Source organism: Pelmatolapia mariae, linkage group LG6, assembly GCF_036321145.2.
Source record: "Pelmatolapia mariae isolate MD_Pm_ZW linkage group LG6, Pm_UMD_F_2, whole genome shotgun sequence".
Lineage (NCBI taxonomy): Eukaryota > Metazoa > Chordata > Actinopteri > Cichliformes > Cichlidae > Pelmatolapia > Pelmatolapia mariae.
The window spans coordinates 12,966,054-13,109,699 of NC_086232.1; the positions used below are offsets into that span (position 1 = coordinate 12,966,054).

A 143,646-nucleotide genomic window follows, 5' to 3' on the forward strand; every position below is an offset into this window, starting at 1 on the left:
TCGTAGTATATGAACGTAGTGTATAACGTTGCTTTTCTTACAAATCAAGGTTTTCTGGCTTGTACAGGGCAAAGTTACTTACGATGTGATTCTGTGGTAAATGTATAGATCCTTATTTCTATTTTTTGCCAAAAAAAGCTAATAACCTTTCGTTGGGGCTTCAAACCTTAACCTTAAAGCTTACCTGCTGGAGACGGCTCAGTAGCTAAGGATGCGTTAGAGAAGTTGATTAATCAGATAGTTAATGCAAGAAATGCCACTCACGTATTTCAACAATGCTGATTAAATGTGCACGTAGTCTGAGTTGTTCTGAACAACAACAACAAAAAAATGATGCGACTCGCTTCCAGCAATTACTTCTCTGATAATGTAAATCGATTTCAGTTTAATTGAACAGGAAAATAGTTGCTGTGCACTCAAACTTATTTTCTGTAGCACGACACTGAAGCATCAGAGGGCTGAAAGGGGAGGTGCCCTGTTTATCCACAGCTTGCGTGGGGGCAAATCTTGCATACTGCTTTATCTTTGTTGGCTGGGTCAACTTTATTATCGCAGCTTAGCCCTGTTTGGGAACAGCGTTATCTTTCTAGGATTATAAAATAAGTGTGTGTTCGGCTGGAGAAACTGCCCTCTGAGTGCATGCTTTGTAGTGCATTGTAATAAGTCGTGTCAGCATGTCTGCATTAGTTTAACAGGAAGAAGAGCCTCTGTCCTGATGTGTGACTTTCCAATATTATCAAAAATACAATCTATGTAGATGCTGCCTTCAGTACATAGATTTGATGAAGGTTAGTGGCGTTAATAAAGTGCTCATTTGCATTGGTGCAAAGTCAGTTTGATCTTGCTGCCCTACCTTTTCACCGTGAAAGAATATAATGGTAAAAAGCAGGATGTTTTCTTTAAACGCTCAGTTTAGTTTATTTAGGTGATTTTAATGAGTTATTTATTGAGACCTTACAATTTCCATTCCATATTAGGTATCACATTTTGTTTGGCCACTAGATACAAAAAGCTTTTCTGGTGATTTAACCCCAACCTAGGGGGAAAAATCCAGTGCTTTTACCACTATAGTGCTGTATATCTATGTACAAGGGTGTCTAGAAATGGTTTGTTCGCACTGGTGTTTGACTCTGTTAAGACAAAGAGCAAATGCATAGATCTTCTGACTGTAATTTGAGCTTGACCTGTGATGGACAGCAGCACCGGGATAAGCCACAAGGGACAAAAGCCACAGCTATTTTACATAATAAACATTATATTTGTCACTGTTTTCCAGTAATAGTCTGATTTCTAGCCATGGTAAAATGCCCCTGTTAAAATCTAAGATTTAAAACATGTATAATTATGTCCTTTGGGCAGAGGAGACCAAAGTAAAGTAGTTTGGCCATAATGCACAGCACCACATTTGGATAAAAACCAAACATGTATTTGCTCAAACGTGGTGGTGGTGGAGTTGTGTTGATTTTTTTACCACAAAATGTGGACACCTTGCAGTTCCTGAGTTGACCACGTACTCATCAGTATACCAAAGTATTCTAGAGTCAAATGTGAGGTCATATGACAGCCAGCACTGTCATATAAACTGAGTGATGCAACAGCACAATGATCCCAAGCACAGCCGGTTACTTTGGTTGGAAAAGGAAAAAAGAATCGAGGTGTCGCAATGGTTCAGTCAAAGTCCAGACCTCAACCTGACGGGGACTTAAAGAGAGCGGAAATGACTGCCTGCAAGCTGCAATGAACTGAAACAACCATGTAAAGAAATTCCTACACTGTGATGTGAGAGACTAATAAAGTAAAATGGCAAATCATGACTTTAAGTTATAAGGTCTACTTAGTTTTTCACACACTGCTTCTGCATTTAAAAAAAATTTTTTAAAGTAATGAGATGTCGTGTTTATCTCAGGCTATATTTACCTAATCTTTAGACCTGGTAAAGACTTGGTTATTTTATGTCATCTGAATATTGCTTTACTTCGTATTTACCTTAATCTTGTCAAACTATGTTATTTTAAATGTTTATTCTCTAAATGGCAAAAATTTTAAGTTAAATATTTGCTATATCTATGTTGGATATCATTAGTGGCTTTCACTATCACCAGTTTCTGTAGTTTGTTAATAAATGCTCATCACTGATTTTGAACTGTTATGCATAATTTAATGTTTGCTCAAACTTACTACTTTTTCTCCAGAATGTAGATGTGCATCCAGCATACAGAGAAGTCCCCAGGCTTTCAGACGTCTGGATAACTCCAGTCCTCACCTGCACAGCTAATGGCATGCCGATCTCCAAACCTCCAAATGTGGCGAGTCTCAGTGGTGCCCTAGTCCTCCTCCTACTCTGTGTCTGCAACACCACCCTACTCTTTCTACTCATCAACGTTTTTCTCATCCCACACCCCGCTCACGCCTCAGGATGGGTAACATAACCGGTACCTGCCATGACAATGAGACCATCGAATTTTTCTACAACAACAGTGGGAAAGCCATTAATACTGAATGGAAAAAGCGTGACTATGTTATTGTCGCGCTGGGCTTGATTGTTTGCTTCATTGTTATTTTTTCCAACTTTTTGGTAGTAGCAGCCATTTTCAAAAACAGACGGTTTCACTTTCCCATCTACTACTTGTTGGGTAATATGGCTTTGGCAGACCTTTTTGCAGGTAAATTTTTCCATTTATTTTTGTAAAACCATTTGTGAAATAACTTAAGTTCACAGAAAACACTTCACAAAGAGAAAGTAGAGCAGAGTAGAAACACATTCTCATAGCCTTGTTTCCATTGAAAAGCAACAGTGATCTCTTAAACACAAACCATGAATGCAAAGTTGGGGATTCTTGGACAGTCAGGCAACCTTTTGAGTTTTATTGAATAGTGCTCCTGACTATTTCAACTAACTGGTAACAACGATAGACTCGACTCAGAATATAACAGTGTAAATAGTTTACCTCTGTTTAAAAGATCTCCTCACTTTCCTCCTCCTAGGTTTTGCGTATCTCCACATGATGTTTCATACTGGTCCTTGGACTATAAAGCTATCACTGAACCAGTGGTTTACTCGTCAGGGGTTGATAAATACCAGCCTGACAGCCTCAGTCCTCAACCTCCTATTCGTGGCTGTGGAGCGCCACCAGACTATCTTCAACGTCCAGCTACACAGCAGCATGAGCACTCGGCGTGTTTTCATAGTTGTGCTGTTAATTTGGCTGGTGGCAATAATCATGGGCCTGGTTCCCCAAATGGGTTGGAACTGCATGTGCCATCTAAGTGAATGCTCCACCATGGCACCGCTGTACCACCGCAGCTTCCTGATATTCTGGGCTGTTCTTAACTTGATGACCTTCTCCATCATGGTGGCCGTATATACCCGGATCTTTCTCTATGTGAGGCACAAGGGCAGGCAGATGTCACAGCACACCTCGACGACGAGACAGAGAGAAACCATGATGAACCTGATGAAGACAGTCTCCATGATCCTGGGTAAGGGAGTGCACACAATACATATCAAGTCAAATAGTTATGTTTGGGAGATAACTTTGCATTTTTAGCTTCATTTAAAAACATCACGCTAAGACAAAGCTTTTTAGTTGCAGAAAGTAGCAGAGGATAGAGCTTCCAGGGAAAAGTTTATCTTGATCAAACACAGCCAGCCTTCTTGGCCCGTGCAGACTCGTCTCTTTTCTTGTAGTTCCTGTAAAAATGGGCTTTACACACACATTAGCTGCTCTCTTCCTGGTACTGATTTCTTCTTATTTTCTAAACTAGTCTTTCTCCTTTGCTGCTCTACTCTCACTGTCTCATTCTGATTTATTTTGATTTCAATTAAATTCCTCCAAATTTACCCTCCCCCAAAAAAACAAAACAAAACAAAACAAAAAAAAACACAAGTGTTTGTCCCGTCACTCAGCAGCCAGGATTCAGTTGCTCTGGCATGTAAGGAAGTTGAGGAAAAGCCAGAGCATGTCCTGACGGGGAGCTGCATAGTTTCGTTACCATGACAGAAAACTTGTTTGTTTCTGCCTACATGACACTGCTGACAATTTGTACCTGTGAGCAACATCATCAAGACAGTGAGGACATTTCCTCATTTTATCGTTCTGAGAGACACATAAAGCCACTATGCACCTGAGTGTGTGGTCTCACATCCTTTAACTGTTTTTGCAGCTGGTAGTTTTGCATATATTAGTGCTGAGCGTGCTACCAAAGTCTGCAGATATTATACAGAACAGACTACTGAACTGACTAATCTGTGTGTGTTCCCTCATATGCTTCCCCCTACCCTTTGAAATTCTTTACAACTCTGTTAATTTCTTTCTCCCCCCTGACTCTGTAGGATGCTTTGTGGTCTGCTGGACACCCGCACTGGTTGTACTGCTGCTCGATGGTCTGAACTATGACAAGAGTTTGGTGCTAGGCCTCGAGAAATACTGTCTGGTGCTGGCAGAGTGCAACTCCTTCGTCAACCCCATCATCTACTGCTTCAGGGACCAAGACATGAGGAGGACCTTCAAGGAGATCCTGTGCTGCAAATGGTCTCAGAGGCACAAGAACAGAGGCTTCTCTGAAGTTAAATTTCACACCGTGGAGCAAGAGGTACTGTCCGAGAGCAATGGAATCGATGACAGCAATCACAATCAAAACAAGCACATGCTCTAAGGACTGTTTGATTTTAGACCACTTGGTATCACGCTGACTGTAGTCAGATGATCTGTCCATCTAAATATTTTGAGAGAGATCTGCGACAGCAGCGTAGCTGAATGTGGCTTGTTGTGGTTTTTTGTTTTATCTATCTATATATCCATATATATAGATAGATAGATATTTGTTGTTTAATTGCCTGAATGTCATACCTGCAAAAAGTCCAGTTTGTCCCAGGTTTTCAGTCTATATACACACAGTTTACACACTGCATCCAGTTTCATCCATCTGTCAGTGAGACCTGGCAAATCTGCAACATGCGACACAAATCAGGGAAGAGCAGACACAGCTAGTCTTTGCACAGGCAGGCCAATCAGTTAGGTGTCTGATGTTTTTGTTTGTTTGTTTTTATTCTTATTGTCACTTCAACATTTCAGTTCTTCTTACTGCAAAGAGCTGAAAAGACTCCTTAATTAATTACGTATAAGTAAAATGTTGCAGAACCTCTCAACATCTCCCTCCAGTTAAAATTGAACAGCAGGTTAGAAGCAGTTTCATCAGAGCGAGCTGCGTAAAACTGTAAATGCAGTGTGTAGGGACAGTCTGTAAAGTGCATTACTGTCTCCACTCAGTTATACTGAGAACTTGGGTTGCGGAAAGATAATTTTTGAATTATTATTACTATTATTGTTGTTGTGGCTTACTTTTTCCTTTTTTTTCTTTTTTTTTTCTTTTTTTTTTTCTTTTTTTGGTGCATATTTTGGGGAAGTTTTTATTAGGAAAAATCACGTATCTTCACTGTAGTGCTCACTTCCCCAGTCAAAGCCTTTGTGCTGTTTTTTTTTTGTTTTTTTTGTTTTTTCTCATATATTCAGCTGAGAGCTTGTCTATGGTTGTATTATGTGAAAATTGTATTAGTCTTTAGATGTGCACCAGAAGCCGCAAGCACGGCGTTAATGTGCACATTGCATACTTGTGAGTTATTGTGTTCTTCTTGTCTGCCTGAGCGATTGTAAACAAATGTGCTTTTTGGTTTTTTGTTGCGCTGCAGTATCACAGTGTTGAGTGGTCCAAGAGATGGTTTAGTTCATGGCGATTGGTGACATCACAGCATTTATTGAAACGTAAACAAACACTGCGCTTACTGAAAATTGTTTCGTAGAATTTTTTTTAGTAAGGATGTGTGAAAAAACACATGCAGAGAAAACCTCCAACAGAGGTCCAAAACACAGAACTCATTCAACACAGTGACTTTGTGTCAAATGTTCCATAACTTAAACTTTGATATTCTACAATGTTTCTTTTTTTTCTTTCTTTTCTTTTTTTTTTTTAATCTAGGATCTGTTGGTTGTGTGCTTCCTTCTTTCAGTTCTTATTTCTCACACTTTAACCCCGTCACTAAATTCTCTGTGTGGATTTGTGGCAGACTTGTGGAAACTGGTAAAGCAAATGGCCTTCTGTTTAACATTTAGTTTCTGTTCAGCTCACAGCTGCAGACTCGTCACCATCATTCAGAAATCTCCCACTTTTTTTGTGTGTGCGCTTTGCACCTGGCCAAATCAGACTAAACTATGATTTATGTGGGGTCTTGTTTGTGACTGCTTTGCATTAACCTTTAGTTTCACCGTGCCAAATGTAAGCTGACTTTGCTAGCTTTGGTATTATATCTGAAAACATGCGACATCTAAACCCATGCCCGAACGTGTACCGCACGTGTCGGCAGAGTACACACTGCTGTGTGACGCTGTTGATGGAGGAGGTCAAGAGCTGAAGAGTTGACGAGTGGGTGGAAGCTGGGAAGAAAGAGGCACACAGCCAAAGAGCGATGAAAGTGTTGGAATGCGAGCTAAAGACAGAAACAACAGGGCTGCAAAAATGTTATGTTGCCAGTGAGTTTGTTCATTGTTCAGTTGACTCTACAAAATGTTGGGAAAACTAAAGATTTACCTAAATAGCTACACAGTGCTGTAGGCAGTTTTTCTGTGTAAAAACAAAATTCAAAAATTAAGACGCAAACATAATTCACAAATTGACACTTAAAGTATTTTGTAAATAGCCACTTTATTAGCCACTTAGCATGCTAATTAACTGCCACCAGTAAGGACATTACTGTATATGCTTTCCTGTGTGTCAGTAGTGCTGAAATAAGCGTCTTTGACTGGATGTCTTATAGGAGCGCCTAAAATTATATTAATAAATGTTGATCATGCTGAAATTCTGTCTCAACATCTGTTAAACATAGACACTAAAACAAAATTGAAAAATAAAAGATGCAAACATGTATTCTGATAGATTTTAAGTTGCTATGATGATTTTAGACAGACTTTCAGGCTATTGGTGCAATTAACTGCACAGCAAGTCATGCTAATTGTTAGATTATTCCATTCAAAAGTCCACCAACACAACTTTTTTTTTTTTTTTAATTTAATTTAAATTTGGAGTCTTTGCAGACTTACTGTCTTGGAATTGGCCATTTGAAGAACTACAGTTTTTGGCACTTCGGCACTGACTTTATTTTTGCGTCGCAGAGTTTGTTGCTTAGTAAGAAACTCCTCTCATTTAGGTTGCTGATTTGCCGTCGTTAATATTTAAGCTCGATGTCTCAAACTTAAAAGCTTAAAATTATGGTTTGAACCTTCAGTTCTGTCTTAACCTGTTCAAAATTTGGTTGCTAGTAGCGCGAGATGTTGCAGCAACAAAATGTGTATGCGCAAAACATCTGTGTTCACACTGTGTCCCATCATTCATGCAGAATAAAGGCCACAAATATAATTCCATACATATGCGCTTTTATCCAGCCACCAAATTTTTCCAGGCCAACTTTTTAACCGAAGGTCAAGGAGTGACCTTCATATAGCTCCTCAAAATCCCAATCAGCGAGGTCAAATGGCCTCACTGCCTTGTGCTACAAACAGATTTGGGAATTACCCAAATGCCTGGAATTATCCTGTTGCCTGATGCAACTATTACTCTAGTTTATGCTGACCGTAACATTTCTGTCCTGTGTGCACTTCATTAATCCATGTGTTTTGTAGCTTGTGTACGCTCATGTTGTGTAGTGATTAAACCAGTCCAGATGTCTGCTGGTGGTTAGCGGGTCATGCTTCTTGCCACATTTCCTCTGACTCGTTACTCTGGCATGTGTGTATGTTCAAAGAATACATTCTCGTTACAGAGGAAGTGCTGCGAGGAGTGTGTTATCTTGTTAGTGTGCACATGCATACTTGAGTGTGAGAAATGATTCACAGAAACATTGTTTCTTTTTTTTTCGTTTTTTTCTTTGTTTTTTTGGGGGGGGGGGGGACATAAAGATCAAAGAGAGGCATTTGGGCCACTGAAAGGAAGTTGCATCTTTTATGGAGCACATTAACTGTAAGCACTCTCAAAGAGCACGGCATTGTGTCTGTTTATATATATAATATATATCCCCTAATTATACCTCTTGTCATTTAGATTTTAATTAAATCAGTGTTAACACCGATTGTTATATTATAGGCGTACTTTTTTTTTTCTTTTTTTTTCTTTTTTTTTTTGGCGTTGTTCCAGCGATTCAGGAAGTTTTTTTACATGATTTTGGGGCGTTTTTGTTTTGTTTAAAATTTTGTACATTGTTACGACTAATAAGAATAAATGCACCATCTGTGTACATCTGCAATTTCTTTGGTCGTGTGTGTCTGCTGCTTTGCGGTAACTTCTGAAATGTGCAATTTAGAAACATGGCAGGTCGCGTGGAAACGCTCCTTTGGGTATGAACATGAAATTCATCTCTTTCTAACTGCTTGTTTGTTTCTGGGTTTTATTTTTTGCTAGTTTTCATATGACTAACCCACCCACCTCCCCCCTCTCTATTTTTCACATTCTCCCTGTTGCATCTAAGCCCTATTTCTTATCATTGTCATGATTATTTTGTTATTTATTTTTAAACCTTTCACCCTCCTGGTTCTTTGACCTCATTTTCAGCTCTTGTCTCATACTCTTATCTGTTTCCACCTTTGTCTCTAGAACGGTAAGTCTCGTATCCCCGAGGCGAAAGAGAGGAGCAACGGGGCGCCTCTCATCCGTGCCAGCTCAGAGGACATCCCTGCAAGTCCGATTAACTGAGACCAGCTGAGAAATTTCGAGGCACGCACACATGCATATCTAAGTGAACTTATCTGTGTATGTACACAAAAATTAGCCTTGAGCTGGTTCTTCAAGGATTATGTAGATTTTTTCTTTTCTTTTTTTTTTATATAAAGGGTTTTACCTCTGCTGTGGGTTTACTGTTTCTGCAGCTACTGGTAGAAGAGATACAGTCTTTGACTGGAAGCTGCATAACAGCAGCTTGATCTTCTCATTTAAACACAAGCCCGCCATCAACACCTCCCCTGCACACTGACGCGTATACATTGTTGGGATCACTTGGACAACATGGGAGACACACGTGAGAGATTCCTGTTGAGACACGAGTGACTCAGCAGTTTGTTTGTTTGTTTGTTTGTTGTTGTTGTTTTTCCCTCAGCGACAACAGTGATGGAAGAGCAACACCTGGAAAGCTACACAGCAGACCTGTGGAATAAATGAGTGAAAATGTGCAATCATAAAGAATGCGCTCTGTGCTTTAGTTATGAGCCACACTGTGTGTAGTTTGTTGGCTACTCTTAGCTTAAGTTAATGTGATCCAAGTTGTTACCACTAGTGCAGTAAGTCCTCTTTAATGAATGGGGGTGTTTATTTAATTGCATGACCAGAAATGTTTTTGTGATATGTAGCCTAGCCATGTGTGTGCGCGCGTGTGTGCATGCGTGCGTGCGAATAAAATACTAGAAACACCTGATTTTTATAGTTTGGATTGATTTAAAAAGAGAACAGTAAAGTCCTGCAGCATGGATTTTATTGGCCTGTATTATTTTGAGTAAACAGTCAGCTGATGTGTATGCGGATATAGTTTCAGACAGAGGCCCAATGGCCGCTCTAAGGGCATTAATAAGTAATTTAGTAACGTTAAAGTTATAGATTAATCAGGTTTGACATTTTTAAACTAGTTCAAAGATTTAAAATGATTTTAGGGGGTTTCTTACACTTTTTGTCCAATCAGCAGCACCTTATTTTTTTTGGCCAACATTTGTAGATGGTGTTCCTGTCACAAATGTTACATGGATTTTTGTTGTTGTTGTTATTTTTAAATCCCTCAAGGTATACGTGCCTGTTATGACCCACAATTTTCATGTTCTTTTATTCGTCAAAATGAGCGCAGTGGTTTGTAAATCTACGGCCAGTGAAAAATGTGATTACAAATGTTGCGTTTCTCTTTAATATACAGCCAGTGTGATATACGAATATGAGATACAAGTTGTTGTTTTTTTGTTTTTTTTCACTCACTTCATGCTGCTTGTGTTTGCATAATGTAAATTGTCTCTGCTCAGTGGAAACAATGTTCACTTGTACAATGTTTGTCATAGAAATATACAACTTAAATTTGCAATGACATTGTAATGGTTGATATTGTAACAGTATTCCGTAGCAATTTACGGGGGGATGAAGCCCATCATTTGTCAGCAGGATGATAATCCACAAATGTTTTTATTGCTGAGTAAAGTGTGAGTAAAGCTTTTGAGTAAAATATTGCAGCTGATTAATATTGATTTTGGGAGAAACTGACATGTTTAAAAGAAGAACCGTTGATGACTGTAACACTTTTTCTGCCATTATAATCTGCTCTCTGAGTGATGTCATTAAAAATGTGTATCTTCCTGACTGTCCTGTGGCCTGTTTACAGAGTTCTCACGTCTTCCTGCCAGATGCGAGGCGGTTGTTATCTGTCTGCAGCTGGACGAATGGATCGTATGATCTCATTGAGTTTCTTTTTAGGCACCTTTGCCTCACTTGTTGGATCATTTGCCTTATTTTCCTCAGAAAGAGGAACAGTGTCTGCCTGACCGGTAATGTCTTTCTTCTCATCCTTGGAAAGTTTCTTTTTTATTTGCTCTCCAACTCTTTCCAGCCCCCCTTTGTCCTTATCCTTCCTTCCCAGTGAACCAGTTTGACTCGTCTCTTTCTTTGTGTTATCCATAGAGAGTCTTTTCAGCAATGTCGGCACTTTCTTGTTTGCTGTCAGTGACGGTTTCTTCTTGGAATGCTTGTCCTTCCTCGACTTTTTCACACTCAGTTTGTCCAGTGACAGAGCATTCTTCTTGCGTTTCTTATGAGGCAGCACCCTCTTCAGTTGACTCCAGGTCTTTTTCAGAGGTGATTTCTTCTTCTTTGGCCAAAAAAGGGCTCTTTTTGAGGAGGAGCCACCCATTGCTGACCTGCAGGAAGAAGTAAAATGTGATCAGCACAAACGCACAAGTTGTTCTGGCAGCTTTTTACAACAGTTTAACACAGCTATAAATATATCTCATACATAATACCTAAACAACTTGAAAGCTAGATTTTAAGATTGTTTAAATAAAAACTCCTAACATGTGACTGTCATCCAGGTAAGAATGTGTAACTATATTTGGAGTTTTGGGATAAGCAAAATTTGAAAACTGAAAATGTCAACAGGGTCATTCCAAGCTGATGGTGGTTAAATGTATTTCAGTGCTAGGTCTTAGTAATCAAATATAGCCTTTTTCTACCTACTCATCTGGTTAATTTGATTATATTACAGAGTTTAGTTCTCAGTCAAGGAGCAAATTAATGATGGTGATCTAAGGTAAAGACCCCCAACAAGGCTCAACATCCTCTAGTGGGCTCCGTGCTCACTGCCCAGCACTGTGGCAGCTGATTGGCAGTTACCATAAAATACCAGAATTGGCAGCTCCACCACTGGCACCCTGTACGATTCACAGATGAGAGCAATTCACCCTGAACACATGCGACTGATGTGAAAGAATCTGGAGAAGCCGTGGGGAATGTTATGCTGCCTGTAGCAAAGTTTAGGATGACTGGTTTGATGGTGGGTCAGTGACTGCCTGGGGATACATATCCATAGAGAGACACAAGGAGCTCTACAGGCTAGGCAACAACACCCTGACTGCTATTAGGTGTCAAGAAGAAATTCTTGGACATGCTGTCAAACCCTACAGTACCTGACCTCATGTGGTGAGAATATGCAGCCATTTCCTTCAGGATGAAGGAATAGCCTCAGTCGATATACTTGCCTGACCTAAATCCAACAGAACACCTCTGGGACATTATTTTTGAGTCCATTCGACACTGCCAGGTGGAACCTCGGACTGTCCAGGAGCTAAGTGATGCCCTGGTCCAGCTGGGGGGAGCATCTGTTGTCTCATTGGGAGCATGCTACAATGTTATAAGGCATGCGTACAAGCATGTGAGGGCAAGACAAATTTCTGAGTTGCTGCAAGTAAATTTCAGTAGAGTGGACTAGCCTGCATAATTTTTTCACTTTGATTTTCAGTATCTTTAAATTCAGCCCTCTGTAGTTTCCTTCCCTTCATAACACATGATCCAGTCCGTATCAGTATAGATATCCAGAAGATTTTATTTATTTTATTTATTTTTTAGTTTTTTTACAATTGAGATCTGATGTCTTTAAGTGTTCCTTTAATTTTTTGAGCAGTGTAAATATAGATAGGTATTTATATAGGTGTAGATATACAGAAATATAGTGTGCTTTTAAATTTCTAATTTGGTGATTTACATGAATAATATGGTAATTTCACAGGCCATATATGGAAATTACCATACTATTCACACTAACTCTCTGGACAAAAATAGATCTTTAGTGTAACGGCCACACCAGAAACCACACACTGAAGATGTGTTGATAACACTTTCCTGTCACATTTACTTAGGGTTAGGGTTTAAGGTTTCACTCAAAATGTACATATAAATAGTATCACTGTTCAAACTAATATTACTCCACTCTGGACTATCACTTCAGTCTCTGCTATTTGCAACAATAACTGTAATATATAATAAGTAGCTTTGGTAGTATAAGTACAACACAAAAAGTTATCAAACCTGACAACTCTTATATTTCAAAAGGTAAAAGAAGTATAACAAAGATCAGTTTCTGTTCATACTATTTTATCTGATACTAAAACCTCCAGGCAGAAAGCCAGAGTAATGAAGTCTACATACTGCGAGTGCTCTCCACAGTCAGACCGAACAAATGTTTTGGATGACTTTCCGTGCCGTCTGTGCCGAGCTTAAACCCGAGACTGCTTATAACAAACATTTACACAACACTTACCCTTATGGAAAGCCTCTTAAGAATCAACATCAGATAACACCACTGTCCTCCTGACTCTGTGACAAAGACTGGGCTTTTTTTCATGTGATCATGCACCAAACACAGACAGAAAAATCTGGAAGAACAAACCAGTTCTGTGACATTCTCCAGTGCTCACTCAGCTTGTTTCTGCTGTGACAAAGAGGCATGTCTCCCTCTTAATTATGGACACTTATGAATATGACGTGTATGTTTGCTGATTACAGTTTTGCACTTACACAGTTGTCCATTTACATTTAACCAGAGTGCCCTGTGGATCAATGTTGAACTTTGTGATTTTCTGTTTGTTTGTTTTCTTTTTTTCTTTTTGGATGAACTTCAACAACAACTGAGCACAATGTCAAGCACTGCCTCACCCAGGGTCCTGTGTCACAGAAGGTTTGAACTGAAACGAAACTGAAACAAAACTGAAGCTCGCTGATCCAGAAGATAAATCATTCACATTCTCACTCTCTCTTGCTCAGCTCCGTCTTTATTCTCTCTGCTCAGAAATCTCAGAGTTACTCAGTTTCATTTTAACCAGATTCCTGATGCAGTTTGCAGGTTTCTGGGCATGATGTTTGCTCACACGAGATCCAGTTCCTGCAGTTTCTTACACAGTGCAAAAGCTTTCTAAAACATTCAAGTTTAAACGGTTTTCTTGCGTTTCCTGGATGCTGCAAGAGAAATGCTTCCATAAAACGAAGATTCTTTGGGGTTTTGTGTGTTAAGACTTAAGATGTGCTGCAGCATGGCTTTTTTAGCAGCACATTGCTGATGTTTTGACTGTCAGGGTGGTTTCCTGTTTCCTGAGTTTGTAACACCTAACACTGGTTATATTCACTAAAATGTTTTGGTTGTCTAAATTCATTTAGTGCCGAGCTGGCAGTTTCAGCACTGAATGAATTTCAGCACTGTTCTTCTGTCTGCAGGCAGCTGTTTCATAATTTGTGGTCATGCAAACCTTCAACCTTCAAGGGCCCAACTAGATAAGAACATCAGACTGTGGTTTTTACATTAACCTAGGTTAACTATTACATGGGGGGGAACCAATCAATAACAAGACCATGTAAGGGTCTTAGGGAGACAAATCTAATAGAAATGTCTGTAAGGTTATGTAAGGTCTAGCCCTCGGTTCACAGGTTCATACATCATCTCTTCATAAGTGGCAGAGAATTCATTCACAACTATATTTAAACTGATTAAAAGGCAGAGTGTGAGAGAGATGGTGCTAAAACTCTATTAGCACTACTATGGATGGCTATAGTAGTAGCAGCAGTAGTTTGTTTCGGTAGGCTACAGAAAAGCTACCCATTTGTGTGACGCTTGGGTTAAATTTGCAAGAATTTCACCCAAACTTTTCACTTTCTCGTTGAGGTTACTGCGTTAGAATACGGTGTGAAAATGAACGTGAATAAGGCTGTAACATGACACAATGTGGAACAAACGAAGCGCTGTGAGTACTTTCCAGATGCAGTGAGTGATCGAGTTGATGCCTTGCTCAAGGGCGCCGCCGTGTGGAGGAAGGAGGCTGTTACTCGCGTTTATGCCGAGTCTACAGGCTGAAAAGTGGCGTCAGGTAATTCCATCAATGTGCTCTTGTGAACGGGAGCGGAGGTTTGTTAGTGCTGTTTGTGCTGCTGCGGAGAGCATCGCCGATCTGAGGAACATCCTCACTGGCTGATTTGTGACGTTTAGGGGGGCGTGGAGCCGGCTTGGTGGCACCAGTGTGACATTTATTTTTTAAAAGAAACAAATCTGTCAGCAGACCACGTTTCTATTATCAACCCTCTGTTTGTGATAACTGATTTATTATCATTCATTTGTTTGTCTTCAGTCTAAATCACAGAGCCCTCCTCCGTTTCCCCTCCTCCCCCGCCTCCTTCTCCATCCCTCCTCCTCACATTTCCCCGGTGCTGCTGCTGCTGCTGCCTCCGTGTCCTCGGTGCGATACACCGCAGCCATGGTGGACTCTCCCAGCGCGATGAAGAAGACCTTCTCGGTGCCGGAGATCAAACCGCTGGACCAATACGACTTCAATCGAGCCAAGATCTGCGCCAGCGTTCGGTGGCTGCTGTCGAAATCCTACGGCTCTGCAGGTACCCTCCAGCCTCTACCCACAGCTGAGGCGCATCTTGGGTGGGGCGCTTAATAATTTATCCCGCTGTATCCCGCTCCATATGCAGCTCCGAGTCAGTCTAACTCTGCTATCTGCCTTCAAGGGAAAGCCCCAGCTTCCTTCTCCGCGTCATCCATCATTATCATCCTCTGCCCCGACGATGCTCGTGGTTAACCTGCGCCAGCGTCTCCCCCCCTCTATCGGGTGTGCAGTTTCCGCAGCGCGTGCAGGTTATCATATTAGCCAATTATTTGACGTGAGCACGAGGCTTGTCAGAAGGAATCTCCTCAGTGGTGCGTGATGCGTGGAGGAACCGGACAACAAAGCCTTTGTCAGAGCCGGGCTCAGTCAGGCCTGTGGAGAGATTTGTAACGACGAGCAAATGTATTTGTTTGTTTTTTGTGGATTTGGAAAATGTGTATGTATAGCTCATGTGTGGGCCTGCTCTAAATGGGTCAAGACCGCATAATATTTGTGTCAGTGTTACGCACGCACGGTGTGGTGAAGGTGACACAGTGGGGCTGCTAAGACAATGGATGGCTTTCTTGCACCACACGCATTCATTCCCTGAAGAAGTTCTGAATAAACCCGGCACAAGTGCCACCTCCTCCCTGCATTAACAGGCCAAAGAATGCAGAGGGTTTCTGAATGCTGTAAGCAGGTGTAGATGCAGCATCCTGCTGCGTTAAACCACCTCTCATGAAGACCACGGTGTTTAGATTTTGGTCACACTGTGGAAGAAATGTTAGGTCAGCTTTGGTCTTTGTGTACTTTATGCCTGCTCTGTATCGGGTGACATCATGCTGCGTGGCTGGGTCTGCAATCAGCAGTTTTGTCATTTGATCAGACCAACCGACCAAAACACAACCTTATTTGATTTTGCAGCAGTACAGTATCCTGCCAGCTGCTATTGCTCTGGTTAGTGTTGTGGCTACCTCCGGCCTCCTTTTAGCATGACAAATGTGACATGACCCAATCTCACATAATGTGCATGTGGGAAGGTTCAGACTGTGCTGGCTAAAGCAGTGATGTCACACAGCAGGCTAACTAAGCAGTAGTAAACTTGCGCGTGTAATAATCCAGGTTATCTGCTGCAGTAATGGCTTTAGACAGAATTTCATATCACATTTGTGTCTGGCCTCCCCGTCAGTGCAGGACAGCAGAGAGGAGGAGAGATGAGCTGTAAGCCCCTCAGCAGGGAGGCTTCATTGTTATCCGTCAACTGGAAAATGTCCACTGGGGTGTCTTGTCGAATTTTTAATGGAAGCCCTGAGGAAAATGCCACTAATAAAGCTGCACATGAGATTCATGCACCAGTCACAGTCCTCACACTGACGAGGTTTATTATTCCACCCAAACAGTGGACAGGACCGCAGAGAGCTGTTATCTAATGATTGTGTCACTTTAAAACAAACAGAGACATTATGAAACCAGTTGTATTTTTTTTCTTGGTATCATGTGGTTTCCAAGTCAAGTTAGGTAATAGTCTTCTAGTAAAGACTCCGTGACCTTTATTTAACCAGGAAATGGCCTTACTGAGAGTTAAGATCTCTTTGGCAGGATTGTCCTGTCTGAGCAGGAGTCACGCATCATCAATAAAATATTTCTAACTCACGAGAAGTGACAAACCGAGAGTCACCACGTGCGTATGTGTTCACATCAGTTTTAGCTCTGTTTTTGGTCTACACCAACTAGAAGTGAACCACCTTCTGTGAGTGCTGGGGATTTAGCAATCATTCAACTTTTTCAGATGCAACCCAAAATAATGTTGACTTAAATTTATGTCCTGAAAGAGCTGGCATTCATAGGTTTCCCTGGTAGTAAGGAAATCATCAATTTCAGCACATGTAACCCTGAAATGATGAGTGGACTTTAACTCAACATGAATTTAAATTCGTCTAAATAGAGGAACCATTTGAATTCAAGCAGATTAGTACCTTCTCTCCATTTTCAAGCTTATATGTTACAAATTCCCATTTTAACTCGTGGAATATTCTGCTTTTCTTTGACAGAACAGGATGTTTTTCATGTTCTGGGATAATGGTTGCACAAGGAAACAATCTGAAGAGTCTGAGATTGGCTCTGGAAATCTATCCTGGACATTGTTCATTGTTTTTAGAATGATTAGCAGGTCAATCCATAGAGAAAATAATCCTTATCTGCTTCCCTAAACATGTGTTTGCGCTGTGGTAGAAAGATTTAAATGGATAGCTCCACAGTCCTGTTTGTTATGTTCCCAGATACACTGTGTGTAACGTTAAATGCTTTAGCTGATTCCTACTCTGCAGTCCAGTCTCATTGCCTCAGCTGTGATTGGGACAAATGGCCACTTTCCATTTTCATCGTTCCCATAGTGACCGCAGTCCTATTTCCTCCCAGCTCTCTTTACAGAGTCTGAAAGGCAAAGGGGTTCAACCCCAAAAACAGTGCGCGTGTGTCACACTGCACTGCAGTGTGTGCTCAGTGTAATCGATGTGCTCGTCAAATCTTTTGTCTCCTCTCCTCAGAGAAATGGGGCACAGCATAGGAAGGAGGAGTTTCAGTTACAGAAGTAAGCCTTACGACAGTGGAGAGTAGTTGTGGCGCTCATTGCGGGTCACTCTGAAAATGTGTGTGGACGGACCAAGAAGTGAGGGGGTAGAAAATAATGGCAGAGACTTAAAGAGATCAGGGACTGACTGCAGAGTGAACGGAAGGCATGCGAGCTCTGAGAGTTCCTTCAAATCTACTCCAGTCTTCCAGATCATGCCAAGTTGGAATATGGGTCAGTCAGGGAATTGTGTGTTTTTGTGGTCACAGTGTGTATGTGTCTATGAACTGACCCACTCCTAGCGGACTGGACATGTTCACAAACACACACTCTCTTGTCTGGGTAACCTAGCTGAGCTGTACGTGAAGATGATGACATTATTGCCTCCTGCAGTCAGATTCTGTAGCTTTCCGTCAGAGATTTCCATTGTGGGAATACGGCTTCAGTGTGTTCCATAAGTTATTTATATTTCTCCACAGTTTATGTGACAAGACTGGCTGCAAACAGCCTGTGTGACTGCTGCAGCCTTTTCTACATAGGACAGTGTTTTCATAAAGCCTTTCTCTGCATCAGAATTCCAGCTGGCAGTTTTTACCGTTCCCAGAGCACAGCACAGGAAAGCTCAGTGTTTTCTCCTCATATATATCGGCTCACATGCACCTAAGAGATGTAGCTCTTGTATAAAGTGGACAAGTTCTTATTCTCTTTTTTTTTTTTTTTAAACCTGTCCCGTTTGGTTCTTTTGCCATCAGAATTATTGTCTAAAGGCGAAGAAAGATGCCCAACGGATTTACTTTACCAAATGGACCATCCCAGCCTTGCCGTAATGGTCCATTTGATTTACCTTTTATTGTTTATTTTATTTTTTTTTATTTTTACTTGCTAGATACGGGACAGGGGAAAAGAAAAGGGAGAAAGAAAGAGGGGGAAAAAAAAAAAAACAGCGGAGAAGAGGGACGGGGATAAAGGGCAAAAAACAAAAACCAACAAAATAAGCAGACAAAAAATACATATATCGATCACCTGGATCACCTGTTGAGAAAGAAAAAAGAAAACAAGCAGAAGAAAACGAGAGCAATAGAATAAACAACATCACAATGATATATGGGAATATAACACTAAATACTTAATATTAAACATTATTGTGCAGCACGTAAGATCGACAGCGCACAGTGTGCTTTGAGGTAGGAGCCAAAAAGGGTGTAGTTTGTGTGTGTGATCACCTGTGTGTACACCTGTGAGCATGAGCGCGCTTGTATTTAAAAGGTTCCTTAATGTAATGATCTGCTAGAGGGTGTGGGGGGCCACAGTCCCATCCTCCAGGGCATGAAGCAGGTATGGAGGAGATCAAAACTCCAGACATCCAGAGGCCCCCAGAACACAAGAGACCAAGGAAGACCAACAGAGGGGCAGCCGCGCCACTATCCCAGTGCCCGTGAGCTCCGCCGGCAGCCAGCTGTGCCTGAGTGACCGAGCCCCAGGCCGAGAGGCCGAGGGCACCCCACCCCTGAAGTGGCCCGAGCGAGCCCCAGGTTCCAGGCCCCAATAAGCAGCCACCAAGGAGTGAGCCGGTGTGTACCCGGACGCCCACCCCCGGACACAAAGAACCACCAACGCACCGATATCTGAGGGCGTCTGCCACCGGCAGGGGAAGTGGTGGGGGGAGATAGGCCTCCAAACCTTGGAGGGCCTGAGATGTCCCCAGAGAGGTGGCGTCTGATACCCAACCTGACATATAGACACAGACATACAGGCACACTCAAATACAAACATCCATTCCCACCCTCATGCTCTCATAGGCAATTACTCCACACTCAACCAACGTGGAGACAGACATAAAGAGACGCTGTACACACAATCACACTCCCCAAGCGTACTCTAAGAACCGGGTCTAGGTACCCTTGCCCCTGGAGGGGGAAACTGCACCCAGACCCAGGTGGTGTTACCCTTTTCCCTGCAGTGGGGAGAAGCAGACTGCCCCGACTCCGCAGCAGCAGGGAGGCCCCACACACCAGACCCCAGTCGGACGGCCAACTCCTCCTCCTAGCCCCCCCGCTCCAGCAGGCCGCAGAGACCGGGAGTGTGAGAAGACTCCAAGTCTTCTCACAAGTTCTTATTCTCAATGATCTCGGCTTGGAGATAGATGAGTGTACAGCTTGCACCATTCAACTATGTGAATTTCTAAACACAGCTGTATCTTTTGCATCTAGCATTGTTTCTTTAAGCATAAGCATTGTTGCAGATCAGGTACACCCTTTCATGGAAACTGTATTCCCTGTTGGCTGTGGCCTCTTTCAGCAGGATAAAGGATCTGTTGACAACATCATGGTGCCAGATACCACAGCACACCTTCAGTGGTCTAGTGGAGTCCATGCCTCAAAAGGTCGGGGCTGTTTTGCCAGCAAAAGGGGAACAGCACCTTATTGGACACGTGGTCATGATGTAATGCCTGATCGGTGTGTAAAGAGGAGCTAGAAGTTGGTGCTTTAATCTCAAACCTCTTTTTCAAAAGCTGCTGCTGGTCAAACTGACAATTAAAAATATTTCATAAAGAATTTTTCTCTTTACCTTTGCATGCTAGCAACATCCATTGAGATAATATGCTAATTCTAAGAAGATTTGAGTCCAGATTTACTAAACGGGTCAAAATAGCGTGGAAGTCAAATCTTAAATAAGTTTTTTTCTGTGCTTTTTAACGACCTTTCATACTCCAGTGGATGTATCAGCAAAGAACTTCGGGTTAGTATCTTGCCCAAGGATTTTTGGCATGCAGACTGAAGGGAGCCAGGGATCGAACCACCAGCCTTCCAATCAGCAGATGACCTGCTCTACCTCCTTAGCTACAGCTACCCCATAATAAGTGATTCAGTGTTAAATATCTGTACAATTAACAATAATCTGCTTGATTTAAATATTCCCCTCTCTATATTTTGCGCCTTGAAAGGGGAACTTCCAGAATCACAAATGCAACAGGGTCAGTTGCAAAAAGCTCTACGTTCCCACCTCTTATATGCAATCTTGTCACTGTGCTCTCTTCGTAAATTCCAACAAAAACCCAGTTTGTGATGGAACAGTGTGTTAGTAAATCTGGCCTGTGAAGTGAGCTCTGACCACCATGTGAATGAGAGCGAGGCAGGTGATCCACTGTAGTGACCCCTAAAGAGAGCAGTAGACCTGTTGGCTGCTAATATTTGCTAATGTGGACTCTTCTTCCAAAAACCAAAGTGAGAATGTCCTTTTCTTTTCAGAGAACGTTCCGGTGGAGTTGCGCGATCCGCTCTATAAGGACCAGTATGAACAAGAGCACCTCAAGCCGGCTGTCTCCAAGCTGCTTCTCTCCCCGGAGATCTACTGCAGAGCTCAGGCACTGCTTGCCCAGGCACACGGGGCCTCTCAGCCAGCATCGCAGGGGTCTCCAGCTGATAACTCTGCCCTCCTGCAGTTCCTCATTAAGAAAGGTTTCGCTCCAAAGGTCCAGGATGCCGATGTCACAGAGGAGGACCTTAGCAGTAGCCCTATTAAAACGGTGTGTGTGTTGTGTATTTGTATGATAGTGTATTTTCTACTTTCAATTCAGCCTGCAAGTGGTAAACATGCTTTCAGCATCTCAGGTAGCATTTGAATAGTCACTTAAATAAAATTTAAAAACATTTTTTATAGGAGGTTTCCAATGTAAGATTGGAGCATTTACAGGAAGGAAAAGAGGAAGGCCAGACAATAGCCAGGAAGGGCGGTAGCAAACAACAGAAGGAAGGATAGGAAGAGAGAAGCAAATATAAAGAAAAGAAGGAAACAATAAAGAAAGCTCATATTAAGGGATAGTTCATGATGTACTGTTTCCATCGAAACCAATACATTACAGAAATGCTGAAAATAGAAATGCTTTACCACAATCTTCAGACTGGCCTTTCCAACTGTGCCAACATTTCAGTCTCAGTCATACCAGCTACTCAGGTGCTTAAATGGTCCTTCTTCTCCCTGATTGGTGCAGAAAGCCCACCTCGCCCTTATTGACTCGCTGATGTCACTGGCTGCCAAAGAGACGGTGGGCCAGGTGAAAATGGCGGTGGAGGCGGAGCAGATGGGTGTTGGAGCGCCGTGGGAGAATGGACTGCTCTTCTGGGTCAACAGGGTGAGAACACAACATCGGTGATTTCTGCTGGTCTCAGCAGATTCAGCTTCTGTCCCAGTTCATGGTTTTTATTGGTTTAAAGCCTTAGATTAAGTTATCACACATAACACAACATCACTGACAGGACTAGTCATGAGAATCTGAATGCTGAAATACCACAGACTCTGCAGTGCCTCCAGTGGCAACCTGAGGTTAGCTCTATAAGCGAATCAATCCACACCGACTGTTAAAATGTCCAGCTTTACAACAAAAATAAACACGTTTACAACCTGATACAAAGAAGCGTTGGTCTTTGTAGCAGAGAAGACAAAAAAAACCTCACTAGATGAAATTGTATTGAGATTCAAAGTTATGCAGAATTACATGACCATTTCATCCTCAGATGGATGCTGTCAAGAGACGGTATAAAAGATGGACATAACTACTATGATGACAACCACTGGTTTATACTGTTTTGAAGCATCAGTATTTCCACAATCACAGATTGGTGTTTTGATTCTGGGCGTGACAAGAGAAGGGAGGATCTGACTGTGAAACCATACATTTATTGGATTACAACGTGTCAATCACATGTTGTTAGCCAGTGAACGTATCTTGGGTAATTGTTGTTTCTGAATCGTGGAGTGAACGAATCTTGTAAAATGGGCAGACTTGTTTACAGTCCATGATGTACCCCATCTCTCACGCCATGACAGCTGGGATAGTGAAACTTGCTAATTAAGCTAAAGAAGTGATCATTTCTTTAGCTTAATAATTTCATTATCAGCTAATGCTAGCATATTAGCTAGCATTAGCTAAGAAACTTTTTATTTCTTGTGATAAAACATTGTAACTTTGAAATCATGTGAGTTCTACTGTAATAGTGTTTGTCTTACATTTGCAGTTGAACCAGAAGCTAAGAGAAAGCACAGAAGAAGAAGAGCCACCTAAGTCACAGAATTGCACAGACTTGCAGCCTGTTCAGGATTCGGTAAAATACCGCCAACAAACACATAAATACTCGCATGCTTGATGACTTGTAATAAAGCATCTGTGCCTCATTGCTATGTTGCTGCAGCTTCAAACATTGACCTCCTGCTTCTGTTTTCTCCCCTCGGTTTGTCTCTGTCACTCCTTGATCTCTGGCAGTGTCAGTCCACCCGGTGGTACTGGAAACTAGTCCCCGTAAGTGTACTCTTCTCTTCTCTGTTGTCCTCTTTGTCTGTCCATCTGCTATGGCTGACATTATTGTGCCTGCTGGAAATGCCCACACATACCTTTTACCTGTCTCCTCATAAAAAGTGTCCAGTAGACTTATCTTAATACCAGCTGACCGATCTGGTGCCCCATTATGTCCTGAAACTCCTTATTATTGTCAACTGATGCTGTTTTGGACACTGGGTGTTTCTGACGTTGTTACATTCAGTCATCAGTTTCATCTCAAAATGAGCCAGATTTTTAGAGGCGATGTGGAGGAGGGGTTGTTGGAGAAGGAGGAGGAGGCGACAGAGGTGAAATGACCTTTATTAAGTGGTTATTAAAAGACATTTGTGCTCCCTTTGTTTGTCCCCTTCCTCTCCTCCTCCTCCTCCATCGCTCTGTCCTCTCCCCCCTGAGCAGACGTTTTTTGGTGTGGCGGTTCCCATGATGAGCGGCCCCCTTGTCATTTATGCTTGTTTCCCTCTCTCTGCCATCCCCCATCCAGCATGCTATCGCTTTTTGTTTGAAGGAGTCGGGGAATAAGCCGCCAGTGGTAACGTATAACACCTCGCTCTTCTCTCACCCTCTCCCCCCACCCCCGCCACCCGTACCATTGCACTCAACTGACCGACAAACCGACCAATCGCCACACCTCACCTACCACGCTGTCGACCAGTGACTGACCGTACAGCTGACTGCGAGCTAACCACCACTCCAACCTCGAGGCTGGATGGATCACTTTAAAACTCATTAGCCTTTAACACAATTTCTCCATAGTTATCGTTGTGTGTTACAGAGCCTTGTTATAGGAGGCACGGCGCCACTGTGTGCTACCCTTTGAAGCTGAACGCGCCTTCTTTGTCCTCCTCCAACAAGGCTGTGGGACAGTCAGCTTATGTTACAGATGCCTTGTTTTTGGGTGTGTTTATCTCATGTGGACGTCAAAGACTGATGCGGCATCTGAGCTGCGAGAGTCACCTTTTCTTTTCTTTCTTTTTTTTTTTTACTTTTTTCATTTAATCAATGCCAATTAGAAGCAAAGGCTCACAGTGTCATCAGTGCCCATTACCGCTGCATGGACACCGAAAAACAAACATCCTCCTTTTCACGTCTTTCTTTCAGTCTTTTTTCTTTTTTGCAATGTCCCTTTTTAACTGTTGCACTGCACCTTCTGGTTGCTGTGTCAATATGTGTACGAACTTGAGGCATCATTGGTCTTGTGCTTTGTTTCTATGGGCTTTTCTTCTCTTTGCAGTTTTTCCTGGTGTTTGGCTGGCTTCACACTTTAAGTCAATGCTTTTGTTTCTTGTCTGACGGAAACACAACGCTGGCTGATTTTATATTTCCTTTGCTACTTCTGAGTCTCTCTCTGAATCCCCTTAAAAACAACCTGTTCCCTGCCTGTCTGCTTTTAGTCTCACTTATTTTTTCTTCTTGCAAAACTTTCTTTTTCCCCCCTATGTCAATTTCCTTCTCCTTCCCTCTCTTTTCTTATCCAGATCCGCTATAGGAAGGACAAAGTGCAGTCTAAGTTGACTCCCACTTTCCCTCTGGTTTCTGCGGTCAAAGATCTGTCTAATGGCTGCGCAATAGCTGCTGTGCTGCACTATTACTGCCCCAGCTTGCTGCCTCTAGAGGGTACACGTGAACTCAGACACTAACACACATGCATAGTTGTTCATAGACGTACAGATAGGATGATGAAATATTTATATTTAGTCAATGTGCGCTTCAAAATACTCAACAGCTTAAGCGATAGGGCTGTAATTTAAAATACAATTTCCTGGAAATGTTGCTTGTTAATGCATTTCGTGGAACTTTTAGTACATCAGTATAGTCACAAAACGCAATAGTGCCTCCCATGTTCTCTATTTAGATTTTGTTTTTAAAAGGGTTAAAAAAGCATCTTTTAGCTTGATGTGAAGCAAATATATTTAATATGTTCTCTTTGACAAACATCTGGAAGCAGCATTGTTCCATTGTTTTTCATTGTTTACTCCTTCCAGATGTGTGTCTGAAGGATACCATGTCAGTAGCTGACTCTCTCTACAACCTGCAGCTGATCAAAGAGTTCTGTGAGAGCAGCTTGCAGAGCTGCTGCCCCCTTGCTGTGGAGGATATGCTCTACGCACCACTGACTCTGCATGTAAGCGTCACGGTCTCTGACATTAAACTGTTGATAGTTAACAGAGTAACTTTGTATGGGTGTTTACTCTTAACTTAATCCTTTCTATTGGCTGAAAAATGTTTGTGGTCTGAATGGTTTAAGTTGGTTTCAATTTAAACCACTAGATGGCAACAGAAGCCAGCTTTTAGAGCGAAAAGGTATAACATTATGACCACTGACAGATGAAGTGAATTAAACCGATCGTCTCTTAGTGGGATATACTAGAGAGGAAGTAAAGACTTTGGCCTCAAAGTTAATGGGTTAGAAAGAGAAAAATGGGCAAGGGTACGGATTTGAGCGAAGGGCCAAATTGTGATGGCTGCACAATTGAGCCATAGCGTCTGCAAAACTTGTTTTAAAAAGGGTTTAAAAAGCACCTAAACTCGTGTTGGGTGTTCCCAGTCTGCAGTGATCAGTATCTGTCAAAATGTAGTCCAAAGGAGGAAAAGTGGTGAACCAGCAACAATGGGCGGCCAAGGCTACCTGGTGCATGTGAAGAGTGAAGGCTGGTTTGTGTGGTCTGATCCAACAGACGAACTATTGTAGCTCAGGTGGTAGAGTGGATCACCTACTAACCGGAAGGTTGTTGTTTCGATCTGCTCCAGTCTGCATGCCAAATATCCTTGGGCAAGATACTAACCCCAGGTTGCTCTCCGATGCATCCATCGAAGTGTGAATGTGTGTGAATGTTAGTTAGACAGCACTGAAAACTTAGAAAAGTACTGGTGTGATTGGGGTGAATGAACATGTTGTATAAAGCGCTTTGAGTGCTCAGATAGAGTAGAATTGCCAGTAGAATTACCAAATTGCCAAATAAGTTCCTGCTGGTTCTGATAGAAAGGTGTTAGAGTACAGAGTTCATCACAGTTTGTTGTGGATAGTGTAGTGGTAAGACTACACACCTCTGGAGCTTGGATCACAAGTTTGATTCCCAAACGGTATCCAGTAAGGCGCCCCCCCCCCCCCCCCCCCCCCCCCCCCCCCCCATGCTAAAAACTAGCCCTGGAATATCGCGGTTGCGTCTGCAGCCTGTCCGCAGTTCAGGACACAAGCATTTCACTATATGTTGTACTGTGTATGTGACAAATAAAATTTGTATTTGTATGGGGCTGCAGACCAGTCAGGGTTGCTGTCCAACACTGAGAGCACCAACAATGAATGAGCATGAACATCAGAACTGGATCATTGAGCAATGGTAGAATATGGCTTGGTCTGATGAATCGCTTTTTCTTTTATATCAAGTGGATGACGGTGTGTGAGTGATGCACTATGGGAAGAAACCAAGCCGGCAGAGGCAATGTGATGCTTTGAGGAATGTTCTGCTGGGAAACCCACATACCAGCTACCTAAGCATTGTAGCATGATATTACCTGATGGCTGTGGCCACTTTCAGCAGGATAATATGCCCTGCCACAAAAATAATTCAGGAATGGTTGGAGGCACACAGCAGTCAGTTTGAGGTGTTGACTTGGCCTCCAAATTCCCCAGATCTCAGTCCAGTCAAGCTTCTGTGGGATGTGCTGGACAAACAAGTCTGATCCATGGAGGCACATTGCAACTTACATGAGTTAAAGGATCTGTTGCTAACATCTTGGTGCAGATATCACAGCTCAGGGGCCTAGTAGAGTCCTTGCCTCAACAGGTCAGGGCTGTTTTGGCAGCAAAGCGGAACAACACCATACTGGGCAGGTGGTCATAATGTTATGTCTGAAAGGTCTATCTCATAGTTATAGTAATATAGTTATCTTGAGTCTGAGGCGTGACATTAAAGTAATGTATTCAGTGCTGATACTGTCTTCATAATGTCCATATATTACACTAACACACTCTTTTCCTCAGCTTAACATCATGAGCTTCATAGCAGAGCTGCTGGAGTGGTTTGAGATCAAGAAACCTGATTTTGTCCAGCCCGTACAACCCATTGACCTCACAGGTTCGTGACTTCACCACGTTAATAAGAACTTCTTTGCTTTACTGGCTTTGTGCACATTTGTTCACTGACTGTAACACTGCATTCTGTACCTTTCAGATGTCTCAGGGTTAACTGACTGTATTAGTCCTGTCAGTGGTAACAGCAACAGGTACCAGCATGCCACACATACAAGTACATACACAAAAAGTGGTTAGAAATATTATTTTAAAAAAAGACCAGTCACTAAACCCAAATTACTACAGGGTAGGAAATAACGCTCAACTTAAATAAACCTGAATACAGTCAAACAGGACCTAGTCAAGCCAAGGGGAAGAGTTTTAGAGAACTAAAAATCAACATACGCACAGCAGTTGAGTCAAACAGATGGGCCACAGACAAAAATTGGCTGTGTTGTGTAACACTGTTGTCCCTTTTCAGCGGTTCTCCTTCTTTCATCTTTAAACAACCATTTGTACCCATCTCCTCTCCAGTTTCACCAGGTAACAGTTACTGGGCACGCATCTTTTATGCCTATTGCTATTTTGCATTTGCGTGCAATTAGCCGTTGTGTGAGACTTATAAGTTATTTTCTTTGCAGAAAACAAAAGCTGGACAAAGAAACAAATCAGGTAGATACCCTTAAACCCTTTCTGTGGTTTCTATCGTAAGTGTTGTGTTGCTCTCATATTTTATCTTAATTTTTTTAATCTTCTTACTTTGGCTTCTGTGGACTGTGCTTTTCCATACTTGTTGGTGCAACTCATCCATTTATCCATCATTCCGTTGTCACCCACCTCTCTGCAGTCGTCCTCTGTCAGCAGTGACTTTCAGCATCCCATTTGGCCTGGACAGTGATGTTGACATTGTCATGGGAAACCCAATAGATTCTGTCTTTCGCTCCGTCAGCACTGACAGCCTCGCCACTGCCATCCCAGCAATGACCTCACCGGTGACATCAGCAGGGATGACTCGTGTCCCGTACAGCCCTCCGGAGGATCTCAGCCACCTGGTCAGTGCTTCAGCCCCATCGCAGCGCTCTTCCTGGGGCCCGTATGCACACACCGCACAAATGGGAGAGCTGCCGACCATTGAGGAGGCGATGCAGGTCGTCCATAGACCGGGCAGCAAAGACCAGAAGAAGGGAAGGGTACCTGAGAAAGGTGGGAAAGGAGCTTTGGCAGACAGGCCGGAGCCCAGGTTACGTCCTGAAGGAGCTCCAGCAGGTTTCTTTCTGCACTCGCCTGAAGAGGATAATCCCCAGCTCAGCAGCTCTGCTCCATGTCGCTCCGGAATCCAATACCGGCCAGTTGGAGGAGAAGTGGGCGGCAATGAAAGGCAAGGAAGGAGAGAAAGCCGGGAGAGGTCAGGACATTCTGATATGTCACGTGATGACGACTCTGTACTGCGAGATGGCAGCGTCGACTCCTCGGAAGCATCGGACGATATGCCTAGAAACGCCCCGGGTAACATACGACCGAGTAACGGTCGTCAGGGAAACCACAGCACCAGCAACAGTCCACGCATGACGAGCTTTGCTGAGCGACGAGACAACCGAAGAAGACACCCTGCTGCTCCTGGGGAAGAGTCGGCTTCTGCTCAGACTCCAACAACCCCAGCAACTCCAAACACACCCTCCACCCCAGCAGGTGCAGTAGGGCGCCAGGACAGCCCAGGTCCCAGAATTCCGGAACCTGGCTCTGAGGCCTGGGAACTGGGAGTTCGTCTCGAGGAAAAACGCAAAAGCATCGAAGCTCAAAAAAGACGTATCGAAGCTATTTTTGCCAAGCACAGGCAGCGGCTTGGAAAAAACGCTTTCCTTCAACTGAAAAGAGAGCAAGGAGAAGGAGGGGGCGAGGCAGCGGATGATAATCTGACCCTTGATGAGCGTCTCACTCGCATGGAGGAACAACTGAAACAGGAGGAGGAGAAAGAAAAGAAAGATGGTGAGAAGGAGAAAGAGAAGCCATCTGTTTCCAATCCTCCGCGGTTAGAGAAACAGGTCACATTCTCTATTGAAAGTAAGAAAGGATCAGAGAAAGAAAAAGGAACAGAGAAAGTGGGGGAAGCTGTTTTAGTGGAATACAACGAGGTGGTGCAGAAACTCAGTGAGGCTCTGCAGTCGCTACAGAAGGACATGCAGAAACTTACCGAGCAGCAACAGCAACTCATGAGCAACCAAAGACCCAAAAATATTCTCAGAACAACTCCAAAATCAACAACTAGAAGTAATACCAAAACAGCACCCAAAACCCCTCCTCACACTCCAACAAAAACACCACCAAGAACTCCGACAAAACCCCCAACAAGGACTACCAGTAAAGCTTGGGTGATTCCTGCTAGTCCCAATGCTCCATCTGCTTCTTCCCCATCACGCCGGTCTCATCTTCTTTCCTCTTCTACATCACCAAAAACTATTATATCTTCCTCCTGCCCAGCTTCTCGCACTAAGAGTCAGTCCACTCCCCGTAGCCCCAAACACCATCCACGTATCCAACACCAGCCTCACCCACGGCCTTCCGAACTTAAGTTCCCTCCGCTCAATCGCATCTTGACACCGACCCAAACTGTGGACACACTCCCACACCTGCGGCGCGTGTCGCCCAGCAAGTGTCAGGTACAGACCTCTTCTTCCTTCCGTATCGGTGGACCCCGGACTCCTCAGGAGTCTCCCCAGTCTACCCAGCAGCCACAGGCCGCCGAGAGCACCTCGGACACAGGCTCAAGTGAAACACCCACCCAGTTTAGCCTGGAGTTGGAGCAGGAAGACACAGAGGTCATTGGAGGGTTGCCGCAACCCAGGCAAGATCGTCTAAGGGCTGCTGGAGGGAGCAGCTCTGGTGCTCCTTCTGAGTGCTCATTTGAAAGTGAGACTTTGTCCATGTCTGCTGCATACAGCACAGGAGGTGAAGGAGGAAGAGCCGTAGGTGCAGGAAAGCAATGCAGCCTGATTGAAGTATCATTATCATCTCTTGGGGGACCAGAGGGGGGAAGCGATGAACCAACTGATGAGGGGCAGGAGTTCTCCTCTGATTCCATGAGCGACCACACAGAACCCGCTGTGGAACCTGCAGAACGAATCCCTGCCGAACCTTTGGATCCAATAGAGCGACTAAATTTGCCAATAGAAGACAGCGATGTGCCAGAAGAACAAATTGGATCGAAAGGCGGACATGCAAGAGAGGCAGAGATGTTAGAACCAGGTGAAGAGCAGAACGAAGCGGGAGCCAAAGGAGGAATTGGATTTTTTTTCAAGGTGAGTTCTTGCAAAAGAGAACGGAGAAGGAAAAGTGTATTTTGGATGCACATGAATTACATGCTTCTTTGTTTGTAGGAGGAGGTTCACAGTGAAGGGGAGATGGCTCAACGTAGAGCGGTACTGTTAGAACGACAGCAGAAGAGAACAGAGGAACTAAAGAAGAGGAGACAGTGGAATGAGCAAGAAAGGGAAATCAGGTAATATTTGTATAAATTTGTGAAAGCAACTATATAAAGTAAATCCCCACAGATTTGCTTTTCTTGAATTTGTTGATTAACAAGTCCAAATTCGAGTTGCACGTGTGTAAAATTAACCTAAATTTGTTTGGTTGGGTTTAGACTAGCATCCTCAGAAAAAAAAGTGGCATCACCTTCCAACACACCTCCTGCAGCCACAACCTCACCTTCTCCTACACCTCCGGCTACTCCAGCTCGCCGTGGAGATTTTACACGGGGGGAGTACGCACGGCGGCAACAACTCAGACTCATGGAGGACCTGGACAAAGTTCTTAAGCAAAAATCGACTAACCAAGGACGAACTTCCACTAAGAAAACCCGCTCCCGGCCTCGCAGCATGACCAGAGAGGAAACGCAGCTATCTCTGAGTCCCGCCAAGGGAGCGACTGGTAAAGCCAAAATAGTTTGGCAAAAGTATTTCTACATTATTTCAATGACTGCACTATTTTTATGTTCTACCATTTGCTTCCCCAGGTACTAAGTTGACCAGAGTCTATTCTCACTCCTCACTCAACCTGGCAGCCACAGACGAACCAGGAAACAATGGTGGTGACCCCACGAAGAGACTCCGCAGGTACACTGCTGCATTGTCAGGTCGCAGCAGCACAAGCATAGCTTAAGAAATTGCAGCATCGGTTAGTTGGCCAGGTGTTTGCATCCGAGTGAAATATCAGAAATTCCAGTGGTAAAGCAGAAAAAATAGGATTTGTTTTGGTTTTTATTAACTTGAAATACTGATACCTACCTTTGAGTTATTTTCCCAAAATTTTAACTTACTAACTCAAAATTTCGAGAAAAGAAAATTCTGGTTATGGATTGCAGATTTATTTATAGTTTTTCAGTAATTTAGTTTGTTTCTATCCTCTATGTTCAATACATTGCTCCAATTCATCAGAAAGTAGCGGGCATGCTAGAAAATATAGTACCTGTACTTCCTGATGTTGGCAAATCTGTTGACATCAATAATGCAACAATTTGTTGTTTTTTCACGAGCATCTTGTAGGGTAGTTTGTTAACACAGCGAGATTTTAAATACAGTACCAGCATTCGTATTGATACTAATGATATTTGGATCAATCTGCCTGCTGTCTATTATGATGTCATAATGCGACCAGGGCACTCTTGTTTTTTTTGCAGCACCCGTCCTGATTCACCTTCAGGTTGTGTGACACCAAGCAGACTGACAAATGGAGAGAAGGACTCGGAGAGTGGTTCAAATGGAACTTCACCTGCCCCAGAATACACAGGTACAACGTTAAGCAGGTCCAACGCGATCACTTGGTTCCTTTGTACTTGTAGGCAATACCCAAGTGCTTTCAGCTGTAGTTGCTCTGCAAAAACCAGCGTGTCTGTTTTGTTTTTTTACATTTCAGGTCCAAAACTCTTCAAGGAACCAAGTTTCAAGTCTAATAAATTCATCATTCACAACGCGCTGTCTCGCTGCTGCCTCGCAGGGAAGGTCAACGAGTCTCAAAAAAACAAGATAGTTGAGGTAGAGGACTCATTTTACTTCACTTTTAATCAACATCATTGTGAATTCTGCTATTTCTGTAACTGTAGGCGCCATATTTATTAAAATCACCCAGGGACCAATAATCCTTCACGTCCTTTTTTGAAGCATAAACATTATGCTGTTTTTTACATTTTACTTTACTAACACAAACGTTTTCATTATGGTGATCTGGTTTTCAAGCCTTAACAAAATAAATCTGCTTTTCATTCACATATAGAGAGTAAAATAACATAATTATCTCCTGAAGCTGAATATCAGTATCTCAGTGACTTACTGATGTTGCTACCCTGAGGTGAGAAGAAGTGACACTTTATTAATTCTGTTTGTGGTGGCAGGCCATAAATAATGCATTTTAACATCTGACCGATGTCTGTGATCAGCCCCCGGGCCAGACTTTAGACATGCCTGGTGTAGACCATACTCACAGATGCAACATATGCTTACTGCATCTTTTATTCATTTTTTTTCCAACTTCAGGAAATGGAGAAGAGTCCTGCCAACCACTTCCTCATCCTCTTCCGCGATTCCAGCTGCCAGTTTCGAGGCGTATACACCATGAACCCTGACACCCAGGAGCTTGTGCGATTGGCTGGGGTGGGCCCACGGACGGTTAGCTCCATTCAGGTGGAGTCCATCTACAAATACAGCTCAGACAGGAAGCAGTTTAGTGCCATCCCCTCTAAAACGGTGGGCATGAGCGTGGACGCCTTCACCATCCCCAGCCATCTCTGGCAAGGAGGAGGAGGAGCGGGAGGAGGAGGAAGCAGGAGAGCAAGTGTTACTAAGAAGCCTGTCACTTCCAAGTGAGATCCAGTACACACAGTGGCACATGGATGATGAAAACACTCTAAATACACTGTAATTACAGTCAAACTGTAGTGAAACACGAAAAACACACGTGCACACTGACAGGCCTGTAGACGTGCGTGTGCATAAAAAACACCTTACCTCTGTTGGCCTAAGATTTTACAAGAAATTGAAAAAAAGAAATTGGAGCGATTTGTACTCCCCTTCATGTGCACGAAAGTGTCAACAGTACAACTTTGAGACAGGAGCAGCACACTGACACAGAGGAAGGTTTTGTAATTACTCAAGGATTAGTTACTTTTAAAAAGTCTCCTTACGTACACTTTCATTGTTTGAAAATACAAACATGTTTTTTTCTTTTGAAAGAAAATAGTTGTTTCCTGAAAAACTTCATGAAATTACCGATCACTAGCCAGTCCTCCCCTTAAGTAAAACACCAGTTTTATACACAAAGCCAAACGACAGAGAAAATGCCTTCGCGTCAGAGTGTCTGACGGGACTTTCGTTGTCTACGATGTTAATTCTACCAGTAACTCTTAGTAGGTGGATAAAGCACATTTGTTTTGCAAGAAGATAGCCATAACCATGTGATACATATAGCAGAGGCAAGCTTTTTCTTTTGGACATCTGTAAATGTGTAGTGGTTCTCAGAGATGATTACCACAGCATGAATGGTTATTTACTGTACGTGGTATAAGCTTATTTCAAAATAAGATCACAGTGGAAACTTGTGGTTTTGATGAAACTATATTGATGGTATGTGAGCATTAGATGCCAATTTAAACAACTTTTGTATACTTGGACTTATCGAATCTTGAGAATGACGTGTCATAAACAAGCTTACATCTAGAAGTACCTGAATTGTTGTGCTCTTGGGAAGAGATTGATACAGACTGGAGTTCCAAGCATTGCCATCTTTGTATTCCCTAATGAATCTTTCATTAAAAAAAGAAAGTCTTTCACATTTGTGGGTGATTGTGCAGCAGTACAATAAACTGGAGACCATTTTGCAATTAGATCACATCAACTGCCGCACATTCTGACACCCAACGCATGAAGAAATGCATAAAGTCTAAATAACAATAAAAAAATGAAATTGCTTACAAATCATGGGTTGCATTGCATAAGCTCATCTGTAAATTATGCTCTTTGAACTGTGTTGGAAGCAAAATATTTTCTAGGTTGATGGAGACCTTGAGCATCTCAACAGTTCAGAGCCTCTATGTCATATTTTCTGTTCTTTTCTATTCTTTCTTTATTTTTTGTTTCATAATGTGGCAGGTCTGGACTGCAGGCAGGCCAGCTAAGCCACCTGAACTTCTACCATGGAGCCATGCTTTATTAATGCAATCAGACCACTCTTTGACTGAGAAACTCTAAGGTCTTTCTTGAAAATGGGGAAAAGGTCTGTATATATCATTCAGCTTTAATGGAGCCTACGCAGATGCGTCCCATTTCTTTTAAAAAAAAATCTGTTCCTAGTATCAATTTAAAAATAAACATTTTTTTAAATCCCATTTTAAATATTTGATGTTTAATAAAATATAAGGTTTAAATTTTAATTTGGATTATTGCATGGAACGTTTTAAGTTTTTTGGAAAAACCGGGTGTATATATATGTACACCGGATAGAGATATTGTATATGGGGAGTTACAAATAAATCACCAATTAAAAACAATAGTGTAAGGCCAGTGGCCAGACCACAGCACCCTTCATTTTCCTTGTCCCTCCATAGTTAACACAATTACATGGACATTAGAAGGTAGAAACGTGGTCAGTGACTCAGGGAAACGATTGAACACTGCGAGAATGAACATAGCAGACCAATTTTGCTACATAGCAAAGAAACAACAGTGAAACGCACTATTTGCAAGATGACACCGTTGCTTTAAATATTTGCCTGCTGTTCATAATATTAAAGAAGAAACTCATGTCTTGTTTTATGACCTGAGAAGGACAAGTGAATTACCTTTTGCTGGTTTTACACCACATGTGGTCTGTCATATTCAAAGATGGCCAGCAGTCATTTCATTATAATGACACACCTTCTGCAGTAGAAACTTCCCATTGCAGCAAAAATGGAAAATCTCTATACAGTTGATGAATGTTACAGGGCAGTATGTTTAAGCACCAAACCACCTAAAAAGATTCATTAGGGATTCAAAAGCATTTGTTAAGGTGAAGCCAGATTGGACTGAATGTTACTGAAACGGTTCTCTGCTCTTGGTTGAGCGCACACAGTGAAACTGGTCTCTTTCAAACCAGCATACATGTATGAAATAACAAACTGGATTAAACTCCACTGATCAAACTTTTCATTGTTGTCGTTTCTCACACTTACAGCATGTGACCTCATCTTATTGAGAAGACAAGATAATTTTATATAACTGACCTAAAGTCTCTTATTGGCTCTTTTACAGCCTTGCTATTGGCTAGGCCAGGCGTTAGCAACCTTCAGCTTCAAAAGCGCTGTTTTAGCTCCTTCCAAATGAAGAGAGAAAAAGAGCAGCAATCTCAGGTAACGAGGATGTTACATGTAATTAGGACAGGACAGATTAATGTATGTACATGTATTAATGATACATAGTAAATGTATAAATAGGTTTACGGTTACGGTACAGTGGCTCGTGAGCCGCAGGTTGCCAACCTCAGTGCTAGGCTTTGATGTGGGAATCACCAAACACCCCATGATATGATATTATCACAATACATTGCTAACTCATTCATTCATAACATTCTTATTCACTGCTTATTTTCCTCCACAAATATTGACAAAGTTGCTACAGGGCTGCAGGTGTGCTCCAGCCTTGCTTTTATATAGGTTTTGACCCATTTCTCCTGGTTGCAAGGGAGATGCCGTTCACATTTCTCTCTTACACTTGCTCACAGCAGCCTTCCTGTTCTATGTGAATAGAACCAGAATACATCTGGGAGGCATTTGGGTCGATTCCCCTTCAGTTGTGTTCACTGACAAATGAATAAAAGGAAAATTGAACATTTTAGTCAGTGAAGTCCAGACCATCAGCAACAAAATGACTCCAACATGAGTTCGTGTTTATTTTATTGCATCTTCATCAGAACAGAATGTATATATAATGTGTGTATATATATATATATATATATATATATATATATATATATATATACATACATACATACATACACACACACACAGCATGTAGCTCAGAGATGCATCAATAGAGGATGTAATTCATTAACATGTCAATCTTATTGCGTTGGTTTGATCAACTGGGATTCTTTGAGATCTTTGGAGCAGTCTTACTGCAGTTGGTTGAAACTGTAGGTCACACTTAAGCAGACGGTTTGCAAAGCAGTGCCACTGCTGGGCTAAAAGCTACCCAGAGAGAACCAACACAGACACGGCTACGGCAACGTGGTTGTGGAGTGATTTTCTAGAGGAAATATGACTAATCAAGATTTTACATGAGGGCAGACTGAACTTCTTCATTTCTACACAGTGCTAAATTACATTAAATATAACAATTTCCTTTACAGATAAACACAGTTTTAACTTTCAGTATTTCTTACCAAGACGTTTACATCCTTGATGGCTGAAACACTGATCTCCTACTCCCTAAAACACCCACAAAGCTAAATAGCTGCTTACGTTAACATAATGATAGTGACTTTCTTCTTTACTGATAAAGATGTGGCATATTATTATTATTAGCCGTTACCACTCTTGTTGTATCACCCTTGCTTACAGTACCATGTACTATATGGACATGTATAGAGATTACCAGAAATACACTAACTGGCCACTTCAGTAGTTCCACCTTGTCAGAACCAAGATTGCTCAGAGAGTTTGAGACGTAGCACTGCTCTACAGCAACCCCTAGTGGTGAGAAACACTTCTGACCACTTTAAAGTAACAGAACATACAAAACATTTCTTATTTTTGGTCAAGTTTAGCAGGGAAAGTAATTTTAAAGGTTTTGAAACTTTAATCGAAAAACTAAAGTCCAGAGCAGGTAGTCAAGGAGTCCAGTTTTACTTTCAACAATCATACTGTTCTGGTATAAATGTTGAAATTTGATGACTCTATTAATTCCCATAACATACTGGTTAAATGTATTGCAAAGGAAAGGTATTTTTGGTAAATATTTAATTGCACATATCTAAGTTCGGAGCTGACAAATCATATGGCTGCAGTTTTGGAGGTTCTTCTGGGCCAACATACTGGAAAGAAAAGTGAAATACAAAGTCATAATCTGGGAACTGTTTGTATTATTAGTTACTGTCTAAGATTGCAAGAAATATCCTAATGAAAATGCAAAATGAATATGTTGCCACACACATCACGAAAGTGACTGAAGAAGTTGAACGCATGAACTTTTAGAAAGTTGCACCCAGGCAGTAAATATTAAGAACTTCAGTGTGAAACTCAGCATTGAGATAATTAAGTCTGGCCTATTGTTCTTCGTTCCAGCATTTCATCTATCAACCAGCACAATAACTCGGATTACTAACCTTCTAACTAATACATAGATTTCACTTAAATCTACGCTGGAGCGGTGGGATAAGATCGGAATGACAAAGTGGAAGTGCACGTGTTCAGTGATACAAGAAGCTGCAGGTGCAAAGCTGCGATAGAACACACAGTTAAACACTCGGTGCCATAAGTAGGGGTATAGTGAGAAAAGGAGGAAGAGAAACAGCAGGTCTGTCTATCACACGCAGACTCAAGCACCTCCACTGTTTGCTTTCTGTTTAGATTACATAGAAATATATCTGGAAAAGCTGCTTAAATCACATCTGACTGCTGCTAATGAGCATCATTTGGCTCGACCACAGGCTCAGTGTCGGCCGGTGTCTCCTCAGGGCTGGTAGCCACGCTGTTCGACAGAGTGGTGCCAGACTGGGACTCCAGTGACGGGCTCACAGAGGTGGGATCGGAGGAGTTGGATGTCGGTTCCAGCAGGATCTGGGTGGATGTTTGGGGATTGCTGAATGCAGCTTGAGCAGGCAGATCAGATGGAGAACTGGGTGGAGTGTTTGATGGGGACAGAGTGGGTGTGTCAGAGGGCATCTGTGAGGTGGAGTTGGACGTGGTGTTTGAGGACAGGTCGGAGGGAGTGAGTGAGGGGGAATCAGAGAGGCTGTCTGGGAGAGGCTCGAAGGGGAAGTCTGTGGGCGAGTCGGTGGGAGTCGGACGGGGTGTGTGTGCAGGCGTCGGCTCGTGTGGATCTGAGCAAACTGGCTCGCCGTCGGCCACGTACCACACCTCGTTGTGCCTGTTCAACAGCTTCAAGGGGCTACGTACAAGAAACGAAGAAGAGAGATGAACATAAGAGTTAGAAGTAGGCGACGATGCCTTGTGCAGCAGTACAAGTCCAGATAATACTGTTTAATGAGTGCACAACATGGACTAGAGCAAAAAGAACCACATGACGACACAGTCATGAGTGATTCCCTCAAAAAAAAAAAATTAGAAATGAGACATGCGTAGCACCTGTCGTAGCCGACTCCGTAGTGATAGCTGTGGTTGTACGAAGCTCGAACTCTGGTTAGCTCTTTGGTTAGCAGGTGGGCGTGAAGCCTGGAGGTGACCGACAGCATCCAGCCTCCATAACTCCTCACGTACACGTCCATCTCTGGCATCTCAGTGAAATACAGCTGTGCGATGGATGTAGAGTCCGGTACAGTGAAATACATGTGGAAAACAAAGTGGAAGGGCAGCAGAGTAGCTTTAGAGTAATAGAAACTCTTACACTTATATACAATTTGATCTTTTTATTTGTGGGATCAACTAGAGAAATTTTGCATGATACACTGTTCAAAATAATTGTTACACTGGGCCTTATAAAGCCTCCCGTGTCATCAAGAGCTGACGACCATCTGCTGTCACTGACAGCACACAGAGTCGATAGTTTAAAAATAAACTGCTTAAAACAAGTGTGTTGATCATTGTAACGTTATACACACTAACTGGAAGCTTTAGTAAGTACACCTTGCTTATACTGCGCCCCAATTCTTTCCAGCACAGAAATATCCCCCACACTTAACCACCACCCTAAACCACTGACACGGGGGGGATGGATCCATGTGTTCATGTTTTTTACGATAAACATCTGAATGTTACAGCAGAAATCAAGACTCATCAAATCAGAGATCAGATCAGTGTCCGTTTGTTAACTGACAGGAATGGCACTTCAGGTGTAGTCTTGTGTTGCTATAGCTCATCTGCTTCAAGATTCAGTGTGACGTACATTCAGAGATGCTCTTCTGAAAACCTCGGTTGTAACGAGTGGTTATTTAAGTTACTGTTGCCTTCCTGTCAGCTTGAAGTAGTCTGGCTCACTTAAATTCGGATGCCATCTCTACATGCTTACATGCATGAGTTCCTGCCATGTGATTGGCCGATTTGTCTGTTAAGAATCAGAAAATATGAGAGCATGAGGGTGGGAATGGATGTTTGTATCTGTGTGTGCCTGTATGTCTGTGTCCATATGTCAGGTCGGGTATCAGACGCCACCTCTCTGGGAACATCTCAGGCCCTCCAAGGTATGGAGGCCTATCTCCCCCCACCACTTCCCCTGCCAGTGGCAGACGCCCTGGCAGGGCAAGTGGTGGGGGGAGACCTTCGGTGTATACTGAAGGTACACACCAGCTCACTCCTTGGTGGCTGCTTATCGGGGCCTGGAACCTGGGGCTCACTCGGGCCACTTCGGGGGTGGGGTGCCCTCGGCCTCTCGGCCTGGGGCTCGGTCACTCTGGCACAGCTGGCTGCCGGCGGAGCTCCCGGGCACGTCACTGCAACCCCCCCTGGCTTCTGCTCCGCGGCTGCTGAGTGACTCCTCATCTGGGACTCTCCTCAGCTCTTTCTGGGATAGTGGCGCGGCTGCCCCTCTGTTGGTCTTCCTTGGTCTATTGTGTTCTGAGGGCCTCTGGATGTCTGGAGTCTTGATCTCCTCCATACCTGCTTCATGCCCTGGAGGACGGGACTGTGGCCCCCCACACCCCCTAGCAGATCATTACATTAAGGAACCTTTTAAATACAAGCGCGCTCATGCTGACAGGTGTACACACGGGTGATCACACACACAAACTACACCCTTTTTGGCTCCTACCTTAAAGCACACTGTGCGCTGTCGATCTCACATGCTGCACAATAATGTTTAATATTAAGTATTTACTGTTATATTCCCATATATCATTGTGATGTTGTTTATTCTATTGCTCTCGTTTTCTTCTGCTTGTTTTCTTGTTTCTTTCTCAACAGGTGATCCAGGTGATCGATATATGTATTTTTTGTCTGCTTATTTTGTTGGTTCTTGTTTTTTGCCCTTTATCCCCGTCCCTCTTCTCCGCTGTTTTTTTTCCCTCTTTCTTTCTCCCCTTTCTTTCCCCAGTCAAGTCTGTCCCGTATTTAGCAAGTGAAAATAAAAAAATAAAATAAACAATAAAAGGTGAATCAAATAGACCATTACGGCAAGGCTGGGATGGTCCATTTGGTAAAGTAAATCCGTTGGGCTTACTTCGCCTTTAGACAATAATTCTGATGGCAAAAGAGCCAAACGGGACAGGCAAAACAAAAAAGAAAAAAAAGAATCAGAAAACACAGAGCACTGGCGCCTTGCTGACTCAGCACTATGTATTTCTATTCTGCTGAGTGAGAGCAGCAGCAGGGCCAGCCGCACTAAGTACCGCGCACCCGTCAATGATCTCTATTGATCTGAAAGCTGAAAATCACTGATTGAATTACACAGTTACTGGCAGGATAAACAGCGTTTGACCTCAGTAGAGGCAAGGGCAATTCGAGGGCTCACCTTGTCATTAGTGGGTGCTGGAGGGTTGTCCTGATAGGCTGAAGGCAGTGGGAAGTTGAGTGTGTAGATAGCAGGCTCCCACATCTTGGTCTTCTCTGGGATCTTGACCAGGACAGGAGCGGTCATCTCCATCTGGACACCTGAATGACCACCGTCGTCATCATTCCAAACACTGATGCACTTCATCAAAGCTCAATTTGACCTCGTGTATATCGACTTCTTACCTCCTTCGTTGCTTCCGGTGATATACTGGAAGAGTCTCCTGAAAGCCATGGCCGCACCCACTCCCATGAAATAGGCTTCAGCATCTGTTGACACCCAGCGAGTGGGGCTGTAGTGCCGCACCTGGACACGAACGCGCACAAGCACACAGTATGTGAGAAATACGAGCTCGACGAGTCAGAAACGCGTGTTGCACTGCTGGCTGCTGAGAGCTTTCACTCACTTCATACTCATCCGTTTTGCAGATCAGCTCATATTCCAGACATTCCTTTGACTCTGTGCAGTAGCTGCTGTTGGTACTGGGTCTGCAACAAGAAGACTGATAAATTACATTAATTGTCCAGCAGCGCTACGTGGTCAGAAACAGTCAGATCCACAAAGAAACTGGGGATGAATTCAGCTGACTTGTGCTGTTAAGCTCAATCAGGATTGCTTCAGTTTATGGGAACTTGAATGTGGGTACCCACACCTTATAAACCTTTAGATATTGTGACTAATTCGATGGCAATAATAGCAGTAATCATTAAGATTGCACTATATGGACAAACTACACGTTACACTTACAGGAGCCATGGAAACGCCTACTATGAAGCTCCATAAACATTCAATGTAGTGAATTTAAGTCTGGATCAAAGGTGGACTGAATATCAATGCTATCGATGCATCTTAATGAATTGAGAAATCCAAGAACAAACAAAACCAGAGCTTCATTTTTACATTTTAAAGATACAGTAAAAAGTAGAACCACCTTTGCATTTGGCTTTGACCTTGGAAAAGCCAGAACATGAGACTCCTCGAGAGGACACAAACCTTCACTTTAAAGCCATGTTTGAAAACTATAGCGTGTAACTGGAACTGGAACATTTCAGTGCCATCATAGGTTTGTAATGCCATATGCATGAAGCGTTCCACCTACCCAACACTGCCTTCAGCTGAGACCACAAGGGCCAGAATAGCAAAGATTGAGATGAAAGCCCTGTGGGAGGACACACAAGGCAATGATGTTTGCAAATGATTTAAGGAACAAAGAGGAAAAAGTCTCATGAGTATCAAAGAATCATTTAATGGGAAACAACTAAGAGAATTGTCTGTGTACAAGTTAAAGGAGTGATGAGGAAAGACAAACAGCATCAATGATTTTGTAGCGAAAGGATGTTGTGTGGGTAGAATAACTCTACAGTTTCTCTAAATAATCAAAGGACTGCTGTTCTAAAATGAAAGACAATGATAACGACAGAAATATATATATATATATATTTTAAAAAGGTGCTAGACTGCAGAAATCGGAGTTTTTAGCGTGACGGCTCTGAAGCGTGCCTGCTGTGCTGCATCCCGGCGTATTTGCACTGCGGAGATGAAACAGGACACGTTTTCCTGCCTCAGTGCGACGCAAACAGGGAGAGAGCGAAGGAATCTGCTGCATCATCAGGCTGGGTCTTTTCTAAATCAATCCAAAGGCATTTCGAGGTCAAGGAAGAACCGAGATCGGCAGCTCATCGCATCCCGCTGTGATCACAGCCTGTTCAGATCCTAATTTTATTCCAACTTTACAAAAAAGGCGTTAAAGAAGAAGGGCGTTTCACAGATACAGGTGATGTAGTAACGGGACGGACTGTGTCCAAATGAGCTCATCGGTGATCTTCATTGTTTATTATCATTATTATTATTGTTATTATTATTATTAACACTGATGTATTAGAGCAGCTTGAAAATGCATTTTCCTGCAGCCGATAAACGATGACGCAAACAAATCAACTTTACCTGTGCGCAACGCCGCAAAAACTCCTGCAAAATAACAGTCAACTACTATCACAAACATCACCATCACCGAACACCGGACGGTTTCTTAAACTAGAAGATACTCGAGGTGATACTTACATGGTCGCGACCCCGCGTGCTTCTATGCGTGTCCTTTCCACCTGCCAGGGGAGCGCAGGGAGGAGCGGTGTGAGGAGACTGCAGTCTGCTGCTGGATGCACTGCGGAGTGACTGCAGTGAGCACCGGCGTCTGCCTGCAGCTCGCAGGACGGAGGGGCGGAGCAGCCTCGAGACTTCCAACTGTATCCAATACCGGACAGAGGAAACCCCGCCCCTCCCGTTTCTGTTTTTTTTTCCGCTTCGAAATTTTCCATTAGTAATGAATCACTGCCTGCTGTGCAAGCAAGGGTTAAAGTGAGGATGGAGATCCCACATGTATACTGCTCTACAGCAAGGGTGGCAAACGTAAGGCCCGGGGCCCAGAATCTTCCGGCAAAGACTCCAATCCGGCCCACTCAGCTTTTGGAAAATATATACTGGCATGCTAGATTTTGTACTTTTAACTTTATTCACATTAGCTTTACAGCTTTGCCTACAGATGAACACATCCCCCATTGACAATGACAGGAAACATAGTGCTTATAGTGTTTCTTTCAATTTACACTAGATATATTTTTTAAACATTAGGCCCACAGTAACAAAAAAACAAAAAGGACGTCTTTACACTGACAGAAAGGGCGTTTGACTGGTCCGGCCCACTGCTCCCAGAGTGTGCTCCACATTAAATGACTGCCATTCTTGCTGTACAAAATGTTGCTGCTAAAAAAAAAAAAAAAAAAAAAAATGTAATTGTGTGTACATACTAAGCTGAAGGTGATATAATTCCTTGGGTTGCTTCATTTATAAAATAGCGTACTAGTTTACATTTAGATTATTAACTAGTTTGTTTTACATGGATGGGTTCATTTTTGCAACTTTGCCCAAGAAATCTGCTTAACTTAGGTCATTTCCCACTGCAGGAACTCTTCGAACGAACCTCAGGAGGAAGTCAGAGAGCAGGGTCTGGTGTTTAACAAGTGTTTAGTTCTATCTAATTTTGCTCTAAAGGGCAAAAATGTTACTAAGTTAAGAAAAAGAAGGCATTCCTAACTTGCATTGATTTTTCCCCTCCATTGAGATCTAATGTGTTTTCAAAGTGTTCCCTTACATTTTCGAGCATTAAGTCCATTTAGGCATGAAAGCATCGTCAACATGACCTGCTGAAAGTCCAACAAAGCATTGAACTCTTTGGACCCCTTGGTGGCAACTGAGCATCAGTTAAACACCACAGCCTACCTGAGTACTGTTGCTGACCAGGTCAATACCTTTCTGACCACATGGTATGCATCTTCTGATAGCTGTTTCCAGCAGGATAATACAAAATGTCACAAAGCTCAGATCATCTCAAACTTTTTTCTTGAACATGAAGTCACTGTACTCAAAGAACTACATGATGTGAAGCACGAGAGTACCATAAATCACCTTTAAAGTTGTGGCAGATGTAATTTAAATAACAGATGGGCAGGAAAGGTTTGGCGGCTGTCATGCAAAACCTGCTCAGTAGTTACTTTACATATCATGTAAATCAAGAAACAGCAGGTCAGACCCTCAACATGTTGTAATCATCACAATCAGTGTGTGTGCAGACAGCAGCTGAATGTGTGGGCCTCTGAAGGAGCTCTGTCAAGTCTGAGAAGTCGGTGGCCCTTTACCAGGTACAGGAGGAGCCAAAGCTCGGGGCAAATGTGACTCCTTCTTCTGCAGGTTCCCAACTGAACTTCATGCCTGGAGCACAATTCTTTTCCCATCTTGATTATTTTAGTGCAAGCTATGCAGTTTAATAAAACCACAAAAATGACATATACATAACAGTGTAATCTGAGAACTTTGCAGAACTTTATTGTGACAGCTGATACAGACACCAAACAGCCCTCTGTAACAATTAAAAAAATGTTTTCACTGAAACTAAAGTGAACTTCACCCACTGCTAAATCCTTCCCTCCAAGGTACTGGGGTCATCCCTGCACCGGAGTGATTGGTGTAAAATCTCAGTAGTCTTTCCTCATCGCCACACCTGTTTGTCTATCCAAAAAAAGGAAAAAAAAAATCTGATTGAACCTGAACTGTCTAAAGCCCTCCATAAAGCCTCTCTGCACTGCTCAGCAAAATGTTATGTGCCTTCTTTTGTGTCAGCGGTCTTATTTACAAATGGCCATCCACCCGGTTTGGCTGCACACACATTGCTGATCTTTTCAAAACCTAATATCAAACCAATAATTCATAAAATAAGCTTCACATCAAGAGCAAAAAGGTAAAACCAAAAGCAGGCAAATTCAAAAATGATCAGTTAGGTCACTTCTCTGCCCAGTTGGCACAGCAATGCCAAACGAGAGATGGGGGGGAGGGGTTGTTAAAGAACAAGGCCGTCATTAAAAATGCAGAGGGCAAACTTCTCTGCCTATTTTAGAGAAAAAAACCTGTTCATCTGCCTACATCTTCACATGTCACCATATTGGCTGTATTCACAGAGGTGTATGGGAGTTGTCCTCAAACCACTAAAGCACTAAATTACAGCAGCAGTCCGAGTGACGGGCTGGGAGGAACGCTTAAGTCTCCAACATCAACAATAATACTGAAATATAACATTTCAATATGTAATAAGTCAATCTATATTGAAATATACAACTTCTTCTTAACCATATATTTCAATATACAAATCATGTAGGAGGAAAAGAAAAAAAACAAAAAAACATACGGTACTGTGTGGTGATAAAGTGGGATTTTTCTGACCTGTGAACAATGGGAATGAAACACGAGATGGATGCTTAAATTTGAAATATACTGATTAGCCTTTTACCTGAGTATGGGCTATTGTCACTGGGGTGGGGAGGCGGGGGTAGCCAAATCCTGTGTCGTCTCACTTTCACTCACACACACACACACACACACAAAACACACTCTGCACAGGAATAGTTACAGCTAAGAGGCTCGCAGAAGTACCGTTTTAAATAGCTGCTATAAACACACTCAAAAGCAAGTGTCTAAAAAAAATTATCTTTGGAGGGAGAGAGAGAGAGAGAAATGAAACATACAGAACATCAGAGCTCCTTTCCATATCTCCACCCGTCCATGTGGTTGTAGCTCGAAACCTCTCAGTTTTTAGGTGGAGCTTTTAAGGGAAACAGAGAGCGTCCAATAAGTTAGTCCTTCTTTTTTTTTCCTTTTCTTTTTTTTTTTGTTGCATAGCCAGACAGTGGGCGCAACCACTGCAACCATGTAAAGAGTTTCAATAGGAGAGCTGTCACTGGAAGAGGGGAGCCTTGGTCCGTGTGTGTGTGTGTACCCCTTTCTGTCAGCTGGCCTGGGGATGTTTAGTTGGCCACTCCCAAAGATGCAGCTTCCTTCCCTACAAGGTGGACTCTTTCTGGCGATCGCGTCCGTTGGACGTCTTCTTGACTTTGGAAATGCCCTCGAGTGCGCCTGACTCAGTCACTCTGGACACAAACAGAAGAGCAGCAGCACTTTTAATGGCAAACACTTTCTCAACCTTCATCTTAGTTCAGTCGTAATTATTAAATCTTATGGAAATCACAGAAAAACAAACGCTTAGCCATACATTACCCACACGAGCCTCCTTCTTATGTGATGGGACTAAATAGACAGTCAGCACCACTAGAATAGTTTCAGCTCAACAAATTAACTACTATCACTCAAAAAGTAATGTTTTCTTCTACCAATTTCCTTTAATATTCATTTATGATCACACCGCACAAATGCTATGCTATATCATAGTGTTTTCACTTTGTGTTAATAAGGACAAAAAAAAAATCTCAATAAAAGACTCATAAGGAGATTTGGCTACTTCAACCATACTTTGAAGACATGCTACTTTCTATAACTTCTCCAAGTATAAATTAATCAGGTAGAGTAAGAACTCAGTAACAGGATAAGTTATTTAAATGCCAGGTGTCACGCTTACACTTCATCATTCTCGACGTCGTCCTCGTCCTGGGGAAGCTGGAGATAGGGGTTATTGGATGCTGGGCGAAACTTGTAGCCCGTCAACACAAAGAAGATGAGAGTCGACACCTCCACCAGAAACTGAAGAAGAAACAGTGCGTTTAATAACAGACAGGAGAAAGTGTCTTAACACTGTCCACAACATCCGGAAAATTTCTTTGCAAACAAATAAGTAGCACAGGGCCTTTTTAACATATGTGCCGTTTCACATTCTTCAAGCAACGCTAATATCCCATCAGGCCTCAGAGGGGAATACAGTGCTCTTTATCAACTGTAATGAAGTAATAAAGGGCTTTAAATAAGTAATGTGCTGGCAGATTTATACCAGCTCACATCAGGCAAGTATTGCCAGTCATTGTTGATTCAGAGAGCACAGACCGTCCTCGACTTTTTACAAACAACTGCTGTAGCTGCACCGTCATCGTCTTACCTCATAGCACCACTGCCACTGGAAAGGCATAGTGATCTTGAGCAGAATGGCTATGATCCTTGTAAAGTAGATGTAACACACGATCTAAAATGACAGAAAAAATTTCAGTAAGAACTCAGGCTTTAAATTTGCACGGTTAAAAAAAAAAAAAAAAAAAAAAAAAAAATCAATCACACTAAAATCTTCCTTTTCCTCAGGATTAATTTTGCTTTGCTAAAAAACATTGTCAGAGACAAGTTTTCAGTGTAACTGGTAAATCTATTACTGGTCCAATTGTTCAGATGAATGGAGAGTCACAGAACAACAGCAAAATACTGGCCTTCTTACCATCACATAATAATGGCGGAAGAGCTTGAGCTTCTCCAAATTCATGGCAGCTGAAAGAAACATGCACCAAGTTAAACACAGAACAAAGCCTCTCCACCTATTAAAGCCCTGTAGTTGCAGCAGGACCAGGAGATGCCAGACTAGAGCAGCGCAGATACTGAAGGACCTGTCCCATCCTGGCAACAAACTGTTCCAACTTCTACAATCCGGTAGAAGGTTCTGCATCATCCGGGCAAGGACAGAGAGACTCAAGAGGAGCTTCTATCCCCAAGCCATCCGGGCCCTGAACCAACCCCCCCCCACACACACACACACACACACACACACCCGCCCTCTCACATCATCTATAATTGACTGAGACAGGACTCTCTTCCAGACACTCTAAACCCACCGGCACAATGTACATTTCAAATTCCTTTAATTTTAAATATGTTTATATTGTCTATTCTGTAAAATAGTCAGATTGTCTATTCTTATTTAATTCACTTAATGTACAGAATTCACCTGCTTGCTGCTACTACTGCACATTCACCTAATGTATATGTGTGTGTGTGTATATATATATATATGTTCTTCCTCTACCTCCCATTTTTGCACATGTCGAGGAGCGTGTCAGGCTACATTTCACTGTGTGTTATACTTGTATAACTATGCATGTGACAAATAAAGAACCTTGACTCACCTTTGCCATCAGTGCTAGAAGCCTCTTGTAGGTGACGGATTGACCTTTAAAGACAGAGACGTGTTATACAATGAATCTGTTATTTGGGGCAAACTTGCATGCATACACCATGTAACACAACACTAGCCCCCAAAACTAATTTGGGACTAAAATGTAATTCAATAACAGATATCACACTGACCACACAACAGGGAAAAGGATGGCTCCACAGCAGATAAGGTCCACCAGAAAGAGGATCTCCTTCCACACGTAGTACTCGCTGGAGCCCTCCTCTGTAGACTCAATGATGATGTAGGCGACGTTAGCCAGGACCTGCAGCACGACCGGCGAGCCATCAAAGCAAATACACATAAAAATCACCCAAACACCATTTGATTTGCTGCTCACCTGCAGAGGAATGAGCGACAGTACCTGCAGAGGAATGAGCGACAGTACCTGCAGAGGAATGACGATCATGAAGATCTTCTTCTCCTTGTCGGACAGGATGTATTTCACGAAAGCCCAGCCGGTACCAATCAGCGCCAGTGTGATGAACAGGAGCGCCCCCTTTAGCCTGGGAAGGATACAAACATTTTTTGTGTGTAATAAAAATTAAATACAACCTAGGCTAAGAAGCCGATTCTGCTGAGGTTCTGCTTACAGGTGTGTTATATAATACATGACGGCCCAGCCCTCAATAGGATGCCCCTCAGTTTTGATGAAGTGATAGTTGATCTGAGAGAGACGGGGACAGAGGCAAAATTCAGTGAGTCTCTTTTTATGAGGATTCAAACTCAGACTGTGCTGTGGTGGTGATGCACTTACACTGTGGAAAACCAGTGACGTGGACTTTGTGAAGGCTAGCGCTGCCATCAGCCAGTGGATCTTGAACACACTGTAACTGCAAACAAACACAGAAGAGAGATGTTTAAACATTGCATATAACTGAATGTTGACCACTGCTGCAGGAAATGCATTTATTCCTACTGCTTAAGGTTCATCCAAATAATTAGTTATGATGTAAATTTTAGTCAAGCAATTGAAAATATTGGGCAAATGCTTTGGGGCAGGATACTGTGTGACCTCAGCAGCTCAGTTTTGTTAGTCTGTCTTTCTTTTTTTTGGAATGCAAAACTGTTAGCTAAGCTCGAGCCATGTCAGCACAGAAAGCGTTTCAGCCATCTTTAATAAATCCAGCAGTTCATGGGATCGCATGTTTTTATTCTGTAACTCAATTTTCCTTCTTTCTTCCGTATTTTCTGGGCTATGAGCACTTCCAGAGCAATAGTAAGCCACAGCAGAACACTGTGTCAGAGCTATAGCTGCCAAGTTGGCTAAAGGACAACACGTTTTAGTAAATCACTCACTGTAAACCTGCTTTATGTTCCTTTAATGGGAAGGCTGCAGCATGTATGGGTATGTCTGTAGAGTCCTGCGGGGCACTAGTGGGATCTAGAGGAAGGCCAGTGGTAGCTAGTGCTCTTTCACTGTCATGATTAGAGCAAATACTTCAGAGATGTTCTTAAAAAAAATGTATTTAGGCTGCGTTGTAAAGTATGATGTGTCAAAGAAGCCAAAGTCTTTTTTTTAACTTTATAAACTAAAACTTCCTTGTAGTGAGTGTGAAGTACTTGAAGTTACTCAACAACCACTGTAAAACAGTGACTGTGTCACAGTCTTCCACTGAGGTGTGAACAACAGGATCCTATGCTTAATAATCTAATTAGTGTCAATTAGCAAATATTGTCATGCTTCATGTTAGAGTGATTATAACAATAAATACTACAAATTGTGTTCACTTTAGTATGGCGTCATATGAGCCAGTGGCCCTAACCGTAGTCTTCCATCATACACTTTGTAGCAAGAGTTTCCCAGATTATGCACGTAGCCCTGCCACAAACTGTGCAAGTGATTTTTTTTTTTTTTTTTTTAATTTCCGATCCTGCAAAACAGTGTGGTTCACTATTACTTCATTGTGCCCATGTACCTGTGCTTGATGAGATTGTACACCCAGACCAGAGCAGCAATGAAGAAAACTCCAGCCATATAAAGATAAAGGCGAGGCAGAGGGATTTCCGCTGCAGAGAGGTAGCCATCGGGATTCTTCTCCGTCACTTCCACCTGTGATGCACGCAACATGGTAAGCAGACACACGCACGTGAGTGTGCATTTTATAAACTCAAAAATACTCAACTCACTGCAAATGAGTAGGGCTCGTTATATCCCGGATCCCTGTTTCGACAGTAGTGGAACTTCAAGCTGTACAGGCCCTCCGCATATGAGCCAAACACCATGCGGAACTGTTGAGAGAAAGAGAAAACACTTCCTGTCAGAGACAATCCTACCCTTAAACATGCCTGAGCATACTGGCTAAGGAGGATTTTCTTACACTGAAGCTGTAGGCGCTGCCGTTTTTTTCCAAATCTAAAGTCAAATGGTGGTGACTGCTTAGCTAAAATGAAATACAGCGTAGAAATTAATTTTGGGATTAAATCACACTAAACATAGACCAAAATAACAAAACAAGAAAAACATACATTGAATGTCCCTGTCACGTTAACAGCTTCAGCTTTTAGGTTCTGCACAGCCTGCTCTGATTTCTTGTCATCGCTCCGTTTGTCCGCTTGTTCTTGGAGCACCGCTGGCTTATCCTGATTTTTTGATTGTTGTTCTGATGCACGTTTGACTTTCTTCTGATCTACAGAGCACAAGTGTAGATACCAGGCACAAAGATAGAAATTTAACTTAGTCCGAGCATTCTATACACAGGTGGATGCTTTCATATCAAGAAAACAAAAACAAAGGCAAAGTCTAATGAAAACAAAGGACAGTATAATAGCAAAGCCTCTTTCCACTAGTACCTACTTGACTCAGCTTAGGCTTGTAGTACCTGGTACCAGATACTTTTTTTAGTGCCTATTCAGCCGGGGTTCCACGCAATCAGAGGTGATCCAAAATATGATGTTAACAGGCTGCATAACACCGATTGGTTAGTCAGTGATGTCAGTGTTTGAGTCATGAGAGCATCTTGTTCACAAAAATCAACACTGTGGTCCCAGACTCCAGTCCAGGGGTACTGGACTGGCAGACCAGGGTGGTGGACCCCATCTGTAAGAAGGGGGACCGGAGGGTGTGTTCCAACTACAGGGGGATCACACTCCTCAGCCTCCCTGGGAAAGTCTATGCCAGGGTGCTGGAAAGGAGACTTCATCCGCTAGTCGAACCTCGGATACAGGAGGAACAATGCGGTTTTTGTCCTGGTCACGGAACACTAGACCAGCTCTTTATCCTCTCAAGGATACTTGAGGGTGCATGGGAGTTTGCCCAACCAGTCTACATGTGTTTTGTGGACTTGGAGAAGGCATTCGACCGTGTCCCTCGGGGTGTCCTGTGGGAGGTGCTGCGGGAGTATGGGGTGTCTGGCCCATTGCTATGGGCCATTCGATCCCTATACAACCGTTGCAAGAGCTTGGTTCGCATTGCTGGCAATAAGTCGGACTCGTTCCCGGTGGGTGATGGGCTCCGCCAGGGCTGCCCTTTGTCACCGATTCTGTTCATAATTTTTATGGACAGGATTTCTAGGCGCAGCCAAGTGGCGGAGGGCTTTCACTTCGGTGGCCTCAGAATCTCATTTCTGCTTTTCGCGGATGATGTGGTTCTGTTGGCTTCATCGGGTGAAGGCCTCCAGCTCGCACTGGAACGGTTTGCAGCCGAGTGTGAAGCAGCGGGAATGAGGATCAGTACCTCCAAATCTGAGGCCATGGTTCTCAGCCGGAAAAGGGTGGAGTGCCCACTCCAGGTCGGGGATGAGTTCCTGCCCCAAGTGGAGGAGTTTAAGTATCTCGGGGTCTTGTTCGCGAGTGATGGGAGAAGGGAGCCGGAGATCGACAGACTGATTGGTGCTGCGGCCGCAGTAATGCAGACGCTGCACCGGTCCGTCGTGGTGAAGAGAGAGCTGAGTGTAAAAGCGAAGCTCTCAATTTACCGGTCGATCTACGTCCCTACCCTCACCTATGGCCACGAGCTGTGGGTAGTGACCGAAAGAACGATATCGCGGATACAAGTGGCGGAAATGAGCTTCCTCCGAAGGGTGGCTGGCCTCTCCCTTAGAGACGGGGTGAGAAGTTCAGCCATCCGGGAGGGGCTTAGAGTAGAGCTGCTGCTCCTCCACATCGAAAGGAGCCAGCTGAGGTGGTTCGCGCATCTGATAAGGATGCCTCCTAGGCGCCTCCTGGGTGAGGTGTTCCAGGCATGTCCCACCGGGAGGAGGCCCCGGGGCAGACCCAGGACATGCTGGAGAGATTATATCTCTCGGCTGGCCTGGGAACGCCTTGGTGTTCCCCTGGATAAGCTGGAGGAGGTGGCTGGGGAGAGGGAGGTCTGGGCTTCTCTGCTTAGGCTGCTGCCCCCGCGACCCGGCCCCGGATAAAGCGGATGAAGATGGATGGATGGGTGGATGGTCCCAGACTCTGACAAAAAGCCACACGCTGAACAGTAGCTATACAAAATCGCTTCGACGCCCGCCATTGTTGTGGCATTCGTGCCACATATAAATGACATAACAGCACTTTCAGCCACATTGTAATGAAGATCCCACGCACATTGGTTGACACTCGACTGTAATGGAAAATGACCAAAACAGAGTCAAGTCGAGCAGAGTAAGTACTAGTGGAAAAGAGCTACAAGTGCAATTGATGCAAATCCTTACACTCTGTGTAAAATATATAAGAGACTATATGAAATTTTCTTACATTTGACATATTATGTAAACACTATAAACAAACACTTATTAAGACCTGCTCCTTTATCACAAAAACAGAAGAACCTTAATGAATACATCTGAGTTACTTTATCAAAAAAAAAAAAAAAAAGACAAGTCTTCAATAGAACACTTTAAATAGAATTTTTTTGGGGGGGATAGAAATTCAAAGTGTAGTTTGTTTAAATGATACCACTGAAGGAAGCAAAATCCAAATTTTGGTATTTGTGTGGCCAACACTAACCTTTATCTGCTTCAACCTTTTCCTTCGCTATCAGTATGTTGTCTTGTTTACCCACAGCAGTCACATTGACGCTACACAAACACAAATTATACAGTTAGCCTCCACACACTGAGCTGCCAACGGCACTGTAACAAACATTTCTGAATACTGGTGCTGAAACATCCACACCTTTGTTTCTCCATATTAATGAGAAAAAGAATGAGAGGCTCGTCACTGGTCGGATTTTGAGTGAGCGGACATGTCTTCAACTCCTCTGCCTAGAGGGGGAAACGTCACACAAACACACACACTCAACACCTGTATTCATAATAACAAAAGTTTCATAAGTGCATTTCAACAAAAGGCTGTCCTTGTAAGTACATGATTGCACAACTGATTTTAAAAGGTCTGAAAATAATGATGTACAATGTTGACAGAAATATTTATGATGATGTACTTACTGTGTAGGACAAGACTCCATTAACACGCGATCTGGACAGGATGAACCCAACCTTAAGAAAGTGGGATTACGTTAATCAGTAGGGTTAAAAGCAGCTGATTCAAATCTCTATTTATTTTATAACACATATTTTATCACACTAACTCGATCTGCAAGTTTTTACTGTCAAATCAGCTCTTAAAACATGACACTTGACACCATCGCAAGCACAAGACCAAAGGTTGATGAGCTCACTGCTGCTGCTTCATGACTTTTGTGTCAGGTTAGCCCGACTCACTGTTGTTTCAAGCACTCCACTACATTACTTCAGTGGTCACACTGCTTACAGTGCACTCAAATGTTTAACGTTTAACAACAACTGTCTAGGAAACAGAGGTTTATTAAAGGCAATGTTCATGCATACTTTCATTGTATGTTTTTTCCCTGTATTTAAAAAAAGCAAAAACAAACAAAACAACAAAAACAAAAAAGCAAAAACAACAAAAAACAAGACTAATTATATAGTTGTATTTTACAATAATGCAAAACAAAACACGTGGAATACTTTTTAACGTGAAATTCTTAGTAACAAAGATGAAGAAAATGTTCTTTTCATTCAACTTTCATTTTAGTTTGTCCACATATGATAAGTTTTATGGGTCTTTACAGGACTGCTAGTTGTTTTTATTATTTTTTTCATATTCAAAGTCAAACAACTGTTGATGCACCTGTCCCGAATTACAGATGTGGATTTACATTTATGGAGAGGCTGGAGAACATTTTGACAAAGTTGTATTCAAATGTGGCCTCAGATTTAAAGGTTTTATGCAAATAAATGATGAATTGAAATGGAATGACCCATTTGTAATAGATGTGCCATTTCATATTAATATATAAAACCGTACATCTAACGGTTCTGCCTGGTGCAACATTACCTCTAGCTTGAATTTGTTCCTGCTTTTTTATTATTAATATTATTATTATTATTATTATTATTATTATTATTATTATTATTATTATTATTAGTTTCTTTCTTTTTTGTAATTCATTTACAACCTATCGTTTTGAAGAACAGAATGCCACCTGTTGAAAAGAAAGGTAAATGAACCACCGCATATAACCAAACAGACACACACGACTTACTGGGTACTTGCTGTTGTCCACTTGAGTTTTCGGGACTTGCAGTGAATACAGGTGGACATCCAGAGTTCCGCTGGCGTAGAAGCCAAAGTCGTTGAGGTCGATGGTGTGGCGAATTTCATTCTGGTTGTAAGAACAAACAAGCAGAGCTCAGCTGTTGTGGTTCAGTCAGTAAACATGTCTCCTAAGACTCAGATTTAAGAAGCTTCGGTAGCTTTTCTCGTGCGCCCATAACAAAACCCAACGCGACATTATGTTTGGACCGTCCTCTGTCATTAGAGTTAATTACAACATACGAATTGGGTAGTAAGACGCTCGACGGGAGCAGAGGAAAACAACACACCGTTAGCTCCCGAGCTAGCGCTGTCATAATTTGTCGTCTTACCTTCAATGTAAGCTTGTGTATTCTTGCTTCGCACCCAGGCAACAGTAATATGAATAAAAATCCAGCCACAAAGCAGACTCTGTGCGCCACCGCCATCACCGACTCGCTAGCGGTAACTAGCTGCTAATACTAGGGAGCGTCAGTCCTTCCAGATGGCTAAATAACAAGCTAGATAGCAGACTTGAATGTAAACCAGGTCAAATGCGAGAGTTTGAAGCTTTCAGCTTAGCTTTCCGGCTCTTAAACGGCGTCGTTTACTATCAAACTACAACTACAACATGTATCTTGTTTTCGAATTCCTTTCTGCTGTTATCGCTTAAGGTAACAGCTAGCTTGTAGGCGTCACGATCTGACTTCCTGGTCTGGTGTCAAGAACAAAACGTTGATTGAGGTGCGGACAAGAGCGTCAGCTGCTGCTGGCTAACACCCGCTACAGTGCCACAGCCGCGATATAGACAACACTGCGCAAGCAACCGGAGCAATGTGGGCTTTAAAACTGCCCACCCGTACAAACCGCTTTTCTGTACTAAATTTGTGTCAGATAAAAGATAAATTGTCTTGTCGTTCAAGGATCTGACTACACCTTATATGAGTTGTCCTAGATTATGATCACGTGGTTCAGCCCTGACACTAAGCTTCCGGCTAAATGAGTTCACGTGATTAGAATGACCCTCCACGTCGGATACAGTCTCTCTGTGTTGTTGCGTTGCGGAGATGAACTTTTGACACGTGGAGCTTTTATTGTTTCAGACATTCAAACTACGATTTTACGTTTTGTTGTCTCACTCAACAAATGCTCTATATTCACTCTACACGTTATTTGTATTGTCCACAAATCGCGATTATTGTTCAAACAAGATCATTTTTATAGGCCTAAATTAAGGTGCGTCTTCTAACACCACATGTGAGCAGTCAGCAACAGCTAATCTAGTTTTGTTTTCATCTCATAATGACATACAGTTTAATTCTTTATGGGCGTCATTTGATATGTACGGAGACCCTCTGATGACATGGTCCAAAAAATAAATAAATTGTGGCCACAAAATACTACTTCGTGCCCTCGAAATAGTATAACGTGCCCACGAAATACTTATTTGTGGCCACGAGAAAAAAAAGTCACTAAGGGGGTCTGAAAACTCGCTAAATATAGCGACAAAGAACAAGTTGGCAACACTGATCTCTTCCAGTGTCTATTCCTCCCGCCAACCAGTTGCATCAGGTGACTTCCCCTCCCTCAACATGGGCTCAAATGAATGTAATAAACCTGAAGGACTACTTTAAAACACTGAAGCTAGTCGTGCAGTAGCTTCATTTTTCGTCACTGTGTTTAGTGGGATCGCAGACGAGGAAGTAAATCAGCGTCACCACGTCAATGAATTAATAGCAGTGCTAATACAACTTCTAAAACCTGCTAATGAACCACATCTGGATCTGGATCATACACTCACGTAAACCAAATATAACTAAAACTACATCCGATGTACAGCTGCACACAGACAGACCGAAAGTAAACAACAGTAAATTCGAGTTCATTTTGTCCTCCTTGTGATATAAAATAGCGTACTAGTTTACATTTAGATTATTAACTAGTTTGTTTTACATGGATGGGTTCATTTTTGCAACTTTGCCCAAGAAATCTGCTTAACTTAGGTCATTTTCCACTGCAGGAACTCTTCGAACGAACCTCAGGAGGAAGTCAGAGAGCAGGGTCTGGTGTTTAACAAGTGTTTAGTTCTATCTAATTTTGCTCTAAAGGGCAAAAATGTTACTAAGTTAAGAAAAAGAAGGCATTCCTAACTTGCATTGATTTTTCCCCTCCATTGAGATCTAATGTGTTTTCAAAGTGTTCCCTTACATTTTCGAGCATTAAGTCCATTTAGGCATGAAAGCATCGTCAACATGACCTGCTGAAAGTCCAACAAAGCATTGAACTCTTTGGACCCCTTGGTGGCAACTGGACATCAGTTAAACACCACAGCCTACCTGAGTACTGTTGCTGACCAGGTCAATACCTTTCTGACCACATGGTATGCATCTTCTGATAGCTGTTTCCAGCAGGATAATACAAAATGTCACAAAGCTCAGATCATCTCAAACTTTTTTCTTGAACATGAAGTCACTGTACTCAAAGAACTACATGATGTGAAGCACGAGAGTACCATAAATCACCTTTAAAGTTGTGGCAGATGTAATTTAAATAACAGATGGGCAGGAAAGGTTTGGCGGCTGTCATGCAAAACCTGCTCAGTAGTTACTTTACATATCATGTAAATCAAGAAACAGCAGGTCAGACCCTCAACATGTTGTAATCATCACAATCAGTGTGTGTGCAGACAGCAGCTGAATGTGTGGGCCTCTGAAGGAGCTCTGTCAAGTCTGAGAAGTCGGTGGCCCTTTACCAGGCACAGGAGGAGCCAAAGCTCGGGGCAAATGTGACTCCTTCTTCTGCAGGTTCCCAACTGAACTTCATGCCTGGAGCACAATTCTTTTCCCATCTTGATTATTTTAGTGCAAGCTATGCAGTTTAATAAAACCACAAAAATGACATATACATAACAGTGTAATCTGAGAACTTTGCAGAACTTTATTGTGACAGCTGATACAGACACCAAACAGCCCTCTGTAACAATTAAAAAAATGTTTTCACTGAAACTAAAGTGAACTTCACCCACTGCTAAATCCTTCCCTCCAAGGTACTGGGGTCATCCCTGCACCGGAGTGATTGGTGTAAAATCTCAGTAGTCTTTCCTCATCGCCACACCCGTTTGTCTATCCAAAAAAAGAAAAAAAAAATCTGATTGAACCTGAACTGTCTAAAGCCCTCCATAAAGCCTCTCTGCACTGCTCAGCAAAGTGTTATGTGCCTCCTTTTGTGTCAGCGGTCTTATTTACAAATGGCCATCGACCCGGTTTGGCTGCACACACATTGCTGATCTTTTCAAAACCTAATATCAAACCAATAATTCATAAAATAAGCTTCACATCAAGAGCAAAAAGGTAAAACCAAAAGCAGACAAATTCAAAAATGATCAGTTAGGTCACTTCTCTGCCCAGTTGGCACAGCAATGCCAAACGAGAGATGGGGGGGAGGGGTTGTTAAAGAACAAGGCCGTCATTGAAAATGCAGAGGGCAAACTTCTCTGCCTATTTTAGAGAAAAAAACCTGTTCATCTGCCTACATCTTCACATGTCACCATATTGGCTGTATTCACAGAGGTGTATGGGAGTTGTCCTCAAACCACTAAAGCACTAAATTACAACAGCAGTCCGAGTGACGGGCTGGGAGGAACGCTTAAGTCTCCAACATCAACAATAATACTGAAATATAACATTTCAATATGTAATAAGTACAGATGGACCGATCCGATACTACGTATCGGTATCGGTCCAATACTGACCTAAATTACTGGATCGGATATCAGAGAGTAATAAAATATGTCGGCTGTTGTCTGCGAGACCTGTCGGCGGCCTGTTGGAGCATCTGGAGCCTCTCTACATGCTTCCTAACTGCAGCATTTCATCTCGGCGAAAACTATCCCAGAGAAGTAAAGCAAGTGTGTAAGTTCATCCCTGAATGTTTGCATAGTATTTCCACGTTAAGCTTAACAACTGATATATTGAGCCACAGCTGGACTGGCCATCGGAGTTCCATACTGAGGTGAAAAGGAAGCGATTTGTCCCGTACTTCAGCTAGAATTAAAAAATAGACACAAAGCTGGAGTTATTCTGTGTTTTTGCTGCGCAGTTACATTTACTTCTCTCATTCACTCCCCCTTCCTCTCCTATTATTACTTCAAACATGAAACTGATCAATGATCAGCTGATCGGCTTTTCTGCCGCAAGTCCCGTCTTTCTTGTTTGTTTATCGCCCACTTTGCGCTAGAAAGAGGAAACCAGCGGATAAACAACAGCAGCATGTTTAAGCTTGATCAGCTGTTGTTAGAATGTATTTAATATTACTTTCTAGTATCAGCTGATGTTTGCTGGAGCCACGGCTGTAAAAGTAGCTGGTTGGATATGTGGTGAGAGGGAAACATGAAGATGAAACCAGGAGATGTCCTTACTGAATCATCAGAGCTGAACAGGTGATGGAGAAACAGGTTTACCTTTTAGGTGACATGAATGAGTTGAAGGGAAGTTATGAACTGTTTCTGAGAGACAAATAACAACAGGATCCTTTTCTATGTAGCTGACGGCTGGTAACTGTGCAGAGGCGGGTCTAGCAAAGTTTTGCCAGGGGGCCAGGTAGGGCATTAACAGGGAAAGGGGGGCACAAAGAAATATTTTTCTTTGTTATGTCATTTAAAAACTTTGAATAAATAATTATCTGAATCTTACAACAAAAGTGGTCATCTGATTAAATGTATAGAAATCCATTATTGTATATAGTAACTATTAAGTCTAATATACACCCTAGTAAGCTATAGTACTTTTTCCCTTTGGGAAGGTACCATCTGTGCAGTCTGCAATTCTGTTGAAGAAAGATGTTGAATCTATTTAAATATTGTAGAAAAATAATTGATTTCTGTGCATTTGTTTTACACTTGCATTAAATTAAAGTTGATTACATCGATTAAGGGCGGGGGGTGGTTCCCTAATATTTTTGCTGGGAGTTGGCAACCCTATTAGTTAGGTTGCTTAATATTTCCACTAAGCACTCTTTAAAATACCAAAATAGGGAGGATGGTGTAGGTTTAAATTTATTAGATTGATCAGTGTTGCTGAACTATAAAATGTTTTGGGTGGAGTGTATTTTTTGCATACAGGTATAACAGAATAGCTTCAGTCTCTTGTTTTTTAAAACTTGAGTATGAACTTATACAAAATGCAGCAAGATATTTATAAAAAACAGTTTTATTGATTACAAAATACGCTATATCGGATTCATATCGGTATCGGCAGATATCCAAAGTTATGATATCAGAATCGGTATCGGACATTAAAAAGTGGTATCGTGCCATCTCTAGTAATAAGTCAATCTATATTGAAATATACAACTATAACCATATATTTCAATATACAAATCATACATGTAAGAGGAGAAGAAAAAAAAAACAAAAAACATACGGTACTGTATTAGTCCGTTTTTTTTGTTGCATAGCCAGACAGTGGGCGCAACCACTGCAACCATGTAAAGAGTTTCAATAGGAGAGCTGTCACTGGAAGAGGGGAGCCTTGGTCCGTGTGTGTGTGTGTACCCCTTTCTGTCAGCTGGCCTGGGGATGTTTAGTTGGCCACTCCCAAAGATGCAGCTTCCTTCCCTACAAGGTGGACTCTTTCTAGCGATCGCGTCCGTTGGACGTCTTCTTGTTTTTGGAAATGCCCTCGAGTGCGCCTGACTCAGTCACTCTGGACACAAACAGAAGAGCAGCAGCACTTTTAATGGCAAACACTTTCTCAACCTTCATCTTAGTTCAGTGTAATTATTAAATCTTATGGAAATCACAGAAAAACAAACGCTTAGCCATACATTACCCACACGAGCCTCCTTCTTATGTGATGGGACTAAATAGACAGTCAGCACCACTAGAATAGTTTCAGCTCAACAAATTAACTACTATCACTCAAAAAGTAATGTTTTCTTCTACCAATTTCCTTTAATATTCATTTATGATCACACCGCACAAATGCTATGCTATATCATAGTGTTTTCACTTTGTGTTAATAAGGACAAAAAAACCCCAAATCTCAATAAAAGATTCATAAGGAGATGTGGCTACTTCAACCATACTTTGAAGACATGCTACTTTCTATAACTTCTCCAAGTATAAATTAATCAGGTAGAGTAAGAACTCAGTAACAGGATAAGTTATTTAAATGCCAGGTGTCACGCTTACACTTCATCATTCTCGACGTCGTCCTGGGGAAGCTGGAGATAGGGGTTATTGGATGCTGGGCGAAACTTGTAGCCCGTCAACACAAAGAAGATGAGAGTCGACACCTCCACCAGAAACTAAAGAAGAAACAGTGCGTTTAATAACAGACAGGAGAAAGTGTCTTAACACTGTCCACAACATCCGGAAAATTTCTTTGCAAACAAATAAGTAGCACAGGGCCTTTTTAACATATGTGCCGTTTCACATTCTTCAAGCAACGCTAATATCCCATCAGGCCTCAGAGGGGAATACAGTGCTCTTTATCAACTGTAATGAAGTAATAAAGGGCTTTAAATAAGTAATGTGCTGGCAGATTTATACCAGCTCACATCAGGCAAGTATTGCCAGTCATTGTTGATTCAGAGAGCACAGACCGTCCTCGACTTTTTACAAACAACTGCTGTAGCTGCACCGTCATCGTCTTACCTCATAGCACCACTGCCACTGGAAAGGCATAGTGATCTTGAGCAGAATGGCTATGATCCTTGTAAAGTAGATGTAACACACGATCTAAAATGACAGAAAAAATTTCAGTAAGAACTCACACTTTAAATTTGCACGGTTAAACAAAAAAAACAAAAAAAAATATCAATCACACTAAAATCTTCCTTTTCCTCAGGATTAATTTTGCTTTGCTAAAAAACATTGTCAGAGACAAGTTTTCAGTGTAACTGGTAAATCTATTACTGGTCCGATTGTTCAGATGAATGGAGAGTCACAGAACAACAGCAAAATACTGGCCTTCTTACCATCACATAATAATGGCGGAAGAGCTTGAGCTTCTCCAAATACATGGCAGCTGAAAGAAACATGCACCAAGTTAAACACAGAACAAAGCCTCTCCACCTATTAAAGCCCTGTAGTTGCAGCAGGACTCACCTTTGCCACTGGTGCTAGAAGCCTCTTGTAGGTGACGGAGTGACCTTTAAAAACAGAGATGTGTTATACAATGAATCTGTTATTTGGGGCAAACTTGCATGCATACACCATGTAACACAAAGTTCATTTCGAATTACAAGAAACTACTTATCTCTTGTTTTACAACTTCAAACTGAAAGTTTTCATGACTGTTTAATCAAGTAGGTAGGGCTGCACGGCGATGCTTTTGGTCCCGTCCCATTTTTTTCATGAAGTTGAATTATTCTGGGCGTTCTACTCTATCAAACATGCTCCACTTTCCCATACTGATCCTCTTATCTCAGAAATCTTAGTAACTTTAAACACTAGCCCCCAAAACTAATTTGGGACTAAAATGTAATTCAATAACAGATATCACACTGACCACACAACAGGGAAAAGGATGGCTCCACAGCAGATAAGGTCCAACAGAAAGAGGATCTCCTTCCACACGTAGTACTCACTGGAGCCCTCCTCTGTAGACTCAATGATGATGTAGGCGACGTTAGCCAGGACCTGCAGCACGACCGGCGAGCCATCAAAGCAAATACACATAAAAATCACCCAAACACCATTTGATTTGCTGCTCACCTGCAGAGGAATGAGCGACAGTACCTGCAGAGGAATGAGCGACAGTACCTGCAGAGGAATGACGATCATGAAGATCTTCTTCTCCTTGTCGGACAGGATGTATTTCACGAAAGCCCAGCCGGTACCAATCAGCGCCAGTGTGATGAACAGGAGCGCCCCCTTTAGCCTGGGAAGGATACAAACATTTTTTGTGTGTAATAAAAATTAAATACAACCTAGGCTAAGAAGCCGATTCTGCTGAGGTTCTGCTTACAGGTGTGTTATATAATACATGACGGCCCAGCCCTCAATAGGATGCCCCTCAGTTTTGATGAAGTGATAGTTGATCTGAGAGAGACGGGGACAGAGGCAAAATTCAGTGAGTCTCTTTTTATGAGGATTCAAACTCAGACTGTGCTGTGGTGGTGATGCACTTACACTGTGGAAAACCAGTGACGTGGACTTTGTGAAGGCTAGCGCTGCCATCAGCCAGTGGATCTTGAACACACTGTAACTGCAAACAAACACAGAAGAGAGATGTTTAAACATTGCATATAACTGAATGTTGACCACTGCTGCAGGAAATGCATTTATTCCTACTGCTTAAGGTTCATCCAAATAATTAGTTATGATGTAAATTTTAGTCAAGCAATTGAAAATATTGGGCAAATGCTTTGGGGCAGGATACTGTGTGACCTCAGCAGCTCAGTTTTGTTAGTCTGTCTTTCTTTTTTTTGGAATGCAAAACTGTTAGCTAAGCTCGAGCCATGTCAGCACAGAAAGCGTTTCAGCCATCTTTAATAAATCCAGCAGTTCATGGGATCGCATGTTTTTATTCTGTAACTCAATTTTCCTTCTTTCTTCCGTATTTTCTGGGCTATGAGCACTTCCAGAGCAATAGTAAGCCACAGCAGAACACTGTGTCAGAGCTATAGCTGCCAAGTTGGCTAAAGGACAACACGTTTTAGTAAATCACTCACTGTAAACCTGCTTTATGTTCCTTTAATGGGAAGGCTGCAGCATGTATGGGTATGTCTGTAGAGTCCTGCGGGGCACTAGTGGGATCTAGAGGAAGGCCAGTGGTAGCTAGTGCTCTTTCACTGTCATGATTAGAGCAAAAACTTCAGAGATGTTCTTAAAAAAAATGTATTTAGGCTGCGTTGTAAAGTATGATGTGTCAAAGAAGCCAAAGTCTTTTTTTTAACTTTATAAACTAAAACTTCCTTGTAGTGAGTGTGAAGTACTTGAAGTTACTCAACAACCACTGTAAAACAGTGACTGTGTCACAGTCTTCCACTGAGGTGTGAACAACAGGATCCTATGCTTAATAATCTAATTAGTGTCAATTAGCAAATATTGTCATGCTTCATGTTAGAGTGATTATAACAATAAACACTACAAATTGTGTTCACTTTAGTATGGCGTCATATGAGCCAGTGGCCCTAACCGTAGTCTTCCATCATACACTTTGTAGCAAGAGTTTCCCAGATTATGCACGTAGCCCTGCCACAAACTGTGCAAGTGATTTTTTTTTTTTTTTTAATTTCCGATCCTGCAAAACAGTGTGGTTCACTATTACTTCATTGTGCCCGTGTACCTGTGCTTGATGAGATTGTACACCCAGACCAGAGCAGCAATGAAGAAAACTCCAGCCATATAAAGATAAAGGCGAGGCAGAGGGATTTCCGCTGCAGAGAGGTAGCCATCGGGATTCTTCTCCGTCACTTCCACCTGTGATGCACGCAACATGGTAAGCAGACACATGCACGTGAGTGTGCATTTTATAAACTCAAAAATACTCAACTCACTGCAAATGAGTAGGGCTCGTTATATCCCGGATCCCTGTTTCGACAGTAGTGGAACTTCAAGCTGTACAGGCCCTCCGCATATGAGCCAAACACCATGCGGAACTGTTGAGAGAAAGAGAAAACACTTCCTGTCAGAGACAATCCTACCCTTAAACATGCCTGAGCATACTGGCTAAGGAGGATTTTCTTACACTGAAGCTGTAGGGGCTGCCGTTTTTTTCCAAATCTAAAGTCAAATGGTGGTGACTGCTTAGCTAAAATGAAATACAGCGTAGAAATTAATTTTGGGATTAAATCACACTAAACATAGACCAAAATAACAAAACAAGAAAAACATACATTGAATGTCCCTGTCACGTTAACAGCTTCAGCTTTTAGGTTCTGCACAGCCTGCTCTGATTTCTTGTCATCGCTCCGTTTGTCCGCTTGTTCTTGGAGCACCGCTGGCTTATCCTGATTTTTTGATTGTTGTTCTGATGCACGTTTGACTTTCTTCTGATCTACAGAGCACAAGTGTAGATACCAGGCACAAAGATAGAAATTTAACTTAGTCCGAGCATTCTATACACAGGTGGATGCTTTCATATCAAGAAAACAAAAACAAAGGCAAAGTCTAATGAAAACAAAGGACAGTATAATAGCAAAGCCTCTTTCCACTAGTACCTACTTGACTCAGCTTAGGCTTGTAGTACCTGGTACCAGATACTTTTTTTAGTGCCTATTCAGCCGGGGTTCCACGCAATCAGAGGTGATCCAAAAATATGATGTTAACAGGCTGCATAACACCGATTGGTTAGTCAGTGATGTCAGTGTTTGAGTCATGAGAGCATCTTGTTCACAAAAATCAACACTGTGGTCCCAGACTCTGACAAAAAGCCACACGCTGAACAGTAGCTATACAAATCGCTTCGACGCCCGCCATTGTTGTGGCATTCGTGCCACATATAAATGACGTAACAGCACTTTCAGCCACATTGTAATGAAGATCCCACGCACATTGGTTGACACTCGACTGTAATGGAAAATGACCAAAACAGAGTCGAGTCGAGCAGAGTAAGTACTAGTGGAAAAGAGCTACAAGTGCAATTGATGCAAATCCTTACACTCTGTGTAAAATATATAAGAGACTATATGAAATTTTCTTACATTTGACATATTATGTAAATACTATAAACAAACACTTATTAAGACCTGCTCCTTTATCACAAAAACAGAAGAACCTTAATGAATACATCTGAGTTACTCTTCTCTTTATCAAAAATAAATAAAGACAAGTCTTCAATAGAACACTTTAAATAGAATTTTTTTGGGGGGGATAGAAATTCAAAGTGTAGTTTGTTTAAATGATACCACTGAAGGAAGCAAAATCCAAATTTTGGTATTTGTGTGGCCAACACTAACCTTTATCTGCTTCAACCTTTTCCTTCGCTATCAGTATGTTGTCTTGTTTACCCACAGCAGTCACATTGACGCTACACAAACACAAATTATACAGTTAGCCTCCACACACTGAGCTGCCAACGGCACTGTAACAAACATTTCTGAATACTGGTGCTGAAACATCCACATCTTTGTTTCTCGATATTAATGAGAAAAAGAATGAGAGGCTCGTCATTGGTCGGATTTTGAGTGAGCGGACATGTCTTCAACTCCTCTGCCTAGAGGGGGAAACGTAACGCAAAAACACACACACTCAACACCTGTATTCATAATAACAAAAGTTTCATAAGTGCATTTCAACAAAAGGCTGTTCTTGTAAGTACTAGGGGTGCAACGATACACAAAATTCACGGTTCGGTTTGATACTTTGGTGTCACGGTTCGATATTTTTTCGATACAAAGAAATGTTCATGCCTTTTTAATTTGTCATTTATTAAAATTATAAATATATATTTTAACTCAAAAGTACAGTTTTTAAATGTAATGTTGCTGAAACAACAAAATAATAAAAAAAAAATCTATCTGATCGAGAAATCACTCATCTTTGGAAAAGAGAGTTTATTACAGAGAAATGGCTCTTTCCAAAATAAAAGCTATACTATACCCTTCTTCTGGGCTATATTCTCAGCAGCATTTTAAACATATCAGGTCCCCATAAGGAGAATCATGTGCTAACGGCTGTCTAAATGACTCGGGTAAAGTTTGTAGCATGCGTGCTTGTTGTTTTTGTCTGCTTCCACTTGTCTTTGCACTAGGATGATGTCGCCGTAAATGTGCAGTCATATTCATTGTGTTCCCACTAGTGCTGTCAGCGTTAATCTCGTTAAAAGGACATTAACGCCATAACGCGGCAAATCTCCCTTAACGTGTTACCGTGGATCGCCCAGTGTGTGGGGCTGAAGGGCTACAACACGTTAACGAGCTAACTGCGCTTGAGCATTGCGTGGCATATCCGACATACTATTTTTACTTTTGTCCATGACGCGCTTACCATCAGGGTCATGCTTCACATGAAAACCAAAATAGTTCCAAACGCCAGATATGAATGAGGGTGGGGGAGGTTCAATTTCGGCTAGCGTTGAGGCAGTTGCCATGTTGCAACGAGCTTAACTTCTGTCTCGCTAGGTTGCCCTGCGCTCAGTGGATCTGCGCTCGACAGTGCAGCCTAGGCGGAGTAGTCGAACGCAGATCCACTGAGCGCTCAACACAGACAGCATCGTCAGAAGAAAAGTTGATGAAAAATTTTGTATTGTTCGATACATATGCATACCGAACCGAAAGCACTGTATCGAACGGTTCAATACTGATACGAGTATTGTTGCACCCCTAGTAAGTACATGATTGCACAACTGATTTTAAAAGCTCTGAAAATAATGATGTACAATGTTGACAGAAATATTTATGATGATGTACTTACTGTGTAGGACAAGACTCCATTAACACGCGATCTGGACAGGATGAACCCAACCTTAAGAAAGTGGGATTACGTTAATCAGTAGGGTTGAAAGCAGCTGATTAAATCTCTATTTATTTTATAACACATATCTTTTATCACACTAACTAACTAAAACAAAAAAACCAAAACAACAAAAAACAAGACTAATTAGGGCCCGAGCACATAGAGTGCGAAGGCCCTATTGCATCTGCTCCGTTTATTATTATTATTATTATTATTAGGGCCCGAGCACCGAGAGTGCGAAGGCCCTATTGTATCTGCTCTGTTTATTATTATTATTATTATTAGGGCCCGAGCACCGAGAGTGCGAAGGCCCTATTGTATCTGCTCTGTTTATTATTATTATTATTAGGGCCCGAGCACCGAGAGTGCGAAGGCCCTATTGTATCTGCTCTGTTTATTATTATTATTATTATTATTATTATTATTATTATTATTATTTTTCATTGAAATGAATTGCCTTTTTGAGGGCTTTAACATGCTCAAAAACTCATGAAATTTTGCACACATGCCAGGTCTGGTGAAAAATTTTGTATTTTAATGGTTTTATATATGAGCACTGGGAAATGGCTCTGTAGCGCCACCTATGCGTTGTTAAATGCAGCCCTACGAACACATCTTTTGAGCTACATGTATGAAATTTGGCACACATGTGTATCATGCCAAGACGAGCAAAAAAGTCAATGGGACCATTGACGCAGACCCAACAGGAAGTCCGCCATTTCGAAGTGAAGGTGACATTTTGGCTCCAATTTTGCCATTTCCATGCCTCGAACTTTTTCGAACTCCTCCTTGGGATTTGGATGTATAAGCTTCATATTTGGACAGTGCCAACTACACACCTGGGCCATGTTAAATTGCGGAGCTTTTGAGTTTTAGTGATACGGTGAGGACGTGGCGCCACGGCGAATTTCGATGACTCGCCATGAAAATCTTATTGTCTCTCATTCCCTCATACATGGTCCGACGTGGACCAAAGAGCACACATATGATAAGGCTCCACCCCTGAACATATTTCAACTGCCATATTTGACACCAGGGACAGCGCCACCTAGTGGGAACAGGAAGTGTCATGTTTTACACTTTGGGGTATAGTATTGTGATGCTTGACATTTGCAGCCTCAAATTTCTCCAGGAAAGCCTTAAGGAGTTGGTCTTGGGTTACAGTGAAAACTGTGAGTTTTCGCGAAAGGGTGTGACCCCAGCAGCATGGCGAACATTGATGTCTCGCCATGAAGAAACAAATTAGTATAACTCAATGAAATCCAGTCTGATCAGTACCAGACTTTACAGGGATGATGTCAGACCCGACCTGAACAGATTGATATGCCCATTGTCAGGAATACGTAGAGCGCCACCTAGTGGCAACAGGAAATGTCGTGTCTTTCATTTTGTTGTACTGATTTTCACGGGTTCATCGTGGCCACCTCAAAAGCGGTGAATATCACCATCAGTCCCTCATGATGCTTCAGTGTGAAAATTGTGACTTTAAACTGAACGGCGCACCCTGGTGGCAACGCAGTTCACCATCAAAGTTGAAGTGGATTTTGAGGGGCTTGGAAAGTTTAAAAAGTCTTGAAATTTGGCGCACACCTCCAATGTGATGAGGGCTATCTTGTTATGTGATCATTTTCACTGAAAACCGCAAAATGGCTCCACAGCGCCCCCTACAAAATTTCAAAACAACAGCCCCTGCTCTGTGGTTTATGTATGAGTCTGAAACCTGGTAAGCTTATAGGAGATATCAAGATGTACAAAAAAGTCTCTTGGAGCAATATCCCAAATCCAACAGGAAGTCAGCGATTTTAAAATGAATGTGTAATTTTGGCGACATTTTCCCCTCTTTTCAGGCCCCGTTCTTTGACGAACTCCTCCAAGGGATTTCATCATATTGAACCAATCTCCAGTGTGTGGAATCCAAAGACCTTTGTGATGTTAAATTGCGAAGCTTTTTACGTTCAGGGAAACGGGGTGGTCATGGCGGCACGTGGAGTTTCAATCCCTCGCCAAAAAGCAGTAATCTGCTATCACTCAAAAACACAATGTCCAATCTCTCCCAAAGGTCGCAGGCGTGATGAGACTCGAGCTCGGAAATGTTTGATATGCCATTTGTCATTAATGGTTAGAGCGCCACCTAGTGGGACGACTATGATCACGATTGAATAAGATGAAATGTTAGCTGGTGGTTAAATTGTAGGAATTCCTTCAATGTGACATCAGATCGGACGTGCTGGTTTTAGGTGTTGGGCGTCGCTCGACCCGACGGGGGTGCGAGGGCCCTCATAACGCTGCTTGCAGCTTTAATTATTATTATTATTATTATTATTATTATTATTATTCAGGCAAAACAAGGGCCTTTTTGAGGGCTTTAACATGCTCAAAAACTCATGAAATTTTGCACACATGCCAGGTCTGGTGAAAAATTTTGTATTTTAATGGTCTTACATATGAGCACTGGGAAATGGCTCTGGAGCGCCACCTATGCCTTGTTAAATGCAGCCCTACGAACACATCGTTTGAGCTACATGTATGAAAACTGGCACACATGTGTATCATGCTAAGACGAACAAAAAAGTCATTGGGACCACTGACGCAAACCCAACAGGAAGTCCGCCATTTTGGATTGAAGGTCACATTTTGGCTCCAATTTTGCCATTTCCATGTCTCGAACTTTTTCGAACTCCTCCTTGGGATTTGGTCGTATAAGCTTCATCTTTGGTCAGTGTACACTACACACCTGGGCCATGTTAAATTGCGGAGCTTTTGAGTTTTCGTGATACTGTGAGGCCGTGGCGCCACGGCGAATTTCGATGACTCGCCATGAAAATCTTATTGCCTCTCATTCTGTCATACATGGTCCGACCTGGACCAAAGAGCACACATATGATAAGGCTCCACCCCTAAACATATTTCAATTGCCATATTTAACAACAGGGACAGCGCCACCTAGTGGGAACAGGAAATGTCATGTTTTACACTTTGGTGTACAGAAATGTGATGGGTGACATCTGAAGTCTCAAATTTCTCCAGGAAAGCCTTAAGGAGTTGGTCCTTGGTTACAGTGAAAACTGTGAGTTTTCGTCAGAGGGTGTGACCCCTGCAGCATGGCGAACATTGATGTCTCGCCATGAAGAAACAAATTAGTATAACTCAATGAAATCCAGTCTGATCAGAACCAGACTTTACAGACATGATGTCAGACCCGCCCTGAACAGATTGATGCGCCCATTGTCTGGAATACATAGAGCGCCACCTAGTGGCAACAGGAAATGTCATGTCGTTCATTTTGTTGTACTGATTTTCACAGGTTTATCGTGGCCACCTCAAAAGCGGTGAATATCACCATCAGTCCCTCGTGATGCTTCAGTGAGAAAATTGTGACTTTAAACTGAACAGCGCACCCTGGTGGCAACGCAGTTCACCATGAAAGATGAAGCGGATTTTGAAGGGCTTGGACAGTTTAAAATGTCTTGAAATTTGGCGCACACCTCCAATGTCATGAGCGCTTTCTTGTTATTTTACCATTTTCCTTGAATAGCGCAAAATGGCTCCACAGCGCCCCCTACAAAATTTCAAAACAACAGCCCCTGCTCTGTGTTTTATGTATGAGTCTGAAACCTGGTACGCTTATGGACGATACCCAGATGTACAAAAAAGTCTCTTGGAGCAATATCCCAAATCCAACAGGAAGTCAGCCATTTTGAAATGAATGTGTAATTTCTGCGACATTTTCCCCTCTTTTCAAGCCTCATTCTTTGACGAACTCCTCCAAGGGATTTCATCATATTGACCCAATCTCCAGTGTGTGTAATCCAAAGACCTTTGTGATGTTAAATTGCGAAGCTTTTTACGTTCAGGGAAACGGGGTGGTCATGGCGGCACGTGGAGTTTCAATCACTCGCCAAAAACCTGTAATCTGCTGTCACTCAAAAACACAATGTCCAATCTCTCCCAAAGGTCGCAGGCGTGATTAGACTTGACCTCGGAAATGTTTGTTATGCCATTTGTCAGTAATGGTTAGAGCGCCACCAAGTGGGACGACTATAATCATGATTGAATAAGATGAAATGTTAGCTGGTGGTTAAATGCATGAAGTCCATCAATGTAACATCAGATGGGACGTGCTGGTTTTAGGTGTTGGGCGTGGCTCGACGTGCTGGGGTGCGAGGGCCCTTGTATCGCTGCTTGCAGCTTTAATTATTATTATTATTATTATTATTACGGCAAATGAATCGGCCTTTTGAGGGCCTAAACATGCTCAAAAACTCATGAAATTTTGCACACGCGTCAGGCCTGGTGAAAATTTACGTATTTCAATGTCCGTAGACATGTCCAGGGAAAATTGGCTCAGTAGCGCCACCTAGAAAAATGAAAAACGCGAGCCCCCGAGATGGGTATGACTTGCATGTATGAAAGTTGGCACACATATCTAAGGTCAGGAGACGCACAAAAAAGTCTATTATGGCCGTGTCCTAAACCCAACAGGAAGTCCGCCATTTGGAAGTGAACGTGACATTTTGACCCTAATTTTGCCATTTCCATGCCTCGAACTTTTGCGAACTCCTCCTTGGGATTTGGTTGTATAAGCTTCATCTTTGGTCAGTGTCAACTACACACCTGGGCCATGTTAAATTGCGGAGCTTTTGAGTTTTCACGATACTGTGAGGCCGTGGCGCCACGGCGAATTTCGATGACTCGCCATGAAAATCTTATTGCCTCTCATTCTGTCATACATTGTCTGATCTGGACCAAAGAGCACACATATGATAAGGCTCCATCCCTGAACATATTTCAACTGCCATATTTGACACCAAGGAGAGCGCCACCTAGTGGGAACAGGAAATGTCATGTTTTACACTTTGGGGTACAGTATTGTGATGGGTGAGATTTGCAGCCTCAAATTTCTCCAGGAAAGCCTTAAGGAGTTGGTCTTGGGTTATGGTGAAAACTGTGACTTTTTGCGAAAGGGTGTGACCCCAGCAGCATGGCGAACTTTGATGTCTCGCCATGAAGAAACAAATTAGTATAACTCAATGAAATCCAGTCTGATCAGAACCAGACATTACAAGGATGATGTCAGACCCACCCTGAACAGATTGATGTGCCCATTGTCAGGACTACGTAGAGCGCCACCTAGTGGCAACAGGAAATGTCATGTCTTTCACTTTGTTGTACTGATTTTCACAGGCTCATCGTGGCCACTTCAAAAGCGGTGAATATCACCATCAGCCCCTCTTGATGCTTCAGCGAGAAAATTGTGACTTTAAACTGAACGGCGCACCCTGGTGGCAAAGCGGTTCACCATGAAAAATGAAGTGGCTTTTGAGGGGCTTGGAAAGTTTAAGAAGTCTTGAAATTTGGCACACACCTCCAATGTGATGAACCCTTTCTTGTTATTTTACCATTTTCATTGAATACCGCAAAATGGCTCCACAGCGCCCCCTACAAAATTTCAAAACAACAGCCCCTGATCTGTGTTTTATGTATGAGTCTGAAACCTGGTAAGCTTATAGGAGATGTCAAGATGTACAAAAAAGTCTCTTGGAGCAATATCCCAAATCCAACAGGAAGTCAGCCATTTTAAAATTAATGTGTAATTTTGGCAACATTTTCCCCTCTTTTCAGGCCTCATACTTTGACGAACTCCTCTAAGGAATTTCATCAGATTGACCCGATCTCAAGCACGTGTTATCTAAAGACCTTTGTGATGTTAAATTGCGAAGCTTTTTACGTTCAGGGAAACGGGGTGGTCATGGCGGCAGGTGGAGTTTCAATCACTCGCCAAAAAGCAGTAATCTGCTGTCACTCAAAAACACAATGTTCAATCTCTCCCAAAGGTCACAGGCGTGATGAGACTCGAGCTCGGAAATGTTTGTTATGCCATTTGTCAGTAATAGTTAGAGCGCCACCTAGTGGGACGACTACAATAATGGTTGAATGAGATGAAATGTTAGCTGGTGGTTAAATGCATGAATTCCATCAATGTGACATCAGATCTGACGCACTGGTTTTAGGTGTTGGGCGTGGCTCGACACGATGGGGTGCGAGGGCCCTCGTAGCGCTGCTTGCAGCTTTAATTATTATTATTATTTTTCATTGAAATGAATTGCCTTTTTGAGGGCTTTAACATGCTCAAAAACTCATGAAATTTTGCACACATGCCAGGTCTGGTGAAAAATTTTGTATTTTAATGGTTTTATATATGAGCACTGGGAAATGGCTCTGTAGCGCCACCTATGCGTTGTTAAATGCAGCCCTACGAAGACATCTTTTGAGCTACATGTATGAAATTTGGCACACATGTGTATCATGCCAAGACGAACAAAAAAGTCAATGGGACCATTGACGCAGACCCAACAGGAAGTCCGCCATTTCGAAGTGAAGGTGACATTTTGGCTCCAATTTTGCCATTTCCATGCCTCGAACTTTTTCGAACTCCTCCTTGGGATTTTGTCATAGAAACTTCATATTTGGACAGTGCCAACTACACACCTGGGCCATGTTAAATTGCGGAGCTTTTGAGTTTTAGTGATACGGTGAGGACGTGGCGCCACGGCGAATTTCGATGACTCGCCATGAAAATCTTATTGTCTCTCATTCCCTCATACATGGTCCGACGTGGACCAAAGAGCACACATATGATAAGGCTCCACCCCTGAACATATTTCAACTGCCATATTTGACACCAGGGACAGCGCCACCTAGTAGGAACAGGAAGTGTCATGTTTTACACTTTGGGGTATAGTATTGTGATGCTTGACATTTGCAGCCTCAAATTTCTCCAGGAAAGCCTTAAGGAGTTGGTCTTGGGTTACGGTGAAAATTGTGAGTTTTCGCGAAAGGGTGTGACCCCTGCAGCATGGCGAACGTTGATGTCTCGCCATGAAGAAACAAATTAGTATAACTCAATGAAATCCAGTCTGATCAGTACCAGACTTTACAGGGATGATGTCAGACCCGCCCTGAACAGATTGATATGCCCATTGTCAGGAATACGTAGAGCGCCACCTAGTGGCAACAGGAAATGTCGTGTCTTTCATTTTGTTGTACTGATTTTCACGGGTTCATCGTGGCCACCTCAAAAGCGGTGAATATCACCATCCATCCTTCATGATGCTTCAGTGAGAAAATTGTGACTTTAAACTGAACGGCGCACCCTGGTGGCAACGCGGTTCACCATGAATAATGAAGTGGCTTTTGAGGGGCTTGGAAAGTTTAAAAAGTCTTCAAATTTGGGCCACACCTCCAATGTGAAGAGGGCTTTCTGGTTATGTGATCACTTTCATTGAATAGCGCAAAATGGCTCCACAGCGCCCCCTACAAATATTCAAAACAACAGCCCCTGCTCTGTGTTTTATGTATGAGTCTGAAACCTGGTAAGCTTATGGAAGATATCAAGATGTACAAAAAAGTCTCTTGGAGCAATATCCCAAATCCAACAGGAAGTCAGCCATTTTAAAATTAATGTGTAATTTTGGCGACATTTTTACCTCTTTTAAGGCACCGTTCTTTGACGAACTCCTCCAAGGGATTTCATCATATTGCCGCAATCTCCAGTGTGTGGAATCTAAAGACCTTTGTGATGTTAAATTGCGAAGCTTTTTACGTTCAGGGAAACGGGGTGGTCATGGCGGCACGTGGAGTTTCAATCACTCGCCAAAAAGCAGTAATCTGCTATCACTCAAAAACACAATGTCCAATCTCTCCCAAAGGTCGCAGGCGTGATGAGACTCGAGCTCGGAAATGTTTGTTATGCCATTTGTCAGTAATGGTTAGAGCGCCACCTAGTGGGATGACTATAATAATGGTTGAATTAGATGAAATGTTAGCTGGTGGTTAAATGCATGAATTCCATCAATGTGACATCAGATCGGACGCACTGGTTTTAGGTGTTGGGCTTGGCTCGACGTGCTGGGGTGCGAGGGCCCTCATATCGCTGCTTGCAGCTTTAATTATTATTATTATTATTATTTTTCATTGAAATGAATTGCCTTTTTGAGGGCTTTAACATGCTCAAAAACTCATGAAATTTTGCACACATGTCAGGTCTGGTGAAAAATTTTGTATTTTAATGGTTTTACATATGAACACTGGGAAATGGCTCTGTAGCGCCACCTATGCCTTGTTAAATGCAGCCCTACGAACACATCGTTTGAGCTACATGTATGAAATCTGGCACACGTGTGTACCATGCCAAGACGAACAAAAAAGTCACCGGGGCCATTGACACAAACCCAACAGGAAGTCCGCCATTTGCAAGTGAAGGTGTCATTTTGGCTCTAATTTTGCCATTTCCATGCCTCGAACTTTTGCGAACTCCTCCTTGGGATTTGAATGTATAAGCTTCATATTTGGTCAGTGTCAACTACACCACTGGGCCATGTTAAATTGCGGAGCTTTTGAGTTTTCGCAATACCGTGAGGCCGTGGCGCCATGGCGAATTTCGATGACTCGCCATGAAAATCTTATTGTCTCTCATTCTGTCATACATGGTCCGACGTGGACCAAAGAGCACACATATGATAAGGCTCCACCCCTGAACATATTTCAACTGCCATATTTGACACCAGGGACAGCGCCACCTAGTGGGAAGAGGAAATGTCATGTTTTACACTTCGGGGTACAGTATTGTTATGGGTGACATTTGCACCCTCAAATTTCTCCAGGAAAGCCTTAAGGAGTTGGTCTTGGGTTACAGTGAAAACTGTGAGTTTTCGTCAGAGGGTGTGACCCCTGCAGCATGGCGAACATTGATGTTTCGCCATGAAGAAACAAATTAGTATAACTCAATGAAATCCAGTCTGATCAGTACCAGACTTTAAAGGCATGATGTCAGACCCGCCCTGAACAGATTGATGTGCCCATTGAAAGGAATACGTAGAGCGCCACCTAGTGGGAACAGGAAATGTCATGGCTTTCATTTTGTTGTACTGATTTTCACCGTTTCATCGTGGCCACCTCAAAAGCGGTGAATATCACCATCCGTCCCTCGTGATGCTTCAGTGAGAAAATTGTGACTTTAAACTGAACGGCGCACCCTGGTGGCAAAACAGTTCACCATGAAAGATGAAGTGGATTTTGAGGGGCTTGGAAAGTTTAAAATGTCGTGAAATTTGGCGCACACCTCCAATGTGATGAGCACTTTCTCGTGATGTTATCATTTTCATTGAATAGCACAAAATGGCTCCACAGCGCCCCCTACAAAATTTCAAAACAACAGCCCCTGCTCTGTGTTTTATGTATGAGTCTGAAACCTGGTAAGCTTATAGGAGATGTGAAGATGTACAAAAAAGTCTCTTGGAGCAATATCCCAAATCCAACAGGAAGTCAGCCATTTTAAAATTAATGTGTAATTTTGGCGACATTTTCCCCTCCTTTCAGGCGTCATACTTTGACGAACTCCTCCAAGGGATTTCATCATATTGACCCAATCTCCAGTGCGTGGAATCTAAAGATGTTTGTGATGTTAAATTGCGAAGCTTTTTACGTTCAGGGAAACGGGGTGGTCATGGCGGCACGTGGACTTTCAATCACTCGCCAAAAAGCAGTAATCCGCTATCCCTCAAAAAAACAATGTCCAATCTCGCCCAAAGGTTGCAGTTATGATGAGACTCGAGCTCGGAAATGTTTGTTATGCCATTTGTCATTAATGGTTAGAGCGCCACCAAGTGGGACGTCTATAATCATGATTGAATTAGATGAAATTTGAGCTGGTGGTTAAATGAATGGATTACATCAATGTGACATCAGATCGGACGTGCTGGTTGTAGGTGTTGGGCGTGGCTCGCGGCGCCAGGCGTGCGAGGGCCCTCGTATCGCTGCTTGCAGCTTTAATTATTAGGGCCCGAGCACAAAAGTGCGAAGGCCCTATTGTATCTGCTCTGTTTATTATTATTATTATTATTATTATTAGGGCCCGAGCACCGAGAGTGGGAAGGCCCTATTGTATCTGCTCTGTTTATTATTATTATTATTAGGGCCCGAGCACCGAGAGTGCGAAGGCCCTATTGTATCTGCTCTGTTTATTATTATTATTATTATTATTATTATTATTATTATTATTATTATTATTATTCAGGCAAAACAAGGGCCTTTTTGAGGGCTTTAACATGCTCAAAAACTCATGAAATTTTGCACACATGCCAGGTCTGGTGAAAAATTTTGTATTTTAATGGTCTTACATATGAGCACTGGGAAATGGCTCTGGAGCGCCACCTATGCCTTGTTAAATGCAGCCCTACGAACACATCGTTTGAGCTACATGTATGAAAACTGGCACACATGTGTATCATGCTAAGACGAACAAAAAAGTCATTGGGACCACTGACACAAACCCAACAGGAAGTCCGCCATTTTGGATTGAAGGTCACATTTTGGCTCCAATTTTGCCATTTCCATGTCTCGAACTTTTTCGAACTACTCCTTGGGATTTGGTTGTATAAGCTTCATCTTTGGTCAGTTTCAACTACACACCTGGGCAATGTTAAATTGCGGAGCTTTTGAGTTTTCGTGATACTGTGAGGCCGTGGCGCCACGGCGAATTTCGATGACTCGCCATGAAAATCTTATTGCCTCTCATTCTGTCATACATGGTCCGACCTGGACCAAAGAGCACACATATGATAAGGCTCCACCCCTAAACATATTTCAATTGCCATATTTAACAACAGGGACAGCGCCACCTAGTGGGAACAGGAAATGTCATGTTTTACACTTTGGTGTACAGAAATGTGATGGGTGACATCTGAAGTCTCAAATTTCTCCAGGAAAGCCTTAAGGAGTTGGTCCTTGGTTACAGTGAAAACTGTGAGTTTTCGTCAGAGGGTGTGACCCCTGCAGCATGGCGAACATTGATGTCTCGCCATGAAGAAACAAATTAGTATAACTCAATGAAATCCAGTCTGATCAGTACCAGACTTTACAGACATGATGTCAGACCCGCCCTGAACAGATTGATGTGCCCATTGTCTGGAATACATAGAGCGCCACCTAGTGGCAACAGGAAATGTCATGTCTTTCATTTTGTTGTACTGATTTTCACAGGTTTATCGTGGCCACCTCAAAAGCGGTGAATATCACGATCAGTCCCTCGTGATGCTTCAGTGAGAAAATTGTGACTTTAAACTGAACAGCGCACCCTGGTGGCAACGCAGTTCACCATGAAAGATGAAGCGGATTTTGAAGGGCTTGGACAGTTTAAAATGTCTTGAAATTTGGCGCACACCTCCAATGTCATGAGCGCTTTCTTGTTATTTTACCATTTTCCTTGAATAGCGCAAAATGGCTCCACAGCGCCCCCTACAATATTTCAAAACAACAGCCCCTGCTCTGTGTTTTATGTATGAGTCTGAAACCTGGTACGCTTATGGACGATATCCAGATGTACAAAAAAGTCTCTTGGAGCAATATCCCAAATCCAACAGGAAGTCAGCCATTTTGAAATTAATGTGTAATTTCTGCGACATTTTCCCCTCTTTTCAAGCCTCATTCTTTGACGAACTCCTCCAAGGGATTTCATCATATTGACCCAATCTCCAGTGTGTGTAATCCAAAGACCTTTGTGATGTTAAATTGCGAAGCTTTTTACGTTCAGGGAAACGGGGTGGTCATGGCGGCACGTGGAGTTTCAATCACTCGCCAAAAACCTGTAATCTGCTGTCACTCAAAAACACAATGTCCAATCTCTCCCAAAGGTCGCAGGCGTGATTAGACTTGACCTCGGAAATGTTTGTTATGCCATTTGTCAGTAATGGTTAGAGCGCCACCTAGTGGGACGACTATAATCATGATTGAATAAGATGAAATGTTAGCTGGTGGTTAAATGCATGAAGTCCATCAATGTAACATCAGATGGGACGTGCTGGTTGTAGGTGTTGGGCGTGGCTCGACGTGCTGGGGTGCGAGGGCCCTTGTATCGCTGCTTGCAGCTTTAATTAGGGCCCGAGCACCGAGAGTGCGAAGGCCCTATTGTATCTGCTCCGTTTCTTATTATTATTATTATTATTATTACGGCAAATGAATCGGCCTTTTGAGGGCCTAAACATGCTCAAAAACTCATGAAATTTTGCACGCACGTCAGGTCTGGTGAAAATTTACGTATTTTAATGTCCTCAGAAATATCAAGGGAAAATTGGCTCAGTAGCGCCACCTAGAAAAATGAAAAACGCAAGCCCCCAATGTGGGTATGACCTACATGTATGAAACCCGGAACACATATCTAACGTTCGGAGACGCACAAAAAAGTCTGTTATGGCCATGTCCTAAACCCAACAGGAAGTCCGCCATTTTGACGTGAATGTGACATTTTGACCCTAATTTTGCCATTTCCATACCTCGAACTTTTGCGAACTCCTCCTTGGGATTTGGTCGTATAAGCTTCATATTTGGTCAGTGTCAACTACACACCTGGGCGATGTTAAATTGCGGAGCTTTTGAGTTTTCACAATTTCGTGAGGCCGTGGCGCCATGGCGAATTTCGATGACTCGCCATGAAAATCTTATTGTCACTCATTCTGTCATACATGGTCCGACGTGAACCAAAGAGCACACATATGATAAGGCTCCACCCCTGAACATATTTCAACTGCCATATTTGACACCAGGGACAGCGCCACCTAGTGGGAACAGGAAATGTCATGTTTTACACTTTGGTGTACAGTATTGTTATGGGTGACATTTGCACCCTCAAATTTCTCCAGGAAAGCCTTAAGGAGTTGGTCTTGGGGTACAGTGAAAACTGTGAGTTTTCACGAGAGGGTGTGACCCCAGCAGCATGGCGAACATTGATGTCTCGCCATGAAGAAACAAATTAGTATAACTCAATGAAATCAAGTCTGATCAGTACCAGACATTACAGGGCCGATGTCAGACCCGCCCTGAACAGATTGATGTGCCCATTGTCAGGAATACGTAGAGCGCCACCTAGTGGGAACAGGAAATGTCATGTCTTATATTTTGTTGTACTGATTTTCACAGGTTCATCGTGGCCACTTCAAAAGCGGTGAATATCACCAACAGTCGCTCATGATGCTTCAGTGAGAAAATTGTGACTTTAAACTGAACGGCGCACCCTGGTGGCAACGCAGTTCACCATGAACAATGAAGTGCCTTTGAGGGGCTTGGAAAGTTCAAAATGTCTTGAAATTTGGCGCACACCTCCAATGTGATGAGCGCTTTCTTGTTATTTTACCATTTTCATTGAATAGCCCAAAATGGCTCCACAGCGCCCCCTACAAAATTTCAAAACAACAGCCCCTGCTCTGTGTTTTATCTATGAGTCTGAAACCTGGTAGGCTTATGGAAGATATCAAGATGTACAAAAAAGTCTCTTGGAGCAATATCCCAAATCCAACAGGAAGTCAGCCATTTTGAAATTAATGTGTAATTTTGGCGACAATTTCGCTACTTTTAAGGCACCGTTCTTTGACGAACTCCTCCAAGGGATTTCATCATATTGACCCAATCTCCAGTGTGTTGAATCTAAAGACCTTTGTGATGTTAAATTGCGAAGCTTTTTACGTTCAGGGAAACGGGGTGGTCATGGCGGCACGTGGAGTTTCAATCCCTCGCCAAAAAGCTGTATTCTGCTGTCACTCCAAAACAAAATGTCCAATCTCTCCCAAAGATGGCAGGTGTAATAAGACTCGAGCTCGGAAATGTTTATTATGCCATTTGTCAGTAATGGTTAGAGCGCCACCTAGTGGGATGACTATAATAATAGTTGAATGACATAAAATTTAAGCTGGTGGATAAATGCATGAATTCCATCAATGTGACATCAGATCTGAAGCGCTGGTTTTTAGATGTTGGGCTTGGCTCGACATGCTGGGGTGCGAGGGCCCTCATATCGCTGCTTGCAGCTTTAATTATTAGGGCCCGAGCACCGAGAGTGCGAAGGCCCTATTGTATCTGCTCCGTTTCTTCTTCTTCTTCTTCTTCTTCTTATTATTATTATTATTATTATTATTATTATTATTATTATTCAGGCAAAACAAGGGCCTTTTTGAGGGCCTAAACATGCTCAAAAACTCATGAAATTTTGCACACATGCCAGGTCTGGTGAAAAATTTTGTATTTTAATGGTTTTACACATGAGCACTTGGAAATGGCACAAGGGGCCACCTATGCCTTGTTAAATGCAGCCCTACGAACACATCGTTGGAGCTACATGTATGAAATCTGGCACACATGTGTATCATGCCAAGACGAACAAAAAAGTCTGTGGGCCCATTCATGCACACCCAACAGGAAGTCCGCCATTTGCAAGTGAAGGTGACATTTTGGCTCTAATTTTGCCATTTCCATGCCTCGAACTTTTGCGAACTCCTCCTTGGGATTTGGTCGTATAAGCTTCATATTTGGTCAGTGTCAACTACACAGCTGGGCCATGTTAAATTGCGGAGCTTTTGAGTTTTCGTGATATGGTGAGGCCGTGGCGCCATGGCGAATTTCGATGACTCGCCATGAAAATCTTATTGCCTCTCATTCCCTCATACATGGTCCGACCTGGACCAAAGAGCACACATATGACAAGGCTCCACCCCTGAACATATTTCAACTGCCATATTTGACATGAGGGACAGCGCCACCTAGTGGGAACAGGAAATGTCATGTTTTACACTTTGGGGTACAGTATTGTGATCGATGACACCTGCAGCCTCAAATTTCTTCAGGAAAGCCTTAAGGAGTTGGTCTTGGGTTACAGTGAAAACTGTGACTTTTCATCAGAGGGTGTGACCCCTGCAGCATGGCGAACATTGATGTCTCGCTATGAAGAAACAAATTAGTATAACTCAATGAAATCCAGTCTGATCAGTACCAGACTTTACAGGGATGATGTCAGACCCGCCCTGAACAGTTTAATGTGCCCATTGTCAGGAATACGTAGAGCGCCACCTAGTGGCAACAGGAAATGTCATGTCTTACATTTTTTTGTACTGATTTTCACAGGTTCATCGTGGCCATCTCAAAAGTGGTGATTATAACGATCATTCCCTCGTGATGCTTCAGTGAGAAAATTGTGAATTTAAACTGAACGGCGCACCCTGGTGGCAACGCAGTTCACCATGAAAGATGAAGCGGATTTTGAGGGGCTTGCAAAGTTTAAGAAGTCTTGAAATTTGGCGCACACCTCCAATGTGATGAGGGCTTTGTTGTTATGTGATCACTTTCCTTGAATAGCGCAAAATGGCTCCCTAGCGCCCCCTACAAAATTTCAAAACAACAGCCCCTGCTCTGTGTTTTATGTATGAGTCTGAAACCTGGTAAGCTTATGGGAGATATCAAGATGTACAAAAAAGTCTCTTGGAGCAATATTCCAAATCCAACAGGAAGTCAGCCATTTTGAAATTAATGTGTAATTTTGGCGACATTTTCACCTCTTTTAAGGCACCGTTCTTTGACGAACTCCTCCAAGGGATTTCATCATATTGCCGCAATCTCCAGTGTGTGGAATCTAAAGACCTTTGTGATGTTAAATTGCGAAGCATTTTACGTTCAGGGAAACGGGGTGGTCATGGCGGCACGTGGAGTTTCAATAACTCGCCAAAAAGCACTAATCTGCTATCACTCAAAAATACAATGTCCAATCTTTCCCAAAGGTCGCAGGCGTGATGAGACTCGAGCTCGGAAATGTTTGTTATGCCATTTGTCAGTAATGGTTAGAGCGCCACCTAGTGGGACGACTATAATAATGGTTGAATGAGATGAAAATTTAGCTGGTGGTTAAATGCATGAATTCCGTCAATGTGACATCAGATCGGACGGGCTGGTTTTAGTTGTTGGGCTTGGCTCGACGTGCTGGGGTGCGAGGGCCCTCATATCGCTGCTTGCAGCTTTAATTAGGGCCCGAGCACCGAGAGTGCGAAGGCCCTATTGTATCTGCTCCGTTTCTTCTTCTTCTTCTTCTTCTTATTATTATTATTATTATTATTATTATTATTATTATTATTCAGGCAAAACAAGGGCCTTTTTGAGGGCCTGAACATGCTGAAAAACTCATGAAATTTTGCACACATGCCAGGTCTGGTGAAAAATTTTGTATTTTATTGGTTTTACACATGAGCACTTGGAAATGGCTCTGTAGCGCCACCTATGTGTTGTTAAATGCAGCCCTATGAACACATCGTTGGAGCTACATATATGAAATTTGGCACACATGTGTATCATGCCAAGACGAACAAAAAAGCCTGTGGGCCCATTGATGCAAACCCAACAGGAAGTCCGCCATTTTGGATTGAAGGTGACATTTTGGCTCTAATTTTGCCATTTCCATGCCTCGAACTTTTTCGAACTCCTCCTTGGGATTTGGTCGTATAAGCTTCATATTTGGTCAGTGTCAACTACACACCTGGGCCATGTTAAATTGCGGAGCTTTTGAGTTTTTGCGATACGGTGAGGCCGTGGCGCCACGGCGAATTTTGATGACTCGCCATGAAAATCTTATTGCCTCTCATTCTGTCATACATGGTCCGACGTGGACCAAAGAGCACACATATGATAAGGCTCCACCCCTGAACATATTTCAACTGCCACATTTGACCTCAGGGACAGCGCCACCTAGTGGGAAGAGGAAATGTCATGTTTTACACGTTGGGGTACAGTATTGTGATCGGTGACATCTGCAGCCTCAAATTTCTCCAGGAAAGCCTTAAGGAGTTGGTCTTGGGTTACAGTGAAAACTGTGAGTTTTCGTGAAAGGGGGTAACCCCAGCAGCATGGCGAACATTGATGTCTCGCCATGAAGAAACAAATTAGTGTAACTCAATGAAATCCAATCTGATCAGAACCAGACTTTACAGGCTTGATGTCAGACCCGCCCTGAACAGATTGATGTGCCCATTGTCAGGAATACGTAGAGCGCCACCTAGTGGCACCAGGAAATGTCATGTCTTTCATTTTGTTGTACTGATTTTCACAGGTTCATCGTGGCCACTTCAAAAGCGGTGAATATCACCAGCAGCCCCTCTTGATGCTTCAGTGAGAAAATTGTGACTTTAAACTGAACGGCGCACCCTGGTGGCAACGCAGTTCACCATGAACAATGAAGTGGCTTTTGAGGGGCTTGGAAAGTTTAAAAAGTCCTGAAATTTGGCGTACACCTCCAATGTGATGAGGGCTTTCAGGTTCTCTCATCACGTTCATTGAATAGCGCAAAATGGCTCCACAGCGCCCCCTACAATATTTCAAAACATCAGCCCTCGCTCTGTGTTTCATCTATGAGTCTGAAACCTGGTAAGCTTATGGAAGATATCAAGATGTACAAAAAAGTCTCTTGGAGCAATATCCCAAATCCAACAGGAAGTCAGCCATTTTAAAATGAATGTGTAATTTTGGCGACATTTTCACCTCTTTTAAGGCACCGTTCTTTGACGAACTCCTCCAAGGGATTTCATCATATTGCCGCAATCTCAAGTGCGTGTAATCTAAAGACCTTTGTGATGTTAAATTGCGAAGCTTTTTACGTTCAGGGAAACGGTGTGGTCATGGCGGCACGTGGAGTTTCAATCACTTGCCAAAAAGCAGTAATCTGATGTCACTCAAAAATACAATGTCCAATCTCTCCCATAGGTCGCAGGCATGATGAGACTCGAGCTCGGAAATGTTTGTTATACCATTTGTCATTAATGACTACCGCGCCACCTAGTGGGACGACTATAATCATGATTGAATGAGATGAAATGTTAGCTGGTGGTTAAATGCATGAATTCCATCAATGTGACATCAGATCGGACGTGCTTGGTTTTAGGTGTTGGCCGTGGCTCGACGCGCCGGGGTGCGAGTGCCCTCATAACGCTGCTTGCAGCTTTAATTATTATTATTATTATTATTATTATTCAGGCAAAACAAGGGCCTTTTTGAGGGCCTAAACATGCTCAAAAACTCATGAAATTTTGCACACATGCCAGGTCTGGTGAAAAATTTTGTATTTTAATGGTTTCACGTATGAGCACTAGGAAATGGCTCTGTAGCGCCACCTAGGTGTTGTTAAATGCAGCCCTACGAACACATCGTTTGAGCTACATGCATGAAATTTGGCACACATGTGTATCATGCCAAGACGAACAAAAAAGTCAGTGGGCCCATTGACGCAAACCCAACAGGAAGTCCGCCATTTGGACGTGAATGTGACATTTTGGCTCTAATTTTGCCATTTCCATGCCTCGAACTTTTTCGAACTCCTCCTTGGGATTTGGTCGTATAAGCTTCATCTTTGGTCAGTTTCAACTACACACCTGGGCCATGTTAAATTGCGGAGCTTTTGAGTTTTCACGATACGGTGAGGCCGTGGCGCCACGGCGAATTTTGATGACTCGCCATGAAAATCTTATTCACGGTTCACCATGAACAATGAAGTGGCTCTTGAGGGGCTTGGAAAGTTTAAAATGTCCTGAAATTTGGCGCACACCTCCAATGTGATGAGTGCTTTCTTGTTACTTTGCCATTTTCATTGAATACCGCAAAATGGCTCCACAGCGCCCCCTACAAAATTTCAAAACAACAGCCCCTGCCCTGTGTTTTATGTATGAGTCTGAAACCTGGTACGCTTATAGGAGATATCAAGATGTACAAAAAAGTCTCTTGGAGCAATATCCCAAATCCAACAGGAAGTCAGCCATTTTAAAATTAATGTGTAATTTTGGCGACATTTTCCCCTCTTTTCAGGCCGCATACTTTGACGAACTTCTCCAAGGGATTTTATCATATTGGCACAATTTCCTGTGTGTGGAATCTAAAGACCTTTGTGATGTTAAATTGCGAAGCTTTTTACGTTCAGGGAAACGGGGTGGTCATGGCGGCACGTGGAGTTTCAATCACTCGCCAAAAAGCAGTAATCTGCTGTCACTCAAACATACAATGTCCAATCTCTCCCAAAAGTCGCAGGCATGATGAGACTCGACTTCGGAAATGTTTGTTATGCCATTTGTCATTAATGGTTAGAGCGCCACCTAGTGGGACGACTATAATAATGGTTGAATTAGATGAAATGTTAGCTGGTGGTTAAATGCATGAATTCCATCAATGTGACATCAGATCGGACGCACTGGTTTTAGGTGTTGGGCTTGGCTCGACGTGCTGGGGTGCGAGGGCCCTCATATCGCTGCTTGCAGCTTTAATTATTATTATTATTATTATTATTATTATTATTTTTTACCGAAATGAATTGCCTTTTTGAGGGCTTTAACATGCTCAAAAACTCATGAAATTTTGCACACATGTCAGGTCTGGTGAAAAATTTTGTATTTTAATGGTTTTACATATGAGTATTGGGAAATGGCTCTGTAGCGCCACTTATGCCTTGTTAAATGCAGCCCTACGAACACATCGTTTGAGCTACATGTATGAAATCTGGCACACATGTGTATCATGCCAAGTCGAACAAAAAAGTCACTGGGACCATTGTCGCAAACCCAACAGGAAGTCCGCCATTTTGGATTGAAGGTCATATTTTGGCTCTAATTTTGCCATTTCCATGCCTCGAACTTTTTCGAACTCCTCCTTGGGATTTGGTCATAGAAGCTTCATCTTTGGTCAGTGTCAACTACACACCTGGGCCATGTTAAATTGCGGAGCTTTTGAGTTTTGGTGATATGGTGAGGCCGTGGCGCCATGGCGAATTTCAATGATTCGCCATGAAAATCTTATTGTCTCTCATTGTGTCATACATGGTCCGACCTGGACCAAAGAGCACACATATGATAAGGCTCCACCCCTGAACATATTTCAACTGCCATATTTGACATGAGGGACAGCGCCACCTAGTGGGAACAGGAAATGTCATGTTTTACACTTCGGGGTACAGTATTGTGATCGATGACATCTGCGGCCTCAAATTTCTTCAGGAAAGCCTTAAGGAGTTGGTCTTGGGTTACAGTGAAAACTGTGACTTTTCGTCAGAGGGTGTGACCCCTGCAGAATGGCGAACATTGATGTCTCGCCATGAAGAAACAAATTAGTATAACTCAATGAAATCCAGTCTGATCAGTACCAGACATTACAGGCATGATGTCAGACCCGCCCTGAACAGATTGATGTGCCCATTGTCAGGAATACGTAGAGCGCCACCTAGTGGGAAGAGGAAATGTCATGTCTTACATTTTGTTGTACTGATTTTCACAGGTACATCGTAGCCACCTCAAAAGCGGTGAAAATCACGATCAGTCCCTCGTGATGCTTCAGTGAGAAAATTGTGACTTTAAACTGAACGGCGCACCCTGGTGGCAACGCAGTTCACCATGAAAGATGAAACGGATTTTGAGGGGCTTGCAAAGTTTAAGAAGTCTTGAAATTTGGCGCACACCTCCAATGTGATGAGGGCATTCTTGTTATGTGATCACTTTCCGTGAATAGCGCAAAATGGCTCCATAGCGCCCCCTACAAAATTTCAAAACAACAGCCCCTGCTCTGTGTTTTATGTATGAGTCTGAAACTTGGTAAGCTTATGGAAGATATCATGATGTACAAAAAAGTCTCTTGGAGCAATATTCCAAATCCAACAGGAAGTCAGCCATTTTGAAATTAATGTGTAATTTTGGCGACATTTTCACCTCTTTTAAGGTACCGTTCTTTGACGAACTCCTCCAAGGGATTTCATCATATTGACCCAATCTCCAGTATGTGGAATCTAAACACCTTTGTGATGTTAAATTGCGAAGCTTTTTACGTTCAGGGAAACGGGGTGGTCATGGCGGCACGTGGACTTTCAATCACTCGCCAAAAAGCAGTAATCTGCTGTCACTCAAAAACACAATGTCCAATCTTTCCAAAAAGTTGCAGTTATGATGAGAATCGAGCTCAGAAATGTTTGTTATGCCATTTGTCAGTAGTGGTTAGAGCGCCACCTAGTGGGACGACTATAATCATGATCGAATGAGATGCTTGAATGAGATGAAATTTTAGCTGGTGGTTAAATGCATGAATTCCATCAATGTGACATCAGATCGGACGTGCTGGGTTTAGGTGTTGGGCGTGGCTCGACGTGCTGGGGTGCGAGGGCCCTCATATCGCTGCTTGCAGCTTTAATTATTATTATTATTAGGGCCCGAGCACCGAGAGTGCGAAGGCCCTATTGTATCTGCTCTGTTTCTTATTATTATTATTATTATTATTATTAGGGCCCGAGCACCGAGAGTGCGAAGGCCCTATTGTATCTGCTCCGTTTCTTATTCTTATTATTATTATTATTAGGGCCCGAGCACCGAGAGTGCGAAGGCCCTTTTGTATCTGCTCCGTTTCTTATTATTATTATTATTATTATTATTATTATTATTATTATTATTATTATTATTCAGGCAAAACAAGGGCCTTTTTGAGGGCCTAAACATGCTCAAAAACTCATGAAATTTTGCACACATGCCAGGTCTGGTGAAAAATTTTGTATTTTAATGGTTTTACACATGAGCACTGGGAAATGGCTCTGTAGCGCCACCTATGCCTTGTTAAATGCAGCCCTACGAACACATCGTTTGAGCTACATGTATGAAATTTGGCACACATGTGTATCATGCCAAGACGAGCAAAAAAGTCAGTGGGCCCATTGACGCAAACCCAACAGGAAGTCCGCAATTTAGAGGTGAAGGTGACATTTTGACTCTAATTTTGCCATTTCCATGCCTCGAACTTTTTCGAACTCCTCCTTGGGATTTGGATGTATAAGCTTCATATTTGGTCAGTGTCAACTACACACCTGGGCCATGTTAAATTGCGGAGCTTTTGAGTTTTCGTGATACGGTGAGCCCGTGGCGCCATGGCGAATTTCGATGACTCGCCATGAAAATCTTATTGCCTCTCAAACTGTCATACATGGTCCGACCTGGACCAAAGAGCAGATATATGATAAGGCTCCACCCCTGAACATATTTTAACTGCCATATTTGACACCAGGGACAGCGCCACCTAGTGGGAACAGGAAATGTCATGTTTTACACTTTGGTGTACAGTATTGTTATGGGTGACATCTGAAGCCTGAAATTTCTCCAGGAAAGCCTTAAGGAGTTGGTCTTCGGTTACAGTGAAAACTGTGAGTTTTCGCGAAAGGGTATGACCCCAGCAGCATGGCGAACATTGATGTCTCGCCATGAAGAAACAAATTAGTGTAACTCAATGAAATCCAATCTGATCCGTACTAGACTTTACAGGCATGATGTCAGACCCGCCCTGAACAGATTGATGTGCGCATTGTCAGGAATACGTAGAGCGCCACCTAGTGGCAACAGGAAATGTCATGTCTTACATTTTGTTGTACTGATTGTCACAGGTTCATCGTGGCCACCTCAAAAGCGGTGAATATCACCATCAGTCCATCATGATGCTTCAGTGTGAAAATTGTGACTTTAAACTGAACGGCGCACCCTGGTGGCAACGCAGTTCACCATCAAAGTTGAAGTGGATTTTGAGGGGCTTGGAAAGTTTAAAAAGTCTTGAAATTTGGCGCACACCTCCAATGTGATGAGGGCTATCTTGTTATGTGATCATTTTCACTGAAAACCGCAAAATGGCTCCACAGCGCCCCCTACAAAATTTCAAAACAACAGCCCCTGCTCTGTGGTTTATGTATGAGTCTGAAACCTGGTAAGCTTATAGGAGATATCAAGATGTACAAAAAAGTCTCTTGGAGCAATATCCCAAATCCAACAGGAAGTCAGCGATTTTAAAATGAATGTGTAATTTTGGCGACATTTTCCCCTCTTTTCAGGCCCCGTTCTTTGACGAACTCCTCCAAGGGATTTCATCATATTGAACCAATCTCCAGTGTGTTGAATCTAAAGACCTTTGTGATGTTAAATTGCGAAGCTTTTTACGTTCAGGGAAACGGGGTGGTCATGGCGGCACGTGGAGTTTCAATCCCTCGCCAAAAAGCAGTAATCTGCTATCACTCAAAAACACAATGTCCAATCTCTCCCAAAGGTCGCAGGCGTGATGAGACTCGAGCTCGGAAATGTTTGTTATGCCATTTGTCAGTAATGGTTAGAGCGCCACCTAGTGGGATGACTATAATCATGATTGAATAAGATGAAATGTTAGCTGGTGGTTAAATGCATGAAGTCCATCAATGTAACATCAGATGGGACGTGCTGGTTTTAGGTGTTGGGCGTGGCTCGACGTGCTGGGGTGCGAGGGCCCTTGTATCGCTGCTTGCAGCTTTAATTATTATTATTATTATTATTATTATTACGGCAAATGAATCGGCCTTTTGAGGGCCTAAACATGCTCAAAAACTCATGAAATTTTGCACGCACGTCAGGTCTGGTGAAAATTTACGTATTTTAATGTCCTGAGAAATATCAAGGGAAAATTGGCTCAGTAGCGCCACCTAGAAAAATGAAAAACGCAAGCCCCCAATGTGGGTATGACCTACATGTATGAAACTCGGAACACATATCTAACGTTCGGAGACGCACAAAAAAGTCTGTTATGGCCATGTCCTAAACCCAACAGGAAGTCCGCCATTTTGACGTGAATGTGACATTTTGACCCTAATTTTGCCATTTCCATACCTCGAACTTTTGCGAACTCCTCCTTGGGATTTGGTCGTATAAGCTTCATATTTGGTCAGTGTCAACTACACACCTGGGCGATGTTAAATTGCGGAGCTTTTGAGTTTTCACAATTTCGTGAGGCCGTGGCGCCATGGCGAATTTCGATGACTCGCCATGAAAATCTTATTGTCACTCATTCTGTCATACATGGTCCGACGTGAACCAAAGAGCACACATATGATAAGGCTCCACCCCTGAACATATTTCAACTGCCATATTTGACACCAGGGACAGCGCCACCTAGTGGGAACAGGAAATGTCATGTTTTACACTTTGGTGTACAGTATTGTTATGGGTGACATTTGCACCCTCAAATTTCTCAAGGAAAGCCTTAAGGAGTTGGTCTTGGGGTACAGTGAAAACTGTGAGTTTTCACGAGAGGGTGTGACCCCAGCAGCATGGCGAACATTGATGTCTCGCCATGAAGAAACAAATTAGTATAACTCAATGAAATCAAGTCTGATCAGTACCAGACATTACAGGGCCGATGTCAGACCCGCCCTGAACAGATTGATGTGCCCATTGTCAGGAATACGTAGAGCGCCACCTAGTGGGAACAGGAAATGTCATGTCTTATATTTTGTTGTACTGATTTTCACAGGTTCATCGTGGCCACTTCAAAAGCGGTGAATATCACCAACAGTCGCTCATGATGCTTCAGTGAGAAAATTGTGACTTTAAACTGAACGGCGCACCCTGGTGGCAACGCAGTTCACCATGAACAATGAAGTGCCTTTGAGGGGCTTGGAAAGTTCAAAATGTCTTGAAATTTGGCGCACACCTCCAATGTGATGAGCGCTTTCTTGTTATTTTACCATTTTCATTGAATAGCCCAAAATGGCTCCACAGCGCCCCCTACAAAATTTCAAAACAACAGCCCCTGCTCTGTGTTTTATCTATGAGTCTGAAACCTGGTAGGCTTATGGAAGATATCAAGATGTACAAAAAAGTCTCTTGGAGCAATATCCCAAATCCAACAGGAAGTCAGCCATTTTGAAATTAATGTGTAATTTTGGCGACAATTTCGCTACTTTTCAGGCACCGTTCTTTGACGAACTCCTCCAAGGGATTTCATCATATTGACCCAATCTCCAGTGTGTTGAATCTAAAGACCTTTGTGATGTTAAATTGCGAAGCTTTTTACATTCAGGGAAACGGGGTGGTCATGGCGGCACGTGGAGTTTCAATCCCTCGCCAAAAAGCTGTATTCTGCTGTCACTCCAAAACAAAATGTCCAATCTCTCCCAAAGATGGCAGGTGTAATAAGACTCGAGCTCGGAAATGTTTATTATGCCATTTGTCAGTAATGGTTAGAGCGCCACCTAGTGGGATGACTATAATAATAGTTGAATGACATAAAATTTAAGCTGGTGGATAAATGCATGAATTCCATCAATGTGACATCAGATCTGAAGCGCTGGTTTTTAGATGTTGGGCTTGGCTCGACATGCTGGGGTGCGAGGGCCCTCATATCGCTGCTTGCAGCTTTAATTATTATTATTATTATTCAGGCAAAACAAGGGCCTTTTTGAGGGCCTAAACATGCTCAAAAACTCATGAAATTTTGCGAACATGCCAGGTCTGGTGAAAAATTTTATATTTTAATGGTTTTACACATTAGCACTTGGAAATGGCTCTGTAGCGCCACCTATGCGTTGTTAAATGCAGCCCTACGAACACATGGTTTGAGCTACATGTATGAAATTTGGCACACATGTGTATCATGCCAAGACGAACAAAAAAGTCAGTGGGACCATTGACGCAAACCCAACAGGAAGTCCGCCATTTGCAAGTGAAGGTGACATTTTGGCTCTAATTTTGCCATTTCCATGCCTCGAACTTTTTCGAACTCCTCCTTGGGATTTAGTTGTATAGGCTTCATATTTGGTCAGTGTCAACTACACACCTGGGCCATGTTAAATTGCGGAGCTTTTGAGTTTTCGCGATACGGTGAAGACGTGGCGCCACGGCGAATTTCGATGACTCGCCATGAAAATCTTATTGCCTCTCATTCTGTCATACATGGTCCGACCTGGACCAAAGAGCACACATATGATAAGGCTCCACCCCTGAACACATTTCAACTGCCACATTTGACACCAGGGACAGCGCCACCTAGTGGGAACAGGAAATGTCATGTTTTACACTTTGGGGTACAGTATTGTAATGGGTGACATCTGCGGCCTCAAATTTCTCAAGGAAAGCCTTAAGGAGTTGGTCTTGGGTTACAGTGAAAACTGTGAGTTTTCATCAGAGGGTGTGACCCCAGCACCATCGCGAACATTGATGTCTCGCCATGAAGAAACAAATTAGTGTAACTCAGTGAAATCCAATCTGATCAGTACCAGACTTTAAAGGCATGATGTCAGACCCGCCCTGAACAGATTGATGTGCCCATTGTCAGGAATACGTAGAGCGCCACCTAGTGGGAACAGGAAATGTCATGTCTTATATTTTGTTGCACTGATTTTCACAGGTTCATCGTGGCCACTTCAAAAGCGGTGAATATCACCATCAGTCCCTCATGATGCTTCAGTGAGATAATTGTGACTTTAAACTGAACGGCGCACCCTGGTGGCAACGCTGTTCACCATGAACAATAAAGTGGCTTTTGAGGGGCTTGGAAAGTTTAAGAAGTCTTGAAATTTGGCGCACACCTCCAATGTGATGATGGCTTTCTTGATATGTGATCACTTTCCGTGAATAGCGCAAAATGGCTCCATAGCGCCCCCTACAAAATTTCAAAACAACAGCCCCTGCTCTGTGTTTTATCTATGAGTCTGAATCTTGGTAGGCTTGTGGGAGATATCAAGATGTACAAAAAAGTCTCTTGGAGCAATATTCCAAATCCAACAGGAAGTCAGCCATTTTAAAATTAATGTGTAAATTTGGCGACATTTTCCCCTCTTTTCAGGCCTCATACTTTGACGAACTCCTCCAAGGGATTTCATTAGATTTACGCGATCTCCAGTGCGTGGAATCCAAAGACCTTTGTGATGTTAAATTGCGAAGCTTTTTACGTTCAGGGAAACGGGGTGGTCATGGCGGCACGTGGAGTTTCAATCACTCGCCAAAAAGCAGTAATCTGCTGTCACTCAAAAACACAATATCCAATCTCTCCCAAAGGTCGCAGGCGTGATGAGACTTGAGCTCGGAAATGTTTGTTATGCCATTTGTCAGTAATGGTTAGAGCGCCACCTAGTGGCACGACTATAATAATGGTTGAATTAGATGAAATGTTAGCTGGTGGTTAAATGCATGAATTCCATCAATGTGACATCAGATCGGACGTGCTTGGTTTTAGGTTTTGGGCTTGGCTCGACGTGCTGGGGTGCGAGGGCCCTCATATCGCTGCTTGCAGCTTTAATTATTATTATTATTATTATTATTCAGGCAAAACAAGGGCCTTTTTGAGGGCTTTAACATGCTCAAAAACTCATGAAATTTTGCACACATGCCAGGTCTGGTGAAAAATTTTGTATTTTAATGGTCTTACATATGAGCACTGGGAAATGGCTCTGGAGCGCCACCTATGCCTTGTTAAATGCAGCCCTACGAACACATCGTTTGAGCTACATGTATGAAAACTGGCACACATGTGTATCATGCTAAGACGAACAAAAAAGTCATTGGGACCACTGACGCAAACCCAACAGGAAGTCCGCCATTTTGGATTGAAGGTCACATTTTGGCTCCAATTTTGCCATTTCCATGTTTCGAACTTTTTCGAACTCCTCCTTGGGATTTGGTCGTATAAGCTTCATCTTTGGTCAGTGTACACTACACACCTGGGCCATGTTAAATTGCGGAGCTTTTGAGTTTTCGTGATACTGTGAGGCCGTGGCGCCACGGCGAATTTCGATGACTCGCCATGAAAATCTTATTGCCTCTCATTCTGTCATACATGGTCCGACCTGGACCAAAGAGCACACATATGATAAGGCTCCACCCCTAAACATATTTCAATTGCCATATTTAACAACAGGGACAGCGCCACCTAGTGGGAACAGGAAATGTCATGTTTTACACTTTGGTGTACAGAAATGTGATGGGTGACATCTGAAGTCTCAAATTTCTCCAGGAAAGCCTTAAGGAGTTGGTCCTTGGTTACAGTGAAAACTGTGAGTTTTCGTCAGAGGGTGTGACCCCTGCAGCATGGCGAACGTTGATGTCTCGCCATGAAGAAACAAATTAGTATAACTCAATGAAATCCAGTCTGATCAGAACCAGACTTTACAGACATGATGTCAGACCCGCCCTGAACAGATTGATGCGCCCATTGTCTGGAATACATAGAGCGCCACCTAGTGGCAACAGGAAATGTCATGTCGTTCATTTTGTTGTACTGATTTTCACAGGTTTATCGTGGCCACCTCAAAAGCGGTGAATATCACCATCAGTCCCTCGTGATGCTTCAGTGAGAAAATTGTGACTTTAAACTGAACAGCGCACCCTGGTGGCAACGCAGTTCACCATGAAAGATGAAGCGGATTTTGAAGGGCTTGGACAGTTTAAAATGTCTTGAAATTTGGCGCACACCTCCAATGTCATGAGCGCTTTCTTGTTATTTTACCATTTTCCTTGAATAGCGCAAAATGGCTCCACAGCGCCCCCTACAATATTTCAAAACAACAGCCCCTGCTCTGTGTTTTATGTATGAGTCTGAAACCTGGTACGCTTATGGACGATACCCAGATGTACAAAAAAGTCTCTTGGAGCAATATCCCAAATCCAACAGGAAGTCAGCCATTTTGAAATTAATGTGTAATTTCTGCGACATTTTCCCCTCTTTTCAAGCCTCATTCTTTGACGAACTCCTCCAAGGGATTTCATCATATTGACCCAATCTCCAGTGTGTGTAATCCAAAGACCTTTGTGATGTTAAATTGCGAAGCTTTTTACGTTCAGGGAAACGGGGTGGTCATGGCGGCACGTGGAGTTTCAATCACTCGCCAAAAACCTGTAATCTGCTGTCACTCAAAAACACAATGTCCAATCTCTCCCAAAGGTCGCAGGCGTGATTAGACTTGACCTCGGAAATGTTTGTTATGCCATTTGTCAGTAATGGTTAGAGCGCCACCAAGTGGGACGACTATAATCATGATTGAATAAGATGAAATGTTAGCTGGTGGTTAAATGCATGAAGTCCATCAATGTAACATCAGATGGGACGTGCTGGTTTTAGGTGTTGGGCGTGGCTCGACGTGCTGGGGTGCGAGGGCCCTTGTATCGCTGCTTGCAGCTTTAATTATTATTATTTTTTACCGAAATGAATTGCCTTTTTGAGGGCTTTAACATGCCCAAAAACTCATGAAATTTTGCACACATGCCAGGTCTGGTGAAAAATTTTGTATTTTAATGGTTTCACGTATGAGCAGTAGGAAATGGCTCTGTAGCGCCACCTATGCCTTGTTAAATGCAGCCCTACGAACACATCGTTTGAGCTACATGTATGAAATTTGGCACACATGTGTATCATGCCAAGACGAACAAAAAAGTCAGTGGGCCCATTGACGCAAACCCAACTGGAAGTCCGCCATTTGGGCGTGAATGTGACATTTTGGCTCTAATTTTGCCATTTCCATGCCTCGAACTTTTTCGAACTCCTCCTTGGGATTTGGTCGTATAAGCTTCATCTTTGGTCACTTTTAACTACACACCTGGGCCATGTTAAATTGCGGAGCTTTTGAGTTTTCACGATACGGTGAGGCCGTGGCGCCACGGCGAATTTTGATGACTCGCCATGAAAATCTTATTGTCTCTCATTCCCTCATACATGGTCCGACGTGGACCAAAGAGCACACATATGATAAGGCTCCAGCCCTGAACATATTTCAACGGTCATATTTGACACCAGGGACAGCGCCACCTAGTGGGAACAGGAAATGTCATGTTTTACACTTTGGTGTACAGTGTTGTTATGGGTGACATTTGCAGCCTCAAATTTCTCCAGGAAAGCCTTAAGGAGTTGGTCTTGGGTTATAGTGAAAACTGTGAGTTTTCGCGAAAGGGTGTGACCCCAGCAGCATGGCGAACATTGATGTCTCGCCATGAAGAAACAAATTAGTGTAACTCAATGAAATCCAATCTGATCAGTACCAGACTTTAAAGGCATGATGTCAGACCCGCCCTGAACAGATTGATGTGCCCATTGTCAGGAATACAAAGAGCGCCACCTAGTGGCAACAGGAAATGTCATGTCTTATATTTTGTTGCACTGATTTTCACAGGTTCATCGTGGCCACTTCAAAAGCGGTGAATATCACCATCAGTCCCTCGTGATGCTTCAGTGAGAAAATTGTGACTTTAAACTGAACGGCGCACCCTGGTGGCAACGCAGTTCACCATGACCAATGAAGTGGCTTTTGAGGGGCTTGGAAAGTTTAAAATGTCGTGAAATTTGGCGCACCCCTCCAATGTGATGAGCGCGTTCTTGTTATTTTACCATTTTCATTGAATAGCGCAAAATGGCTCCACAGCGCCCCCTACAAAATTTCAAAACAACAGCCCCTGCTCTGTGTTTTATGTATGAGTCTGAAACCTGGTAAGGTTATGGGAGATATCAAGATGTACAAAAAAGTCTCTTGGAGCAATATCCCAAATCCAACAGGAAGTCAGCCATTTTGAAATTAATGTGTAATTTTGCCGACAATTTCCCTTCTTTTCATTGACCGTTCTTTGACGAACTCCTCCAAGGGATTTCATCATATTGACCCAATCTCCAGTGTGTGGAATCTAAAGACCTTTGTGATGTTAAATTGCGAAGCTTTTTACGTTCAGGGAAACGGGGTGGTCATGGCGGCACGTGGAGTTTCAATCGCTCGCCAAAAAGCAGTAATCTGCTGTCACTCAAAAACACAATGTCCAATCTCTCCCAAAGGTCGCAGGCGTGATGAGACTCGACCTCGGAAATGTTTGTTATGCCATTTGTCATTAATGGTTAGAGCGCCACCTAGTGGGACGACTATAATAATGGTTGAATTAGATGAAATGTTAGCTGGTGGTTAAATGCATGAATTCCATCAATGTGACATCAGATCGGACGCACTGGTTTTAGGTGTTGGGCTTGGCTCGACGTGCTGGGGTGCGAGGGCCCTCATATCGCTGCTTGCAGCTTTAATTATATAGTTGTATTTTACAATAATGCAAAACAAAACACGTGGAATACTTTTTAACGTGAAATTCTTAGTAACAAAGATGAAGAAAATGTTCTTTTCATTCAACTTTCGTTTTAGTTTGACCACATATGATAAGTTTTATGGGTCTTTACAGGACTGCTAGTTGTTTTTATTATTTTTTTCATATTCAAAGTCAAACAACTGTTGATGCACCTGTCCCGAATTACAGATGTGGATTTACATTTATGGAGAGGCTGGAGAACATTTTGACATAGTTGTATTCAAATGTGGCCTCAGATTTAAAGGTTTTATGCAAATAAATGATGAATTGAAATGGAATGACCCATTTGTAATAGATGTGCCATGTCATATTAATATATAAAACCGTACATCTAACGGTTCTGCCTGGTGCAACATTACCTCTAGCTTGAATTTGTTCCTGCTTTTTTTAATTATTATTAGTTTCTTTCTTTCTTTTTTGTAATTCATTTACAACCTATCGTTTTGAAGAACACAATGCCACCTGTTGAAAAGAAAGGTAAATGAACCACCGCATATAACCAAACAGACACACACGACTTACTGGGTACTTGCTGTTGTCCACTTGAGTTTTCGGGACTTGCAGTGAATACAGGTGGACATCCAGAGTTCCGCTGGCGTAGAAGCCAAAGTCGTTGAGGTCGATGGTGTGGCGAATTTCATTCTGGTTGTAAGAACAAACAAGCAGAGCTCAGCTGTTGTGGTTCAGTCAGTAAACATGTCTCCTAAGACGAAGCTTCGGTAGCTTTTCTCTTTCATAACAAAATCCAACGCCACATTATGTTTGGACCGTCCTCTGTCATTAGAGTTAATTAGTGATGTGCGATACCACTGATTTCCTTTCCGATCCGATACCAAGTAATATTCAGGGTGGTATCGACGATACTGATCCGATACCGATACTTTGTACAAAAACTTATTTTATTTATTGTATCTCAAATTATAGCGTCATAATGATTACAGGACATCAGATTACTTGTTCTTATCACTTAATAATGCAGAGTTCATCATATAGAAATAAAAAAACTGAAGTTGTTTGCGCTATTTGAACACCTTGCCAGCCTGCAGCACTAAAGGACTCCGTGAGAGACTTCTGTCTCGCCCTAGCAGCACCTGTCCCTCTCCTCCTCTTCAGTTCGCCTCAACATATGCTCGTCATATTCTGTGATATGATTTACTCTGAGGTGTTTGACAAGGTTAGTGATGTTGCCACAATCATACATGCCAACCCTCCCGATTTTTCTGGGAGAATCCCGAATTTCAGTGCCCCTCCAGAAAATCTCCCGGAGCTACCATTCTCCCCAATTTATCCCGATTTTCCACCCGGACAACAAAATTGAAAAACCATATCGCAGAATTCATAGCGCGGCCCAGCCAATTCCAGTTTCCAACAATGGCGGCAGATACTTAGTTTTAATATTACTCTTATTTCTCTTTCTGGGTCGCAAAAAAACTTTTAACATATTTTCAGGTGAGAATGTAGCTGTGTAAACTTCAAATATCTGAGCCGACCGACACATTGTTTTCAAACCCCCGCGGTCTTTCGCTACTTGGGTTAAATATAATATATAAGTCACTTTGATAACTTAAAAATGTTATTGTTTGGCTTTTTCAGTGTTTTATTTGTTCGTGAGTAAATCGGTTTGGCTGAGATTAAAGTTATTAGATTAGATCAAATTAAATTTAACTTTATTAATCCCTCGGGAGGGTTCCTCCGGGGTTTTCACACAGGTGGATAAACGTCAAACAGAAAACTAATTAAACAGAAGTGTGAGATGGTCGAGAGTTTACGTCAGCGCCCGGTTATATTTTAGATAGCAAGGAGCAGACGGCAGAGACTCCACCGAGGGAGCTCGTGACTACTACCCGGCTTTCTTTAGACCGCGAAGGCCGGGTCCTCAGGTGGAAGCAGCCTCTGAATTTGGACACCCCTGCTGTTTCCGGGCCGGCTAATAATAACGGTGACATTTAACATATTTTATCCGATAAATAAACACTGTAAAATGTATTTATCACCCCCACCCCAACAGCCCTTTTGAATGTCTCCCTGATTCTGAGGTCTCAAGTTTGGCAAGTATGGCCACAACACCTCACTTTTTTGCCACATGTATCGCAAACCACGTCTCGGCTGTTTGTGGAGGCAAAATACGTCCGCACATGACTCCAATTACGCTCAACCATTGTTGTGAGTGCGCACGCCAGCGGTTGCGAGACATTTTACAGCCGTATTTCGCACATGACTATGAAAGGCGGAAGAGGAAGTAGTTCCCTTGAATTGACATGGGGTGCTAATTTTGATGCACTTAAGAGTATTTATATCACGTTAATTCGATCAAGATTAGATTATGGGTGTGTGGTATATGGATCAGCAGCTAAAACTTCCTTAAAGAAGCTGGATGTAATTCAAGCTCAAGCACTGAGACTTTGCTTAGGGGCAGTTAAAACAACACCAATATGTCCTCTACAAGTGGAATCAGGAGAAATGCCACTGTATATTAGAAGGCAACAGCTGATGGTTAATTATTGGATAAATTTGAAAGGTCATGACGAAAACCATCCTGTTAAGAAAGTGTTAGGGACTTGTTGGGAAAGAGGAAAGGTTTTTAAAAAATAGTTTTGGGTGGGTTGGGGATGATAGAGCGAGAACTTTTAAAGTGTATGACAAAGACTTCAATCAGACAGTGTTGTGGCCTTTACGACCCATATGGACATTGAAATACATTAACGTAGACAGATCATTAACGGATACTAAGAAGAGGAAATTGACCACAGATATTTGTCAAAAATTTTATAACAGATTGGAGAGCAAATACAGTGAATTTTTACAGGTTTATACAGATGGGTCAAAAGATCCTAAGACTGAAGCAACTAGTGTAGCAGTGGTAATTCCGGAGTTAAATATCAAGATTGCGAAAAAAACATCAAATCTTCTGGGTGTATATGCAGTTGAGTTATATGCCATACTGCTGGCTCTAGAATGGGTGGAAGACAGCAGAATCTCAAAAGTACTGATATGTAGTGATTCATTGTCAGCATTATTAAGTATTGAATAAGGAAACACAAAATCTGCTGATGGGTAGTTGTATGACGTTCTTTTTGCTCATCATAGACTGTCTGACCAAAATAAACATGTAGTAATAATGTGGACTCCGGCTCATGTGGGTATTTTGGGTAATGAAAGAGCAGATAGGCTGGCCAAAGCAGCTGTTAAAAAAGTCGATATAGATGTACAGATACCACTGTCAAAATCTGAAGGGAAAAGTGTAGTTTGGACAGAAAGTAAGAACTTCTGGCAAATGGCATGGGATAATGAAACAAAAGGGAGACATTTATATAGGGTGCAAAACACAATAGAAGCTAAGAGGAGTAGCGGATTAAAGAGACAGGATTATCAGTAGAATACGAACAGGCCACTGCTTTTTAAATGGTATTCTTTTTAGGATAGGGAAACATCCGACTGGGTTGTGTGATGGGTGCAATGCTATAAAGACGGTTTAGCATGTGCTCCTTAGTTGTAGGAAGTATGCAAGTCACAGGAGGGTGATGTGGGGTGAAATGAGTGGTGGAAGGGAACTTACGTTTGAACAAGTGGCTAATAAGTTAATTCATGGTGAAGGGAAAGTGTATGGAGGACCACAAGAGCCACGCGCATCGAAATAAAAATGTCTGTGCTTAAATAATGAATTGTAGAATAAATTCTGCAATTGTAAATTCATTTTTGAATTCCAATTTAATAAACTGCATTTCAAAATCCTTTTTCCAATTGCATTTCAAAATCCTTTTTCCAATTGCATTTCAAAATCCTTTTTCCAATTGCATTTTAAAATCCTTTTTTCAGTTGCACTTTAATAAACTGCAGTTCAAAATCCTTTTTCCACCTGCACTTTAATAAACTGCAGTTCAAAATCCTTTTTCCACCTGCAATTTAATAAACTGCAGTTCAAAATCCTTTTTCCACCTGCAATTTAATAAACTGCAGTTCAAAATCCTTTTTCCACTTGCAATTTAATAAACTGCAGTTCAAAATCCCTTTTCCACCTGCAATTTAATAAACTGCAGTTCAAAATCCATTTCCCTTTCCTGTTCGCTCCGGGATTAGCTGCTGGATTAGCTCCTGGATTAGCTGCTGGATTAGCTCTTCGATTAACAACTTGCTGGAGGCTATTCAAATTAGCCAGACCGTGGGATGTAAGGAGCTCTCTGATTGGTTGGTCAGACACAGGCTGTCTGCCAGCCTGGATTTTTCTAGCTCATAGCTTCGCCCTGCTAAGAAGCCTGTGTGCTTGTACAAAGGCCGTTCAGCCTCGGAATTTACACTCGGCTCGACACGGATATGTGAAGAATGAAGGGACCCTGCAGCGAAACGGAGAGCGCAACCTCTGACTGAGTGCCTGTTTACGCAGTCTGACCACCTGTTGAAGGTAACGTGTTAACGTGGCTAACGCTAGCATCACCGCACGTAGCCCCGTTATTTTAAGGACATCTTAGCTTATGAAAGTTTTACGTCGCAGCTGTACGAGCTAGCTACGTGTTTTGTAAGCTGCTGTGCTCTTCTCAAATAAAGCTGGAAGCAGCTCAGACTGTTAGAACCAGCACTGAGCCATGTTACATTTATACAGTGTTAGAGCAATGGCTGCAACCTACAGCCTTTAAACTAGCGATTAAAATGCTGACAGTAAACTCGTCAGTCCAGATGTTACCACATTACTTTGTGATACTTAGAGTTAAAACAACTGAGACAGGCTGATTAAAATAACAGCTGTCAGTTCTCTCATTCCTTATATCAAGACTGGAGATCACACTACTGATTTCAGTTCATTTAATATGTGAGTGCACAGATTCATTCTCAACTGGACATAAACGATGATCAAAGGTTGTATATATGATGAATTCATCAAATCCCAGCCTCTAACACAGTACGCTGAATCTTAGCTTTGAATGTCCAGTATATTCTAATCAGTGCAATTTAAGCATTCACTGAACCTACAGTAATTGAAATTGATTTAATAAACTGCAGTTCAAAATCCTGATCAAACTGAATCAAAATTGATTCAGATTAGTACTTTTCTCTGTGTGCTCTGTGATTATAAAGGCCTTAAATTCTGTGATATATACTGTAAATGATTTTCACAGAGGTCTTAAAGTAGTTAAATCACTGCTGATAGTCTGGTTGTTTATATTTTCACGTTTTTGTGTCTGTAGGGCTGTTTGATGACGATTTGGACTCCTCTGGGAGATGAGGACACACCCACATCTGTTCCATACTGCAGCCATGGATGGTGTTACGGCTCTGAGTCAGCTTTAGGCCATCAGACGCACACACTGGAAAACCAGCACCTGGACTTCATGCAGGAGAGACGGCCTCAGTGATGTAGGTTCATAAGCGAGTTCAAACATTTCTGGCTTCTTATCACTTAGATTCCTTAATCTTAAAAGTGAATGCATTTAAAGCAGGAACTGCACACCTAGCTGTCAAAAGTTTGGCAGCATGAGTAAAGTTTTGTAGGGTCCTTGTTAAAAATCCCACAAGCACCACACCACATTTGTCATATATAGTTCATTTTGTACAGGACATTGTTGAAATTATAAACTATATATTCTAATTATCCACTTGTCTGTAATTTTTGAGTAAATGGATGTCACTGATAAATCAGTGGTGATTCACCTGCAAATGTTTTTAACAAACTTTGTTTTTTGTAGAATTCATCAGCAGCTGTGAAGAGATGCATTTGAATATCTTCTGGTTCCACTTTTCCTAACCTGGAAGCTGAGGATGGCTGATTCCTGACAAGGGCACACACCTCAGCCCTATCATGGGTGTTACATCCTCCGTGCAGCAATTCCAGAGAAAACGAGAGAGCAACGACCACTCATTAAGACCAGACAGAAATCTGTCCCTTTCTGGCAGCTGTGGAAACTTCCAATAAGAAAGTTTGCATTCTTAGAACAATGCTGGGTCGTGTGTGATGTGTCATCATATGAGGATATTACATTTTGACTTAATTCTGCTCAATTAAGTGTTTTGATCGTTGATCCAGTATAGCAGCTTTGTGTTGTGCAGCAAGTTAAAACCCATTGTCCTCACGAGCACAGCATCTAACAACTCTCCTTAAAAAAGTCGATTGACTTTAACTGGAAACAATGGTTTCCAGTGGGAGATACATTCATCACTCATCCGTGACACTGGAGAAGTCACCTGGATGAGTGATAAAACAGACCAGTTTAAGACCAAAACTGAACTCAGTGAATTGACATTAGACTGGAATTCATAAGATGAATAGAAATACTGCTGAAGCTGATATATATATATTATATAGATATAGATATATATATATATATATTATATATATATATATAATATGTGTGTGTGTTCTTTTTTTTTTCTCCAATTCACCAGGTCTGTAAAGTTCAGTATGACTGTGGTACATGATACAAAAGAATAAATACAGAAGAATAAAGACTTTATGTGAATAACTTTACTCTTCTTAAAAATAACTCATAAAACAAGTAAAAGTACAAATGTGTACAAGTTAGAGACTTCCTCAGTAAGTTTACACTCTTTTGGAGTGATTTTAATTGTGTGTTAAAGAGAAAGAGATTAGGAGGTAAAGTAGAGGATCCAGAGTCCATCATCACTGAGGCCGTCTCTCCTGCATGAAGTCCAGGTGCTGGTTTTCCAGTGTGTGCGTCTGATGGCCCAAAGCTGCCTCAGAGCCGTAACACCATCAATGGCTGCAGTATGGAACAGATGTGGGTGTGTCCTCATCTCCCAGAGGAGTCCAAATCGTCATCAAACAGCCCTACAGACACAAAAACGTGAAAATATAAACAACCAGACTATCAGCAGTGATTTAACTACTTTAAGACCTCTGTGAAAATCATTTACAGTATATATCACAGAATTTAAGGCCTTTATAATCACAGAGCACACAGAGAAAAGTACTAATCTGAATCAATTTTGATTCAGTTTGATCAGGATTTTGAACTGCAGTTTATTAAATCAATTTCAATTACTGTAGGTTCAGTGAATGCTTAAATTGCACTGATTAGAATATACTGGACATTCAAAGCTAAGATTCAGCGTACTGTGTTAGAGGCTGGGATTTGATGAATTCATCATATATACAACCTTTGATCATCGTTTATGTCCAGTTGAGAATGAATCTGTGCACTCACATATTAAATGAACTGAAATCAGTAGTGTGATCTCCAGTCTTGATATAAGGAATGAGAGAACTGACAGCTGTTATTTTAATCAGCCTGTCTCAGTTGTTTTAACTCTAAGTATCACAAAGTAATGTGGTAACATCTGGACTGACGAGTTTACTGTCAGCATTTTAATCGCTAGTTTAAAGGCTGTAGGGTTGCAGCCATTGCTCTAACACTGTATAAATGTAACAGGGCTCAGTGCTGGTTCTAACAGTCTGAGCTGCTTCCAGCTTTATTTGTGAAGAGCACAGCAGCTTACAAAACACGTAGCTAGCTCGTACAGCTGCGACGTAAAACTTTCATAAGCTAAGATGTCCTTAAAATAACGGGGCTACGTGCGGTGATGCTAGCGTTAGCCACGTTAGCACGTTACCTTCAACAGGTGGTCAGACTGCGTAAACAGGCACTCAGTCAGAGGTTGCGCTCTCCGTTTCGCTGCAGGGTCCCTTCATTCTTCACATATCCGTGTCGAGCCGAGTGTAAATCCCGAGGCTGAACGGCCTTTGTACAAGCACACAGGCTTCTTAGCAGGGCGAAGCTATGAGCTAGAAAAATCCAGGCTGGCAGACAGCCTGTGTCTGACCAACCAATCAGAGAGCTCCTTACATCCCACGGTCTGGCTAATTTGAATAGCCTCCAGCAAGTTGTTAATCGAAGAGCTAATCCAGCAGCTAATCCAGGAGCTAATCCAGCAGCTAATCCCGGAGCGAACAGGAAAGGGAAATGGATTTTGAACTGCAGTTTATTAAATTGCAGGTGGAAAAGGGATTTTGAACTGCAGTTTATTAAATTGCAAGTGGAAAAAGGATTTTGAACTGCAGTTTATTAAATTGCAGGTGGAAAAAGGATTTTGAACTGCAGTTTATTAAAGTGCAGGTGGAAAAAGGATTTTGAACTGCAGTTTATTAAAGTGCAGGTGGAAAAAGGATTTTGAACTGCAGTTTATTAAATTGCAGGTGGAAAAAGGATTTTGAACTGCAGTTTATTAAATTGCAGGTGGAAAAAGGATTTTAAAATGCAGTTTATTAAAGTGCAATTGGAAAAAGGATTTTGAAATGCAATTGGAAAAAGGATTTTGAAATGCAGTTTATTAAATTGGAATTCAAAAATGAATTTACAATTGCAGAATTTATTCTACAATTCATTATTTAAGCACAGACATTTTTATTTCGATGCGCGTGGCTCTTGTGGTCCTCCATAAAAGTGGTGGTTTTTCGTTTTTTGAGAAATACTGGTCTCATCAAGAGGATCTGAGGATTCAGGAGTGACGGAAGATTAAAAGCCAGGAGATGGCAGTAATGCAACAATTTTGGATGCAAGCTGCCGTTAAACTTGACAGAAGAAGAAGAAGAAGAAGAAGAAGAAGAAGGAGAAGTTCCTTTGAATATAGGCTGTGTCCCAATTCAGGGTATGCACGCTTGAAGTACGCATTTCAAGTGCGAATACGTCACCGCCACGCGACGACGGCTGTCCCAATTCAAAGTGTACTTCAAATGCATACTCCAAATGCGCCGTCGATTTCCCCAAATATCAAGCGTGGTCCGGTGCACGCTTCGTGGCCCTATATATCCCACAATCCATAGCGCGGCGGTGGGTGTGGATAATTTTGCCGCAAAATACGGCAGAAGGGAGCGGCCGAAAGAGTGAACTGTCAAAAGTGAGAACTGAATATTATGTCACTTATTTATGTGCGAACGTTTAATAACGAAGAACATTAAAACATTACTGTTGGCCACATGTCGGCAAAGTTATGTGATATGAGTGATGTTTGTGTGTGTGTGTGTGTGTGTGTATATATATATATATATATATATATATATATAGAAAGTTGAGAGCTCTGCCCACCTAAGGTAAGTCTTCTGACTTATCCCACTTTATTGAACGGTAGCCGCTAAAAGAGTAGTTACTGTCGCTGCCCTTTTTTTCCTCTTTTTTTTTTTATAGCGCGCTGGAGCGGAGAACACGGACAGGAAGGCGAGGACGCCGCCGGGTTTCCCCCTTCTGCACCGCTTGCCTGGATTGTAAATGTTTAGTGACTTTTATACTGTGGCAGACGCCACTGGATTGTTAATGTTGTGTTTTATTGATTTCTATTGTGTTGTTCCCTGGCCAGGGTTGTTTTAATTCATTTTACACTTTTAACTGTTTAAATATAATAAATTATATTTTAGTCATACAGTTTTTAATTCGTTTGCATTCCCTTGGCTGCTCCGCTGCTCTGTCCATTTTGAGGAAGGTTTCCCTCCTTTAATAACACTGTGCAAAAATCACCTTCGCTTTGTTACAAATACATGTAATATTGGCTATATAATATTTACATTACCACAGTGAGATGATTTTAGTCTCATGAACAACGTTAGCTAATTGTTATTTACTAACTAATCTTAAAATGACTGTTCAGTACAGAAATGAAGCCCAACTATCATGTTTCACAGTCCTGTGGTCTCAACCTCAGATACTCAACTGATCAAAGTGATGTCATGACAAAAATGAATGACCAACAAAACATTTTTCTCCTTCATTTCTGCTGTATGTAAAGTTTCTAGCGGTTAGTATCATGGTTGCTAGGCAACCTGAGCAGCACGACGGAGGCTAGACCGTCCCATTTCACAAGCCTCTCACTTCCGCACTTCTCGTACTTATAGTACGCACCGTCCGTAGTACGCGTAGTGTGCGTACTTCAAGCGTGCATACCCTGAATTGGGACACAGCCATAGACAATCCGAATGATATAGTTTCTTTCCACTGTGTTCCTGTTAATGATAAACTACAAATGTGTGAGAATCGATTCTAGAACATAAATGATTGGTATCGGAGGAATCGATATTTCAGGATCGATCCGCACATCATTAGAGTTAATTACAACATACGAATTGGGTAGTAAGACGCTCGACGGGAGCAGAGGAAAACAACACACCGTTAGCTCCCGAGCTAGCGCTGTCATAATTTGTCGCCTTACCTTCAATGTAAGCTTGTGTATTCTTGCTTCGTACCCAGGCAACAGTAATATGAATAAAAATCCAGCCACAAAGCAGACTCTGTGCGCCACCGCCATCACCGACTCGCTAACGGTAACTAGCTGCTAATACTAGGGAGCGTCAGTCCTTCCAGATGGCTAAATAACAAGCTAGATAGCAGACTTGAATGTAAACCAGGTCAAATGCGAGAGTTTGAATCTTTCAGCTTAGCTTTCCGGCTCTTAAACGGCGTCGTTTACTATCAAACTACAACCATGTATCTTGTTTTCGAATTCCTTTCTGCTGTTATCGCTTAAGGTAACAGCTAGCTTGTAGGCGTCACGATCTGACTTCCTGGTCTGGTGTCAAGAAAAAAACGTTGATTGAGGTGCGGACAAGACCGTCAGCTGCTGCGGGCTAACACCCGCTACAGTGCCACAGCCGCGATATAGACAACACTGCGCAAGCAACCGGAGCAATGTGGGCTTTAAAGTAGTATTTTGTGGCCACAATTTATTTATTTTTTGGACCATGTCATCAGAGGGGCTCCGTAGATATGCACAGAGGGATATCAAGAACGGAGTTTGAATCACTGCCTCAAAACAAATACCCAACTAACCAATATTAGTAAAGTACTTGCACAACCAGATAAAAGTGTAATTAATCTATTGCTGGGAAGGCCTCCAAGCCCAACATAGCCACTGTGTAGAGTCATTGTGGAAAGAAAGTATACCCTCTGTCAGTTCCAAGGAAGTTTTCCTGGCAACCCTTACAAATGAGCCATACTTGTTCAGTCATGAACTTTGCTGTCCTGAGTTAGCATGTTAAATGTTAGAGCTCTTGGGTTTTGTTTTGTTTTTGGTTTTTTTGTGGTTTTTTTTGCAGTTTTTCCTCAATATTGCTCAGTCTGACTGTTAGGGGATTTTCTGGGACTTCCAGTCATGAGAAGCTTTGCAGCTGTCTTGAATATTTTTTTCACCTGGGAATAAACTTTCTCACTGTAATATGATGAGTTTCAAATTATTTGGAAATAACTAATAACCCTTTAAAGATTGATGGATAGAGGCTGCTAAGATGTCAAGATATATTTTTAATATATCCTGATATTTAAAATTGTGAAAATGAATGAGGGTGTAATTTCTTTTTCACACAACGGTAAATCTACAACAACTGACTAAACAACTGATGTATTATCACCATTATAGTTGAACTTGTATGTGACTCCTGCTTTTAGTTGTTGCTGTTGTTTGGCTGGAGTCTACACCAGGGGTGGGGGGACTCCAGGCCTTGAGAGCCGGTGTCCTGCAGGTTTTAGATGTGTCCTTGATCCAACACAGCTGATTTAAATGGCTAAATTACCTCCTCAATATATCTTGAAATTCTCCAGAGGCCTGGTAATGAACTAATCACTTGATTCAGATGTGTTAACCCAGAGTGATATCTAAAACCTGCAGGACACTGGGCCTTGAGGCCTGGAGTTCCCCACCCCTGGTCTACACCAACTCCTGAGGTACACATCTGGGTCTTTAGCAGCTCAGTGCTCATCGGCTCTTTGCTACCCGTGTCATTCTGGTGCTTGGGCCTGAGCAGGTACAATGGTTCAGTAATATAGATAACTGATTGTATATTATTAAATTCTTTTTACATTGTAATTTGATTATCTTTTAAAATAATTTGACCGACTTTAATTTAAAAAAATAAATACATTTTTTACAGCCATTTACACCAGTTTTTCTTGATCCACTGTTTATGTCTTGTCCAAGTGCTGCTCTGCACACAGCAACATGCGCACACACACCAGTCAGCAGTCTGTGGTGAGAGGTTTGCTGCAGTCAGACAGCTTGATGAAGTGTGTGGAGGCCAAAGAGAAAGAAAAACATTTCCTGGATGGTGATATGTGAACAGGAGAGATCAGAAAATTTATAGAGATGCTCGATAGAGACTTGCTGATTATCACAGTCTTAATTCCTTTGGGAGAAGTAAGGGTAATATTTGATATTCCTATTTCTGTAATAATCCCACTTATGAAAATACACAAAATTATGATAAAGCACATGTGCTGACCACAGTGTGAAACTTCCCACAAGAATGATGCATGGAATTTTCTATTGATTCTATTGATGTCAGTAGATTGGGGATTGTGGTCAACAGATTTATTTTCAATTCAAGTACCTAATCGTAGCCTCAGTGATTATATAGGACAAACATGTCTTAGTCAGCCAAGAGTAATTAAAAACATTACATTTACACTGTAACCCATGGCAACCAAGGTTTGAGATGAGGAGGAAGAGGATGATATTTTATTATGATGCCGGTGGTGTTGTCGCTTTTTATTTCTTTGGGGAACTCCTCGTCTTACAATAAAACAAAGGTATGATCCTTCATATCTTGAGTCTAATGGCACAGACATGAATTTAAATGGCACAACTTCTCTTCTTGTCCACCTTTGGGGTACAACATATGTATCCGGTCTTCAGCTACAGATGAAATCCGACTAGTCAGAAGGAAGATGTCCATCTCGGCCACCATATACAAAGGAAACATGCCGGCTTCCACAAACCGGCGCACACTCTTATGTATTTTTAATAGATTGATTGTAAGTTTATATGAGTGCATCAGTTTGTTGGAAGATGTAATCACTATGTATGTTTATGAGTACAATATCAAGAAGTGGATGACACAGAAACATCAAAAACACAGCTCCTGCTGACCTCAGATGAAAGTACGAGCAACTCCTGACACGTTTACATACACAGCTTAACAGGCCTGCTTTAATCTGAACATTTCAGAGTTTGTCGAAACAGCAAAGCACAGGTGGACATTTGTACATGTTACAACAGATAAATCACAGGAATAAAGATTAAAATGAATAGTGGCTCAATACCATTCAGGCTTTATTTTCAGGGTTCTGGGATATAATCCATGCTGTTTCATGATAAGGGAAGATAAAGAACCCTAAATGACCCTGATGTGTGTGTTTGTTATACAGTCGACTCCCGGTAATCGTGGTGATCTGGGACCACAACTGCCGCGAATACTTGAGAACCCCTCTGTGCTTATAACTGCCTATTTTAATAGTTCAAACGCCAAATATATCTTAAGCTAAAACACTTTATATAATTTCAAAGTCATCTTACAATATTGGCCTTAAAAGGATTTACTTTTTTTTCTTTTTTTAATCAGACTTTAAAGACTGCAAATTGTAAACAGAGTACACTTGTGGTTCCAGAGTATATTCTTTACATGGCATCATATGTAGCTGTAATAATTACTGGCATCATTAGAAGACCTTACATATGCTGGGCATTTGTGTTTAAAGGGACATGTGATTGCACTGTGTAAGCTACGTGAAAACATCCACCAGATGGACTGTGTGAGAAGATCCCCATCCATCACAGGGCTGACACAGCTCATAACTCGGCCCTGTTCAGAGTCACCAGTTAACATTAATTTCATTTCATGTAAAAGAAAGAAATAATTACAAACTATATTGTGCCCTCTGCTGTAATCTCCATTGAGATTATTTGTGGTAGATGTTTATATTCATAGGTGCGGTGCTGCTACCGGTGACCGTGGGGGCAAAAACCACTCCTCCCTGCTGAGCCGACATCGTGGCTCCAGCGGTAGGATTTAAAGTAGAGGATCCAGAGGATGCAGCTCCTCTGCCCTCTACAGTTGAAAGGACAAAGAAGCAGAGAATCAGTGGTAATGTCTGCACAGAGGCAGACCACAAACAGATTGTCAGTTACAGGTGAGTTTAAGAAACTCTGCATTCACCGCACCTTCAAACCTCCCCTCTAAGTTGTCTGCGATGTTGTTGACATTCATTTTCCTCAGGATCGCAACAGAGACTTTCACAGCCGTCGTTTCACCGTAGCTGTCTATCATACAACTCACAGTGTCCATACGGTCTTGGCCCTCGAGTTTGCCCTTTGGAATTGGTTTGCAGCTGTCCACGATCTTCATGTTGAGGTACCACTTAAATATTTTATAGTCATCATTAGTCAGGTCTTGCAGTTTTTCTAAGAGCAGCTCTGGGACCAGCATGTCTGCTCACTAAACAGACGAGAGAGAGAGAAAATTAGCTCTGTTTCTTTTAAATAAATACTTCTTTCATTCCTTTATGGGCTTAGTTGATCAGAAAATTCATGTCTGTAACTATCTGTCTTTTTTAAAGTATATTACACCACATTCAGTTTGTTCAAGATGGTCTATAGAACTATCATAGACATTTAAGTGTCACTGCCCCCATTATCATTAATAATAGGAATACTTAAAAGTGTTGTGCAGTTAACTCCTGGGTTAATGCTTGCTTAGCTTAGAATATTGAACTTTTAAATATTATAAAGAAAAAACATGTGAGTGTAACTTTTCTGGTGTAAATCTTCTGTATTTTTAAGGTTCTGTGAACACAACAGAGACTACTACAATAAGTCCACCAAGAAAATCAAATCCTTTGCAAATCTGATGTGAGCATGGAGTAATTATAAAAATAAAAAGGTTATTTATTATGTGTTTTTTTAATATGATTTTTACTTTCTGCTTTTATTCAAAGGACGTTTTGAAAAAGTCTATGAGGAACCAAATTTGTACTCAACAGTGTAATCACATTTTTATATGTATGCTACATGCTAGCCCCAAACCCTCTGGCTCTCTTCCAGTGTCTCTTCGGTCCTCTCTTCCTCCCGCCAACCAGTTGCATCAGGTGACTTCCCCTCCCTCAACATGGGCTCAAATGAATGTAATAATCCTGAAGGACTACTTTAAAACACTGAAGCTAGTCGTGCAGTAGCTTCATTTTTCGTCGCTGTGTTTAGTGGGATCGCAGACAACGAGGAAGTAAATCAGCGACACCACGTCAATGAATTAATAGCAGTGCTAATACAACTTCTAAAACCTGCTAATGAACCACATCTGGATCTGGATCATACATCGGTCACACATATGCTCTCAATGTCTGCTTTCGTTCACATTTACATTTTATTTACACGCCGCAGTTTCTAATGGATGTCGATAGACGGACTCTGCAATAAAAGGGGGATGAAAACATCGAGTCCGCTTAAGTCTCCCTTACAGGATTACTTCTTATCTGTCTGTGCCCCTTTAACACTCACATAAACCAAATATATCTAAAACTACATCCGATGTACAGCTGCACACAGACAGACCGAAAATAAACAACAATAAAGTCAAGTTCACGTCTCCGTCATCCTTTCTAACTCCTCCTGTTTCCTTTTGTATCGCAGCGTACAGACGTTAAACCTCTAAAGATGTGCATTTTAACTTTGGGGAACTTTATGAATCAAAGAACTCACCTCGTCACTGACCCGCCGATATAGCACCAAACAAAGGATGTAAAGAAAATGGCGCAAACGAGTGCTTTCGGTTTCAAACCCTCTACCGGGAAAGTTCTGCGAAACCTACAGGACTACGTCAGGAGGAGTGATTACTCAACACGCAGTGAACGTATAATGTGTACGTGGCCAAGATACAACTCGTTTATATATAAGCCCGTTGTGTTTATACGTCTTATGCTTATAGTCACATAAACGGAACATTTTGTCCTCCTTGTGATTCGCGCTCTGCACGGGCCTATTCTGCCATTAAAAACATCTGCTGTACAGATGTGCCTGAGCGACTGAGGGGTACATTGGCACATTGTCTGTCACTGCCACAGAGGGCAGGTCACATGTGTGGAATACAGTCGATGTCACACATGTGACCGGATAGTCTGTATAAAAAGATCACACAATAATAATATTTACAATATTACTACTACTACTACTACTAATAATAATAATAAATTAAAACTGAAAATATAAAAGAATGACAAAATATGATCAGAGACACATCTTCACTAAATAGTATCTGGGTCAAAGTGTGCAAATACTCCACACAGGAAATTATCACAAGACTTTTTTTCTTCAGTCAGACTTAAAACATGCATAATAATATTAGCCTATAGAGTTATGTGTTATTCGTGTACAAAACTACAGCTCTATTTCTTTATTTTAGTCATTAAAGCTGTTGTAATACAAGTAGTGTGTCTGCCAGACTCTCTCTCTCAGGTACCTTTTCCCCCAGTGATGTTCCAGGGATGTGCCTTTCACTGGTGTGGAGTTAACAGGCATTATACACATTTGTAAGTTTACTGTTGTTTTGTGTTGTTGCTGACATCCACCTGGATGATCATAAATCCTACTACTACCTCTACTACCTCTACAGAGTGACTGTATGTAATGAATGCAACCTTTCATTATTGCATTATTTTAAAGACACCAGTGCTGTCAAGGTACATTTTTAATGAAACAGTCTTACTGTTTTCTTAACCCACCTAACCTTTCCTTCTCTCCCCTCACAGTATATTTGGAGTGAAGCTTTACCTTTCCCTGATATGGAGTTTAGATGTGTTCTTTCTCTTTCATTGTGAGTTTACTAAATAGCGCTTGTTTCAGTTATAGAAGAGATAGTATCAGATGATTCCAGCATATCTGACCTCAGATCTGTTTTCTGTCTCCCTCAAAGCATAAGTACAAAATAAGCTGTCATCTCCCTGTTCACCTAAACATTATTTAAACTATACCTTAACTGATCCCTGCTCTTTCTTTCTTCTGCATCTCTCATTCTCTCTATGTCTTTCATACTTTAGGTGCCACTTTGATGAGGAGCTCTTTTTGTGATACTGTTGCCATCTCTCCCAGAATGAATCCCTGAGTAGTGAAAGAGCATATCAGTTGTTTAACATGTTACTCTCTTCCTTGTAGGCTGCTGTGTTTTATTTTAATTTTTGAAATCACACCACATGAACATATATCCTCTGGTATGTCATGCGCTTTCACATATCATGTAAATAAACACAGTGGGCCACCATTACCAAAATATGCCAGTGTCAGTCCAGCCCTGTACCCAGATGATCCAGAATGCAATAAGACTTAAAATGGAGAGGAGTTCAGAGTCAGTTCAATATTAATGGAGTTCGTTTCTGTTACCATATGTTTACACTGACTTGCTTACTATTGCCCAGGTTACCTGTTGGAAAATCTTGCACAAACGGAGTGTTTATCTTTTATAAGATGTAGGGAGCATCTGGTCACAGTCATGGAATGTGGAAATGTTCTCAGTTGTTTTTGTGGCTTTAATAAAGGCTAAATTCTGAAAGTGCTGTAAATTTCTTAATTACTTTGTTCGTAGTTCACTGGTTTAAATTCAGGGTTTAAATGCAAAGAGGATCAGGTGGTGTTCATTTGTAAACATGCTGGTGTCTTTATCTTGAAAAAAATTAAATGTTATACTTTTTTAAAATCATTGTCCATCCATCCATCCATCCATCCATCCATCCATCCATCAATCCATCCATCCATCCATCCGCTTCTCCTTTTTAGGGTAGTGGGGGGCGCTGGAGCCTATCCCAGCTGTCTTAGGCAGGGTACACCCTGGACAGGTCGCCAGTCTGTCGCAGGGCTAACACAGACAGAGACATCCAATCACACTCACATTCACTCCCACATTCACACCTATGGGCAATTTAGTGTTTCCAATTAACTTACCCCCCACTTTAAAATCACTGTTTTCTACTAAAACTCCATTGTTAGCTATAGGGACAACCGACCCCATACCTTTTGACAGCTAACCCAGCTATGGGGTCAAAGTTTCAGAGTGTCACAGATGGTTAACTTCTTTGTGTTAAGATTAATTGCAAAAAATGAAAAGAATGCCCATTCTGAGCCAGAACCTTAAGCACTGATTTAACAAAGGAATACTTATTGTAAGATTCTTCAATGAACAGCAGTTCATGAAAGAGTAAAAAGTGTGATACCCAACCCCGGTCTACCCCATGGTTTCTCTCTCAAACACGCTCCTGGGAGGAGCATATTTAAATGAATCACACAAACTTGATTTACCGGCATGCAATTTCCTGCAAATTATACTAAATTTAACACTGTGAAAGAATGCTTTGTTTTGTAACTGATGTGGTTTTGATAATCTTGCATTGGTTTAGCTGTAATCAGTGGGGGAAATGTTATCAGAAGGAGTGCATAATTGGCTCTGCCCTGGTTTCACCCTGCGTGTTTAGAGCCGTGCGTAATTCTGGTCAGTGAATGAATCAGTGGAACCGAGACAATGAAGACTGTAATGCAGACTATAAAAACAAAAACAACGAGCTCAAAGACCCCAAAACAAAAAACTGTTGAGTCAGTGACAAGTTTTGTGGAATTTCCTATACTAACGATATGCTTCAGCATAAAAGCTGTGCTTATGAGTGAAAGAGAGGCACTGTTATTGACATTAAAACATAAATGGGAGTCATATATAGATTATATGGTGGAAGAGAAAAAGAGAAAAAAACAATCAGATGTCGTTAGCTGATTGAAGCTGATTTTTTAGTGCTTTTTTTCCCCCAATGTAACACACCAATGGGATGATTCTTTTTATTCTCAAAAGCTCTGTATCTGTGTATTGCTATGTAACTACTCTCTCTTTCTCTCTCATAGACACGCACACACACACACACACACACACACACACACACACACACACACACACACACACACACACACACACACACACATTCTTGCCCTCCACGTTGCAACACTACACTGCATTTTTCTTGACCCTCCCTTCCTTCCTCTCTTCATATACCAACAGAGAACGCCCATGGTGGGTTTCAGAGGCCAGAGCAAAGGAACTCCCTCGTCATCAACTTCAGACACACAGAAGCAAAGCAAATACACACCCCCCACACCCACATGCACACTCACTCACTCACACACACACACACACACACACACACCCCAGTTCCACATAAACTAAAAGAACCCACTGCTACCTCATAAGTCTCAGGCTGTGGCACCGTCAGCATCGATCAGCTGTTAACGTGACATAGAAGAAGGATGACTTCTCCTGGATGGGCGATCGTGCTTATGCTGTTTCAGCTCTTCCACTCAGGTGAGTGAACTGATGGTTGAGTGGGTGCAGTGGGCAGCTCTGATGAGAAGAACCTGTTCAGTGTAGAAGCCGATTGGGCGATAGAAGCAGATAAGGTTAAAAAGTAAGGTTAAAGAGTGTGACAACCCAGAGAGATAACTGGGACTGAAGATGAGTGGGCAGAGTGTGGTGGCTGCGCTTGTAAGAACCCCTGAGGCAAATTGATTTGTAGTTAAAAATGACATGTGATCACTTTTCTGAGGGTAAAGTTCCTTTTTTTTTTACTCTGCTAACCTAATCCAAGTGTTTCAGGTCAGGTTTTTCCAAAATTGTAGGAAACTATTTAACTTAAAAAAAAAACGTAATATGTTGTTAGAGAGGATTCAAAGTGGTTACACATGAACACATCAAACATAAGACATTTGAAAACATAACACAAAACATTATCTACACATGTAAAGCTCCATTCTGCATCAGAAGAAATTTGAATTTGTGATTCTTAGACAGACTTAGCTGACAGTACTTCCCATTGAATGCAGGCTTTTCCTTAAAGATTTCCATCCCATCTTTGGGGATGCTTCCACCCCAAAGATCTGCAAATCAGGGAAAAAAAAGACGTCATTGATTCTTCAGGTTTTGAGACGTGATCCTGGTTTGGTCAGGAGACTACGCTGTCTGTAAGCGGACCCAGCTGGCAGTTGTACTGCATTGTTCGCGTTGCAGAGTGGCACATGGGAAACACAACTATAAATTTTGACAGCCGGCACGCCTACTGCCAGTGAGATCATCTGATAGGCAGGAGAAAAACCCCAGGACTCGATGGAACAATGGTCAATTGAAAAGAGGAGCGAGTTCTTACGATTTGGGCAGGGTGTCCTTCCTTCCTCAGAGGAACACACTGGGTGTATTCAGCATGCTATGAAACAATAGTTCACAATAGATCAGCTAAAATGAGTATTATTTCATGAGATGGCAAAATTTAATTGACCCTTGCATGTATTGTGTTAAGACTGAGAAAAAAAATTACTCATGAGATCATGTGGGTTACAGTGCCAGGGCAAACATAGGAGGAGACCCATCCTTTTATTCATGTTTTTATTTATAGTGTTGGGTTTAACATCACAGGTACTCAGTGTGTTAGGTCTGCATGTACAGTATCCTCCTTAATGTTCTGTTTTTCCATTTTATGGCATTGTCTCCACCATGTTTTACAGATGATGTGATGTGTTTCATTTCATAAGCCGTTTACTGTTATGGCACGGTATGGATCCTGGGTCCATACCGCTAATTGACTGCTGATAAAAGCAGCAGGATGAATTCTAAAGTGTAAAGGGCTCTCTGCTCAAGTTCAGCCAAATTTTATAAGACAGTGCTTCACAGCGTAAATAGATAATGACTCAAAGCATATCGCAACTCCCAGCAGAGCAGCTTTTCAGTGACTGAAGATAAAACTGAATGCAAAGAGACCCACAAATGGGGTGCGAGTGGTTGCAGAAACGGCCTGGCAAAGCATCTCAAGCGAGGGAACACAGTAATTGTCCATGGGTTCTAAAATCCAGGGAGTGATTAAAGGATTTTCCTCCAAGTATTAAGAACAGTTTATTTAAATACATTTAAAAATCCATTGTGGTGGTGTACAGAGGCAAAATAATAAATAAATAAACATTTTTTAAAAAAGTAAATTTAAAAAGTCACTGTCTGCAGTGTTTTTGTAGCTACTTTCACTTTCAGAAGGTGGAGACAAAAAGCTCACAGTGAATTTTTAACAGTTTTTTTTTTACAAGCACAATGGATGAACCCCAAAAAGTTGATTCTGTTCATCTGGATGTAGCGTTTTCAGCGGGAGAAATGTTTGTCCCTCATTCAGTCTCAACTGAAGAAGTCACTAGTGTTTCTCCCAGTGAAAACTCTACATCCAGATGAACAGAATCAACATTTCGGGATTTCCTTACCTGGATGATTGAGCATGCATGAAACATTTTATAGTATTTTGAGGTTTTCTTCCAGTTTATTAAAAAAGTACATGTAACACAAGGTTTTACAGTATTTCTGTCCCAAAGATTGAACTTAAACAGAAAGGTACAACATGGAGTCTAAAGTTGCATAAGCTGACATTCGTAAGGAAAGCTTTAGCAATTAAAGACTTGGATTATTATAGTAAAGTGAGGAAAATCAGATCTTTTTTATTTCTTAGTTAAAACCTGTTCTGTGGATTTCTGATAAAAAATAAAAGTGCAAAATGATTTTGCACAGACCTCAAGATACAGTACATTTACACAGTGTTTACTTTCATGACTTATTATGTCTTGCTCTTTCTCCCACTCCCTTAACCTCAGGTACTTCATACCCTGTTTTCACTAACACACCATCTCTTCCACCAGAAATCGCACTTCCCTTTCCTAATGTCAGCCTTGTCGCTTCTCCCATCACACCTGGAGAATCAACACAAAGTGTCCTCTGCCCTCTAAAGATATCACCCTCCACTGTGGTGGTCAGGTATGGCAAAAAGAAGGAGTGATTATTTCAGGCTGACGTAGGTGGTCAGTGATAAGAGTCTGTGTGCACTAACTTGCTGTTCACTCATCTGTGCAATTTAAAGCCTTTTTGGACAGTAAAATGATAACTTGGTGTCACTCAGTGACCTTGTGGTATTTCATTGTTCAGAAAGGTTCACGAGGTTTTGAACTTGCAGTCCTGTTATGTTGAGCTTCTGAAATCTATGGTGCAAAGATCAGCACTCTGATTTTTTATCTTGGATCAGTTTCCAACTATTAAATATTTCAGTTGCTGTCATGACTTTTACTGATCAGGTACTTTATTGAAATGTAAGAGGCAACATCAAGAAACAGTCACCAAATTAACAGAATCATCTGCGTGTCTGAGGGAATTAATTGCGTATCTCCTTTTACAGGTTTGGAGATCCAGTCAAAGCTAACTGCTCCATACAAAGAATGGGGTATTATGGCATTGGTTGGGAAGTCCCACTGGTAGGTTAATCAGTGTTTGATTATACACAGTGTTTTATATGTTGAGAACCAAACAACACCCACTAACTAAACTAAATATAAGGCTTATATCCTCACTTTGTAGTTTTATATAAGAGAGCTGTATATTTTCATCACACAGTCTTCACAACTTCATAACCAATGCAAAGAGAGTTATGCTGTGTGAAGTGTATTGGCAAATAAAGAAAGAGCACTGCAGATGCAATATTTGCTTTGAGGGTGTTGATTGAGAAGTATTGAGAAGGTCAGGAGTTGCACTGTGTCTTTGTGGATCTAAAGGACATGATAGGGTGCCAAGATAGGAACTGTGGTACTGCCTGAAAAGTCAGGAATGGCAGAAGATGCAAGGATGGTGCCGGACATGTATGAGGACAGCGAGACATTGGTGAGGTGTGAGTACATCAGGGATTGGCTGTGAGCCACTTCTTGTTGACAGTAGTGATCGACAGTCTGACAGATGAGGTCAGGCTGGAGTCTGCATGGATTATGATGCTCACTAATGAAATTGTGATCAGTAGTGAGAGTATGGAGTAGGTGGAAGAGAACCTGGAGACGTGGAGGTATGCTCAGAGGAGAAGAGGAATGAAAGTTAGTACAACCAAAACAGGATAGATGTGTAAATCAGAGGAAGACAGATGAAAAGGTTACCATGGAAGCAGCAGAAGTGGTGAAGGTAAATTCAATTCAATATTATTTATATAGGAAAAACTTTTAACAAGAAGAAACCCGTGGAAGAACCGTGCCCAGGGAGGGGCAGGCAATTGTTGAGATTGGTTGGGGGTGAAGAGAAGGACACAGGGCAAAAGGACACTGTGGGAGAGAGCATAATTTCAGCATAATTGTGAATAAGGAAAGTCTTAAGAGTAAACTTAAAAGTAAAGGGGGAATCTGTCTCCAAAATTCAAACTAGGAACTGGTTCCACCAAAGAGGAGCCCGGAAGCTGGAGACTGTCTCCCATTCTACTTTTTAATACTCTAGGAACCACAAGTGAACTCAGTCTGACTGTGAAGTGATCTAATGGGGTGATACAGTACTAGAAATTCTTAAAAGACGTATTTTAGAATGATGATTTTGAATTTGATTCTGGATTTAACAGGGAGCCAATGAAGAGAAGACAATATAGAAGAAATATGCGCTCTCTTACTAGTCTATGTCAGTATTCTTGCTGCAGCATTTCGCTTCAAGTAAAGGCATTTCAGGGAGCTTTTAAGGCATCCTTATAATAATGAATTACCGTCATCCAGCCTAGATGTAATAAATGCATGAACTAGTTTTGGGGGTCCACGTAGAGGGGGCACCTACATTGTTCTGTGTAAAAAAGTGATTGCCCCCTAAACCTAATAACTGGTTGGGCAACCCTAAGCAGCAACAACTGCAATCAAACATTTGTGATCACTGGCATTGAGTCTTTTACAGCGCTGTGGAGGAATTTTGGCCCACTTGTCTTTGCAGAATTGTTGTAATTCAGCCAAAATCGAGGGTTTTCAAGCATGCATTATCTTTTTAAGGTCATGCCACAGCATCTCAATCCGATTCAGGTCAGGACTCCAAAGTAGTCCTGCTCTTTTTCTTAAGTCAGAGGTGGACTTGCTGGCGTGTTTTGGATCACTGTCTTTCTGCAAAAACCAAGTGCTCTTCAGCTTGAGGGCGCAAACAGATGGCTGGATATTCTCCTTCAAGATGTTTTGGTAGATTCATGGTTCCATTTACCAGAGCAAGTCTCCCAGATCCCAAGGCAACAAAGCAGCACTGGACCATCACATTACTGCCACAACGTTTTACTGTTGGTATGTCGTTCCTTTTCTGAAATGCTGTGTTACTTTTATGCCACAAGTAATGGGACACACCCCAGTCTGACCATTTTTCAAGGCTTGGGGATCATCACGATGTTTTCTGGCAAAACTGAACTAAGCCTTTATGTTCCTTTTGCTCAGCAATGGTTTTTATCTTGGAACCATTTGGGGCCATTTTTGCCCAGTCTCTACCTTATGGTGGAGTCATGAACACTGACCTTAACTGAAGCAAGAGAGCCCTATTGTTCTTTGTTCTGGGGTGTTTTGTGACCTTTTGGATGAGTCGTTGCTGAGGTCCTGGGGTAACTTTGTTCGGCCAATGAAAGTTCACCACTGTTCCATGTTTTCGCCATTTGTGGATAATGTCTCTCACTGTGTCTCGCTGGAGTCCCATAGCTTTAGAAATGGCTTTATAACCTTATCCAGACTGAGATCTCAGTTGCATTGTTTCTCATTTGTACCTGAATTTCCTTTGATTGCAGCATGATTTCTAGGTTTTGAGGACCTTTTGGTCTACTCTACTTTGTCAGGGAGGTCCTATTTAAGAGATTTGATCGAGGACAGGTGTGGCAGTAATCAGACCTGTGTATGGCTACAGAAGTTGAACTCCACTTTTCAAAGACGTGATACACCACAGTTAATTTCCCCTTAATAATAAACACCATTTAGAAGCTGCATTTTGTTTACTTGTTAATATTGAAATTAGTTTAATGGGCTGAAACATTTGAGTGTGATGAACACACACACACACACACACACACACACAGGAAATCAGGAAGGGGGCAAAAAATTTTCACATCTCTGTACCCGATGTATTTCAACAAAGATTGTATTATCCATTGTGTTTATTGTTCATTGCCTTCACTTGTGGAAAAAAGAAAAAAAAATCTGAATAGCTTTGTGATTTGTTACCCTTTGCAACTCCAGAACCGTCCTAACTTTACATCACAAGGTTTTCTGGTCTGGAGTGTTGAGAAGATGATTGACTGGACCATCAAGCCTGTGTGTTTTGCCCTATCTGAACAGGGAGGACCGTGTTACAGTAATCTCACCCTAATAGTCTACAGTAAGTCAACAGCATTATCCTTCTGACATGCATGAAGCACTTTACATGGCTGATATGCCAACCTCTCTCCACAGAGCCTCCAGACAGAGTATCCATCACATTTCTAAATCACAGTGAGTCACTGCTTGAGGGTGATCAGTATACTCTACAGTGCCACGTTACAGAGGTTGCGCCTGCTGAAAACGTCCTCGTGACCTTCTACAGAGGGGAGAAAATGCTGGCTCAGATGCACTCGAATACATCCAGTGAGAAGAAACCAGTGACTCAGAGCTTCACTCTGAACATCGTATCCAGTAAAGAAGACACTGAAGCTCAGTATTGGTGTGAAGCCAAACTTGAGCTGGGACCTGAAGGACCACAGCACCTTCCAGTGATGGCATCACAAAGACTCTGTAAGTGAAACCAGTGATCTGCGCTACGAATTTTTGGAATTTATGTGGATTCTGTTTTTTAATTTCACCTTTAGTTCTTTTCCCCCTCTCCACATCTTTAGGATCCCTCTTTGCTTTTTCTGTAAGGCCAAAAGGGTGGATGCAAGCCATTTGCTTCAAACACTGCAGCATCCATTTAAAACACGTACATTTTGAGCTCCAGTTCTGCCACTTGGAGCTTTCCCAGCATCACTGAACAACTACTTACCCAGGCTACGTTTAATGTGCATATGGTTATCAAAGCTTAAAACAGCATAACAGCTCTGTAAGTGTAACCTGATCTGCTCAGTGTGCGGGATGCAATATTATGGTAGAGCCACAACAGCAGTTCCAAAATTGCTTTTTACATGGGATTGACAACTGTGCAGAAAATACAGCAAAGAACATATCAACACAGTTCAGGTGTGGATAATCCTAATATTTATTTACTTATTGACTGTGGGAAATGACCACCAGAGCTTCTGCCATAGTCACAATATATGCACTGTTCATAACATATGACTGAAGACTTTCTGCTCTACGAACCAGTTTATCACTCCAGAGGCATTTTAATGAGGCAATATAAAGCTGTTATGTGTAATGTTTCCTTATGCAATTTCAAGAATCACATATTCAAACTACTTCAAATGAAACTGCACTCTTTGTTCTCCAGTCATATACCTGTCAGCTGTAAAGTGTTACATAGAACTGCTTAAACCATATTTTTCTTCTTACTAGAAAAGTGAAGAAACAGAGCTTCCTTCGTTAGATAAAATGTATTAGGTGTCTTTTCTTCCACTGATTTTTTTCCCTTCTCGTTTCAGTTGCACCACAGCTCAGCTGTCCTGTAAAACTTAAGGTAACAGAGGGAGAGAGATTCCCATGTGAGGTGACAGGAAACCCTCAGCCATCAGTGACCTGGTTCAGAAATGGGCAGATAGTTGCCCCACCCTCTCATTTAAATAAAAAGGATGCTGGAAATTACACAATCCAAGCTAAAGGATTATTTCCAAAAAACTTCACAGTGGAAGTGAAAATCCTTTCTGCTAGAGGTAGGGTTGTCTGCATTACTATTGAACACAATTAATGCTCCCTGTTAACATTTCTACTTTCATTGTTCCAAATCATCCTTCCTGGAGTTTGAGAAATGTTTTGTTCTGATATATGATTATGTAAATTCATGAGGAATCCTAAACTGAAGGTTTGGAGTCATCTTGTACTGAAAACGGTTTCTTCTGCTTTCCAGGAACTGCAAACAGCTGTTGTGGACATTTCTTGCTGCTTGTTCTTCTTACCCAGATGATAACTCAGGTGTAAAACCTTAAAAGTTCCTCTTTCCATGTTACTTGGATAAAAGTGCTCCTGCTGTAGAAAATGCAGAGAAATTTTGTGTGTCACTCCTCGTGTCCTCAAGGCTCAGCTTTGAATCTGAATGTCTTTATGTGCATTTCAAAGACAGTGGAGCCTCACTACAAGCAGATGATGCTCTCTAGTTGTTCTTTTTAATCGTTTTGTTGCTGAACTTCTGTCCAGGTACATGTTCTTATGTAACTAAGCTGTCTTTGTAATCTGCCCAAAAGGCAAAGTTCACTTCTTCCAGACTGAAAGCTTCTCTAGAAAGAAATTCACATTTTAGTCCTCAGTCACTCAGTGTTCATGGGTATGTGAAAGCAGTTTGATTTAGTTAAAAACAATTTACTTTTAAAGAGCTGAAACTGGAAATAAGGCGAGACAGTCCAGCAAAGGCATCCAGAAAGATATCTGGTTGTCTTATTTTCTTTTGAACATCACAATGGTGTTTTCATTACTATTTGATATCTGAAGAAATGCTGAGTTACGCGCCCATCCTGCCATGTAAAGAATCCAAGAGTTTTTGGAAGGATTCTCTTTGGATTTGGAAACCTGGATCAATGTGTTGATGTGGGTGGGGGTAAAAAAAAACAAAAAAAAAAACTCCTTGGGCATAATGTATGTGTCAACTCACTGTCCAAGTGTCCTACTCCACCCCCTTTTGGAAACTGTCTGGGTTAGCTGTCAAAGCAAAGGCTGCACCCAAATGGTACAAGAGGCTAACTGTCTAACAGCCTGCTCTTCAGTTGGGTAACTTTAGACTTCCTCATCGTCCTTTAGGCTTGTTGAGACATTTTATTTTTACATCCTTATTCACAACTCCTGCATTACTCTTTGCAATACTTTCATTGCACAGTAAATTTCAGCTTAAATAAGCTGACTAGGCAGTTAAACTTTTTGTTGTTTTGAGTCATTTGTTACTAGCCTCAGTCAAGTTGGTAACATGAATCACTACTAAAACCTTCAGTTGCTGTACAAAATGTTAAAATAAAGCACCAAATAAACACCTATGACATGCTCTCTTTATTATGTATTAAGTGAAAGTGTGTAGTTTAAGACATTAAACTTAGTTGATTTTAGTATAAGAACTACTCCATTAGAACCTCATGTGCCCAGTTCATCTTCAAGGATTCTGCTCCATCTAAAAAGAAAAACATTTTATCTAAAATGTTGATTATAAAGCTTTTATTTTGACATTTAAACTTTTTGGAATACATAAAGCATCTTGCAGCAATTGATGTGTTGCGTTTGATTAAAACGTAAACTACTAAACCATGATGTCACACACTGGTTTGGTCCCACAATGAAGTCAGTGTTTTTGCTGCCATTGTCGTTTAGAAACCATTAGCTAACACACATCATGGATAATCCTCTCACTCTTAGAAGACAGAATGCAGGTTTCACGATTTTGGAGCCAATTTTGAACCTTGGAGCTACAGCAATCTTTTATTTTGTCTAAATATCAGATTTGAATTTGAAATTAATTTTGTTTCTAGTACAAACATGTCCCTTTGGTTGTTGATTTTTGTCATTTTGAGCATTTCTGATCATTTTAGTTCAGTTCTATAAAACTGCTATCCAATTAATTCCCTAAATCATTGGAGTGTCCCCTTTTATTAAGACAGAAAGAAAACTGAACATGGGGAGCACTATAAATTCAGAGTCGTTGTAATGTTAGAACAAAAAGAAAATATACAACTTACTGCATGTCTTTGTTGAAGGTTGTCATTTTGTAGCACCACCACCTTCAGAGACACTCTGCACCTGAACAGCATCTGCATGTTTGGTGCCTCCAACCTGAAGCATCTGAGACAAAATGTCACCACATGTACTCTGTGCTGGGAAACCAACTGGGCTGGACTGAGGAGGAGGAGGAGGGAGTAAGGGAGGACTCTGTGTCTCTGCGAAGCTCCAGTGCTGAACAAAACACTTGGTTTTTGCAGCTTCTGCTAGGAACTCCTGGAGCCCTGGGAGGTGTTGCTCCTGAGCCAGGGCTTGTTCAGCAAGGAGATCCAGGAGGGAATGAGCGGGAGTGGGTGTCTCATCAACTTGAGATTTCTCCGACTCTGCATTTGAGGTGGCTCTGACATCCAGTTCCACTTTTTTGACCTCGCCCTTCTTCATGGCAGCACCCTCGTGAACAACAGAACTGAGTATATCGGAGCCTTCAGTGAAGACAGAACCTGCTCCTCTGGACATTTCTGTCAGTGGTGGATTTCCCCGATCGTCATTACAGTCATCTGAGAATGTACATGACTGCTTCTTCTCACACTTGGCCTTCTTCGTTCTAAACATGTGAAACAATGCTTGTATTTTCGGTAAATAACTTTAAACATTTTATGTAGAAATTCATACAAGTAACAACATTTAATTCCGCCCATCACTGCACTCACAGTAATGAAGAGAGATCTAACAATTTCCTGCTCTCCTTCATCAGAACCCTGAGAGAGAAAAAAGACATTTAAGTGGTAACACGTGTATAGTTAAAAGCATGAAAATAAAGTTTCAGGACTGAAACTGCACCATTATAGTTTACCTAGATTGCATCCACCCTTTTGGCCAAAGCGGTTTGACCTCATTGTCAAGAAAGATCTTGAGATGCTCTTCAACCTCCTGTTCCCCCTTCCTTTCCTTTTTATAGTTTTCTGCTTTTGCTTTCAACACTTGGCCCAAACACTCTCTAAATGACAGAACAGGTCGAAGTGTCAGTTTTCATGGACTAAAGCGCAGTTTTAAAAGATCTTACTGAAATAAAACATGTTAACACATTTTTGATCTTTACAGCTTACCCGATCTCCTCATTCCACTTGAACACTTTCTTAGGACCTGCTTTTCTCCCAGTTTTCTCCTCATCATTGTCCTCTGTTGCCCTTTAGATAAACAGAAAATGCCATTGTCATAGAGGGCTAGGGATGGTTCCCAGTAGTCCAATTCTCTTTGCAAGCACCTGCACAGCCAACATGCTAATGCTAAGCTAGCCTAGAAGCCAGAGTGCTGTTAAAGCTGAGTAAATGCTGATCCCAGCCCAGCAGTTACATGTACATGCTGTAGAGTAATGTTCATGTCGCATCTGCCTTTTTGAAATTGTACAATTTGGTTGTGTCAGCCATCAGCCTTTTACGGCAGAGGAGTAACAAGTTCAAAGTTAAAGAAAAGGTTGTAAAATTTAAATACAGCCACAACTGTGGCAAAGAATGGGAGATGAGACAAGGTGGTAAGTAGGAAAGGAGATTTTATTTTGTTAAATAAAATTATAGACACTAGTAGCTGATAGTCTCACCTCAATTTTCCAAGAATAAATGAACTTACTTTGAAGTCTTAACTTGTTCATATGCCTGACATTCTTCATTGAAACATGAAATCTGCTCAGGCATAGATCTTCCAATGGCATCTTTAAGTTTCTGCATGGGATCTTCCACCCCAGGGGGCTCCCCCTTATCAAGAGCACATATAAGAAGCAGGTCACTCAAGTATAAATAATTTACAACTCTGTAATAGAAATGCAGCTGAACACATGAGCACACTCACCACTTGTGCAATTAGCAGTTTCTTTACACGTTTGAGAAGCGTATCTCTGCTACAGGGCAGGAAAGATGACAGGTGTGTGTACACCTTGGAGCGCAGTGACCCACTCTGCTCCCGACACTGTAACTCAATGCTGTGCCGAAACACCAAGAGCAGAAACATGCATTTAAACACCACACTCAATATCACAGGTGGAACAGGCACACATTTAGAGGGTTAGTGAGCTATATACTGCTTTGTATACCTTTGAGCATGCAACCATAAAAGCGGCTTTGTGACGCTGCACCTACATAGCTACTATCTTTGTATGCCATGCTAATCTGTGTGTTCACCATATTAGTTTAGTGTGTAAGCCAGTTAAAATTTGCGAAGGAGATTATTTGAAATCTTAGGCATGAGTATAGGTATAACAAGATTTTTGATCAGATAATCACATGTGTAGCAAATTTAAGGTCAAGATCAAGGTTTGCAGGTATACAGATCAATACCTGAACTTGAAGCAGGCACTGTCCAACTTTTTCTTACACGAGCATTCAATTCATTTCCATGACAAGATTTTTATTCCTCATTTTTTTGTTTTTAATTTTTTGCCCTTAAATTAAGCATCATTCTTTAAAATAATATTAATAATAATAATAATAGCAGCAGTTTGTATGCTATGCATATCTGTGCTGAAGGACTTTCGCTTAAACTTGCAAAGAGAAATATGTTCTGTTCACTGTTAATGGTTTTACATTTGAATACGTTCACTTGGGAAAACTCACTCTAGCAGGATTGAGTTGATATCTGGACTGAAGAACTTGAGTTTTGACTCTCCCTCTGATATCTTGGCTGCCTAAAAATCAGTGTAAACATTGTTCATTAAACTGCAATCAGTTTGTCATCCTATACAGTGTGCACAGGCATTTTCCCTTCAGCAGAAATACATAACATCTCACCGCTGTGAGGTTTCTAATGCTGTCTTTCAGCGCTGGGGGAAGTCCATCTGGCAGCGGGGTGCTCTGTGATGTAGAACTGGAATCTGACACAAGCTGGGTTTGCTCTGGTTCACATTTCTCCAGAAAATTAGTCTTTGAATTTGAAGTTCGGGTTTTGGGATCAGAAAAGGTGTCGAGCTGCACGGGATCATCTGTTTTGCTTTGGATCAGCTGCATCTCTAATGCTGGTTGAGGAAGTGATTTAGGCGATGAGATCTCTTCACTGACTTCTAACAGAGAGTCCAGATCAATATCAAAATCTACTGTGCTGGCTGCTTGGATAAGAGCGTGGTCATTGGTTGAACCAATTAAACTGAGAAGAGGGTCAGTTAGCCCCATGCCTCCACCCCCACCTGCATCTGCAGGAAACAGAGCGGTTGCTGTTGCACTCAGATTTGCAGCTGCCTTGTCCCTCGCTTTCTTCTGTCTCTCTCTCTCCTTTTCCTTTTGAAACTTTTTCAGCATGCTGGTGACACTCAGAGTCCTAACAGCCTTTTTCTTCTTTTTGATCTTCATCTCATCACTCTGCCCAATTTCAGACATACAGCTACAAAACAAGAAAATTACAAGGGAATAATTTAGTGTTGTTAAGTCAGCTTTACAGCATCAGTAACTAACTTTGGTCAGCCTCACCTTAACTTATGATCCATGTTGCTTTTTATCTCTCCATCTGCTCTGCACAGCTTCTTCCCTGGCTTCTCCTGACCATCATTCAGTTTACGTTTCTGGGAAATTGTCCGAAGGTATGTTAAACAACTCAAACTTTATAAAGAACCAAAATGTTGGTGCAAAAAAAAAAAAAAAAAAAAAAAAAAAAAATTGGGTACGAGGACCATCAAAAATTTCCTTTTAAATCTATTTAGCAGATTTGCCATCCAGCGCAGCCAATCATGTACTCTTACTGCTTACTTTAGTCATCTCAAGCGTTTCCTCTTCGGCTGTGAGGTCATCGTCTTCGGTGTCAGAGGCCTGACGGAACTGCAGCACGCCCGAATTCACATAGAACCCACCAAATTTGGTGGTGATGGAGCATGGTACAAACTCGTCATACTAAAAGCAGTATGTAATACAATTACAAAAACTACTGAGGGACTGTATAACCACAAGCAGTACACATGATGGCTGTTGAGAGCTTTCATGTGCAGCAGCGAGCTAATGCTTAAGCAGAAAGAACATTTACTCAGTGGTGAGTGAGGTCATTGTCATAATCTATAAATCAAACCGTCTTTTTGTGCAGCACAGCAGGTAAAGACGAGTTTATACCAGCTGTGAGAAATTTCAAAAGGTGTTCTAACACCGACTCACAGCCTCAGAGTTGTCAATGAAAGAATCCTCCTCATCATAACCATATCCGATGTCGATCAAGTCCTGGATGCGGTCCTTTTTTTTCTTAGGTTTGGCACCCTGTATTGAGAGGAAGCATAACATTACTGCACCATTTACAAAATGTTTATCATAGTGATCGCCACCTTTTGTTCACACATCAATTTAATCTTATAGGTTAATAAGGTAATTGTTTTTTAAAAAACAAAAAGGAGTAACAGGCTGCTTTCGGAGGCACAACCTGTGTCACCACAAGTGAACATCATTTATTAAGCCTTAATATATGAACGTTCTCTTTATCACAGTGTATTCTTACCTGCAGTTTCTGAACAGTATAGATGACCAAACAGTCATTATTGCCTGTTATTTGTCAAGTGCCTATTTAAACACACCTTGTGTTCACAAGAGTTTCAGAAAACTTGATCAAAAGAGATTCTCAGGTTATCGTGTCCAGGCTGACCTCTGGGCCACCCAGCCGTAGGCAAGCATCAACCCTGACAAAAAACACCAAAAAAAACCAAAACAAACAAAATCTGTTTACAAGAGTAAAAGGCTACTCACATATTTTTCTTCCAACTTCCTTGCAATGGCAGCGACTTCATCGTTCTCCCCCTTTTCTTCCTCCTCTAGTCTGCTCACTGGTCCTTCAACTTTTGACTGACTTATCTGAAACCCATCAAATGCCATGCCAACCATTGTTTTACAGGAAACTGAACACGTCTGGCTCCAATGCAACCAGCATGTTTATTAGTTTTTCATGAGGTTAACAAATCAAGTAATTCAGAATAGCAATTTACTCCCACTGTGAGTGTTACTAAAGCAGATCTTTGTCCCATTTTGACTATTATCTAACTTTTAAACCCAGCTCTGGCTTTAAAAAGTTTGTTTTTTAAACCACTTTTTAAACTAAGTAAAGGCTGCTACTGAATTAGCAATGCAGTTCAAACTGAATTAAAACTGAACTGCTTTTTATGTGTGTAATACCTTAAATGGTTTACAAATTCATGTGGTTAGCCAAAAGCCTAAAAAATATTTAGCCTACTTAACCTAGACTAACTACAGTCACGGGTCTGTTTGTATCTTAACTGGTTACAGGTTAGGAGGGTGGACGTCGTGACTTAATCCCACCTTGTTATCAACAAGCTGTGTGTAGCTGAACTCCGGGAAGCTCCGCTCGTCGGGGTCAAATAATGTGAGGACGAGCCGGACTGTTTCGGTGTCAGCGGGTCGGTCTGAGCGAGTTTCTTCCATCTGCGGAACCCCTGACGGACACCTGTGGGTCGAAGGCGAGTTAGAAGAGGGCGCATCACTGCTGAGGGTAAACAGCTGAACTCTCCGGGGTTCAGCCATCCCAGCGACAGCACACCGGCGTCAGTGGTTTGGTTTGAACTGAGGAGAGGCGCAAAGAGAGTTTAATTAAACTCAAACTGCGGCAGGTGTGCGCGCACGTGCCCGGCTGTGATACCTTGGCAACCAATCCCGTTTGTTTAAAACGAGGTTTATTTCTTTAAAGATGGTGCGTCTTCAAATAATGCAAATTTTAAACCTTTGTGTTATAAAATAAATGAGGATATTAAAAGATTAAAAGAACTTAATACCAATTTTAAATTTCGAGTCACGTATTGATACAGTCAAAATGAACGACTTGCCTAGGATGCTTTATCTGTTCCTAACACTCCCAGTTGAAATAACTGATAAACAATTTCAGGAGTGGGACAAAATAATTTCCAGGTTCAAATGGCAGGGGAAAAGACCACGAATTAAGTATCAAACTATCCAGCTGGCTAAAGATAAAGGGTGGTTGGGGTTCCCATGTTCGAAAGATTACTATGTTTCAGCTCAACTGAGGATCCTAGCGTGTTGGTGCAATGTAGACTACCAAGCAAGATGGAAAGAAATAGAAACAGCTGCCTCAAGAGATTTTCCAATTCAGGCAAGCTTAGGGGACGTGACAAAAAAAAGAAAAAAAAGATGGTGCGTCTTCTTTGTTTCTGATTATTGATCGGACAAAAACTTATGCATAAAACTCTCTCAGAACCAGGTGGAAGAAGAAAGTGTCGAAAGAGAAACAGGATTCTGGAAAAACGTCTGTAAAGCTTTGGGAGTGCCAAGTACTGGCTCTGTATTATCCTAAGTATCCATCCATTTTCTTCCGCTTATCTATCAGTGGTGCCTCCAGATTTTTTTCACAAGGGTGGCCAATATAGGGACCACTAAAAATATTGGGGATTGCACACCAAAAACAGAATTTCCAGTTTTATTATGCTGTTGTCAAATATAGGTTGCTTGAAAAATATGGCAAATAAGAGAGACGTTGCAATTAAAGTTGATATAACTGAAAATAGGTACATATGAAAACCAAATAAGATTTTGAAATCCATAATAATGTGTTTTAAACAGCAATAAATAATTATAAGTTAATGTTAATGTTTCAACTCATTGTAGGGTGTCTTTCTCTCTCTTGTGCTCACGTTTATTCAAATTATTACCAACATAAGACAGTCTTACCAGGGAGGGCAGCAAATTTTTTGAGGGGGTGACCATTCTAATAAAAAATTTAGGTAATTTATTCATGCTGTTCCACAAGATTTTTTAGTTATTTGGTTTGTGCATGCCAACAAGCACATGTCTCAAAGCAGATTTATGTAACAGTTAATATAAATAACGTGAAAAATACTTTTACTAAGAATAAAAAAATATTTTTTTCAGTAGTTCTATTTGCAGAAGAGGAAGATTGTCTGAATACGGCCCCTGCTGCTTCTTATCTGCTTTCGCAACACCTGAAAATCTCTGCCCTTGTGTTTACACTTTACAAAAAGTCCAAAGATTCTTGAACACAGAAGAAATCTTTGACATTATTTTTGGCCCAGGATGGAAGGTTTGGCTTTTGTGATCCACACTCCAGGCAACCAGATGGACTACCTTGGGCCCAGATGGTACTGGTACAGCTGTCGGGTTTCTTTTCACACATTTGGATGATCTTATAACAAAGCTTAACAAAATTTTCACTAAAGTTAGGCACCAGTCCAGGTGTTCATTTTGAACTGACGCCTGTGCTTTTTCAGCATCTAGATGAGCTTACCCATATGGAAAAGAAATAGTAAAAACTTATAAAATACTTGCATAAGATGTGGCCTACTTCATATAGTGAATCATATAAGGCTTATATGATTCTCTCATGAAAGTGGCCACTTTCTCATTACTTTCATATATTGCTTTAGTAAGTATCCAAAACATAGAAGTTTTATTTATATAATTTTTCAAGGGATCTTATATCTGTTTTCACTCTTGTATGCTTTTCATACAAGTTTCACACAAGACAGATACAAACTTTATAAGATTTATATATATATTTTCCATATGGGTAAGCAAAGCACTCTGCCACATGTAAATTCTCCTGCTTAAGCAGTCAGTGCCCAGGGTTGTATTTGTCCTGCGAAAGGGACACATCTCAGGTTTAAGTGCAGATAAACTACAGCATGACAGTCTGCTAGAGGTAGCTTCTCATAACCAAATAACCAAAAAAACAGAAACAAAGATTTCTAAGGAATGAAGGAAAAACTTAAGAACTTTGACACTGGAAACAAAATTAAGAATTACCATATGCTAAGAAAAAATCACAACAGAGAAAGAGGTACGGCAGTGAGATTTGTGAGAGTTTAAAAGTCATATCAACAAGCTCATTATCATCAAGACGGAAGTTTCCAATAAAAACAAACGTCATACATCACAAATTGATACCAACAGGACATCAGCTTTAAGCAAAAGCAGAGGTTACGTATAACCACGCACTCTGAGTTCGAAGAGTCTTAAAAGGCTTATATCACAGCTCGTTATGCAAGGGATGCTGCATTTAAACAATGGCTAAGAATAAGACAAACAATGTGTAACAAATGCAAACGACTGAGTAACACCATGCAGACTGCAATAGACATTAGCCAAAAGTATATAGAGGAAGATGCAAAATAGACACCAAAATGACAGTTTCGATCACAAATAAAAAGTGGGCTTACCAGCCCTAACCCTTAGGACAAACTTTTGCCTTATGGGAAAGTTTATTAGTTTGCCATAATAAATGCCAACATTCAGAACAGTGCATGCTTCCAAATAACAGAAAGAGAGAGTGGATCTGTCACACTTGCCAAAGACAGCTTAAAATGGTAATACGTCTCCCCTAGCAATAGCTAATAATTTACAGCTTACAGATATTCCAAATGAACTGTGCGACCTGAACATGTTAGAGAGGCATCTCATTGCCAAGTGCATAGCATTTGCCAAAGTAATTCCTCTTCCAAAAGGCCAACAAAAGAGCTGTTCATGGCAATGTTGTCTGTGTGCTCGCTGAGGTACAAGAAGTAGTGAAGTTACCAAGACCGTGGCATAATCATCTCTTCAGCTCATAACTTGAGATCCATTTCTCAAAGGGCATCAGCTGTTTCAGGCTGTGACATGGAATAAGCTTGTGAGGGCTTTGCTTAAACACCATCCAAAGTATGAGGACGTAACAATCAGAGATACACCTGACTTATGCGACCCAACGTTAGACAGTGATGAAGGTTCAGACTCTGATGGATAGAGATGATTACGTTAAGGAAAATTTAAGGGGAATTGACAGGTTTGAGACTGAGGCACTTTGTGATGCTGAAAGTGATCCTGAAATTGCTGAAAGACTTAGGAGTAAATCAGGTGATTTACGGGAACCAGAGCCTCAATCAAATGACATGCAGCAAGCTGTCAGTGAGCCTAGTGGCGGAATTACACCTGTTGTATTAGTTGTATACTACATCTAAAAGTACCACTAATAAAGACCCCCAATATCTGCTCACAATTATTAGTTATTAAACACAAACATGGGACAAAAGTTAATGACGGGAAGGAGTTATACAGTTGTGACAGAAGAGAGTTGAGGGAGGAGATTTCACTCATTGAAACTGCTTTATTAACCATGCCATTTATTACTAACATAGATACTCTTACTTATTTACTCGCTTATTTTCTAAAGTTAAATGTGCTAAGCTCTGCCAACTGTAAAAATCTTCCCTTGTGCCCGACTGTTTAACAGGAAACAGAGTCCTTTCTTCAGTTCAGCAACCCTTCATTAGAAGTGGCTGGGTCAATAAATTAGGAGGCAAAGATGTGAATTACACACATTTCTGGAAATCAAACCTGTTAAAGAACACTGGTTTCCTCCATCTTCAGTAGTGAAATACTTGCACTGTATGACCATTACACATTTATCTGATTTACTGCGAACTGCCTCAATTGATCATTGATCAATTAATGCACGTTTTCTGCATTAGACTTTTTAGACCTCTCTAAAAAAGTTGACAGCTGGCAGCTGAGAATCTGCACAGAGAACAGTGACCAAGAGAGGACAGACAGCAGAGACGCTGAGACCAGAGGACCCTTTTCAGCTGCACTCCGTCTCCAGGTAGCTTAAAAAGAATAAAATGAGCAGTGTGCTACTCTGTGAAACATTTATTATATGCTCAAGTTTTCATATTTCTGTCTTTTAACTCCACTGCCATTACATCAGCAAATGAGTATATTTGATTAAGGTTTGATCAGCATGTTAATGAATGTAACATGAGATTTTTCACCATTTGATGTCAAATATATATTTGCATTATCCATGTTTTGCATACCAATTCTCTATCTACTATTGACTTCTAAGAAACAGAAATTTCTGATTCCGCTAATCAAAGTTATGCAGAGTCGTGTCGACTGAAGTGGAGCACATAGTGATTCTGCATGGACTCAGCATTAGCTGAGATGAACCTAGGCACTGCGTAAGTGCATAAAAAGCGTTAGCTATGACTATGGCTTATGCACACATTTATCTCACCACTCAGTGACCGTTAAATTCAGTGAAAATGTCATGGTGTTGAATGTTAACTTCCTCTTGTTTTGTGCACTGCTGTTTAACAGGAAGTGAAGCCCTTTCTATAGCTTGCACACACATCATTGCATATTATATATTTCAGATCAATACTCAGTAAGTGCATTTTTTCCCTTGCCGTCTTCAAATGTCTCAAATCTTTTATTCCATGTATTCCATGTACATTATGTAAATGTATTTACTTTCTTTTGGATTTCTGTGCATCTGTGAATATTGTACTTTTCAGTCTTATTGAGTTAAATCTATGTTCTGGCATATGCAAGTTTTTCACATAGGCATGTGCTGATATCATAGTAGAGACTATTCACGGCCACCTTAAGGAGAAGACGACGTTCACATTTGTCTTGTGGACGAGGAGGAATAAGCTGAAAGAAATGGAGAGGGCATCCAAGGAACTATTGTGTGATCCATTTGCAGTCATCTGGAGAAAATCTAAAGAAAAAGCTCAAAAAAATCAACTGAAGGTGATCTTTGTTTTTGACTTAAGAAATTAATAATTATGGTAATTCACTTTTCAATAATGACACAATTGATGTAAGACAAAACTTAATCAGAATTTGTAAAAAACAAACAAAAAAAAACCCGAACAAACAAAAAAACAAATAAATAAAATTATAGGTCAATTGTTTTTTCACATGTATCATTTCTTATAGAGCACAAAAGAAATGGTTGGATCTGAAATACCAGCCACCTCCAGCAAAAAATCAAGAAGGAGAAGAGGAACACTGCTGATACATTACAGGTAACATGTTTAATGTAATAATCTGTTCTCCAGCATAAGGTCTTTAATAAAAAGATATTTAATATTTAACACTGATGTGACAGTGCATTCAGCAATAAGTCATTAACGCTTTCATGTTCAGGTCAGAAATTATTGTGGAGAAAATAAATGCCAAATTCCTGTTGTTGCCTGCAGGTTGTGCAGCCTGAATGTTGTGTAGGACCCAAACATGGACAGGTACAGGAAGAGAGAGGTTTTTTTTTTGTTGTTGTTTTTGTTTTATAAAAAGAAGCAAGTCCTTAATTGACAAATGTACAAAAGTCTGGAGAATCCAAGTGTTGAAAAATGAATCCAAAAAGGGAAATTTGAAAACTCAATGGGTTTACTAGGAGAAACACCAAAGGCACAGAAAACAGGAGCAGAGACAGCTGTTCTTGTACAGGACTGCATATACACAGAAGGGCAATTAGGAAAAGTGGAGACAGCTGTGGAGAACGAGACACAGCTCAACTGAATTAGAAAAGAAACAGGAAAAACAAGGGCATTGATGCAGAATTAACATACCCGGTCAGAGGGGTAAGTGACGGAAGCGAGGTAAGTGACGGAAGTGACGGACAAGGTAAGCGACTCATGTTGTAACTGACGTCAGACGCCGGAGATTTTGGCGGAAAATTAAGCAAATGGTAGTTTAGATTTGTACAAATTCCTTTAAGCTTCAGTATTACCAAATACACTTATCAATTGTCTTATAACTAACAATATTTGTCTTAATAATCTCCAACACCCTGGAGAACAACGGGGAGAGTTTAGAGGCTCTCCAAGATTACATTGATCAGTGCTTTCAGGATCTCGTGATGAAGAAGGCCCAGAGTGCATCTTCCCCGGCCAAATCTGAGACGCCATCGTTGAAAAGACTTCGCCCGGCAGATTCCCCCGGCACAACATCGCCAGCCGGCAAAGATATTGCCGACATACTGGAGTCAATCGACAAGCGATTGTCCAGCTTCGACGCAAGGCTGTCCTTGGTGGAGATTCTTCACCGGGAATTTAAATGCTTGCGAGAATCCCTGGAGTTCAGCCAGCAGCAGGTGGAAACGCTCGCTGCTGAAAATGCCACGCTAAGGGAGTCGGTGAAATGTCTCACAGAAAATGTTACCCAGCTCAATAGAGAAAATAAAAAAATAAAAGAAACAGTTATAGATCTACAAGCTCGTAGCATGCGTGATAACCTGGTATTTTCTGGTATTCCAGAAGCCGCTGGAGAGGACGCGGAGACCACGGTAACAAGCTTCATCAAAAACCACCTGAAGCTGCCGGAGGACACGGTGAAGAACATCGTCTTCGATAGGGTGCATCGCCTCGGCCCCATTCGGGCTACGGCCGGGAGACCACGTCCTATCGTGGCCAAATTCGGCCACTTCAAACAAAAGGAACATGTGAAAAGCCGCGGCAGGGAATTAAAAGGAACGGACTTCAGCGTGAACGACCAGTTCCCCAAAGAGATCCTGGAACGACGCAGGGTCCTCTTCCCAATCCGACGCGGCTTCATCCAGAAGGGCTCCCGCGCTGTCATCGCTGTGGACCGGCTGTACGTGGACGGACAGCTCCACCGCGACCCCGACATCACTCCGTGGCTGTATTAACTTCACACCAGATAAGAATCCGCTACACCCTTTCCCCATCCACTCACACTAACTTGCATTAACATCTGTTTAACTTACCAGTATCAAATCGCATCTTAGGTGTGATATCATAGCAGTATTAACACCATCACTCTCCGTCAATGGTTTGATTAGAATGTTTCCGGTTTTTCTTTTTTTTTTCTCTCTCTCTCTCTTCTTGTTTTTTCTTCTCTCCTTTTCCCCTCTTGTTTTTATGCTGCTCACCCTTGTCCTTGGTTTCTTTCTTTTTTCTTTCTTTCACTGCTTCGATCACCTGCTTCCACACTCATCCACAAACAACGTCCTTTATTTCGACACATACGCACAGCACGATCACGCACAGTCATGCGCTCAACGGCAGCACATTTACATCACTCAGACAGCGCACACAGTTGTATAGGATACACACATTTAAGCCAAGCGTACTCATCTTAGTAAATATGCAAACACATAGTCAGACTCAGGGAGCATCTCGCCACACACTTTTTCTCTCTCTCCCTCTCTTTATTTATGAACAAGTGATGTATTCTCTCCACCTGTCTAAGCGACACACACAGCATACACCCCTAGTTATACACAGACATCTATGGGTGCACTGAGATTCGTTACATGGAATGTAAATGGAGCTGGCTCCAGAGAAAAGAGGTTAAAAATATTTAACCAACTCAAAAAACTACAGGCAGATGTTGTCCTTTTACAAGAGACCCACAGACCTCTTAGAGGTTCGAATGAACTTAAAACACCTGAGTTTCCTAATGTGTTCTCAGCTTGTTATAATTCTAGACAAAGGGGAGTAGCAATTTTAATACATAAAAATATTAATTTCACAGTACTCGATACAGTTATAGATCCAGAGGGCAGATTCTTAATCATTAAACTATCTATACTTGATAAAAAGCTATGTATTGTAAGTGTATATGGTCCAAATGTTGATGATCCCTCATTCTTTCACAGTTTTTTCAGTGCACTCTCTGAACACTTAGATGGCACACTTGTTCTTGGAGGCGACCTCAACCTTGGACTAAATGAAGAAATGGATAGGCTCAATACAGCAGGAACTCAGCGTAATTGGCAGTCCACAAATATAATCAAACAGTATATGAGTGACTTTGGTCTTTGCGATGCATGGCGCTCCCTTCACCCCACCAGTAAGGAATATACTTTTTTCTCACATGTTCATCACTCCTACTCTCGTCTGGATTATTTTTTGGTCAGCAGCTCACTGCTGAGGGACATTTCAGACACTGAGATTCACCCTATAGCTGTCAGCGATCATGCTCCTGTATCTTTAACACTAATGCACAAGAATAATACTACGCCAAGTAAAAACTGGAGATTTAATACATCACTGCTTAAAGATGAAGACTTTATTAAATATTTTAAAAAAGAGTGGACTTCATATTTAGACTTTAATGACACTCCCGGAACATCAGCTTCTGTTTTATGGGAAGCAGGGAAAGCCGTGATGAGAGGTAAAATAATTTCTTTCTCATCACATAAAAAGAAAAAAGAAAACAAAAATATTCAGGAATTAGAAAAAACCATCAAATCACTAGAAGAAGCCTACGCGTCCCACCAAGATCAGGAAACATTGAACAAAATACGCAAAACAAAACTAGAATTAAATGAGATAATTGATAAAAAAACAAAATTCTTAGTACAAAGACTACGCTTACAAAATTATGAACATAGTAATAAATCCGGTCAATTTCTAGCAAACCAGCTAAAAATAAATAAAGAAAAAACAACTATATGTGCTGTTCAAGATTCATCTGGGAACACAATATATGAACCGAAACAAATAAACAACATTTTCAGGGATTTCTATAAAACGTTGTATTCACCACAAATAAACCCATCTAAAAAGGAAATTGATCAGTTTTTAGACAACATAACTCTCCCAAAATTATTAGACACTCAAGCAATGGCACTGGATTCGCCACTGACGCCAGGTGAACTCCAGGAAGCCCTGATAAATATGCCCAATAATAAGGCTCCAGGTCCAGACGGCTTTCCTGCAGAATTCTACAAAGAATTCTGGACGATTCTAGCACCAGTTTTTTACAGAACGTTGTTGGAAATCAAAGAAAATGGCAGACTTCCACCAAATATGAATTCTGCAAACATTAATCTCCTGCTAAAACCAGGCAAAGACCCTGTATATCCCTCAAGCTATCGTCCAATATCCCTTATAAATGTAGACCTTAAAATAATTTGCAAAGCTCTCTCAAAGAGACTAGAGAAAATAACCCCCCTCTTAATTCATCCTGACCAAACTGGTTTCATAAAAGGTAGGCACTCATCAACAAATACACGTAGATTACTTAATTTGATAGACTACTCATACAGTAAAAACCTTGAAACTACAATATTTTCTCTAGATGCAGAAAAAGCGTTTGACAGAGTTAACTGGAAATTTCTATTTGCAACTTTACACAAATTTGGTTTTGGATCTTCTTTCATCAACTGGTTAAAAATATTATATAATTCCCCAACAGCTTGTGTCAGAACAAATGACCAAACATCCTCCAGCTTCTGTCTCCTGAGGGGCACCAGGCAGGGATGCCCACTCTCCCCTTCACTGTTTGCAATTTTTATCGAACCACTAGCAGCAGCAATTAGACAGAATTCAGTAATTAAGGGCATAAAATGCAAGAACGTGGAACATAAAATCAGCCTTTATGCGGATGATGTGTTACTCTTTCTCCAAAATTCACAAACCAATATCTCTGGGGTGATTGAACTGATAAACTCTTTTGCAAGAATATCAGATTACTCAATTAACTGGTCAAAATCTACAGTCCTTCCGATTAATTGCTCCTTCCATAATTCCTCTTCTACTCCACTGCAATCGGGAAATATAAAATATTTAGGTATTAATGTTTCTCCCAAGCTTGCAGATCTAACTAAATTAAACCATATCCCACTTTTAAAGAAAGTAGAAGGTGATCTGGCTAGGTGGAAATGTCTACCCATATCACTCATGGGAAGGGTTGCCGCTATAAAAATGATGGTCTTACCAAAAATAAATTATTTATTCTCAATGATCCCAACTAAACCGCCGCAAGATTGGTTCAGATCTCTAGATTCATATATGTCCAAATTCCTTTGGAAAAATAAGCCCCCACGTATAAGCTTAAAAACACTACAAAAGACCAAGGATAAAGGAGGATTAGAACTACCTATTAGAACTTTCAGCACTACTTCTTGGCCAACAGGCTTCAGTTTATCTCAGGATGGCAAAAACATACCCTCTTAGATGAACCTTGGCTAGATGTAGAACAAGCACTTTGCAATAATCTAGAGATTTCAGATCTACCGTTTATCAGCTCAAACATCCAACGACATGAATGCTTCAAAAGTGTTAACATCAGCTCTTCTCTGACAGCATGGTGGGAGTTTCTGAAGTTGACAGAGTCTCCATTAATCCCATGCAAACGTACACCTATCTGGAACAACCCTGACATATTACAAAACAATAATATGATAAACTTTTCAGATTGGAGTAGTAAAGGAATCAAATATTTAGAACATATACTAGAAGGAACAGAATTTATTTCATTTGACAGACTAGTTACACAATATGGGATCAACAAGAAAAGATTTTTAGAATATCAACAAATTAAATCCATAGTAAAAAAGAGATTTAAACCGGGTCAAGTTGAACTACAAACACCACCAAGTGTGGTTCAATTTCTTACTCTTAAAACCCCCAAATTACTATCCAAAATATACAGAATGCTTTCTAAAACAGATGAATCAATATCACTTCCTATTGCAAAATGGGAAGCGGATTTATCAGTTAACTTAGACCAAAACTTCTGGTCTCAGATTTGCTTAAAAACCTTTCATTTAATTAGAAATCCCAGTCTTCAATTAATTCAATACAAAATACTACATAGAGTGCACTATACAGGTCATCGGATGTTCAAGATGGGCTTTACGTCTACCAACAACTGCTCACACTGCCAAACCAATTCACCGGACAATTATATCCACGCTCTTTGGTTCTGTCCACCAGTTCAGAAGTTTTGGCGTGAGATATGTGAAGACTTATCAAAGTGTCTGAAATGTAACATTCCAACTTCTCCTTTAGTATGTTTGTTGGGCAGCTTAGATAATGTCACTACGGAAAAGAATATAGCCCATATGGTTTTCACTGCCCTATGCATAGCCAAGAAAACAGTCCTCATGAACTGGAAAAATAAAAATAATCTTAATTCTAACCAATATAGAAATTATCTATTAGATTACATTAGTCTTGATACAGCCTCTGCCACCACATCAGATCAATTGCTCTGGGCTCCTTTGATCAGCTCCATCACCTAGTGGGGGTGGGGGGCCATAGTTTGGTCCCACCTTCACTGTTGTGATTGGTGTGGGGGTAGGGACAGGCTTAGGGCGTCGGGGGGTTCCCCAGGAGCATCTTCCTCGGGGGGCTCAACCCGGGGTAGCGGTCATGGCCAATTAGGGGCTCTGTTGGCTCTTAGGTGACGGTTTCCTCGTGGCTGCGTGCAGCGGGGCTAGGGGAGGGTCTGTGCTGACGGACGTGGGTTACTGACCTGGTAGCCTGGCTGCCCCTGGGTGGGTCCGGGATGGGCGTAAGGTTCTGGGGGCGCTCCGTCTCTGGGCTGGGGCCCTGGCCGGGCCTCAGGGGCTTGGGTCCTGGTTGGTGTGTTGCCGAGGTTGTGGGCGGGTGGGTGTATGGGGGCCCGGCCCTGGCGCGGGGTGCCGCCGGTGCATCGAGCCACCTGGGGGGCTCTTCAACTGGTGGGGGAGGTTGTCACATCTTGCAGGAGCTTTCCTCTCTTCAGGAACTCTCTCTGCAGGAGGGGGAGATACAGGAGTGGTGGAGGAAGATCTCAGCCTGGGCGTCTATTGTCTTGTGTAGTCTGGAAGATGAGTGGATGATGGGGTGGGTGCAGTTTTCTCTGTGGTGGGGTCAGGTGAATTGTCCCGGGCTCTGTGGGGCCGGGGGGCGCTGCTGCACTGGGCCCCGGTCCGGATGGGCCTGGGCCCCCTTTCCCTGGCGGGTTGCACAGCATGGGGGTGCCTACTGGGGTCAGCGGGGGAGCTGGCCCCAGGGAGGGGTCACTTGCCCCTCCCTTCCTTCCCTCCCCATCTCCAGCGGCCTCCCTCTTCCCGCTCCACCACAATCACCCACACATGCAGGGCCTTGGGGTAGGGGTGTGTCACC

The 143,646-nt window shown here is 41.8% G+C and overlaps 6 protein-coding genes and 2 long non-coding RNA genes across 10 annotated transcripts; 4 read left to right on the forward strand and 4 right to left on the reverse strand.

Annotated features, from left to right (window-relative positions):
• Nucleotides 1-2,416: 2,416 nt before the first annotated feature.
• LOC134629681 (lysophosphatidic acid receptor 2-like) lies at nucleotides 2,417-8,739 on the forward strand. The gene is made up of 4 exons (XM_063477206.1): nucleotides 2,417-2,663; nucleotides 2,986-3,480; nucleotides 4,334-4,593; nucleotides 8,641-8,739. Exons 1-4 carry the CDS (start codon nucleotides 2,417-2,419, stop codon nucleotides 8,737-8,739), a joined length of 1,101 nt encoding a protein of 366 aa, XP_063333276.1.
• Nucleotides 8,740-14,388: 5,649 nt separating this feature from the next.
• LOC134628966 (calmodulin-regulated spectrin-associated protein 3-like) lies at nucleotides 14,389-34,995 on the forward strand. 2 transcript variants are annotated; one of them, XM_063475823.1, is made up of 20 exons: nucleotides 14,389-14,420; nucleotides 14,679-14,940; nucleotides 20,739-21,016; nucleotides 21,482-21,622; nucleotides 22,506-22,592; nucleotides 22,751-22,786; nucleotides 23,307-23,354; nucleotides 24,301-24,439; nucleotides 24,808-24,947; nucleotides 26,808-26,901; nucleotides 26,998-27,049; nucleotides 27,319-27,380; nucleotides 27,479-27,509; nucleotides 27,685-30,133; nucleotides 30,212-30,333; nucleotides 30,475-30,761; nucleotides 30,847-30,946; nucleotides 31,510-31,619; nucleotides 31,746-31,864; nucleotides 32,363-34,995. In XM_063475823.1, exons 2-20 carry the CDS (start codon nucleotides 14,805-14,807, stop codon nucleotides 32,690-32,692), a joined length of 4,761 nt encoding a protein of 1,586 aa, XP_063331893.1. In that variant the 5' UTR covers nucleotides 14,389-14,420; nucleotides 14,679-14,804; the 3' UTR covers nucleotides 32,693-34,995. The 2 variants fall into 2 exon arrangements, with proteins under 2 accessions (XP_063331893.1, XP_063331895.1); XM_063475825.1 differs by lacking the exon at nucleotides 23,307-23,354.
• Nucleotides 34,996-35,757: 762 nt separating this feature from the next.
• soul5l (heme-binding protein soul5, like) lies at nucleotides 35,758-42,742 on the reverse strand. The gene is made up of 7 exons (XM_063475847.1): nucleotides 42,584-42,742; nucleotides 41,622-41,681; nucleotides 40,929-41,010; nucleotides 40,708-40,828; nucleotides 40,484-40,623; nucleotides 38,167-38,330; nucleotides 35,758-37,969 (listed from the first exon to the last, which is right to left on the reverse strand). Coding segments are annotated over exons 1-7 (1,059 nt in total). The 5' UTR covers nucleotides 42,586-42,742; the 3' UTR covers nucleotides 35,758-37,479.
• A 1,634-nt stretch (nucleotides 42,743-44,376) lies between these two features.
• LOC134628973 (protein GPR108-like) lies at nucleotides 44,377-55,371 on the reverse strand. Of its 2 annotated transcripts, XM_063475836.1 has the most exons (18): nucleotides 54,887-55,368; nucleotides 54,505-54,624; nucleotides 53,384-53,434; nucleotides 53,112-53,200; nucleotides 52,944-53,014; nucleotides 50,478-50,638; nucleotides 50,330-50,392; nucleotides 50,139-50,240; nucleotides 49,928-50,061; nucleotides 48,766-48,841; nucleotides 48,602-48,675; nucleotides 48,397-48,514; nucleotides 48,143-48,273; nucleotides 47,962-48,005; nucleotides 47,280-47,329; nucleotides 46,953-47,036; nucleotides 46,482-46,603; nucleotides 44,377-45,996 (listed from the first exon to the last, which is right to left on the reverse strand). In XM_063475836.1, the coding sequence occupies exons 1-18, from the start codon at nucleotides 54,980-54,982 to the stop codon at nucleotides 45,909-45,911; spliced, it is 1,674 nt and encodes a 557-aa protein (XP_063331906.1). In that variant the 5' UTR covers nucleotides 54,983-55,368; the 3' UTR covers nucleotides 44,377-45,908. The 2 variants fall into 2 exon arrangements, with proteins under 2 accessions (XP_063331906.1, XP_063331907.1); XM_063475837.1 differs by lacking the exon at nucleotides 53,112-53,200 and having other exon boundaries at nucleotides 54,887-55,371.
• A 2,076-nt stretch (nucleotides 55,372-57,447) lies between these two features.
• On the reverse strand, nucleotides 57,448-66,928 carry LOC134628977 (protein GPR108-like). The gene is made up of 15 exons (XM_063475845.1): nucleotides 66,895-66,928; nucleotides 65,439-65,509; nucleotides 64,377-64,537; nucleotides 64,229-64,291; nucleotides 64,038-64,139; nucleotides 63,827-63,960; nucleotides 62,668-62,743; nucleotides 62,504-62,577; nucleotides 62,299-62,416; nucleotides 62,045-62,175; nucleotides 61,642-61,685; nucleotides 61,512-61,561; nucleotides 61,189-61,272; nucleotides 60,724-60,839; nucleotides 57,448-60,235 (listed from the first exon to the last, which is right to left on the reverse strand). Exons 1-15 carry the CDS (start codon nucleotides 66,912-66,914, stop codon nucleotides 60,166-60,168), a joined length of 1,314 nt encoding a protein of 437 aa, XP_063331915.1. The 5' UTR covers nucleotides 66,915-66,928; the 3' UTR covers nucleotides 57,448-60,165.
• Nucleotides 66,929-101,461: 34,533 nt separating this feature from the next.
• Nucleotides 101,462-103,921, forward strand: LOC134628981 (uncharacterized). The gene is made up of 3 exons (XR_010094036.1): nucleotides 101,462-102,048; nucleotides 102,830-102,998; nucleotides 103,328-103,921. It is a non-coding gene; the product is annotated as an uncharacterized LOC134628981 (long non-coding RNA).
• A 141-nt stretch (nucleotides 103,922-104,062) lies between these two features.
• LOC134628982 (uncharacterized) lies at nucleotides 104,063-107,902 on the reverse strand. The gene is made up of 3 exons (XR_010094037.1): nucleotides 107,796-107,902; nucleotides 105,210-106,086; nucleotides 104,063-104,427 (listed from the first exon to the last, which is right to left on the reverse strand). It is a non-coding gene; the product is annotated as an uncharacterized LOC134628982 (long non-coding RNA).
• Nucleotides 107,903-116,620: 8,718 nt separating this feature from the next.
• LOC134628979 (hemicentin-1-like) lies at nucleotides 116,621-125,347 on the forward strand. The gene is made up of 7 exons (XM_063475848.1): nucleotides 116,621-116,739; nucleotides 119,100-119,214; nucleotides 119,630-119,705; nucleotides 122,445-122,583; nucleotides 122,658-122,975; nucleotides 123,818-124,045; nucleotides 124,240-125,347. The coding sequence occupies exons 1-7, from the start codon at nucleotides 116,685-116,687 to the stop codon at nucleotides 124,308-124,310; spliced, it is 1,002 nt and encodes a 333-aa protein (XP_063331918.1). The 5' UTR covers nucleotides 116,621-116,684; the 3' UTR covers nucleotides 124,311-125,347.
• Nucleotides 125,348-143,646: the final 18,299 nt, after the last annotated feature.

Bases quoted from the DNA above. Each gene is read 5' to 3' on its own strand.
- LOC134629681 (XM_063477206.1), top strand. From the start codon at position 2,417: ATGGGTAACATAACCGGTACCTGCCATGACAATGAGACCATCGAATTT. The intron at 2,664-2,985 runs GTAAATTTTTCC...TCCTCCTCCTAG, and splicing joins TTTGGCAGACCTTTTTGCAG to GTTTTGCGTATCTCCACATG. The intron at 3,481-4,333 runs GTAAGGGAGTGC...CTGACTCTGTAG, and splicing joins GACAGTCTCCATGATCCTGG to GATGCTTTGTGGTCTGCTGG.
- LOC134628966 (XM_063475823.1), top strand. From the start codon at position 14,805: ATGGTGGACTCTCCCAGCGCGATGAAGAAGACCTTCTCGGTGCCGGAG. The intron at 24,948-26,807 runs GTAAGCGTCACG...TCTTTTCCTCAG, and splicing joins ACGCACCACTGACTCTGCAT to CTTAACATCATGAGCTTCAT. The intron at 30,334-30,474 runs GTAATATTTGTA...GGTTGGGTTTAG, and splicing joins GAGCAAGAAAGGGAAATCAG to ACTAGCATCCTCAGAAAAAA.
- soul5l (XM_063475847.1), bottom strand. The intron at 41,011-41,621 runs GTAGGTGGAACG...TTCTTGTTGCAG, and splicing joins TCAGCTGAAGGCAGTGTTGG to ACCCAGTACCAACAGCAGCT. The intron at 38,331-40,483 runs GTGAGCCCTCGA...TCCATCGCACAG, and splicing joins CAGCACCCACTAATGACAAG to CTGTATTTCACTGAGATGCC.
- LOC134628973 (XM_063475836.1), bottom strand. From the start codon at position 54,982: ATGGCGGTGGCGCACAGAGTCTGCTTTGTGGCTGGATTTTTATTCATA. The intron at 54,625-54,886 runs GTAAGACGACAA...TCTTACAACCAG, and splicing joins TACACAAGCTTACATTGAAG to AATGAAATTCGCCACACCAT. The intron at 48,274-48,396 runs GTACTGTCGCTC...GTCGTGCTGCAG, and splicing joins TGATCGTCATTCCTCTGCAG to GTCCTGGCTAACGTCGCCTA.
- LOC134628977 (XM_063475845.1), bottom strand. From the start codon at position 66,914: ATGGAGTCTTGTCCTACACA. The intron at 64,140-64,228 runs GTAAGAAAATCC...TTCTCTCAACAG, and splicing joins GCAGCCCCTACAGCTTCAGT to TTCCGCATGGTGTTTGGCTC. The intron at 60,236-60,723 runs GTAAGCGTGACA...GTTTGTGTCCAG, and splicing joins GACGTCGAGAATGATGAAGT to AGTGACTGAGTCAGGCGCAC.
- LOC134628979 (XM_063475848.1), top strand. From the start codon at position 116,685: ATGACTTCTCCTGGATGGGCGATCGTGCTTATGCTGTTTCAGCTCTTC. The intron at 119,215-119,629 runs GTATGGCAAAAA...CTCCTTTTACAG, and splicing joins CCCTCCACTGTGGTGGTCAG to GTTTGGAGATCCAGTCAAAG. The intron at 124,046-124,239 runs GTAGGGTTGTCT...TCTGCTTTCCAG, and splicing joins GAAAATCCTTTCTGCTAGAG to GAACTGCAAACAGCTGTTGT.